The following is a 144,179-nucleotide window of genomic DNA, read 5'->3' as shown; positions in this document are numbered from 1 at the left end:
TGCCTATCATGCATAGCTCAAAAGGCAAGTGGTACTAAGGCTGAAAAGCTAGACCCCCACAGTGGTCTCAAGAGAAATCAATAATAAACAACAATTATTACTATATATAAATAATAGGTGTCTGTTTAATGGAAGACATCTCTGGCTAAAATGACAAAAGTATGATAAAGTATAAAGTAGTGATGGTTACATGACACAGGTTTTATTCTATTTTACAAACATCATTCTATCAATAGGACCCTGTGACTACACCATACTGAATGTCCACTTGAAAGAGTTAATATGGTCAGTTCCACAGTATGTGCATTTTAATGACATTTTAACTATTATGCATGGCTTATATTTATATCACATAAAATTATACATTTCATACAACGGTATAACATTTATTAGAGATGATGCTCAACTTTCAATACTTCAAGTTTATAATGGTACTAGACATGCTCAGCAGAAGCCAATGCTTGGAGTTTGGCATCTGGATGCTTCCCTGGCGAGGGCTATACAGTATGATACTCTTTCAGCTGTGGTGCAGTGGCAACAAGCCAGAGTTCCCAGCCACACAATCACAAAGGAAAGCAACAAATGCTCCTCAGAGAACTGGGCTGCTGTGCTAGGATGAACAGAAGTTTGGATGTATTCAATGTTCTTTCCAAACTAACTATATATTTTCAATTCAAGCTGTGTTTATCAAGCAGTGACCCCATTGTAAATCAAGGTGCAGTTGCAGTTAATAATGCCAAGTGTTTACTCTGTATCAACCACCATCACAACCTAGGGCATCAGTGAGCTCCACTGCGGGGAGAAAGAGCCAGTCAGAGGCACTGTCCCTTAGGGAGCCCAGGCAACTATGAGAAAAGGAAAATAGATAGAAATAAAACACAGAAAACAACATATAATGGCTCTCAGAAAGCAAACAGGAAGGAGCACAAGAGAGGCACAGGAACCAGAGGTGAGGGTATCCATCAGACAGAGGAGAGTATGTGGCACTATCAGCGATTGAACCCTGCTCCCCAACCCAAGGACAGGCTTGGAGATTGTCAAACAGGATCCCAGCCCAACTACTGGGCATTCAAAGGCAAATTCCTCAACCTCTCTGTGTCCATTTTTCCACTCTATAAAAGGAGATGGACAAAGCCTACTTTTAGATGCTGTCACAAGAATGAGGCAGTATGTACATACATTGAGCACCATGCTGACCCATTTTAAAAAATGGTTACAGCTAATACAAGCAAACATGATAAGAACAAGGTACAGTTACACAGATACACCCCACAATACTGGGGTCTTATAAACATGCCCAAACTTTATAAATAAGAGAGAAACATAATCAGGCAAACGCTCACTAGAAGGCTTGACATTCTATCAAGACAGATAATTTCCAAAGACACCCCCAATTTCTCAGCTCATGCTGAGGCCCTCTTGCCAGGATCACATTTTTGTTAACTCTGTTCGTTTCTTGTTACACGGCCCCTAACTGAGTCAAACATGCTACCTCAGCTCCTAGAACAACTAAGCCTAGCCTAAACAGTACACAGCATACCTCCTACCTGTTCTGCACAGTCTTGTGTCCAGGGAGGCTCAGAAAAACCTTGAGAAAATCTTTGTGTTCAGGTTCGGGGGTGGAGGGGGCTCTATGTGCTCCTCTGAGTCTGAGAAGGCTGAGAATATGAGGGAGGGGCATTTAAGCTGGTAAAATTCATGGAGGCCCAGGAAGAATCCAACATTTAGAGGCTCAGGTATTGCCAATTCATAAGACATTTGGCAGTTCCTAACAAAATGAAACCTTCTCTTACAAACAGTCACACATCTCACTCCAGTGTTTACCCAAGAAGCGAAGAATTTGAGTCCACATGGAAACCAGCACATGGATGTTTGCACCAGCTTTCATTGTGATTGCCTAAACAATCAAGGAAGATGTCCTTCAGCAGGTAAGTAGAGCAGCACTGCAGCAAACCCAGACAGTAGAATGACATTTGCCACTAGAAAGGGAAGAGCAATCAAGCCACAGAAACATGCAGTAATTTAGGTCACATGACTAAGTGAAAGAACCCACTCTGAAAAGTTGCATACTATCCCGCTGACATTCTGGAGAAGATAAAACAGGGACAATAAAATGATCCATGGTGGCCAGAGCTCAGAAAAGGGGATGAGCAGGTGGCATTCAGCATTTTAAGAACAGTGGCACTCTTCTGTGTGAAGCTGTAATGGTGCACACAAATCTCTATAGATCTATCCAATCCACAGTGCATCTAACACCAAAAGTGAGCCTTCACATAAGCTGTGGACATGTGATAATGACATATCAGTGTAAAGTCATTCGTGTGACAAAGGTGCTGAGCTGCTGGAAAAACCACACACAATTTTCCCATACATCTAAGATGTTTTATATAGTCTCCTGGGGGGGGGGGGCATTTAAAAAACTATCTAGAAACCAAAGACGTCAGAGAACACCTGTCAGTGTGAACTGTGAGCAAACAGTTAAGAGTAAGCACCTTCACTCTGTGCTCATTGTACCCCTGTCACCCTCAACTGGGTGGCAGCTGCCACTGCTGCTCTCAGCTACTCAGGCCAGAATCCCTGGCATACTCATGATGTCAGCACAAGTCCCACCCCATCTGGGGGCTTCTGAGCCTTGTCTCACAAAAGCACCACATTCAGGCTTCTTCCCCAAGTGCCACCCACTTCCCTCACAGCCTCCCTCCACACCACAGCCAGAGGCAACTATTACAGTGACAAGTTGGGTAATCTTATCCAAGCCTGGCACTTCCAAGTGTGGCCCGCAGCATCCATGGCTTTTGTCAGTCTCCCTCCTTACTTCACCCCCCCACCATACAAGACACCTATGATTTCCACTAAAATAGGATCTGGCACATGGTAAGTACTTGGTGAAAGCACCTTCAGATGAGCATTCTCAGACTGTGCCTGGCAGATAAAACCATGCACAATCCTAAAAGAAGGAAATCAAGATATCACCCAATGTCACCATGCTCACAAGCAACCCAGAGGCTGGCCTAGATAAACACCAATGTCACACATACAGAAAGAGGCCACTGAGAAGGCACAATGTTCACAGGAAACATCATCCGCCTCCTCCTGAATGTGGAGGCAGACTGATGGATGCAGTGCTCAAGCTGTAACTGTTTTCACTAAGCACATGTTAACTTGATGACTGCAGGCGATCGATCAGGTGGTCCTGTTGCTGTTCAATACTGACTGCTCTCGAACCGTCTCTGTGAGTCTACAGCCCCCTATCTCTTTGCCCCTGCACTTTTATGTGAGACTCCCCTGGTCTCCACTTCTGATGATCAACAGATGCCAGGAATGGGGCAAGCAGAACAACCCCCGGCAGGCAGATGCTACAGACGGTCAATAGGCCCGTTTGTTGTAGTGCTCAGTGGGAGAAGTTTCAACATATACTGTTATTAATGACTTTATTTATATACCAATATTTAGAACTGCTTGCAATTAAGCAGATCTGCTTTCAAAATATGACTAATTAGAATAGTCGTGCTGGCAGGAAGACTTTTGTAGGAAGCCACGCTGCTCTAGGAAAAGTTGCCCCTGCCAGAGGTTGACCAGGTGCAAGGTCCTGGGGTACAGCTCCTGAACCTGGAAGGTGAGTGGGGTGAGGGCAGGGAAGGGGTTGCAGGAAAGTGGATGGGGCTGGGAAGCAGGGAACAGAGAAGTTCAATCCTCAGACCCAGAGGCTTAATCTGTATGATGTTAGTTAACTACATTCTCTGGCCTGACATTTTATGCTGCATTCTTGGAAGGCAACCAAAAAGGTATGGAGTTTCCTAATTCCTGAGTTGACATTTCAGGGGAGCTGGAAGAGGGGCATCTACGCAGTGAGGTGGAAACCCCAATCGATAGCAATGAGCTGTGTGTTACACTTGACATTAATCATCAAGGAGCTTCTGTCCCACCATCTCCGTGTTGATTTCCATCGAGTAAGAGGAAGACTTTCTGCTTTTCACTGAATGACTGAATTTATTCAAAGTGTGTGCATCTAGAAAGGCGGCCAAAGACTGCATCCCTGTAAATGAGAATTGCACAAGATCCATCACCTACATCCAAGGTCAAGGCTGGCGCACCACTGACTCTTCCCTGATTCCAGCTCAGGTCTCTAGCCTATGCCTAGCACTAAGTGTAGGCTGAGAATACAGAGGCAGAGGCTTGACCTCAACCCCAAAGCCCTTCAAATTCGATGACATGGACTAGGAGAGAGTCCATTACTTTTTTTTTTTTTTTTTTTTTTTTTTTTTTTTTTTTTTTTTGCAGCTAAAAGATCAGGGCCCAGCTTGCAAGGATCAGCTGAGAAAGAGCTACCAGAGGCCAAGGTCAGGGTTTCCTCCCTGGGAACACCTATGTTCAGTGTCCAATCTGGAGAGACACATGGTGTCTTAGTCAGGGTTTCTATTCCTGCACAAACATCATGACCAAGAAGTAAGTTGGGGGGAAAGGGTTTATTCAGCTTACACTTCCACATTGCTGTTTATTACCAAAGGAAGTCAGGACTGGAACTCAAGCAGGTCAGGAAGCAGGAGCTGATGCAGAGGCCATGGAGGGATGTTACTTACTGGCTTGCTTGCCCTGGCTTGCTTAGCCTGCTTTCTTATAGAACTCAGGTCCACCAGCCCAGGGATGGCACCACTCACAATGGGCCCTGCTACCTTTGATCACTTATTGAGAAAATGCCTTACAGGATCTCATGGAGGCATTTCCTCAACTGAGGCTCCTTTCTCTGTGATAACTCCAGCTTGTGTCAAGTTGACACAAAACCAGCCAGTATACATGGCCAAAATTCTCATCTAAAATAAGGGCCACACTGCAGAGCCATCCCAGCTGTAGAACTTTGGAGAAATGGGCTGAGGGGCCTCTACTGAAACTACTATACTCCAATGTCACTCTTTCCAAAACAAGCCTTTTTACACCTGCTGCTCCCAAGCACTTCTCAATGAACCCACTTTTTCTCAAGTCACAACACACCCAGGTCCCCTATCAGAACTTTGTCCTCTGCCCTCCTCTCCCATTGTCTTGCTATCAGCTGGGCTGCAGTGATAGGTATTCACAAATCTGCCTCTGGAATTCTAAAACAGAGCTAGGGCAGAGAAGATGACCTGGAATTCTAAGAAGCTCACTTCATTGTTGCAGATGAATCTCCTGGAATAACTAACCCTTGAAATTCACAGCTCAGCTCCCTCTGTAATCTTTGACACTCTATGCTACAAGCCTTGTTTACTATGACCCTGTGTAGTTGTATCTTAGAGAGGGCAGCCAGGACCTAGCATAAAAACCACCTACCTTGGGCTTTATGGAGTCCTAGACTATTTGGTTAGTTTTGTCTTTGGTAAATTAAGTCATAGTGTTTTATATCATGGGGAGAGTCACAGCTCTTGAGACTACATGACACCACTTGTGTATCTACTCAGGTGTCAAGAACAAGACTTCCTACCTGTGGCCATACAGCAGGATCTCAAACAGGACTGCCCCTTGGAGTGTGGGCACAAATGGCCATGGGTGGGTATCTGAGTCCTACTTCCTCAGAAATCTGGGGTCCCATGAATAAACGATAGTAATAGTGGTTACCACACTAAGGACAGCCAATTACTGGCCACGCTAAATTCCAGAGTCTCTGTACTCAGCATCTTGGAGGTTCTCACCTTCAACAAGCTTGAGAAAGACTATCATTATCCCCACTTTGCAGATGAGGAAACTAAGGCACAGCTAGGCCCCATGAAGTACAGAGGCCACATACTGAGTTTTGGATACCACATATATCCAGTAATTTAATGCTAGAGTTCACGCTGTTCAATCACTTAGTGCCAAGTCTAACCACGTTGGAGTCAGGAAGGATCACCAGGGGCTGGAACAAAAGCAGGGGGCCCATGTCTTGCTGAAGAATTGCAGGACAAGCTCTCCTGACATACTGGACTCCTGAAAGGCAGGTCATCAGCCCATCATACAAGTAAGAAAACTGAGGCTGCAAGAGGAGGAAAGATCTCCAAAGAACCAGGCTAGGATCAAGGCCACACCTTTGCTTTCTTAACATGGCCCAGGCTAGAAGTCTGGTCACAGAGATGGAGATGCAAGCTGTCTGTGACTCCCAGGCCTTTTTTTCTGTCTGAGCATTGGTATCAATCTAGACAGGGCCCGTGGGATGATTTCTTCTCATATCACCTCCTTCAGGAGAAATATACAGCCAGGTAGGAAGCAGGAAAGAGAGAGAATGAGACAGAGAGAAATAAACAGAGCCCTACATGCCTTTTTGCTGCTTATTTTACAGACACAAATGTCTCCATAGGTCTCAGGAGGCCAAGGTGATACTGTGGACAAACCAGGGCTAGGGAGGTTTCCCAGCAGAGGCAACACCTGGCCTCAGCCACTGACTGCAGGCTATAGGTGAGTCAGAAATACAATCCACACAAAGGTGGGAGGGCAGGAAGGTAGGTGAGCTATGACCCTGGAGCTAGAAAGAGCAGTCCCCTAGGGGACAGGGATAAAAGACGAGAGCTAAACTGGAGAAATAGGCAGTTCCAGAGTTTGAAAGCAGAAGAGCAGTGTCTTTGCATTTGATGGGTGAAGGTGGAGATGACACTGCCATTGTGGACATGGGCAACAGCATCACCTGATAATGCTTTGCAAGAGGAATCCATTTCATGTGGTGGTGACCAGATGTTGTACCCTCAGAGCCCAAGGGCATCTTCACACGGGTGCTTGTGACACCATATAGGAAGATGCCACACTGAAAACAACCCATAATAAAGGTAGCCCAGGCACCCAACCCTGAAGTAGAGGATGGGAGCAGAGTTGGGTGGCACCATTACCTAAGGTTCTGATCACGCAGAGAAACAAATGCTAGATACAGAGCCAGCTCAGATGGATATAAAACACCTACACACACAGCACAAGCAGAAGATAGGAGAAGCCTCAGGAAAGGGTTCCCTATGGACTGAAGGGCACCATTAAAGTGTAGATAAGAAGGAAGTGACTTAAAAGAAAATCTGTCCAGGTCTGATCCCCACAGGGTTCAGATACTAATGATCCCACAGGAACCAGTGCCATGCTTGTGGCCAGGCAGTGGACTTCTACAGCTCCCAGTCATAGTTCATTTGTACCTGGATGAGGGTAAGAGCTCTAGGTCTGACTGGGTGAGGTCTTCATCGGTCAAAGGGTAAAGCCATATAGCAGCTGGAAACAACAGGGAATAAAGGGGATCTAACTAGATTGCTTATGCAAATAAAATACATATAGCAATGCTCACCAAATGAGGACACAGCAAACAAGGACACTGTCTTACAGAAAAGAACACTTAGATATCAGGGGTAAAGAAGGTAGACATGGTGATGGGGAATAAGTGGCTGCACAGGAATGGAAAGGCCTTGGCTGAATAGCAATGATGACTGCCCCAGCACCAGCCAGTATGATTAGCTCAATCCTCTGAGCTAGGACATAGGAAAAAGAAAGGATATGACTACAATTACTGTTTGCTAAAGAGGGTGGGAGACACCTGCAAACTGCAGCTGGGGCCACAATGTCAACAAAACTACCACCACTCAGTGTCGCTCTGAGGCCTACCATATCACTTGTTGAGATAACAGGAGTGAGTGAGACTGACAAAACTGTCCTCCAGAGGCATACATTCTCTAGAGAGACAGCTAATAAGCAAAAACATCCACATGCAGCTGAGAGACTAGTGCTAAGAAAGAAAATGAGGAGAAGGAGGAACTGCTGTGAGAGATGGGACTGGGACCAGACTGGGAAAGACCACATCCTCATGGAAATCCCCAAGAAAGAGAAAGGGGCTAAAATCAGAGGGAGCAAATACAAGAAGGTAAAATTCTGGTGATGGAAAAGCTGGGTAACCCTTTCATAGAGCTCGTTGTATTTTTTTCTATCTATTTCAAAGCAATTTGGATTAAAAATCTTAATTCAATAATCCTATTGAAGAAAGAAGTGAAGGAGCTCATCCACTGACCAACTGAGTGCTTACTCCAAACCCACCCTATCTTTATCCTGTCTTTAATCCTCTGCCTTAGGTTCCTCATCCAAAACACAAATAACGCCTAAGTCAAGGGTTATGTGGGGATGAGTGACAGCTGACAAACCTGCTCTCCCCCCAAACATACTCCCACTCTGACCCACCCTGAGCACTGAACACCTGGCTTCAGAGGAGATCCGTTACATGCCTCCTCAGCTGCAGTGACGTGGGAGCTCCAAGGCTCCCTGACCTTGGAGAAGCAAATTCTAGTATTAGTACATCATAGAATCTTACTCCATTTCCAGAGGGATGATAAGTGCTACCGTAGGATAGAGCTTGAGACTGTGCTACTCAGTGGATTAAGCTAATAACAATATAGATGCTAAGAAGTCTGTTCACACGCCGTCCCTAGAGTAGTCACAGAAGAGCCAAGAGCAGAAAGGTATAGGAGATGTGCTTAGTGAGCTTCCACTTGGGAAGATGGGAGAGCTCTAGAGCTTGGTTGTCCTGGGGAGCTTTACAATGTGAGCACACTCAGTACCACTGACCGCACATCTCTAAATTTTGTGCAGCATAGAAATCTGTCACAATTTTTGTGTGTATGCGTGTATGTGTGAATGCAGACAGCCGTATAGGTGCCACTGCATGCACGTGGAGGTGGAGAATAAGCGCAGGTGTCAGTTCTCAGTTTCCACCTTGCTGGTAACAGGATCTTTGTTGTTATTCTGCTGTGCATGCAAGCTAACTAGCCCACAAGCATCTGAAAAGTCTCTCGTCTCTGCAACCTGGCCCTCTCTCCATCCCCCGAAAGAACACTGGAATTGAACATTTGAGCTTATGAGGCTAGCTTTTACATGGGTTCTGGTGATTCAAACTCAAGTTGTCAGGCTAAGGGGAAAAGTACTTTTACATACTGAGCATTCTTCCAAGTTCCACAATTTTAAAAACTAAAATAAGCCTCCTTTAAGGGGGAAAAAAAAAAACCTAAGATATAGTAGGTCTTCAACTAATGTCAATTTTGGATAGAGTCCCCCTGTCCTAAGAACAGAGAAATACTGAGAAAATCGTTTTATTACAGAGCAGGGTGTGAGCTGGCTGGCCAGACTTTAAAGTCCCAAGCTGAGGTGTGGACAGGAGGCCACCTAACCTTGCCATTCTCAAAATTGTTTTCTCCCTGCTCATGTCAGTCTGGGAGGACAGCATGCAAAAGCCAGCAACACCGAAGCTTTACCCAGGATCATCAAGATCAAAAGATTTGCTGGCGTGGATAAAAATAGCCCCAAAGCTCTGCTTGTGAGTAGGCCAGAAGCAGGGGCCATACAGGGGAGCAGCAGGGGCCATGCAGGGAGACCTTTGCAAGGCCAGCTGGAAACATGCTCCTGTATGAGCAAGCTGCCTATGTCTTGATAGTAAGTGAAGCCCATCACATTCCGCCTTTTTGTCCAGTCTCAGTTTCAGGCTCACTGCCTGTCATTGTCACTGCCTGTCACACTTCCTCTTTTGAAACACAGACTGGTTTTCAAATCCAAGCAGAAGCAGGCCTAGCCCTGTCTGTGGAAAGCTTTAGGCTCCTGAATAACGCATACTGGGGCACAATGGACATAGTTAGGCAACAGGACAAATGGTAGCTGTGGAACACACAGGAAAAGCAGGCCCATGTCTTCTGTCCCCACCCAAGTCTCACTCATTCTTGTACAGCTTCTCATCAGTGTCAAAAGCAACCTGCAGAAGCATCACCTTCAAATGTGTGGCATTTTCTGACATGTGCCTGGCACCCCGTCCCCACTCACCTACCTCTTTCCTGCCCCATCAGCCTGGCACCCTGAGGACTGGTGAAGCCTCACCTTTCAAGAAGGCTGGCACTTGGAGGTGCTCTGAGAGGGCTTGTTAGGTGAAGGAATACATGAATACATTAATGATGAATTCAGCATGGATGAAGAAAGGAGGAGAGGAGGGGAAGAAGGGTGAACCCAGACACAGTGCCTAGTGCCTGTCAGTCTCCGCCTCTTTGGAGCCTGTCTCCCAGGCTACCACCTTCTGCCTCTGTTTCTTTGCTTTTCTGTCTTTCTATCTGAGATCTTTGTCTCCTCTCACCTCCTCCTGCCCTCTATCTTCCCTGTTTCTCTCTTTCATTGGATCTCTTCATCCCTCCTTCTCTGCCTCTCTTTCCTTTCTTCTGTCTCTCTAGCTTTCTCCAACTGCCTCTAACTTTATTCCTGTCTCTTCTGCATACAAAGCACACTACAGACTCTGCTTGCCAGGAAGTCACCACATTCTTGCACCTATGTTCCAAATAAAGAAGCCTTTCCTGGACTCTACAGGATGGAGCCAGCCTCCAGCCACAGCTCTCTACATATTCACCCACCTCAGCAATTTGCTTCAAACCAAACTGCACTTCACACATTAGAACCCAAGAAGTGACAGTATTCAATCTCAATGTCACAGCCCTTCACCTCAAAGTGGAATAGAACCTAAGCCTAAGACATTCCTGAGGTCTCATACTGGGAAATCTCCAAGAACCAATCACATACGTAACTAGTCAAGCCCTGAGCTTTCAAAGACACAAATCAGAACTCAGCCTATTATGTGGTCAGGACGAGCTTGCAGGCTTCTAAGACCCAGATCCTGATAGCGATGTGCTCTTTAAACTAGGGGAGTCTGGGGACTGAAGTGGGTTGTGCAAAGCCAGCAGAGCCAACAGCCCCAGCCTCCGTGTGGGAGAGGAAGTGATGGATGTCAGTCAAGTTCCAGCACAGGACTATTCAGGGGGAAAAAAGCTATGGATTTAGGCAGAAAGTATCACACCTAAAGAAATAAACCCTGACCCCTCCAAGAAGAGCACACAAAGAGCACACAGTCTGATGCAATTGAGTCCCTAAAGGAAAGTACAAAAGTGGGAGCTGAGACTTGGGGGCTATCTCTGCCACATCCCCTTGTGGAATGTGGGTGGTTGTTCTAGCAAGCTCCTTACCCAGTCTTCACAGGTGACAGGCTCAGAGAAGTAGCCACTTCCACACCATGTAGAGCATCCCAGTCCTCACAAACAATTAGGTTGGGCCTTGCCATGGTCTAGGTATTTGTCCACCCCCAAATCATATGCTGAAATCCTAACTTGCTAAGTGATGGAGTTAAAAACGGGATCTATAGATGGTCACAAAATAGAATTAGTGGCCTTATCAAAAGGCCCCAGAGCTCTCCCTTGCCCTCTTCTGCCATGTGAAGACAGGGAGTTGCCATCTGTGAACCAGAGAACAGGGCCACAGACATACAGTCTTTCAGTTCCTTAATCTAGCTTCTAGATGTTGTTGTTGTTGTTAGCAGCAGCAGTGTTTTATAGTTCTGGGTTAAATGTAAGACTAATCAATTGTAATCTTTTTCTTCTTTTATCCTTTGTCTTTGATTTTATTTTAGAAACAGAATCTAACTATGTAGCCTAGGCTGAACTGCAACTTAGTATGTAGACCAGACTAGCCTAGAACTCACAAATATCTGGCTGCTTCAGCCTCCAGAGTACTATAATTAAAGGCATGCACCACCATGCCTTATGCAAACCATAGAATGTTTTATGTGACTTTCCAAACAGAAGAAGTTTTAGGAGACAGTCTGATAAATGAATTTGTGTATTTATAAATGACATGAAGGTATGACTTCACTAATGATGACATCACTCAGTGACGATACATATCACTGAGAAGCTCAGTAAAAACAAGCTGCAGAGATGAAAACATGAAACAGAAGTTCCAGTTTGGTTTTATCCTGTTTTTCAATGACCTATTCACATCAAGGCATGCATGAACCACTTGGAAACCCTTGGTCTTGCACACAAAATAATCGCAATATATTTGAAATATGTTGCATTAAAAAGAAGTAGGTGGGGGTAGGCACTCAAAGATGAATAGGGTGTGACTGGTCCCTTTCCAAAGAAAAGGAGGAGGCAGGCAAACAGGAATAAGAGCAGTTGAGAAGCTGTCAGAAGAACCCAGGGCTTCAAGTGGAAACTGAATCCATATAAAGAGGGAACTTACTCTAATATGGATGGAACAGAAGGGAGGTTAAGATAGGAAACCTGTCCTTCCAAGAAGGTTCAAACGGCAGGTATAGGAGTGTGGGATGAGCTTTCTAGGCAAGAAAATAGTGTGAAACACAAAAATGGCACATGTCTGAGAGACGTGATAGCAATACATAGCCACCCTACCTTGTGTATGTTTGTGAGCAAGAGAAAACATGCCAGCAAAAAAAAAAAATTATATATATATGGCTTGGTTTCTCTTCAGTTGCTAACAGCAAGCCTGAAAATGGATTGCTTTATAATGAATAAAGATTCATTGGGATCATGTTCTGGAAGCTGGTGTCTCTAAGACAATAATAGTGGGAAGCTGATGAGGACCAGAGATGTATTATGATGTGGCAAGGCATACTACTTGTGAAACAGAGCAGCGCTCTAACTTGGGTCTCCTACACTTCTTACAAAGCCTCTAAAGCTATCAAGGGGCCCCACCCTCATGACCTCATCTAATCCTAATTACCTGCCAAAGGCTACAACTCCAAACACTATTATCATATATGACTTCAGGGATTAGGTTTACAATATAAGAACTTTCAGAATACAGAATAGAAGGACAGCAATATCCAAGGTAAACATAAAAGGGGGAGAGAGCAGGAAGGTGATAAATATAGGACACAACCTGCTGCCTGTTTACATTTCAGAAGGCCCCGATTCTGCACACACCACAGCATGTCCCTAAAAAGTCAAGACCCCTCTCTCACATGTGGCCACTCTCTCCAACATGAGGGCCATCAGGTTGGCCAGGGGTCTTGAAGATGCTCTCTGTGTCCCTAGCTGGATGACAGCCTAGCAGGATGCTGCTGCTCATGATGAATTAACAGAAGGAAAGAACAGGAATAAGAACAGGGACCCTCATGGCTGACGTTATCAACATTGTATCCATGAATATGATTTTTCCCCAGACTCCCTCCTGGGTGTTTTGGCTGCTTCACCATATGGCAGGAGTTAAAAATACAGCTCTGAGTGTGGGAAATGAAGATGAGATGGGTAAGCACTCTCAGAGTGACTGGGTAGGGATCCTGCCTGCCCTGGCCAGTCCTCACCAGGGAACAGGGGACATCCCAAGCATGGGAAGCATCCTCAACCCTGTGGGCACTGCCCTCTTCAGACATACCACCAATTTCTCTGAGTGACTGTCATATCCTACATCTGGAACCCTCACAAAGGCCATGTGTTAAGAGCTTGGTTTTCAGAGGTGAGGCCTAGTGGGTGATCTCCAGGCCGTTGAGAGTGTCCATGGAGGGCACTGTAGAACTCTGGTCTCTTCCTTTCTTCTTAGCTTGTCAGCTATCATAGCCCATGGCACAGCTTCCTTTAACATATACTCTAGCCTCCATGTTCCACCTCACTTCTATCCCAAAAGCAATGCAGTCAAATAACTATGGGCCGAAACCTCAGAAAAACTGTGAGTCACAGGAAACCTTTCTCTACGTAAGCTGATTTTCTCAGATACTTCGTTAGATTAACACAAAACTAACACAGTGGCCCTACATGGAAACGTCTCTGTGATAGGTATACATGCACAGGGAGGCAAGATCTGGGTCCCACCTGAGAGTAAGCCACACTGGAACGACCACTAAACTTGGAGAAAAGGGAAGGATGGAGTGTGTGATCAAGAAAACCTAATGTGAGAAATTAAAGACAATGAAAGAGAGACTATGCTGGCTAGTTTTATGGTAACTTGACACAAGGTACAGTCACTTGAGAGAGGAAACCTCAGTGAAGAAAATTAGGGGATGTAGGCAGGCCTGTAGGGCATTTTCTTAATTAGTGATTGATGTGGAAGGGCCCAGCTGATTACGCATGGTGCCAACCCTGGGCTGATGTTCTATAAGAAATCAGGCTGAGGAATCCATGAGGAGTCAGCCAGTAAGCAGCACTCCTCCATGGCCTCTGCATCAGTTTCTGCTTCTAGGTTTCTGCCCTGTTTGGGTTCCTGTCCTGACTTCTTTCAGTGATCAACAGTGATGTGAAAGTATAAACCAAATAAGCACTTTCCTCCCCAGGTTGCTTTTGGTCATGGTGTTTTAGCACAGCAATAGAAATCCTAACTAGGACAGGCCCAAGTCCCATGCCCGAGAATCTACGCTGGTCTTCCCATCTGGTTGATTGACAGAAATAGCTGAGGTGACCTTCTGAGACAAGAGTATATCAAAAGAAGTCTCACATCTCCTTCCCACGCCTTTTAGAACACTTTGTCTGACTGACTCCCCAGAGCCTACCATACTGGAAAGGCCTCACATGGACTCCCCAGTCGATGGTTCCAGCTGAGCCCAGCTTTCAAGACCCTTCCACAGGTGCCAGGCACATAAGTGAAGGCATTTGGTGAGTCTCCAGACAAGCCCATCTCAGATTTGATACTACAAAGCAACTTCCCTTGATGGTATAAGGAAAAGAACAAGCTACCCAGGCCTTGCCCAAGCCTGGACTCAAAATCTTGAGATAAAATAAAATAGTACTTGGGTTTAAGACTAAATTTTAATTTGGTTAACACAGAAACAAATAGAACATGTAAAGTAAGTGGTGAGCTGACTGGTTGACTTACTGACTTCTTGACTCTGTCTTTGCTAGTTATTCATTAAATAGGGGTCTAGAGAAGTGGCTCAGTCAGTAAAGTACCTGCCATGTAAGCATGAGGACCTGAGTTCAGATCCATGGCACCCAGGTCAAAAAAAAAAAAAAAAATTCAGAAGCAGCACCTGTGCCCATAACCACAGGCTAGGGGTGGGGTGGGGGGCGGTAACAGGAAGACCCCAGGGGTTCACTGGTTGACTAACACAGCTGAAAAAGTGAGCTCCAGGGACAATGACAGACTCAGTCCACTCTGCCCCCTAAAATACAATGGAGAAGAGATTGGGGAAGACAGGCAGGCAACACTGACCTCTGTCCTGCACACACACAAACACATATACCTATATACAATGCAGAGAGAGAGAGAGAGAGAGAGAGAGAGAGAGACTGAGCTGAGACTTGTAGCTGGGGACAGGGTCTCACTATAGGAACAGCAGAGACAACCTGTTCCCAGAGTTTTCCAGGCTGGTTCCCTTGTTCCCCAAGTTTGTCACAGGTCTGCATCCATGTTTGTCAGCTTCTCCCCCAGGGTCTGGGATTCACTGTCAACATCCTTGACCAGTTCCTGCCTCTACCCTCACTGTCTCCAGGTAAGAATGAAATATGACTGAACCTGGTTCTAGTCACTGTCAAAAGCCAGGTGTTGATGTTCTTACCTATTATTTTTGAATTGCTTGTTTCTCCTTTCTGTCAGATTTTGCTTCATGTATCTTGGAGCTCTGTTGTTTAGTGTGTTTGTCTGCTATGGTTATATCTTCTTGAGGGACTGACCCTCTTTAGAATTTCCTTATTCACTGTAGCAATCTTTTTTCAAAATTTAATTTTTTTTTTTTTTTTTTTTTTTTTTTTTTTTTTTTTTTTTTGGATAGCCTCAAACTTAGAAATCTGCCTGCCTCCTGAATGCTGGGATTATAGATGTTCACTACCATGCCTGGCTGGTATGGCCATTCTCTCATTTTCTCTCTCTCTTGCGCGCTCTCTCTCTCTCTTCAGTTACATTTACTACTAAACATAATGGACTAACATTCAAAGTGGCCCCTAAAAGATACCTCTCATCTGATGGGCTTGGCTGATTCTTCCTCAAACCAGCACCTCCACTACCTTTGCCTCCCTGTGATGTTTCCTTATTTGTACCGTAGAGTTGCAGCAAGTGTTGACAATATAAACATCCAATCTAATACTGAATAGTAATTAATCATTATGACTAAGGGTGAGGACAATACATTTCAATCTTTAAAAGTATTTATTTTATGAGTAGATATGTGTATCTGTAAGTGTGCATGCATGTGGATGTAGGTGTCCCTCATTGAATGCCCTGGAGCCAAAGTTACACATAATTATGGCCTTCCCTCCATGGTTGCTAGGAACTGAACCCCAGCCCTCTTCAAGAGCAACAAATGTGTTAGATGCTAACCATCTTCCCTACCCCTTTTCGTTCCAGTTTTGAATAAGAAAATGTAGCCATATAGTGGTGTGGACTCTAAAAATGGCTTTGCTTTTGTTATTTCAGTTGGTACTCCCTACACCCCAGCTGAATCTGTGAAACAAAGTCAACACTCATTAGTCCCATCACACACTGGTTCCCCTCTGCCTCAGATTAGGCAATTCAGAGAGGGAAATCTAGTCATCACTATCCCAGAATAGAGATGTGAAAACTGAGGCTCAGGGAAATTCATTTCTCATGTCTAGGAGCAGAACACGGCAAGGCTGGGATATGTCCCTGGGCTTTCCACACTTGCTATTACACAAGCTCCCATTCAGTTACAGGCTTCTCATGAACTCTGCAGCCCATCTGTGGTGGTTTGAATACACTTGGCCCATAGGAAGTAACACTGTTAGGAGGTGTGCCTTGTTAGAGGAAGTATGTCACTGTTGAGGCAGGGCTTTGTGGTCTCTCATGTGTGTGTGTGTGTGTGTGTGTGTGTGTGTGTGTGTGTGTGTGTGTATTCCAGTCTGTCCAGTGTGACAGAACCTCCTCCTGGCTACCTGCAGAAGACAGTCCCCTTCTGCTGCCTGCAGATCAAGATGTAGAACTCTCGCCCTTCAGCACCACATCTGCCTGCACAGTGTCATGCTTCCCTGCATGATGATAATGGACTGAACCTCTGAAACTATAAGTCAACCCCAATTAAATGTTTTCCTTTATAAGAGATGTCACATTCATGGTGTCTCTTCATAGCAATGAAGCCCTAAGATACCATCCATAAATCTCATCCCTATCAAGGTCCCTGCAGCTGCCTTGTGGATCCTGCAGATCCCAATGCCACCAACATAGGCTTGTCATTTGAGCAATGAAGCTGATAGGAACAGCATAATCTCACATGGCACCTTGGTTATGTTGGTGAATACTCCATAAGCTGGTTGTGCAACACTGAGAGGACCCAGATGGCTCCAGGACACCCTAAAGAAAGTCCTATTTTTCTGCCCGTAACAAACCATGCTTCCCAAAGTAAGATGAAGACTTTACAATCCTGAGCCAAGTTCTTTGATTCTCAGCAAGTGCAACATACATATGAAAATGCACACACAGAGCAGTGAAGACATCCACCCAGTTCATTAATGTGCCTCTAACAAAGAGGCTTAGGGACAAGGCCTGAAGAGGACATAGATTCCAGCCCCCCAAAAAACATGTGTCCCCACATACTCTATGTGAAAGAAATGAAAATGCACAGGTTGCTTTACCAAAAGCTTTCTAGAAGGTTAGCAAATGCACATATGTGCAACAACAACAAAAAAAAAGTAAAACTGACTCAAAGAAGAGTGTCCAGTATTGGCTGAACAACTAGAGAATCCTTTCCATGCCTGTTCAAAATGCTGCCCACAGTAGTCTTGACAGCAGGGCACTGCCACTGAGGCTGTTTTCCATGAAGGGGCAAGGCCTCCTGGAAGCAAACTGATCTCTGCAAGGTGATCCAAGTATCACTAGGATACAAAACCTAATACTCAAAGTTTAAAATGACTGATATCTCTTTGTGGATGACAAAGCTGGAGTTAATGCTAGTTCCTTACCCAAAGGTCTGGGCGATGGAAACTGTACCACACCTAGAAAGGTATCAAATGTTTCACATAGTAATGAATCCACTTATGAGTAGCTCCAAAGCCACATAATGCCATGAAGCATACAGACCATAAAAGGCAAACAGACCTGGGCACAGATCCTACTTCTGTCACTGGGTGATGGTGGAAAACCTGCTTTAAGAAAAGTGTTGAGATTTCATATCTACAAAATGGGATGATATAACCCATACCTGTCAAGAGAGTCCAGTGTCAGTGCAGACATAAAAGAGAATCTGGGGCTAGGGATATAGCTCAGTTTGGAGAATGCTTGCCTAGCTTGTACAGAGCCATCTGTAATCCTAGCACTCGGGATATGAAGGTAAAACAATCAGATGTTCAAGGTCATTCTTGGCTACAAAGCAAGTTCATGAGACCCTGTTGCAAGCAATAAATAAATAAATAAATAAATAAATAAATAAATGGGAAAATGAAAGGACTTAGTTAATGTAATGGTTTTGTTGTAATCTGATATGTTCTAAGATCAGGAGCCAAGTAAGACACCCCCCCTTTTTTTTTCTTTTCCTTTCACATTTTGTTTAGTGTGCATGCATGTTTTGCCTGTATGTATGTATCTGCATACATACATGCCTGATGCCCTCAGAGGTCAAAAAGGCTATTTGATTCCGAACAGAGTTGCATATGTTTGTGAACCACCATGTGGGTGCTGGGAACTGAACCCAGGTCCTCTGCAAGACAAGATCAATAAGTGCTCTTAACTGCTGAGCCAATTCTACAACCCTCTATCCTATTTCTCTATAGCTCTGACCTCCTTCTGGAAGTAAATATACACATTTCTAAATCAGGACTTAAACAAGGCACAACTTAAAATGGTTTAATCTAGTTTTGTTCCCAGCCCCCTGCCCATCCAACACAGGGTTCCTGAGCAAGGGAAATGTGTCAAGACTTGCTGGTGCCTGTCTGGCTTCTGCCCAGCTGTCCCCATTCACAGATATATCACAACCACTCAGAGCTTCTCTTACTCCCTCTTGCTCCTAAAGCCCTAGCTCAAATGATACCTCCTGCAGGAAGCCTTTGTTGATGTCCACAGGTGACCACTTACTTCAGATGCTCTGGACCTGCAGTCCCATTTTCTACTCCAACCCAAGCTCTACCTTTGTTCATGTTTCCAAATGGAGCCATTGGGGAAGCCCCCCTAACAAAGGACAAGAATCCTGCCTATCTGTGTGGCCCAGGAACAGGGTGAATAGAGGACGTAGCAATCACGTGTCTGTTTCGCTGAGATCACTCCTGGGACACAGTAGACACTCCATAAATGTTCATTCCCATCCATGTGCTTCTAAGCACCCTCAAGGGTACAGAGGTATGCAAACAAGCAAATATTGAAAAACTTTAATTGCAGAACCTGGAGGGAAAGAAGGGAAAGAGGTGTTCAGCTCTGCATGATTCTTTCTACTTGCCTATGTTTGGAAATTCTGGGACTTAACAATCCTCCAAAGCAGTTTCAATGTCCTCGCTAGCCCTGTTCCAAAGCTACCATCTACTGAGTCCTTGGTGGCAGATACCACAGGCAGTACCTGTGTCTGATCCCCTAAAGAAGTAGTTACTCTTATTTTGTCATGGGACTGACTTAGAGAGGCTGGGACTTACAAACTTTGAGCTACTGGAAAAGAGCTACAGCAGAGGCTAGATCTTCCAACCCACTGCTAGATGAGGGCTAACTGCCCAGGGACTAATCATGAGAAAGCCTTAAAGGTTCACCAGAGGAAGCCTAGGGCAGTTAGGGTGACAGGGGCACTGAAACATCAAGCTGCCATGCTTTGTAGATGGAAACAGAGCCCTTCCATACACAATGCTTACTGACCAGAGACTCTGCATAACTGAGTTATCAGCTATACAGAGAAGACCCGGTACACAGGAATTCCATCCGTGTCACTCAATCATGCTTAGACTGTGACTGGGGAGATCTGGTCTGCAGTCTGACCTGTGTCTCCCAAGTCAGTGTCAGCAAGCAGGAGATCCACTGAACTTAGATGGTCTCATGACTATGTCAGTAGCTCCCTTTCAGAGAGATCAGTTTCACCTTAGATTCCAGTTTTTGACAAACTCCCAGTTTGTCTATATTTGTTTCTCTGCTGGCTCAGTGGTAATTATTCCTGTTGTCACCCAGACAAGCACAGAACAGTGTACTTCCCAAGTTAACCCAAGTGTTGCTCTTTAATAAAAAAAATATAATAATAATGAAGTAGCACAAACAATCCAGTCAGCTGTCAAAGCAATATCATACACAAAATAACTGACAAATAGCCATCCTGATGACAGAACATATGATGTTTCCAAATGCCTGCCTCCTGCGGCAAGCACTCACACCTCCCTCCCTATGGAGAAGCACTGAGGTCTGAGGTTTCTGCAGGCGAGGTGGCCTGTATCTGGTGTGAACACTCACGTCGAAAGCACTAGCAGCTCTCGACTGCAATTCACACACTGCACCACTCACTGTTTCTCTCAGCGCAAGCTAGATAAAGAAGCATTCCCTGATTTATTTTCTGGGTTGTAAAATAATAATTTGCTTAGCTTGTCAGACGGCTGGGAGGGAGCTTTAGAAAAACACTCCCTCATCTTTCTGTGGACTCTACCATCTGCTGGAAAAATAAGAATGGCTCACCCTGATCCCTTACAGTTTATTACATTTTGTCCAACTAGGACAGTGTCCCAAAGTGTGGTGCAGCTTGTTCCTGACAGAGGGACATCTTCTTAGCACTAGATACAGGCTTTATCTCAGTTAAGCGAACAAGAGTATTATTTAGTGGAAACATAAACACAGGGTCTCCTGCCACCAGTTTCTCAGCCACAGTCAGAGATGAGGAGAAAAGGGCCCTCCTAGCCTCTCCCAGGCCCCTAGTCTTTGCTCCTAGGGAGAGAGGATCTGCACATAAGAACACTCTGCTTTCTGACCCCAGTTTTGGTACCTCCTATCCACTTTGAGGAACACAACTCAAAGACTCCTTGCCAAGGCCATCATAGTGTTTTCTGTTATCTGCTTGCTGCCAATTAGGACAGCCCAGAATCATCTCGCCACCCCCTCTTCTACATCTTCTCTTGAGCATGCCCCTGAAATAAAGCACCACCATCATGGTTAATGTCACCACAAACCCAAGTACTTTGTTTGGTAAGTCAACAGATACTGAATGCCACTGAAAACCTCCCCCAGAGTGAGTCACCAACTCAGAGCTTCAGGGGAAAAAAAAAAGTCCTCTCAGAGTGATGTGTGATGTGACAGCCCTTGAGGGCTGGAGCAGATGAGAAGGCGGAAGAGGCTGTTCCACTGGGCCTCTCCCCAGCCACTTGAGGCTGATGTTTACTTGTGCCAAGAAACTTCAGGAGCTCAAAGGCTAAAAGGGGGTCACCTTCTTCCTCCATTTCCCCTTTACACAATCACCGCCAAAGGCATTGCATTGGTGACAATATTCAATAGGGCAGAAGGGATCTACACATGCTGTGCACCCTCAAGCACTGGCCAGGAGCCAAAAAGAATCCTGAGAAGTGGTCTGATCATTCTACAGGGTGAAAGGCAAGCAGGAGGTGAACAAGATCAGGAGCCAAACAGTGCGAAAGCCAACACTGGCTTAAGACCTTAAACAAGGCATGTGATCAGTCTGAGCCTAGGTTTCACGTCTGTACAATGCGGGCAGCAACTGTCTTTGCCTGACAGGAGTGACAACACATAAGGTACGAACACTCAGCAAAGCTTTAGGGGATGTTGTCATGCTCTCCTAAACTTGGTTCAAAATATTCATCCATACCTGCTACATGGTGATTCCAGAAATCTTTCTCTTCCCAGGCTTTACCCATTCAGGCAAATATACTCTGAGCACCTACAAGGTACCCAAGCTCTAGAGAGGAGAATATGGTTCTAGAAATGAATCGTTAGAATGTAGTGAACTACACACTGCATATGAATCCGGATGTCAGGGGGAAATCAACATCAATAACAATAGAAGCAAATAACTCCCAGATAGCAAAGGCACCATGAATGAATGGATTTCTTCCCTATTTTAATCTTCTCCCCCAGTCCTGGGAATAAATGATGACTCTTGGCACTACATGTAAGAAAGCACTCTGAGGAAGAACTTAAAGGTTTCTGGGATTGAAAGCTTCTAGCGTGTCTAGACATCTGTGCCTAGTGATTATCAAGCTCACTCTTGTCTCAGGGAAAGCAATGGACTCCTGAAGCTCATCTATATAGTGAGAAGGGAGCGCCTAACTCAGGCTGCAGTGGCTATCAGCTACTTAGAAAAGGTCAGTCAGATCCTGCTCAGCCAGAATGCTTGTCAGACTGTCTCTTTTAAGGGCCACTATATGCAAACAGGGAGGCTTGGGAATGGAGTCATCCATGCCTACAGCCCAGTCCCCAGCTACACTTTCCCCAAACTGTAGCCCTGTACTGCTGTGCTCCATCACCTCTGGAAACTCAGCTTACTAACAGCTGTCAGCTTCAGCAACCCTTCACCACAGCTCCATATCCCCCATCGCACATCTCTTGCACCTAGCCTTCAAGTTTCCACCTCCTGCTTGGCCTCAGCTGATCCAAAGAATTAAGAAACTGACAGACATGGGAAGAATCTAGCCTGTATGAATTACCTACCAGGTGCCTATTCTCCCCACCAACTCCGTGTGTGTGTGTGTGTGTGTGTGTGTGTGTGTGTGTGTGTGTGTATGTGTGTATGTGTGTGTGTGTGTGTGTGTGTGTGTTACCTTAGAGAAAAAGAATCTGAGGCAGCTAGGCTGATTCTTGCTTTGTGTGCATTAAAAGAAACCTGGAATGAGGAAAGGTCCTGTGACATGTCCCACAGTCACCAGCTGGGATGTGTAGAGCTGGGCCTTAGTCTCAAGTTCGTCTATCCACATTCTTTTCTTCTTGTGGCATCATTTATCTCTTCTGTTCTGTGACTCTTCATCTATTACCAAATATTATCTCTGACAGTTCAGCATACAGCAGGTACTTAATAAAACCTCTCAAGGGGCATTAGTCACCACACACTCTTTCACATCTTTCACATCAGTCACTTTATTTACATAACCCCTGACACAACCAATCTATGTTTGGAAAAGCAGCCCCTAGTGCCCCAGGGCCCTAAGCACAGTTAACTGCTATCTCATCTCACAGAACTAGAGGAAGGATATGGGGTATCTCCTGCCAGGAGAGGAAGGAATTAGTACTCCTTTTCCTAAAGTGCTAGAAAAGTAGTTGCAGACAGGAAAACAGGGCTGGTATACTCTGTATTGAAGGGACCCTCTGTTCCCTGTCCTACCTCCCACATTCCTCACAGCTCCTTATCATGGAGTCTACATCCCAACAACATAGACTGTCCCACCCTGTGAGAGTAGTAGATTCCCCAGCCAGCTCCACATCTGCTAGATCAGAATCCACATTAAGCAAAGAAGCCCAGGCTCCTAGTGTGCATATTCAAGTTTACAAACTGCTTTGGATCTAGGCTGTAGAGCAAAAACTGTGCAGCCTCTTCCTTCTCTTAAAGATGTAACTATACTTTTTTTAAGGTGACATGGGCTTTCGCTATAACTCTAGTAGGAGGGGGAAGCAAAGCCAGATGGTCTCAAAGCTTGAATCTTATGAAATAAAATTTCAGCATTTGCATCCCCTTACCCTTTCAGCCAAGACCACATCTGGATGGACAATGGAGACTCCCCCAACAGGGAAAGAAACTGCTGCCCCTCAGAGTTCTCCTGTCCACATACTCCGGTTGGTCAGTAGGGGTGACTTTGAAAGAATAGTCACCCTGGGATGGGTGAGGCATCAGTCTACCAACATGTCACTGTTCCCTATCACAACAGGAATGTGTCCCTGCCTTGGTGCCCCCTCCCTAAGCTTTGAGAGACTTCACTTTGACAGCCCAGACTTTCCTCTCCAGTCTTGCATCTAGCACTGGCTAACCCACAGCTTCTGTGAAGGGGACTGAGAGCTTAGAACTAAGAGCTTCCTCTCCGTGCTCTCAAGCAGGAGACTCTCTGAATCAGTGACCCCAGTTAGGAGCTAGACACAAATCCCCTGCCTCCCAAATGAACAGAAAGTAGGGATGAGTATAACACCTCAACCTGCCCTCTACAGAGTCAGAACTCAGCCACATTCTGGGGTTTCAAACCTTCCACCTGCACACACAATTCTTCTCTTCCAACGAGTGGGCCAACCCTAGCATAAATGTTTCAAGCAGACTGTAGCAGGCCTTCTGTCCCATGGCCATAGCAGGATGTAGCTGACTTAAAGTAGGAGAAATGCAATCTCCAGTGTCTAGATTCCCACTCCAAGGAATCAGATTCCCTATCTGGACTCAGTGTAATTCTCTCCTCGAGCATTGCATGCCCAAAGGCTCTCAGGTCGCTTATTCTAGAACTACTGACCACATCGAACACTTTTTCTAGTTGACCCCTGACAGTCCCAAAGGCAACCACAGAAGGAGTAGGCAGAAAGCTAGCTGCAAACCAGGCAACTCCATCCCAGCGTCACCTAAGCCCCCAGCCTAGAGACCGAACCCCGCCCAGATGGGCACAGAAGAAGGCCAGCAGGGTTTCAGCACCAGCACCCAGAAGAGGCAAAGCTGCTGCAGGCTAGAGCTCCCGGGACGCCAGAGGCCAGGGCGGTGGGGCTGTGCCTCTCCGGCGTCTCCTTAATCCTCAGTCAGAAATAGCCGAGGTAATCTCGGGTCGAGGCAGGGGAATTAGTGTCTTGGGGAAGGAGAATGAGAGGCCCCGGGGCTGGACGGCTCAGGGTCGGCATGGAGAGCAGTAAGCATGAGTGGACCAGGCTGCCCAGGGCAGGCGGGCGCTGCACGCGACAGCCGCGCAGCGAGGTCAAGCGGATGGCAGTTCCGGGAGGTCCCGGGTGCCGCAAGGTCCGGCCGAGGGACCCACTCCACAGCCCCCGGAGAAGTTCGCGCGCCCCCGGCACGCCCGCTCCGCCGCTCAGCACTTACTTGTCCCGGCGGCTGCTGAGCTCCGGGATGGCGCCCAGAGGCGGAGGGCCCGGGTCCGGGCGCCGAGCGCACGCGGCCAGGTGTCTCCGGTGCCGCTCCAGGAGGCCGGCGTTCTCACGGCTTAGCCGCGCCACTTGGCGCTCCAGCTCCTCGATGCGCCGCCGCCTTTGCGCCAGCAGCTCCTGCTGCGCCGCGACGATCCGGGTCAGCTCTTGCAGGTACTCGGCCGCCGTGCCGGGGGGCTCGGCGGCGCTCGCCATGGTCTCCACGGCGGATGGCCGCGCCTCAGGCGAGCGGACAGCGGGGCGGCGGCGGCGCAGCCATGGCTGCGCGGCAGGGACAGAGGCGCGGCACGGCGCGGCGAGGCAACGGGGCTCGGCCCGGGGGGCGCGGCGGCGCGGGGCTGGCGCGGCTCCGCCTCGGCTCCCGCCTCCGCCGGCGGACGCCCAGTGCCTCGGTGCCTCCCGCTCCCCCGCGCCGCCGCCACCCCGCTGCCCGGTGCCCCACCGACGCTCAGGGGCCGGCAGGGCACGGAGCTACGGCCGCCGCGGGCAGACGAGGAGTTTGCAAAGTGCCGGCTGCGACACGAGAGGGAGCGGGAGCCCTACGATCCTAGAGGGAGGAGCTGCCTATGAGAGAGGGCGCCGCCTGCCGGGCCCGCCTCTCCACCCGGTGCGCCTTGTTCCTCAGTGCCTCGGCAACTCAGAGTCACCACTGCTGAGCCCCACAGCCTGGACCCAGTCCCGCCCCCTAAGCGCTTGGTCCCAGAGCCCCGCCCCCTTAGCCTCAGGTCCCTCTGCTCCTATGCCGTCGCTTAACTTCAGCCCCGCCCCTTTGGCGCCTCAGTCCAATCCCCTAAATCCTTCAGTCCCGCCCCCTCATCCTCTAGTCACCCAGCCCGGCTTTCTTCAGCTCCTCAGCTTGCTTCTTTAGCCTCAGTCCGGTCCCCTCAGTGCCTCAGCTCTGTCCAATAAACCCCTCAGATCGCCCCATCATTCCCCGGTCCCGCTCCCACTCCTCTTAGCCACGCCTGCTCGGCGCCTCAACCATTCTCAAATCCACCCTCCTTTGGCACTTTGCCCTTCAGCTCCGCCTCTCTATGCATCCCAACCTGCTCCTCAACCCTGGGTACCTCCCCTCTTCTGCCCCGCTCCTCCGTCTCAGGACCCACATCTAAGCCTCCAAGCCCCACCCACTCAGGGCTCAACCACGCCCCTTAGCACCTTAGCCCTTCACTCTCAGCCCTGCCCCTCCTACATGCCCATTTCCCCACCCCGCCCTATCCCTCATTACCGCCCCCTTCACAGTCTCAGCCCCTCAGCTCTTCCATCCTTACACCCTCCTCCTTAGTCCTTCAGCTCCTCCTCTTAGCCTCAGCCTTTTCCTCAGTTTCCCTCAGTCCGATGTCCTTCCTCATGCCTCAGTCCCTTAGCCCTAGGTACATCAGCACTTCAAGCATTTCAGCCCCGCCCTTTAGCGATCCAAGCGGGTGTGTTTGCAGAGCTTCTCAAGCCTGTTCCTTTCAATGTGCAAGGTCCCAAGCTCTTCAGCACTCCAGCTCCTCCTCTCTGATCGCTCATCACTCAACCTCAAGATCCTCAATCGTCAGCTCTTCAGCCAGCAGACCGCCAGCCCAGCACTTCCTGTCCACTCTTGCCAGCCACTCCGCTATATAAAGGTTACTTAAAAGAAATGAGGAGAACGGCATGTTAGTGCTACTAACCCATGATTTTAAGTCTTGTGAACAGAAATACAAGCAGTTTGAAAATGAACCTTTTGGCATATTTTACAGGCCTATTCTGCTAAAACACAAGACATGTTTTGTAGCAGCAGATACTAGTCTCACAAACTGCCCCTTCCTTGTGTAATCAAAAGGTAGCCAGAAAGCACTGAGACAAACAGCAGTTCCCTTCCCTCTGAGTCTGTTTGCTCAGGCATATTTCTTGATTGTTAGAATCTTCATAATTTTCATATACCAGATGTCTTTGAACGAAATTTATTTATGTTTTGTCTTCTTGGTTTTAAGGGTTATTTCCTTTGTTTCTTGTTTTCTAGCAAATGCTTTTAAGGCTATTAATTTGCCTCTAGGTAAAGCCTTAACTACATCTCTGACATTTCTAAAACTTTATTATGGACATTTTGAGGGCATGGCTTTTGTATTACTATGGCACAACACTGGCTTCACTAGCTCATGTTTGTTGATATCCCTCTGAACCCTCCTTGGGAGTTCCCTGGGCATACCTACAGAGAGGGGAGAATGACAGTAGAACCCTCCTCAAAACCAACAAGGTCTTTTCTCTCAAGCTGATGTTATATACACATCACTCCAAATGAAAATTTTCTTAAAGATTTATTTGTTTGTTTGTTTGTTTGTTTATTTTATGTGAGTACTCTGTCACTGTCTTCAGACACAGCAGAAGAAGACATCAGATTCCATTACAGATGGTTGTGAGCCACCATGTGGTTGCTGGGAATTGAACTCAGGACCTCTGGAAGAGCAATCGGTGCTCTTAACCACTGAATCATCTCTCTAGCCCCTAAATGAAAATTTTAATGTTTTCCCTTGTTACTAGGCTACTTGACATGCTACAAAAAAAAAATCATGTTATCTTTGTAAATCTTGTAATTGTCCTGTGAAAAGCAGAATCAGGCCATATCTCATTTATATATCTAAAGTGTTTAATGTTTTTATTTTTACATTTAAAGTACAGTAATAATTTTTCGATTATGTTCTAATATATCAAGAGTGTCTCTAAAATACAGCACAGACTTCACTCCATCTTAAGGGAGACCTGACCTTGGAGTCATGATTGTATCTCTGCTAGTGTTTGGGGCTGAGGGGAAGGAAAATCATACTCTAAATCCTGGCACAAATCAGTGAGCACAGTGATGGAAGGCACAGTGCCCACATGGTTTCCCCACATCGGTGTTCCCCCAATAAGTTCTGCTTGGATCTGACTTCACATTTCTATCTTCATACTACCTCCTCACTCTCTGAGACTTGCCATTCTGTTATGCCACACACTGACATGGCCAGGGCCTGAAGCTGTTAACAGCTTGGGGTGTAGGGGAATGTAGAAGGAGCCAGTCACACACCCAGTTCTCTGGGTCCCCTGCACCAAGGCAAGAAGTATGCAGGGATGTAAGAGAAGAGCCTGGCATTCCACTGTCCCAGCAGCACAGGAGCAAACTCTCAGAAGTCTATCCTACCATAAAGGGGAGTTCTCTTCCTCAAAGAGCATCAGCCAGCCATTCACCTAGTATATGCTCTTGGATATCAGCTCTGTCTAGAATCTTATGGTGTAGAGCAGGACAGACATGGCCCATGCTTTCTTGATGCTTTCCAGTAGAGACAGAGAGTGAGTAAGCCAAGCAGCATGTGAGGGGGTGGTTACATAGGGCCTGTTCTCAGTAGAGCCTTGGGTGGGTTGGTGTCCTACTGTTGCTGTCCAGATATCTTAATTTTTTTATGAGGGGCACAGAATTTTCATTATGGTCTAAGCTTCCAAATCACAGGAGCATTTAGGAGGAAAGCAATGACAGTCTAATGAGCTTTTACTAGCCACACAAAAATTCCCTGGGGCATTGGCCTATCTCTGTTGTGTAAATGTTCCCATTATGGTGGAATTCAAGGACTATGGATGCATCTGGGATAAGAGCACAGGTAACGTCCAGACCAAGCATGAGCCAACTTCAACACACCCAGCCGGTTATAGTAGAGGACAGATACAGGGTGTTTTGACCACACTAAATAATGTACCATCATGAGCTTCAACACGAACCTGGTCATAACAACAGGATGTGAGCAAAGAGCTTCCCTGTGGGGCCAAGGAAGACTGAACCAAGACTGGGACTGTAGAAATCTCCACTCCTACTCCTGCTCTGTTCTAAGCTGGGCAGAGCACCTCTCAAATCAAGAGACCTAAAACATCCACACTCTTCCATGTATGCCTAGCTTGGCAAGATGACCAAGCACAACCCACTGGTTACCCAGTCTGCTGCCACATTCTTTATTCTCCCTGGCTTTGATCATCACTGCTGGACACCAAATCTGCTGAGTTCAAAGACCTGTCTCTAGACTCAGCTACCCTACCAGCTATCTGTGTGAGTTCCCCCAGTGCCCCTGCCCTTGACCTAGTCACATAGATGAATAGAACAGTAGGTTGCATAGATGAGGATAAAGACTAATACAATGAACTAAGTAAAATAGTTAGGACTGTCCAATCAGACTCTGTCCCTTGTTTAAATTCTGCAGTGCACAAGAAAGGAGCAAAGCCTTCAGCTTCCAATGAGCACACTGTGATGGTTGCTGTGACTGCTCACAGTGGATTTCACTTTAGGACAAAGTCCTTGTCATGATACATGCTGGCAGCTAATGGCTCCAACTTCACAGTCCCTTTGGAAGTTGCCCTATGATGATGGGTCTAACTTGGAATTGGTAGGTTCTTATCTCCCATTCATAGATGACTATCACCCCAGAACTAGTTCATACACATTTCCACAACCAGGCCCTCTTGCTTCAATGGGCCTTGCTGCAGGGTCATCCCAGCTCCAGATCTCCTTGGATGATGACCAAGGAACCTCTGCAGGGTCTGCACACCAGCTCAGCACATTAAGCACAGCTCCCTGCATCCTTAGCAGATGCCACACCCAAAAGCACTCCAGAAAGAGCCTGGACAGCCAGCTCTGCCTCTGAATCTCTCTCTCTGGGGAGTCACCTGGGGACAGCCAGCCATCTTTACCCACTCTCCCATTCTTGTCTTTACACCTTCATTTTTTCCTTGTTAAGATTTATAGGATGTCTTTTCCACACTATGATTCAAGTTAAAGTCCAAGTTATGCTTTGAGCATAAAAATCCGAGAGACACTAATAAACTCCTTTTTCAGTAGTGCATATTGAACTGAAGAGAAAGAAAAAAGGAGTGGTAAGCATGCCAGAGAAAATAAAGGAAATAAGACTTAGGAGATGACAATGGAAATGGATTGTTTACAATCATTTATTAATTTTTATACACATGCACTGAGAGCATCCACTTTTTCAATATCATCTTTGTTGTGGAAAAAACATCTTTCTCCTTGAAAATCTTCTTGGAAGCTTTCTGGCTCATAGCTAGAACTTGAGCTGGCTGCTTTCTGGGTCTGCTACATGGTTCATTGGGGATTTCTTGGCATTATACTTCTGGATTGGGTCCACTGTTTCTTGGATCCTGTGCACTCTTTCTTGAATTCATTTTCTATTTTGCAGTGTACATCCTCAAGTAGTTCTTCCAGAGACAGCCTGTGAGAAGGTCTTTGAGTCCTTATGTGTCTTAAAGTATTTTGCATTTACATTTGATTGATAGTTTGGCTGGGTATGGAATTCCAGTTTAAAAATCTATTTCCTTGGGACCTGGTAAGGCTGGCTCTGTTTTTGTATCATTTAATGTTGCTGATGCTAGCCTTCCTTTAAATAGGAGATTCTCTTTGGGTGGAGGGGTGCTGTGGTCCATAACCAGGACATTTGCAAAGCTGGTGGGGAACATTTATGGTCATCCCAATGTCCGTGGATACTCTGTTGATGGATATGCAGAAGAGTCCTATCTAATAAGAACTACCATCTCAAAATCCAAAAGTATAAAGCAAAGTTAGAGAACTCACACTACCTGACTGTGAGACTTATAATAAGCAAGGATAATCATAAAGAGTGTGAAAATAGATTATAAATTAAGAATACAGAAGTCCTTCCAGAAGCAGATCTATGCATATTTGACCAATCTCTGAAAAAGAGGCTAAGTCAGTTAACCAGAAGAAAAGGGATTCTTTCAGCAGATATGAAGATTGGATATCCACATGTTAAAAAATGACCCAGGCATCCCACATTCTATAAAGCTCACTAGGATTACATCATAGACCTGAACATATACAGCAAGTATATACAACTTCTAGATAAAAATAAAAGAAAATCATAACAGCCTTGAGTTTGGCAATGACGAACATAGCATCAAAAGCATGTACACATTTCCAAAGGTGAGAAAAATCAATAAGTTAAACTCACTTTGTTCTTTAAAAGATGCTGCTAAAAAAAAACACAACTGGGGGCTGGAGAGACAGTTAAGAGCATGACCTGCTCTTGCAGCAATAGTTTAGTGCCCAGCACCTACATAAAGCAGATTACAACTGCTTATAAATTCAGCTCCAAGGCATCTGATAACCATTCTGGCCTCCTCATGGACCTGTACTCACATACACAAACCCACACACCCCCAGCACACACACACACACACACACACACACACACACACAATTACAATTTTTTTTAAAGAAAGAAAAATTAGAGGAAAAGAAAAGGCAACCAGGTCTTGTGTCACATATTTGTAATCTCAGCTACTGAGGAGAATGATGTTAGAGAAGCTAAGGTACAAGGTTAGCCAGGTCAACACAATGAAAGCCCAGTAAAGATAGATAGATGGATGATGGATGGAAGGATGGATGGATGGATGGATGGATGGATGGATGGATGGATGAATGGACGGACAGACAGACAGACAGACAGACAAAGAAAGCAAGAAATGGCAAACCACAGTTTTAGAGGAAATACTTGCAAACTATATATTTGACAGAGGCCTTAGATGCAGACTATTTACAGAACCTTAATAAACTAAATAATACTAACAACTTAATTAAAGAATGAGTAACGAATGGGAGCTGGAGAGATAGCTCAGAAGTTGAAAGTACTTGCTACTCTTCCAGATGGCCCAACTTCAGTTCCTAGCACCCGAGTCCTATAACTCCAGCTTCATGGGATCTGAGGTTCTCTTCTGGCCTGAATACCAGGCATCACATAGTATACATACATACATACATACATACATACATACATACATACATACATACATTCAGGCAATAGTCTCTTATACAGAAAATAAAGGTAAATAATTTTTTCCAATACAAAATTACACTAATTTGCTCTGGCTAACCTGAAACTCACTATGTAGACCAGGCTGGCCTTGAACTCACAAAGATCTACCTGCCTCTGACGCTTGAGTGTTATGATTAAAGTTATATGCCACTAGGCCTGGCTAATAATCCTTTTAAAAAACAGGAACAGACAACCCAAGAGACTCAGCCGCCACGTAGCCCACCCTCAGTGGGAGCCACTACAATGTGCAAGTGTGTGGTAGAGAGATGGGAGAGGAAGAGAAGTTGAATGGTTAGAGCACTAGGAAGAAAGCTGGAACTGGAGATTTGAGGGTGGAGAGAAACAGGCTGATGTGAATGGCCTGCTATGCCACAGGCCATGGTGAAGTCCCAGCTCATGCTGCCACTGAAGGCCATGTCTAGGTCTGTAGCCATGCAGCAGTGGGGGTCTGTCAATGTCTGTGGCCCGTGTTACTACCAATGGTCTTTGAGATATCCCTGGTTTGGACTGCTGCCTGGGACCTTGTTGATGTCCAAGGGCCAAACAGAGCTGGCTCCACCCCTTACTGGCTGTGGCACTATGAGAGCCAGCCCACAACTTGCCCAGGAAGCACAAGAGCATGGGAGAGCTGGCCTCCCTGCTTGCTGGCTATAGCATTGGATAAGCTAGTGGGGAAGTGTTGGAGATCTTGCTTGGGTGGTATGTATGTATGCAGGAGAGCTGGGGGGCTGTCCAACTCGGCTAGCACTCGGGCCCAGATCCACCCCATCTATGAACTTCTGGAACACATGAAGGGGCCTGTCCTACAGATCCAGAGCTTTAGCATCTTACGTGACACGGGGAAGCAACAGAATATTCAAGAGGAGTCCTGGTGAGGATCTAGTATAGAGAGTGTAGCTGAAGCCAGAGGCCTCGAACCAGACCAATGACTCATTGCAATGAACATTTGCAAGTGAAGATGTGTGGACAAAAATACTGTGTGATACATAGTGACACACTGCAGCTTCCATGATGAGGTTGTTTTTAAAATTTTTCTTCTCGTGTATGTGTGGGGGGGGGGGTGTCACAAGATCGAAGGATGGAAATAAAGGGACAGGGGGATGAGTAGGATTGGGGCGCGTGATGTGAAATTCACAAAGAATCAATAAAACATTTTTTAAAAAAGACAACCCAATTTAAAATGAGCAAAATATCTGAAGAGGTATTTGTAAAGGAAGAAACAGTGGCATGGAAAAATGCCTGTAGAGCTGGCTGTTGGTGTATAAACCAAGTCATAAGATAACTGTGCACCTAGTATGTTGATGAAGATGCAGAAGCATGTAACCTTTATCCACCGGGGCACCAACAAAACCTAAGGAAGGGCTCTGTTTAAATCCATTTGCAAAGTAATAAATTTTCTGTGATTACTTATAGAAGCATGGAAACCAGAATGCAGCTGTGCCACCGGGAAGTCCCAAGGACATCTGTGAAGTGTTATCACCATAGTCAACTGTTGACCATTTCTATAATGTTTGGAGGGAGAGGCCTTTGTGAGAATCTCCTGAAAGCCCATGAGCATCACGATACCCTCCCCCCAGGAGGGGATACTAACAGTTTCCCAAGGATCTCGTTGGGTGATCTCAGCATCTCTGATTCAAGATGGCCAAGGTCATGTCCAGCCCAGAGGGAATATAGTTTGTGTTCCTCCTGACTACTTCACATCTTTTACAAAATAAAAATAGACTAGACCTTTAGCTTAGGAAGTCCAGACACTGTTTTCCAAGTCCACAGGTCACTTTTTCAAAGTAATACCTGCTCCTGGGCTGGATACTCTGTGCTTATCTCCCACTCCCTGCATTGGGTTCCTGCGCAAAGGCCATGCTGACTAATCTTGCACTCATAGCTCCCACCCACTGCTGCCAAGAGCTGCGTAACAGCAGACAAAGGACTGAACAAACCAGAAAAGGAATGATTGGGAAGCCTGTGAGATCACCAGGCACCTCTAAATTCCTGGTTGAGAGCTGAGAAGAAGGTACCATGCAAGGCTCCTGGAGTTACAAGTCACCTGGAACATACACATACACATGCCCTCCACACACATGTACACAAATATGCACATACATACATACCTACAAATATAAATGCATATATTACACACGAACATGTATACACATACACATGTATATGCCTACATATGCACATGTAATACATATATACACAAATACATATACTTAAGTATATATACATGTGCACATACATGTATATACATATACACACAAGTAAACATATAAGTGCATGCATACATATGGGCAGGGGTTGAAGGCATTAGAGGATATAACCTGAGAGGAATGTTCCCTTCCCCTCACAATCTGATCTGCTCTATAGTGTGCTCAGATCTCCCTAAGGAATCCTGAAAATACACGTGACAGAGAATGGATAAGCCACTCAAAAGAGCAGCACAGGAATGTCTGGCTCTGTCACAGCAGCTGAAAAGCCCTTATATGGTTCAGTTCTTTGAGCTTCAGCGTTCCTCCTTTACAGATGAGACCTTAAATCCCACTCACAGGGCTAATCTGAGGGTAAAGTAAGACCACATCTGAATACAGAAAGGCAGGGCTAGCACAGGACAAGCACACATCACATTGTTCTTGATGGCCTTTGACTCATCCATCGTGCCCAAGTCAGAATATACACACTGCTATCCATCAGCATGAGTAGAAAACTATATATCTGTACTGAAAACAATTATAGTAACCACTAAGAACAGAGATAGAAGGCATCATTTCCAAGATGATAGAGGGACAATTTAACCAATTTAAAAGCAATGAAAAAAGAATTTTTAATTAGTTGAAAATAAAAGGAAGATGGATGAGTAGGCTCAACCAGATCAATAACTACAATAAATATAAATGTCTCTAACTCACCTATAAAAAAGCAAAGACTAATAGCTGAATGTGGTCGTGAACACTTGTCATTCCAAATATTTGGAAGGCTGAGGCAGGAAGATCAGAGTTCCAGGCCAGACTGCCTACATAGTAAGATCTTGTATCAAAAAATGAAAAGGTATCCAGGTGTGGTAGCACATGCTTTTAATTCCAGCACTTGGAAAGGCAAATGCAGGATGATCTCTGTGAGTTTGAAGCCAGCCTTATTTCACATAGGGAGCTCTAGGACAGCCAGAAATACATAATAAGACCTTGTTTTAAAAACAAACAATTTCTTAGTTAATTAAAAAACAGAGATTTGGATAAAATCCAGCTATACTTGTGGAATAGAGGAAAGGTGGTTTAGGAGCTCCTCTCACCGGGATTGGAATTCAGCTCCTGAAGAATAATACCCTAGGTTGTTTTCTAGTCTCCATACATTTGCAAATGTGGTACCTACAGACACACACACACACACACACACACACAAAATTAATTAACTAATAATTAAACCTTTTATCAATATGTATTTAGTATATAATGACAGTTAAAAGTCACTTGCCATAAACTGAAGGTATTCTGTGAACTGGAATAGAGGAGAAATGTTTTTTGTTAGACATTGTCATCATTTTAGACTTTGGGCTTGAGACCTGATCCTTCACAGTTGAAAGAGAGATTCAAGGACCAGCAGTGTAGCTGGATTTGGTAGAATATTTGTCTAGCATGCACAAAGCCCTGTATTCAACACCCCAGTGCCACATGAAACTAGGTGTGGTGACACACATATATAATCCCAATACTCAGAAGCAAGGTGATCACCAAGAGTTCAAGGCAGGCCTGGTCTAAATAGCAAGTTCCAGGCCAGCCAGGGCTACATCATAGAAACTGTCTCAAAAAAACAAAACCAATTAGCCCTGGAGAGAAGTTAGAGGGTAAGACCTGTTGATGCATTCTTCACATAGTAACAGGATTGCCTGAGACCCACCCAAGATAAGAGTCCCTCCCTCCCTGTCCCTCCATGCCATTAAAGGTGTTTCTGTCATATAATTTCAAGAACTCTAGCATGACCTAGCATTTTTACAGGAATGCTCCTGACTATGTCACCCCCTTACATACCAGTTCTCTGCTGCCACACCTGTAAATTGGGCATGATTAGATCTACTCTCAGGGACATTAGGAATCATAAAATTAAAGAAGATGCCATGTAGCCTCCCAGTGTAATGTCCTTTTGTGTGTGTCTTGTAGAGTCATCATAGATCTCTCCCTGTCTATGAGCCTGGACACTCAGGCAGATGAGGGACTCCCCCTTTGCCCCCCAGTGGCTCCTTTGTACCTTGGCTCCCATCAAACTTGGTGGGCAGACTTGGAGCTGCCACTCCTGGCTCTCAGTCCAGGACACTCACTTCTGCAAGACACTTACAGATGCTAATACCTTAGACTACAGGTTAAACCAAATGTACCAGTCACAGCTCCAAAGGCTGAGAGGTCAAGATCCAAGTATTGGTTTGGCCAGTGTCTGGTAAGAGTTCCTTCTACATATCAGGACATCAGGGTTTCATACTCCATTGTAGACGGTGGGAGAGATGAATTATATGTCCTTACTTGGGTAAAGGACCAGAACACCCTGATAAGGGACAAATTTTACCTCCTGATAAGGGACAAATTTCTAAGGAGTAGCTTCATGGCCCACTCATTTCCCAAAAGCTATGCCTCATGGCCCAGTCAACTTTGGCTCTAAGTTCAAGCATAAAACAGTGGGGGGAAACACACATACCTTCCAGCCACTGTCCTGAGCTGCAGAAGCCTCCCCACCTCTCAGGCAATTGCTAGCAGAGCTCTGTTTCTAGGAGCCCACCCTGCAGATAAGTGCCAGTCACAACCCTGGGGCTGCGGGCCTTCCACCCATATAAAAGACACAGCTGGGGACAAGGCCACTGACAGATCTCCCTCCCTTGGGCCCTGGGGCCACCATGAGCTTGTCAGGAGTCTACAAATGCATCTGAGTTGGGGTGTAGGAGAAGGAGGGAGAAAAATACCACTTTGACACGTCAAAATGAATAAATGTTTAATTAAATATCCGCAGAATGTAACATTAGTCAACTAGTCAATTGCATTTCAACTCAACTCTTCCGTTGCTCTACATAAATTTTATTTAATGAGGCAAGTGGGTGCCTTTTAATATGTTTGATGTGACGAGGTATGGAAATGCCAAGTGGGGCCAGGCACAGGTCTTTAAATAGCTGTGCCCTCCAAAAGCAAGAGGTTTGCACAATTTTCTCCTTGGTGTGTCCATTTACTGGACAAGCACCCATGAGTTTATCTGCCTTTGGGTAGGCCCCATATTCTAGAAGGTTCAGCCACCCTGCCCTAGCCCTCATCTCTCCAGGTCCTGGTCTGGATGTGATCTCTCTTCCACCCTCCCCAAGACAGAGATCCTTTCTGTTTACATGGGAAACTAAGGCCCAGGGAGGTTAGCTCAGGCCTCAGGTTTGCTAATGACAGCAGGTGGGAGGGATCTGCACTGCCCTCCTAGAAGTGTGGGCAAAGAGTCCCAGGGGACCTTTTTCAATTCTCCATGAATATTCAAGCAGCTAACTGGGCTCCCCTTTGTAGTCCAGGAAGAAACCCATTACCACTCACCAGCATCTCCAGCATTTTTAATTAAGAAAACAGTTATTCTAATTTTAATTTTAACGCCATTCTCCTACTACCTCAGTCCCCTCCCTGCCTTCATTTATAGAAGGACTGTTCCGCCTCTAGGAGCAGGATGCAGTGTTTTCCTGCCTGTTGCTCTGGGTGACTCATCCTCTGTGGGGCTATTTGTATCGTGGGTGACAGGAACTGCTTATTGTGGGGTCCCCCATTGAGCCTCTCCTGTAGCTCCTGTCCCTGCTGGAGGCTGCAGGCTCTGTTCCTGGTAAGCAAGACCTTTAGAAGGACATCTAGCTGCATTCCCAGCTGCCTGGCCCTGCCTGGCCCTGCCTTGCCACTGAGCTGATTCAGCCACATCTCTCCCCTCCCCCTTCCAGCCTAGAGTTGTCAGTTGAAATACAGCGTTCCCAGCTAAATGGGAATGTCAAATAAACAGCATATGATTTCTTTTTAGGTGCAGGGGCACACCAGAAACAGGGAATGTACTTGTACTTAAAAAAAAAAAGTGTTTGATTTTCTACCTGCAATTTCAGTGAAATTGGATTCCCTGCCTCTATTTTCCCAAGCTGGCTACCCTCCTCTAGCCACACTGCTCCTGCTGGTCCATAAGCACCCAGTGTCTTTGCTTAACCTCAGGGCCTCTGCACATGCTATGTGTGCCTCTCAAAGTCTTCCTATAATCTGATATGGATGCCTCCTCAGAGGCTCTGCCAGAGTCATACTGATACAGGGGAGGATGCTTGCAGCTAAACATTTGACTGAATACAGGGACCCCAATGAAGAAGCTAGAAAAAGGACTGAAGGAGCTGGAGGGGTCTGCAACCCCATGGGAAGAACAACATTATCAATTATCCAAACCACTACAGCTCCCAGGGAATAAAACACCAACCAAAGAATTCACATGGAAAGACCCATGGTCCCAGTTGCCTATGTAGCAGAGGATAGCAGTGTCTGGCATCAATGGAAAGAGAGACCTTTCTTTGGTCCAATGAAGGCTTGTTTTCCGAGTGTACGGGAACACCAAGGTGCTGAGGTGGGAGTGGGTGGTTGGGTGAGGGAACACCTTCATGGAGGCAATGGGAGGGGGAAGGGAAGGGGGAAGGGATTGGTGGAAAGGGAATAACACCTGAAATGTAAATACAGAGAACATCCAATTTAAAAAGAGAGAGAGAGAGAAAAGTCTTCCTATTAGGCCTCTTTTGCACCCTCATCTCCACTGTAATGTTAGCTTTGGAGTAAAAATTGATCTGTGCATCTACCTAGCAGTGGGTGGGCACTTACAAGGTACTCAGCACACATGAGTGATACCATTGAATAATCCTAAGTACCTCTCCATGGGATGTTCCATACTCTCACTCTGCAGCCAAGGGAACGGGGCTTAGATACAGTGAGTGGCTGGCCCAAGGTCTCACTGACCCTTCAAACCTAGCCCCACATTTACTTGAGCAGCTGTTCTTTGACCTGTGGGGAATTGGTTCAGGCAAGCAAGTTAGAGGAGGCCTCCAAAGGTAAGAAGTCAGGGAGAAAGTGAGGATGGTGGGGAGGATACAGGGTTCCATCCATGCCACCACACACCTTGGCACTGGGACAATATCTTGGATGGTCCTGAACATTACTTCTACCACTTTAATGATTACAGTTATGTTTCAAAATGTGACAAGTCACAAAATGTGTAAATTCATGAATGCTTTTTCTTATGACAAGGCCAAGTTCAAAATAAGAGGATTGAAAAGAAAAATATCCCAAGAACACAGAATACCCAAGAAGCCATGATGGTATTGTCAGCCACACCCTTGACATCTGTGCCAAGGGTGACAATGTTAATTTCTGAGTCAGCTTGCCATTGCTGTGACCAAACACCTAAGGCAGCTCACTTAAAGAAGGACGACCATATTTTGGTTCATGATCTCAGGGGGTCAGTCCATGGTCACTCAGTCCTGCATTTGCAGGCACATCATGATGGGAGTGAATGGAAGAGGAGGTCTGGTTGTGCCATGGGGACTGGGAAGCAAGAGAGAAAGAGGCTGGAGTCACAATAATTGTCATCAAGGCCAACCCCAGTGTCCTCATTTCTTCCCACTAGGTCCTGCCTTTTAAAGGTTTCTGACTGCTGACCAAGTTTTTAGCCCATCCCCCTCCAGGGAACACTTCAGATCCAAAAGCACAGCAATTCTTCTTCCTAAAGGATCCTCTACACATCTGACACTCTTCTATCAGTTAACTTATACATTGCTTGATTCTATGCATCTAATAGAGGCACTGTTTTCTGGATGAAGAAAAAAACACCAAGAGGTCAGGGGACTTCCTCAGGGTCACACAGCTTACAAGAAGTGGAACCAGGATTGGAACCTGCAGACAAGAAGCAAACAGCCTGGCCTGCCTTCTCTTTCTCACTGTTTACTGTTTTCAAGAGACCAGTAGAAGTCCTGGCCCACCTGATCACTCAGACCCAGAACTCTCTTGGCCTCAGCTTTTCCTGCAGCTTCCCCTACCTAACACCTAGTTTCAGCCTCTCTTCTGGGGAACCCCCAAGACAGCCCTTATTCTCCCTAGAGGTGAGTCTCCTCTATCCTCCCTGAGCTCCAGAAGGCTGGGGAGGGGCAGAAGCTTCCCAGGTCTTGCCCAGGGAGTGCTTCCCTTCCACACTGGGATGTTCAATTGCTTTCTACCACCCTAGGCCTCAAAGCAGCTTTAGTCCTCTAGAGTTAGGCTTGGCTAAGCAGAGTCCTTGCTGGTACACTGGAGCAGAGTCAGCCCCGTGTGGGGGCTCAGGAAGGAGGGCTCTGCAAACGAGGGCTTGAGCTGGGACCTGCACACAGGAGACCCTTGGCCGTGTCTGAGGGTTGTTGACAAGAAGTAAGCCGAGAAGTGTAGACCATTCTGTGGGGGCAGGTGGTGTAGACCACTCTGTGGGGGTAAGTGGTGTAGACTACTCTGTGGGGGTAGGTGCTCACAGCAGGGAATTCTCTGGAGCTGCATCTGTACTGGCATCTGGCCTCCACTGACCCTTCAGCTTCATCCCCCATATTTTCCCTCACTCTGTGCTCAGTTACAGTGGACAAATCCCCTCCAGCCAGGAGCCTCTGCCCAAGCTCTTCCTGCTATCTGTACCCTTCCCCTACCCCTTCCTTGTGTAATACCAGCCTGTCAATCAAATCCCAGGCTCACCATTGCCTCCCTGGAGAACTCTCCCCATCATTAGGCAAAGTCCCTAATCACATGATCTTCTGGGAGCATATCCTATTTCCAGGATCTTGGTATTGCTGTGGTTCTTGATTTAGCTTTCTCTCCACCTAGATTGTTGGCATTCCTAAGGCACTAATAGCTCTTTTGCACTCTAGTGCAAACCTAGAGCCAAACATAATGTACACATAAAGAATGACTGAGGGATAAGGACTCATACTTCCTGACATACAGAATGCCCATAAGCGCTATTTGCATGAAGAACACAGGTTATACTATTTCCACAGCTTGCTGACATTTCTGTGTGATGTCATCTCTCTCTCTCTCTCTCTCTCTCTCTGTATATTTATATATATATATATATATATATATATATATTCACACAGGAAAAAAACCTTGGAAGAACAAATGTAAATTAGTACAGCCATTATGGAAAACAGTATGGAAGTTCCTCAAAAAATTAAAAATAGAAGTGCCACATGACCCAGCAATCCTACTCCTGGGTATTCATCCAAGGAAGTGAAGGCAGCATGTAGAAGAGCTACCTGCATGCCAGGCACTTGGCAGCCCTGGTCACAACAGTCAGGATGGAAGTAACCTACACACCCACCAGCAAATGCACAGAAAAAGAAAATGTGGTATATTTGTGCAGGAACACAACTCAGCCGGAAAAAAAAAAAAAAACAAAAAAACAAAAGATGAAATTCTGACATCTGTGACAAAGCAGAAGTTATAGATCATCATGTTAAGTGACATGAGCCAAGCACAGGCCAGGCACCAGGTGAATCACCTCCTGTAAAGCTGATGAGCAAGAGACTGAGAGAAGTGGAGTCATCAGAGGACGGGGTCCTTGTTGAATAGGAACAAGGTAATTCATCTATGGTGGCTCACATCTATAATCCTGCACCGTGAAAGTTAAGGCCCGCTTGAGCTGCACAGTGAGATCTGGGACAACCACACTACAGTGAATAACCCTGTGTCAATAAATCTCAACCAAACAAATAGGACAAGCTACAGTGTGTCAGAAGAGTATTCCATGGTGTTCTCTGCTTGGATAAACCACAGCTGACAGTAATGTACTGTAGCAAAGCAGCCAGAAGACTGGATCTTATATGTTGTCATCTCATAAACATAATGAATGTTGGAGGTGACAGGTGTCATAATTACTATGATCTGACCACCATTCAGTAAGTACATGTCATGAAACATCAAACCCCATGAAACTGTATGAGAATGAAAAATGTGATCACGCCAAGTGGTAGAGTAGTGGCTTGTGTCAGGCAGTGGACACTCATACCCACTTGCCATTCCTATCTGTTTTCTATTCCAGTCTATGTGATTACTGTCTGAATGATGTAATGATTGAAGTCCCCAGGTGGAGCAGGGAAGGTACAGGCACTGCATAGAGAAGGGAGGGAGACAAGAAGGGAAACTTCCACTGCATCTCCTGACAGATGAACTGGACCAAGGGAGAAGGGAGGGATGTGCCGACCATGGACTATAGATGCATCCCAGGCCATAGTGGGAGGTGGAATGGGATGGAGGGTGTGTCTAGATTGGAACCATAGAAGGGTCAGCATGTCTAGGCTGGGGGACAGGCAATAATTCCCATGTAGGAGCCCCCTTTCCCATCATCTCTGGTGCTGTCTCCCTCATTTCTCTCTGAATTGGGCTAGGAAGGCAAAACTGTTGACTCTTATTCAGGCTTTACCAGCAATCCTCCTGACAAATGGAGTCATTAGTCACTTTACAGATTGGAGAGGAGTCAACCACAGTCTTTACCAGGCTCTGGGGGATAGACTCCCCGAAGCCACATGACAGCACCCCTTCTGAGGGTGGCAGGTTTGCTCTCTGAGAGTGTGGCTGCAGAGACCATGAGGTTCCCTGTTAGACCCTGAGCACAGAGGTTCAGGGCCAAGGTGGAAGGTCTGGCAGGACAGGCAATGGCACACCAGAAGCTGCTTCCTTTGCCCAGAGGGCACAGGGGACCTGATTAAAGAACGTAAGGGCAGTGGCTGCAGACAGTGCTTTGGCAGAGGATCAGAGTTCAGTTCCCAGTACCTACATGGCTGCTCAGAACCATTTGTATACCAGTTCCAAGGAATCAGCAGCCCTTTTCTGGCCAAATGGGCAGGAGGCATCTAAGTGATGGACAGCCATACTGTAGACAAACAGTTATACACACAAAATAATACAAATAATTTTTTGCTTTTTTATTGGATATTTTATTTACATTTCAAATGTTATCCCCTTTCCAGGTTTCCCCTCCAGAATCTCCCTATCCCCCCTCCCTTTGCCTCTGTGAGGGTGCCCCCCTACCCACAAAAATAAAAAATTTTCAAAAGAACAAAGGGGCAAAGAGGATACAACTCAGACTTCCTGCAGCCCTGTCTGTCTCCACATGACTGACCTCCGTGCTGTCCACTGAGGAAGTCCAGTCACACACACCTCCCCCAGAACAACCTTCCTCATCTGCCATCAAACACTCCATGTCCCTGATCTAATATCATTCTTGGTTCCCTGATGCCTATAGCAGTGATTTAATAACCCTTTGTTTGTTCCCTAAGAACTCCAACAAAACTGTATCTCCCACAGCTTCTCAGTGGCATGTGTAATCTCTCTTCCTGTGTTTAGTGGTATATTTTTATTAATAGGAAATAGAAACTATTAAGCCACTGACACAATGAAACACAATGAGGATTAACTGTGATTAGATTATTTTATGACATGACTTGATAAAATAGGTTTTAATTATCAAATTAAATAACCCACTCGGCCTGAAATCATGTGGAATTTTAAATAGAGTGGGTCTTATCTGTAGTGTGTTCTGAGAATTGCACTGGCCCCCTCCCCAGCTGCCCTTCTCTGTGGGCACATCTATCTGGCCCATCTGTCTAAGCCTTGTACACACAGGACTGGGTTGGTTACTACATTTGTGTGTCCAGTAAGTGGCTCAGGAGACCACCCAAGGAACAAGAGTGTTCTCCTGCAGAGAGTACTGAGGCCTCAGAAACTGGGGGTGGCTGTCCTGGGTCCCCAAAGAGGAGGAAGAAGAAACATGCATCTTCAGTATAGGCTCTTCTGACATCACACAACAGCAGCTTACAAGGCAGATGGGGTCGTGTGGACTCATGACAGGTAACTTGCTATGGTAGGTCTGGGATGACGGGGTGGGAATCGATGAGGGGGTGGAGAAGGGATGGAAATAGGGTCCCTATAGCCCATTCAGAGTATGCCCCTAGGGACCTAACTTACTTCCTCTGGGCCCTCCCTCCTCTTGTAGATTTGTGACTACAACTAAAGTCTTTACTATGCATGCATGCTCTTTATGAGACATTTAAGATCCAAAGCATGAGTCCTACATAGAAAACTTAGGAAGGAGGGAAGTGACGGCTCAGTTGGAAACTGTGCAGACTGACCCACAGCTCTGTGCCCCAGTTCACCTGGCCTTCACTGAAGACTCAGCAAAGCCTCTGTGTTGGGAAATGGGTAAGTGACTGGTCCTTGGGCTTCAGTTTACTAGATCTTAATAATTTGCTTTTATTTGCTTTCAATGAACACTAAGATGCTCATTTCAGTAAATGAAGGTGGTCAGCTGATGAGGCGGCTGCTGAAACCCTCCAGACTTTTATTTGCTAATTACATACAACATGAAACTTAACAAAGTAATAGCCAGTCCCAAGCCACTGTTGGGCCTAGGTTCCTTCCTCCTCCCTCTAAGCAGGGAGGGGGGGTGGGGGAAGTGGGGGTGTAGGGGGAGTGAGGGTTTGTGGGGGGGAAGCAATCTCTGGAATGTGCCAGAGACCTGGGACAGGGGGAGGCCCCAGGGTGTTATGGGGGCAACTCTAGCTGAGCTTCCTAAAAGTGGGAGATATGGATCCTGAAGTGGCCACTTCCTCTAGCCAGGCAGGATTCCCAGAAGAGGGTAAAGGACAGCGACCCACCCACAAAACCTTCAACTCGAAATGTGTCCTGCCTACAAGATATTCAGGGGCAAAGATACAGCAGAGACAGAAGAAATGGCCAATGACTGGCCAAAATTGAGACCCACCCCATGGCAAAAACTAATCCCTGACACTATTAGTGATACTGTTATGCTTGCAAACAGGAGGCTAACATAACTGTCCCCTGAGAGACTCCATCTAGAAGCCAATATAAACAAATACAGAGACCCACAACCAAACATTAGCCAGAGCTCAGGAGGTCTTGTGGAAGCCTGAGGGACCAAATAGGACAGGAGCTCCACAGGAAGCCAACAGAGCCAACTATCCTGGACCCTTGGGGGCTCCCAGAGACTGAACCAACCAAACAGTGAGCATGGGCTAGACCTAGGTCCCCTGCACATATATAGCAGATGTGCAGCTTGGTCTTCATATGAGTCCAACAACTGGAGCAGGGGCTGGCCCTGAATCTGTTGCCTGCCTGTGGATACCATTCCCAATCTGGGCTGCCTTGTCTGGCCTCAGTGAGAGGATGTGCCTAGTCCGGCCCTGACCTGATGTGGGGAGGCAACACACAGTGGGTGGGAGGGGATTTGAGATGGAACCCAAGGGGGGCTCCCCCTTCTCAGAGAAGGGGAAAGGGGAATGGAGGAAGGATCTGTGTAAGGGAGTTCTGGGAGGAGGGGTGCTGATATTGGGATGTGAAGTCAAATGGGAAAAAGTAGAAGTCAGCTCTTCATCGGTTCTTTGGGGAATTGATGGTGTTGAGAACATGCCATGGTGTCTATGCCCCTGCCTCACACCTCATGCTCTCACACCCAAATACATTCATGAATTAAATTCCTCTGGAGACAGAGTTTTATAAAAATATCAACATGCAAAGTGCCAGCTTGCTTTGTGGATCCACTGTGCCTCTGTTGAATATTCTCAGCATTTGTGTTCAGTGTGAGCTTTCTTTCCCTTTTCTTGCTCAGGGTCTAGAACAGACCACAAACAAGTACCAAGCAAGACATGACAGGGCAGACTGGGGAACCACTCGGCAGTCACAGAATGAGTGAGGCTCTTCCAGAGACCCTGAGATCTGCCCCACACTCAGTAGAAGTGGTGCACACCTTTATCCCAGCACTCAAGAGGCAGGCGGATCTGTGAGTTCGAGGCCAATGTGCTCTACAGAATGAGTTCCCGGCCATCCAAGGCTACACAGCGAGACCCTGCCTCAGTAAAATAATCAAACAACAAAGCCAAAGAAAATTATAATGTGAAATTTTATCAATAAATTTTCCCCCTCAGGCCAGAAAGATGGTTCAGTGAGTAAAAGTACTGCTGCCAACCTCGGTGACCTGGGTGACCCCAGACCTCACATGATATAAGGACAGAACTACTGACATGTAAGTTGTCCTCTGACTTCCTCAAATAAATAAATGTAATAAGATATTTTCCCTTTTTGCTTGGTAAACTGTTTCCTTCTGGGCACATGGTCTTCCTGAGCAACCACTTTGCTTTCTCAGGTACTATTGGGATGTGGGCTCATCTGAGATGGGGATGAACACCTGAGGCTCATCTGTTCATTCTACCCCCACGGGGCTTTTTGCTCCTGGCAGAAGCTTGGGACAGACCTTTACCGTATCTACCTATCATGTGGGCCGATGGAAGCCACGTGACTAACATGCAACTCTTCTGGGTAGGAAGACCTCAAACATTATCTGGAGAGGCTGCCACATGGGGAATCCAAGAGGCTGAAGAGAGACGCAGTCTGCCACTTGCTTCTCCTTGGTGAAGCCACCTGCAAAAAGCCACTTTGCTGGTAATGTGACCACTGCAGAGAGACAGGCCTGCATTCCTGCCCCATCTCCAGGTTCTGCGTGTCCTCATCAACTTAGATACTACTGCTCAACCCTGTCCGAATTTCAGACTCAAGATGAAGGGTTTCCAGCCAGCCGCTGTGCTGCTCCGGCCTTTTTTTTTTTTTTTTTTTTTTTGGTCATATGACACAAGTTAGTCATCTGGGAAGAGAGGAAACCTTGAGAAAATGTCTCCATCAGATTGCCTGTAGGCAAGTCTGGTGGGGCCATTTTCTTGATTGATGTGAGAGGGCCCAGCCTATTGTAGGGTTTGCCACCTGGGTGTGTGGTCCTGGAATTTTTTTTTGTTGTTTTTTGTTTTTGTTTTTTTTTTAAAAAGCAGGCTAAGAAAGCTCTGGAAAACAAGCCAGTAAGCATCGTTCCTGCATGGCCTTGAGTTCCTGCTCTGACTTCTGTCCGTGATGGACTATTACCTATAGAATAAAATACACCTTTCCTCTTCAAGTTGGAAGCAGACTAAGCCCAAATGTGCCAAACAGGTGAGCACACAGACAAAGAGCAAGACTTTGAGGGTTAATTTTTGTTCAAACAAGAATTCTAAAGAAAAATTCCTCTTTGCAATTCTGTATTCTTGGTGCTAAAAGCATCTTCTAGCACCTTCAGGTAGTGAGAGCTGCTCTGCTGGCTTGGGAATCCAGTCAAGCTGTATGGGTCTCTCTGGACTGTCAGCACGCCTAGTCAGGTTTACTATGACAAAGATCTGGCTGTGTTCCCCCAGTGTGCTTTGAAAGGCTGCTGGCCCCTGGAGAAAGGGAGCTTAATGGCCAGCTCTTATCAGGTTCCCAGTGTTCCAGGTAGACAGAGAGAAGCCCAGTACCCCTGCACAAAGATGGCTGGTGAATACTACAATCCTGTTTCATCTGGGAGAAGCCAGTGATCAGCTTTGTGGCATCTAGAGGCTCTCAAGATATGATTGTCCTATTATACTCACTAGCCACAGGACAGAAGTGGCCCAGACCTTAGTGATAGGGACAAAGAATTTGCCTGCTGCACCCTGAAAGAGTGCCTTCAGTTATTAGGAGACAGGAGTTTCTCTTCTGGACCCTGCCATATCTGGATGTACCGTCCTTGTTCCCCAGATGTTGGCAGCTATCTTGTGTTTCAGAGGGGTCTTACCATGTACCAGGCAGGCACACATACAGGAAGTACAGTATCAAACATACTCAGCATTTGAAAATGCTGTGTAGATCTTCTCATGTACAGTGTACATGAGAATCACACCTGTCACCCCGCACTCACATGGAGGTCCTATTTGGGAATCGAAGTGGGGGGTCACATGGTGTTCTCAGCATGGTGCTGTGGTAGCCTCCCAAGGCTGAGGAAGCACCTATTTCCCTCTCTCCTCAGTCCCAGTGTGGCATGAGGCAGGGAGTGAGGGAAAGAAAAGCAAAGGGAGACAACATCACAAAGGAGCAGGGCCTACAGGATTCCAGTTTGCTGTGTATGGTGTGAAAGGGCAGCCCCCATGAGGAATGTGACAGGGCTGGTACTGGCTTAGGTGGGGCCTGTGAGAGCTCCTGGAAGGCGGTGAAATCAAAGGGGTGTGGCAGGGAGGGTGGCAGAGAGCAGGTCCTTTGAGATATTCAACATCTTGGGAGTATAGCCCTGGGGGGAAGGATAGAGAATGGCCATTTTTAAGGGAAAGTCAGACATTTTACATGACAACTGAAGGAAGGGGATGGAAGAATGACAGGTGCCTGAGAGGACTGGCAGGGAGTGGAGGGAAGGGGAACTGTGCTGTCCTCCTGCACACAAGGTTCTGCTACTGCCCCTGTCTCCAGGGTGGGGAGACCCCAGGGCCAGAGAGAGAAGGGTACCAATGGAAACAGGCCATCAGTCATAGGTAGACATCCAGGTAGAGTCAGCACCCCAGGAACTACGACATCCTTAAGAAACAACACAGAACTTTATTACACAAATGCAGGGCAGGCTCCATAACAGTTTCAGGGAAAAATAAATGAGAGGCAGGCTGGGCATAAAACCTCTGTCCCCAGCTACAGAAAAGTTCATCTTGTGGCTCAACCTCAAAGAATTCAAAGGCTAACTGAACTCTTTGTATGTGGTGCCCATACACGTCCATTTGGAGGTAAGGCTCTGGCTCTGACAGTGCCATAGCACCTGGACCTGAAGCAGAGTGGCCATGTCTCTGAGTTCAGACATGAAGTTGTCTTCCCAAGGCATCCTCTCCTGTTCCTGGACCAGCTAGGAGAGTGCTGGTGGCAGAGGAGGAAGAGAGGAGGACGAACCGGGTGGCTCAGATCTGCTGAGGTACTGCATTCGGGGGCTTCCAAGGCAGAAGAGCAGATCACACTGGGTCTCTCTGCTCCACAAGTCATAGCAGCAGCTCAGAACAAACCAGGTCGGAAGATCCCTGCCAGTGGCTGCAGGGCAGGGCTGATGGTGCTCTGGCTATTCCCAAGCTGCTTTAGGGAGAACGAGAGGCACTCACTACCAGTGACAGAAGCCCTTTTGCTGAAACAAGACTGAAGTCCTCCCAGAGTTCTGAAGGGAGGGCTATTCTACTGAGGCTCAGTAACTATCACAGTAAGAAGGTTCAAACAGCACAGGGCTTGGCATAGTGTCCCCTAGGGGACACCCACACTTGCTTGTCCCCCACATTTCCTAGCAGCAGCAGGACAAGAAGAGTAAGTGTTTATACAAAGGGGGAAAAAAAAACCCACAGAAAAGGGCTGGTGTGCGCATATGCCAATGGACAAGCAGGTATGAGACCTTGGGTTCTATTCCAAACACCACAAAAACCCCAAGAGTAATAAGAAAATCCTTTCCCTGAGATCTATTATCTGTAGATGATGTAGAAACAGCTTCCAGCTACTCAAAGCCATGAACAGGGAGTGAGCTTTCTTGAGCTGAACACACAAGACTAAGCAGCACCCCAAATCCTGCCACATAAGAAGGAGGGAACCAGGAAGCCCTGGCCTCAAGGCTGGGAAAGACACTTGAAAGCAAACAAAGACCCTTGCTTGTGTGAATCAGGTGGTGGTTTAGCAAAGCCTGGACAGTGAGGGTGGCCCAGGGCTCAGGCGTGGTTTTACCCCGTTGTGAAAATGACAGTGACCCTCTGTCCAGGTGTCAGTTCAGCTGTGTAGCAATCCCAGCCCCACACACCGCCTAGTGAGAGGCATAGGCTGGGCTCCAGAGCCCCGAGGGAGGGCTGGCTTTGCGACCAGAAGGCAGTGTGTTGAAAGCAGCCGGAGGTGAGGCAAGATCTAGGGAGGAAATGGAAGTGAGCATGGAAGAGTAAGAGCCAATATCCCCACCATACTTCTCAGTGTGTGCCTACAGCATGCCAGGGGCTTATACCTGGGACAGCAGACACTGACAGGGGCAGGGGAAGCATGGGAAATTACACTGCTCAACCTGTGCTTCTGTACCCAGCAGCCTTCTGTCTCCTGATTCCCACTTGAGGAAGTCTGTCTCAAATGAATACTCTATGAACTAGAGGGGGCTAATCCTATGGGGGTGTGGATAAGATTTACTAAAATGGATAGGGTTTTTGAGAGAGGTTAAAATTATGGTCCTTGGCACCAAGACTACATACATACATACATACATAATACACACACACACATACACACACACACCTAGAGCATGACCTCTGATCTTCCTGAGCTCAGAGTCTGGGGTGGGTCACATGATACATCATGTTATCTCTCCATGGGGCCAAGAGGATGGAAGAACCAGACTATTGAGCACATGCTGTTATAACAAGGACCTGGAGGCAAGTAAAAAGAATTTTGGGAGATGGTACTAAGACCCTATGGTAATTTCAACAAACACTGGGAGGAAGGGTTAGAAAGGACTGTAGCAGAACAGCTGTGCAAAAGGCCAAAGCCACAGGACAGCCACTACCCAGCATGCTGGGACACTCAGGAGTCTGCCTTGGAAACCAGAGGCAGTAGGAAGAGGTTCTGGTACCAGGGGGTGTAAGTGCATGTGTGCACATGAGTGTGTGTGTGTGTGTGTGTGTGTGTGTGTGTGTGTGTGTGTGATGGGTGATATCCCAGGGACAGTGCTTCTGGCCATAAAACCGTCCCTGACTAAAACTCAGTAACTCCTCTTACACAGGCATCAGACTACCAAATGGGAGTCAGGAGACAAAGGGCTGCTGGGCCCCACTGCATGGCTAGGACACTCATAGTTTCAGACTTTAGGCCATCAGAGACAAATAGGTTATTGAAATGAGTGGGCTTTCCCATCTTTCTCTATGGGGGGGGGGGGAATCTCATCAGGACAGTCTAGAATCTCCATCCTCCCATCCCAACTTGACCTCTCAGTGGTAGCCCTGTCTGTCCTGGAATTCACCTGCTTAGACAGCACAGTCTCTACCAACTCCTCCCATCCCATAGACTGCTGGGGACGCCTCTGAGGACTCAGAACTAGTATCTGAGTCTATGTGATACCCTTGTCTACTGGCACATCTGTCCCTGGGGCTCAGCTCTAACTGTCCTCTTTGCTCTGACACAGGCTATGAACACTAGGGTTCAGGGCCTGAATCCCCGCCCCCCCACCGACCTTTCCCAGGAAATGACTCTTTTGTGGCAGTGCTCTAGGCTGTGCTGTAGCTGGAGTACTCACAGTGGGGGCTGTGCTGAGGGCTGGCACGGGGTGTGAGGGCCAGGGGTGAAGCAAGTTCCCGGGGTGCACAGACTGTGTGGTAGGCTGTAAGAGTACAGGCTGGTGAGAGTGGGCAAGGTGAGAGGGTGCAGGTTGTAAAAGAGGGTATGAGGTTGACCTCACCTATAATGGTGACTGCTGTCCCAGCTAGCAGGGCAAAAAAGGTGAAGAACATGACTTGATAAGAGTCCAGGAAGTGTGACAGGAAGCTGGCTCCATCTGCAACAGGGCAAAGGCAGACATCAGAATGTCAGACCCATAGCTGGGTTCCCTGAGGTCCACTTTATCCTACTGCCCGGGATGCAGGGGCAAGCCTGTCTTAGACAAGGGCAGCATCTACTCTGTCTTCCTTGGCCCTTTCTGTTCTTCCCAGAAAGTATCCTTAGGTACAAGCTTCACAATCAGGTTTTGGTGTCCTTTCTGCCAAGGAGGCAGCTAGGCTGCTCCAAAGAAAGAGGCAGTTCTAAAAAATGCCCTGTGGGTTTCAGAGCCTGAAGTATTTGGTGGGCCAGAGGCTCACAGGACAGGAGCTCCTGCTCTGACTCTTTCCTGAGAGCCTCTACCCCGAAGCTATCCACCTCTGTGGTGTGGCCCGAGGCCCTGATCCCTGCTGTCAAGTGTTATACTCTCTACTTGCCTCATGTATTCCCTGGTAGAGACACACCAGACTGCAGGGCCCTCCACTGGCTAATGGCCCCTTCAATCCATGCCCTATGCCTCCTCTGTAGCTCTGTCTTCTGCATGCCCACAGGCAGCTGAAGCAGGATACGCCTGCACACAGCTGGGTAAGAAGTGAGTAGGGGGCATCAGGAGGACCCCGAGCTAAGTGCTGTCTTCACACTGAACTTCCTGGGGCAGTCGAGCAGGAGCCCAGTCATGAATAATGTTACTTCTATAAAGGCCAACAAATGTCTGGGAGGGAGAGTCTAATCTCCAGTGTTGACCAAGAAGTGATACTTGAAGGGCAGTCTGCAACAGTTGTGGACATTGGTCAATGGGTTCTCTAAGGGAAATGACACTGTATGCAGAGCAAACAGTGATGGCAATGTCTCAGACTAGGGCCTCATGCTCCAGCAACAGGAAGAGGTTAGTGCTAGATCAGGAAGCACAAGAGGAGGCGAGTCATGAATGGTCAGGAGAGACCACATGGGTCTCAGGGGTCACTGTGGGGATGGGGCTTTATACTTGAGAGATGGAGCCATGGCAGGATGTTGAGCAGAAGGCCTTGCTGAGGATGTGGTAACAAGGGAAGTAATGGTGGCAGAGGCACTGGTGACAGAAAAAGACTGTCACTTTGAGAGACATTTTATGTTTCTGACTTGTCCAACTTTCACACTCTAGGTGCCCACTCAAACCCCCTGTGCCAGCTCTCCCTGCCCAGGTCTTGGTTAGCTAATGTCTCATCTATGACTCACAGGGACCAGGCCCACGACGATCCAACACAAAGGCCACAGTGACTGGAATGGTGATTGCCTGGTTAGTGGCAGGGCTGGAGAAAGTCAGGGCAGTGGACAGAGGGCCCTGGCTGCCAGCTGTGGGATCCAAGACACCAACAGTGTACGTGATGAAGCTGGGCAGCCCAAATGACTTCTCTTTCACAAAGGCTAGCACTGCCGGGGATCCGGATTTCACCTGGGAAGAAGATGGTGTTGAGAAGGCACACTCTGCAGGGAAGGCACGCTGCAGTATCCCACAGGTGGGACTACAGGTACCTAGCACATCTCTGGATACACTCTTCTAACCACACATGCTGAACTTCTCTCTCCTAGGACCAGGTGGACCCGATATATGACCCACATTCAGAGTCTGCTAAAGAGGACATGATCAATATTACTGAATTCTAGTTGATCATAAAAATGCTAGCCAACCCAAAGTACCACCCAAAACCAAGTCCCCACAAAGCAGCATCCATAGCCCATCAGGCTGCCATAGCAACTATATACTTCTTCATTTCCTGTGAACAATTAACCGTGGCAAGACAAGAGAAGCAGGCAACAGGGTTCTTCCGTCCACATATCAGAGCTGCAGGCTTTCTGGACTGAATCCTCAGGCATTCATGAGCCAGAAGAAAAGGGGGAAAAGAGAAAGAGGAAGAGGAGAAGGAAGAGGAAAAGAAAAAAGAGAAGGAAAAGGAGGAGGGAAGGGATGAGAAGAAGAGGAAGAAGAGGAAGAAGAAGAGGAGGAAGAGGGAGAGGAGGAAGAGGGAGAGGAGGAAGAGGAAGAAGAAGGGGAGGAGGAAGAAGAGGAAAAAGAAGAGGAGAAGAAAGAAGAGAAGAAAGAGGAGAAGGAAGAAGAGGAGAAGGAGGAAGAAAAGGAAAAGAAGGAAGAAGAGGAGGAAGAGAAAGGGGAAGGAGGAAGCAGCAAGAGCAGCAGCAGCAGCAGCAGCAGCAGCAAAGCATGGAGAGGATTATCCCAGTATGGAACAGTGCACCCTGAGTTGGAATGTACTAACTCCTGCACTAACTGTACAAAGCACATTATAACTCTAACCCTAACCACTAACCCTAGCCACTAACCCTAACCACTAACCCTAACCACTAACCTTACCTACTAATCACAGCCATTAACCCTAGCCACTAATCCTAACCTCTAACATATCTTACATCTACATGGTTAAGCCCAACTTTTAACATTAACCATAGTCTGTAAACCCGACAACTAAAAATATTTCTAACTTCAAGCCTCAAACCAATCCTAACCCCCCAAACCCTAGCCCAAATCCTAGTCCTAGCCCCATAACTCTAAATCCTAGTCTGAACTAGCTCCTGCCTGACTGGAAGCCCCCATAGCAGCTCACCTCCAAGTTTTCCAGAATCTCCACAGCACCAAAGATCTTGACCTCGGAGCTGGTATAGTGGTTGCTCAAAAGGATTTCTGCCTGGTTGGCATAGAGCCCTGGACTGAAGGGGACCTCGGCTCCCACCTTCTCTACAGAGGTATGGCTGCTGGGGATGGATGCAGTAACCGCCAGCGATGTCTTCTTCATGTTCAAGTGCTTCAGTTGCTTATCTGTCAGCCTGTGCATAGTAACTGAGCAGAGGTACTGGCCTGTGGAGAGAAGGCTTGTTCTTTTCCTGTGTGTGCACAGATTCCCCACCTTGGCCCCATTCTATGACAGGGGAACTCCTAGGCACACTTGAGAGCAAGCTGATAAGCCACTTCCTCTAGGAGGCCTTCTAGGAATACCCCTTCAGAGGCCCTGGGCCAGCATGGACACCTTCACTGTAACCAAGGTCCTCTCACTTTCTCAGAATCCTCTGATCATGAGGTTTCCATCTGAATAGTACTCAAGACAGGCAACATGTTTGGGCCAGCTCTGCAGCTCAAGCCCCAGCCAGCCTGGTCCAGAGCAAGGACAGATAATGGCACATAAACACATGATCCAAGCCTGGGTTATAGGTCAAGACAGCTGACTCCAAGATGTCCCTGTTCTAGGTGTAGCAGAAGGCTGTGTGGACAATGACTGTCTAGTCCTTAGTCCCTGGTCCAGGGCAGATAAGCTAGGTGTAATGAGCAGCTGGGCAACCTGGAATCTGGACACATGAGCTAGACTCTGTCAATGACACGCAACTAGAAGCACCTGGATGTGTTAACTTCCTTGTTCAACATGGTTCTCCTCTGTGCTAGATGCTGGTGAGGCCCTGATACCAGTTATATATCAGCCACACACCTGCACTCTCAACCAGCAGCATTCCATGCCATGCAGTGGGGCCAGGCAGGGTTGCCAGCCTAAAGTGCTGGTCATCAGCCCAACCACGCTAGTGTCGTGAGCTGCGGAGTGGCTGTGTCTCAGCATGCTCAAAAATAGCCCACTACTATTTCACCTGGTGCCACTCACCTCTCATTTGCTCTATGCACGCAGTGGAGGACAGGGCATCCTCAGGCTAAAGAGGGAGGTTTAGAAGGGTAAGCCTCTATTCAAGTGGTAGGATTATAGAAAAAGACTATAGTCTGGGTTTGGTGCTGAGCCCTGCAGAGTGTGGGTGATGTCAAAGGCATAGAGTAGCAACAGAGATTACAACCTGTTAACAGCCCCAGGCTAGACTCCCAACAAGCTCTGCCTGGCTGGACATACGGCTATCATAAAGTACACAATTCTGACAGGCACTTTCTGCACTTTAAATTCTTTGCAAATTTACCCAGAGCAGCATCAAATCCTGGTTCCACATTGAAGACGTCACGAGCAGGGAAGTCAAAGACATCTTGTTTGAACTGGAGTTGGCAGCTGATGAGGGATTCTGGATGCAAGGCTTCAATGGCCTCTCGCTGGGCAGGGGAGCACTCACCTAAAGGCACAGGGTTGGGGCAGCGATCAGATAAGAAGGGCTTGGGCCAAGCACAAGGCTGTAACCAACTAAAGGAGGGAACAGGCCCTACAGAGCTGGGCAGGCACAAACGGCACCAGCACCCCATGTTATTCCCATTCAGGGAGCTCAGGATCCGTGACGCTTGGTGAAGGTACTATGACTGTCCTTTACTAAACATCAGAGAACGAGCTCCTCTGAATGCCAGGGTCACTTCAGATGAGAATTCCAGCATGAGTGCTGAGCCTGCACAGAGGGGATGGTGACAGGAAATCTGCTGATATGTGGCCTGGCTGTAATCAGCAAGGAGAATGAATACTGGCCATTTGCTTCTGAACACTGGTAGGACAGAGGCTCTCTATAAACACACTGCACGTAATTCTGGCAACAAGACTATTTTCCCACTTGCACTGAAGGAGGAAAACAGCATTTCCATGATGTAGTAAATGTACCCCATTAATCACAATGAGAATAGTGGAGCTTAATTCATCTGTTAAGTGGTTAAAAAAAAATCTGTATTGACATATTTATTTCTGGCACTTGCTGTCCAGGGCTGTCATAGGCAAAGAGTGAGATGGAATGTTCTATGCATGACTAGGGAGAGGTAATTACAAAAATCAAAAGCAGCCACCAGCCTGCGATGTCATTAGTTTCTACCATCAGCTGCGGTGGACTGTGGCTTGCTCTGCTCATGCCCTGGGGCTGCAATCACAGCTCTGACTCAGCGCAGGCAGTGTCTTGGAGCTGTGCTCTTATGAAGGCGCCTTTCATGCTTCAGCTCATGGCGGCCTCGTGTTTCTTAAATGCTTCGAGGAGTGGATGAGCAGGGGCTGAAGGTTCTCTCTGGAGTAAGAGGTGAGTGTGAATAAGTCTGGGGGTGTTGCTCAGTGGTGGTATAGACTGTGCTTGTGGTGTGTTATGTACGGCCCTGGGTTCAACCCCCCAACACCACAAAACCTAAACAGATAAAACCACATTTAGAGGGCACAGATGCTACTCCCCACTCCCCAAGTATAGCATAGTAAACACAAATCCCCAGAGCCTACTCATACTGTACCAAGTAGGTTAGAGCTCCTGTCTCCCACACTGACAGTCACTTTAGAGGCCGTGGCTTCCTGGATACTGGTCTGGGCAGAGTGGAGGTGACGAGCCACAATCTTCTGAGGGGTGTTGACCACTATCTAGGGAAACAAGTGAGTTGTGCTGAGTGTTGACGTGTGCTGGCTTGTACTGGGTGCCTTTCATGACCTTACTTGCAGCTCGTATCACTTGTACCAGGACAACAAAACCTAATCCCCTCCGTGTATGGGCCTTGGTCCCTCTGGCCTTGCTAGTACTTCAGCCATCACTATACTGCCTCCTTCCAGGAAGAGCTTCTGCCTGAGAGACCAACAGAAGTGCCCACCACTACCGTCCCTGGCCCTGCCTCCCGTTTTTCTTTTCTTCCTGGCCACAATGGGTCTTCTCACAATTTCTCCTTCTCTGTCTGGTCTACTCCTGTAATGATCATCCCACATTCAGGTATATCTCAACATACCAACCCTGTGTTAGACAGACCTATGCAGCTCTGGTCTTCAGAAGGGACACAGGGACTGCAAACTCACTGCCCAACTGCGCCCTTCCCACCTCAGCTGGAAAAGTGATACCCATTTCAAACACGCCAGGACCCACTCACCATCTTTTCCAGCACACACCCTTACTTCAGTCCCCCTCTCAGAGTAAAGAACCGTCACATACCAGGTCAGTGGTGACAAACCCAGGAGAGTTGCTCCAAGCCCTCTTCCACACCACCCCATTCAGTCTACCGGCAGGTCATTCTGCTGCAGCAACTCCATCACTATGTGCTCCTGATCAGTCTAATTTAAAACCAACGTCTATGAAGTGTGACATAAGCAAGCTACCACCCTCCTCTCCAACAGGAACAATAGCAGCAAACACCAAATGGAGCAAACACTTGTGAAACTCTGTCATAGTCATGGTTTCTATGGCTGAGATGAAACACCATGACCAAAACACCATTTGGGGAGGAAAGGATTTATTTGGAGCACACTTTCAGATCACAATCTATCATTGAAGGAAGTCAGAACAGGAACTCAAGCAGGGCTGGAGCCTGGAGGCAGGAGCTGATGCAGAAGCTATGGAGGGGTGCTGCCTATTGGTTTGTTTAACATGGTTTACTGAACCTGCTTTCTTATAGAACCTAGGACCACCAGTCCAGGGATGGTACTACCACAGTGGGCTCGACCCTCCCCATTGATCACTAATTGAGAAAATGCCTTACAGCTGGATCTCATGGCATCTCAAGTGAGGCTTCTTTCTTTCTAATGTGTCAAGATGACACACAAACCAGCCAGGACTGATACTAAGTCCCAACCAACCTGCATAGCTCACTATGCTACATCAGTGTGGTGTGTTCTTTGGGCACAGAGGAAACTTGCTCACTGGTTGATCTTAGATTTGAACCCAGACAGACAGTATGACTTGAGTGTCTAGGTCCTAAAATCCTTAACCCACTACCATCTCAGCATCTCAGAAAGTGATACTGCAGAAATATGCCCAGCTAAAGCCACACTTAAACCACTGCACCCAACTTCCTGGCATCCCTAGCATCTCATGATCTGCCTATAAGGTCAGACCATAAGTCCCTCCCACACATGCCCTGTGATCCAGCTCACGCAGGGTTTTCTCAAACCTCATATTCTTTGGTGACTGTTGGCTCCTCTCATGACCATTCTTAGGGGCCTCTCCTTTGAAGCAGAGCTTTATTAATCAGAGTGCCTCTATCTGCAGCCACTCACCCAAACCATAGCACTAAATATGCAAACTATTAGGTTAAACTGCTGGGTTTGATAAAGCACACGCAGGCTCTAAAAATGAGACAGGCTTGGAACTCAGCCAGACTAGGGTCATTGACTTGTTCTTGGCTGGAGAGAAAGGGTTTTGTTTGCTTTCAGAAGGACTCAAAGGTGACTTGCTGGGGGAAGTTTTACTTTGCAGGGTGATACCAAATCACTGGGTTGCCTGTCCCATACCTGAACTCCTTCAGGGAAATGCCCGCCCCAATGCTGCACAGTCATACTGGCTGCCAGACAAGTATGGGTCTTGGTGGATGGGTAGAATCAATCGACTAGATCTCCCCCGATGCTGGTTTGGACATGAGAGGGATGCTTGGGATGGACAGGGAACTGGTTCCCATTTCACATTTCGTGGGTGGCTGATTCTCCTAGATCTTGACAGCTGCAGACAGCTCTGGCAGGAGGCCTGGTTATTTGTTTCTTAAAGAAAAGGGAATCAGAGATACAGCCAGGCTTTGTACCTGCTGTTTTGGCAGCTTTGGATTCAACCAACAAGGGATCAAAAATAGTCAGAGGAAAAGTGCATTTGTTCTGAGCAGAGACAGGCGCTTCCTAAACAGCACAGGCTAATAACCACTCACATAATGTAGCATCAGTTAGCTATTGTAAGTCAGAGGTGGTTTCAAGCATACAGGAGGTGACAAACACCAGGGATGAATAGGAGATTCAGTTCAAGACCAGCCTGGGCTATATAGTAAGACCCTGTCTCAAAACAGACACATAAACAAAAGACCATAAAACCAAACAAAATAAACATAGACAGGTGCTGATGTCTTAGACATTTTTTTAAAAAAGATCTGATCACGATCGTGTTCTGGTACCAAGGAGCATGCATACTATGATGTGCTGGGGGTACAATGGTGGACTGTATGTTTGTTTGCTTGCTGGAGTTTTGAGTCAGTCTTGCTATGCAACCCAGGATGGTTTCAAATGCAAAATAATCTTTTTGCCTCAGCCTCCCAAGTGTAAACATGGCTCTCCAAGCCTAGTTACAGATAAACACTGATGCTTTTGCTATCTCTAACAGGGTTGGTGGGCCACATTTGCTTCTTGCTGCCCTCAAGTCCTACCTCCTTGAAGGTCTTCAGATGTCCGGCGATCTCATAGTAAACAGTCACAGACCCTGCATCTCGGGCTATTGCCACACCTGTCCTTGGGTCAATGTAGAGGACACTGCTGGCTGAGGAGCTCCAGGTCCCCGAGACACCTGGGAGAATAAGCCCAGATATCATCCGATTTGTTCATATACGACACCAGAGCCTGTGAGGGATGATTCTTCAGCTTCAGGGAGGAATCCACCTAGGCCACCTCTAAAGTAGTCTTTCCACCTTCCCAGCCCTGCCACCTGCCTCCTCTGCTTCTGTTCTCAGGAGGCGTGTATGAGTTACAGGGCTGTGGGAACTAATTTTCTGCCATGTATGAATGTACCACCAGACACACCATCTACCTGATGACAGGCTCATTCCCTAGCTGCATCAACCACACAATAAGCATGTGCTTGTAGAGGCAACTGGGTGATAAAGTGTACACATAGGACACTTCCGCAAGAGCAGAAAAGTCTAAGGGACAGTGCGGTTCCTAGGCAGGGTCGGGCAGACTTTTGCCACAAACCACTAGACAGTGAACGCAGACGGCTATATGGCTAATGCTATCCTCACTGCCACCTGCCCACAAATGAACAGGCACTGCCAGGTGGCAGAGTAAATGTGGCCCTTGGGCAGTATCTTCCAAGCCTGTACAGAGCCTATTATGTGGTACCAAGCACCTTTTATGGTGCCAGACCCTTGTATGAACCACTCACATCCCTCTTACCTCCCAGGCTAATGAGAACACTAGCCAGACAGAGGATGTCGCCCACCACCACACTTCCAGACAACTCTGGGGTGATGGCCTGCAGGACAGGTAGTGGCACGAAGTCGGAGAGGCCGAGGTGCTCCACATCCCACACATGGAGCAGTGTCAAACCCACACTGACTGTGCGGATGATGCAGGTGTTGTTGGCGGCACCTTTGCCAATCTGCACGAAGTCATCTCTAGGGACAGGGGAAAGGAGGGCTGAAGCTCAGAAGAGAAGGCAGAGGGGAAATATAGAAAAAGTATGTAGCCCTATCCTCTACTGAGCAACACTGGGGCTGACTGTGGACCCAGATGTGGCTCTACTGCAGAGGACACAGACTTGACAACTCCTTTTTCATCCTTGAGACACAACCTACAGTACTTAACAGGGATCTGCCAGCATCATGATGCTCACATTCAGAAGGGAAGCAGAGGCCCACAGAGGAAAAAACCCACAGAGGACATGCTAAGAAGATACAGGCTGCCTTTTACCATGTGGCTGGCCTAAGCACTGCTGTGCTGTCTGTCTGGTCCTGTGAAGCATGAACAAGGATGGACATGGTGCATCTGTTGTGGGAATCAAACATGGCTGGTAGTGGGAAAGCACTCCTAACACCCCTGCATAACCTCACTATGAGTGATACCAGAGGGGAGCTTAGAGCAGGAAGGAGTGAGGGCCATGTTGACTGACTCCATCCAGACCTCCTCCATGCTGACTCCAGGACGGTTGCTATGAGAAGGTGCTCCTGGCCACACAAGGCCTGAGTGACTTCTATGGTATGGCTAAGGGTGGCCAGATCTGGGCTCTTCCTCCCCCAAGGCAGATAGACAGATGGTACTATGTGCACTGTTCCACAGTAGTACAGAGGCCCTCATGACAACTCTCTCATGGACAGATTAGGTATGTTCTTTGTGTGAGATGTAGAAGTGCCTCAGGGAGATGAGCTACCTTGTCAGAAAAATAGGATCCACAAAAATCAAAGCCAGGCTTGCAAACGGGTTTCTTGTTCAGGCTCCTGCCATGCAATGCCCTTATACCTGTCCTTCTGGGTTCTTACCCAAAGGAGACACAAGTGTTTTCAGGCCCATGGGAAGCCCAAGTAGGAATGGTAACTAATACCTGGATAGCTCAAGAAGCCCCGACCTCAGCCAAATTGTCTCTCTCATATCTCTCTGCAATGCCCCAGGGCAGTGGCCACCAACCTTTAAAATTATGGAGTGCTGAGCCCTGTAGAAATGTATCCCTAACTACCCAGACAGGGGAGCACACAGAGCCACTGCTATCCCGAAGACTCAGACATCTGGCAGGCCACACTGGAGCCTGGGCCCTCCTCCTCACACCAGGACCAAGGCTACAGCAAGGATTTAGTCAGACTGAGAAAATCATGCTTGGAGCTGGGTAAATGCAGTGTCCAAACCCCACTTCCAGCTCATGGCAGATGGCTTGACCTCTCTGGGCCTCTGTAACAGGGCTAAGGGAGGAATCAGACAGATGTAACAGCCATCTTGTGCATAGACGCTCAGTGTGTAGCTTCTCTCTCATGTGCCCAAGTAGTGTACCTTGTTCTCCGTCCACTGATGACAGGAGCAGAGGGCCTGTAGATGCTACATTTCCCTGTACTTTCTTTCCTGGTCACATGGAGAGCCTTCCACAAACCCTCGAATCTCAGCTCTCAGTAGATGTGCTCTGCTCTCTGCCCATCAGAATGTCATCATGTAACAATTCTGCCACATACAGACAAAGGCCTGAGCCGTTTTCCCCTGACTCCCTCTGCCTCTCGATTGGGCTTGCTGCTTCCAGGCCTGGCCTGTGTAGTGTGGCATGCCATTCCTTCAGCCATCCTTCCATAGCATTTGCCTTTCTCTCATCATCCATCTGGACCTATATATGAAACCCAGATACAAGACAATCTGCCTGGAAAACAAGAAATGCCCATGTCCTACCTGTTAATGGCAAAATTGAGGACTGAATTATGAGCGTAAAAGATGTCTCCAGAGTTGTCATGGAAGTGGACAGTGAAGGTCACGGTCATCCCCAGAGGCAGAGCTGTCAGTGCTTCCTTGTGCTGAGTGTGCAGGACCGGGCTCATGGAGATCCTCAGGTATGAAACAGGATAGACCTGGAGGACGGCATTGTGTGGTGTGGTAATACCTGCCTGAGTGGGTCCCCATTTCAGGAACATTTAGTGGGTGAGCTGACTTCAGGGAGTAGAGAAGAAAGAGTTTACGTTTTAGAGTTCCCACCTAACAACACAGTTTCCATTTCTCAATACAGCTAGTCATCCTCTAGAAGACTCAGGTGAGCCAGGATCCATGTCTAAAAACTTAGGTAAGCTTCACGTGGCAAGAACACCCTCTGTGATGTTACTGTGATGTTCAGAGTTGTAGAAGCTGGTTCTCAGGCCACTTGAAGTAGAAGCAATGCCCACTGGATGAAAAAGGGGTGTCACTTGCCTACAGGGGTGCTGATGAAGGCCAACAGTAAGACACTTAAAGCCACCTCTGAATCCAGGCCCCATCAAAGGCAGGTAAACAATTATCCCGACTCCAGACAAGAAACCTCCATGAGGCCATCAAAGTCCAAAGCCCATAAGCCAGGTTCACTGTTGTAGGGTTGGGGTATGATGAACACCTAGTACTTTCTGTCACTTGCCAAACCCACTAAATAAAACAAGCTACCGTGTAGGCCTTAATCAAAGATCCAGTGACTGAGTGAGCTTTGTCCTCTAGAATTCAGAAGTGGTGAAAATGTGCCAGGGTGCCTGAGGAGTAGGTCTCTGTCCCTGGTAGGCACAGAATGTCAGAATAAGGGGCACTGTGAACACAGTGTAGAGCTACTGTGTAGCATTGAGTGACACCTGAGTCAGTTTCTCTGATTCAGAATGAGCCACTGTATCCTCAGAGTTGCAATTATTGCATGTCTGGTACTGAGGAACACTTCATGGCAGAAAGATGACCATGCTCAGGTTCAGCAGTGGGACGAGAGAAAATCAGCATGCTTGCCAAAACTGTAACTCTGGGACTTCGGCTTTTTGTGCCCGAATTTCCAATGCCTCAACTTCCCTTTCTATGAAACACATTAGGCATAATCAGTAATTCTCCAGGACATTTGGCCCCAATGGCTCACAATCTAGCCAGGGCTTCAGCCTGAAGTTATTCTTGGATAAATTCCTGAGTAGAATTCCTCAGCTGGAGGGTGAATCACTTTTCCACTTGAGAGAGTGTTTTGCCTGAACTCTTACTCCAGACAATGTGAAAGACAATCCTACCTTTACAGCGACAAGGATAGTTTGGTTGGTGCCAAAAGGCTCCTGTGCAATCACTTCAAGGGTGGACACTCCAATTCCAGAGCCAGACACCAGAAACCCCTTCTCATCAATGTGCACGACGGGAACCTTCTCAGGCCCATCGAGGACCCTGTAGCTCAGAATGGCTGCACCATCCCTTTGGGAAGAAAATGATCTGGTTTTATGATGCACGGCGGTTCTATGGCACAGGCAGGCACTATCATATTAATATCAGGATTTCACATCTGTGGGTAGGCAGGACCTCATAATACTGTCAACCACCCACAGAAGCCTATGGAAAACTCACAACTTTGAGAACAGCATATAGCCAAGGGTCAATCAGCAGGATGGGAAGTCATGAGACCAGAGTTTCATCAACAATACTTTGTTTCAAAAAGGACAAAAAAAAAGATAATTTCTATGGCAAATCATTTTTCCATATTGAAATGAGGCAGCCTGGGTAGGCAACAGCATGGGGGCTTTGAGCTGTATGGACCAAGGGCAAGCTTCTATTTGCAAGGACTATTAAAGAAAAGGTTCACAGCATCTCATGCACTTCTTAGCCACAGAGAGTAGTCACCACTTCTGCAAACTACACACCTGGGTTAGCACCATGGATCTGTTCTAGTTAAGTTTAAGCAAATGTTATAGCCTCTGCCTCAACATTCCTCTACCAGCTCTACCCTAGTACGCTGAAGAAGTCTTATTCATCCTCTAAGATGCCCTAGGCCAGGCAACTCCACGTGACCCCTCCCCTAAACCTCTGCCATGAACGCTTCTCTGGGCTCTTCCTGAAAGTCACACACCAGTTTCTTACCATCCTTCTGCTGCCTCTGAAGGCACAGTGTCCTTCACCTCTGTGGTCATACAGCCTAGCACAGCATCTGCTCCTGAGTTATTTCTGGCTGAATGAACCCTGAGTGCCTCAGGCAACATGCCTGTGGGGCCCAGAGTTCTCCACTCACCAACTGCTACTTAAGTGTAAATCATGTTATGAAAGGTGTCATGAATCTAAGAATGAGCCATGTTTGTAGCCAGTCTTTATAAAACAACAAGTCACTGGCACCAAACATGTGCCCTCACCTCCTGGGGACTAAGTGCAGCTTTTCCTTGGGTTGGCTGTGGTGGGGGCCAAGCCTGGCATTCTATCCTGTTCCCCAGTGACACTGCAATTGCTAATTCATGGGCTTGACTTCCAGTGGCACGTCTTGCAAACACAGGGGTATTTGAAAAATTTAACACTTCTAAGTTGGTATTTTGGTCCCTTTTAAAGACTGAATTCGACAGTGTTCATAAAATGATTTCTAGCCACAGGGAACAGAAGAGGGCTCCAGAAAGGCTATGGTAGAGCAAAGCATGTCCATGGGAAGAGAGAGGAGGGGGATGCATAAACCACCCAGAAAGATCCCCTACATGTCCCCAGGGCACCTGACAACTTTGACAAATGGCTTGTTGGATGGGTTGAGATGTCCTCACAGAAGACAGGAGCTGACTCACACACCTGTTTGTCTGCAGCTTTATAAACGAGTTGGGTGACATTAGTATTTGCTCTGCTTCTATTTCAGGGTTCAGCAGCCGCAGGTTTTCAAATACCTGGAAAAGAGTGAGCCATGTTTCCTTACCCCAACCAGACTCACAGCCAATCTGGGCATCTGTTCTCTCCCTCAGTGAGGGCTGAGAAGAGACATGAAGTTGCTCTTAACAAGGCCAGACCAAATACGACCCCTTCACTCACAGATATTCTGCGGCCTTGATAGGAATGTGGTCCTTTCTCCATATAGACTTTACCATCCCAGTCCTACTGTTTAAAGTCTCCTAGGGCTGTGAGATTTCAGACTGCTTCCAGCCTGACTCAAGGGCCCACACATTCTGATACTGCACTCAGCTCTCAGCTTCTGTGAGATCAGATGGGCCTCCCAAGGGGTGAAATGATCTAGACAGTCCAGATCCTGAGCAGATGGGCAGCTCTCTGAGGAGGAAACAGTTTAAGTTGTCCCTCCAGCACCTCTGATTCTACAGCAGATCCCCATGTGGGTTCTGGAACTGCCTGTCTCTAGAAGCTAGACCTGAGGCAAAAGGTAGCACATCCCAAAGGAAGAGCTTTTGTGTCAGGGGCACCTGAGGAAGAATCAGAGACACAGACTGCACAGGCAGGTGGTCCTGAGGATGGAATGGCCAAACTGATTGACTGGGACCTTGGCTATACAGTGGGGGCTTCCACGAATAGACTTCCTCCTGTTCCCTTTCAGCATATCTTCTTTTTAGATGGAGGTGAACTCGCTTTACCATCAACTCTGAGAATGTCAATAGTACCAGCGCCTTGGAAAGCAGCATCCATGAGGCAGGCACCAGGGGTTGGTGAGGCACTATGGTAAATTAGAGAGTGGGGCTTCAAGGACAGGGAAGCTGGCTTCATTCATCTGCTGATTCTGCTCTGTGGTAAAACCATACTGACAGCAACAGCAGCAGCAGCAACAAACCACATCTGTGGGTTGGATCCACTTTCCTGGTCTGACTGTATCTGTCTGTACCTGAGTGTGTGACCTTACATACTCATGGATCTGTTACCTGCTTGTGTCTTTGTATCCCTGTGTGAGTGTGTGTGCAGGTGTCTGCTTTTGTTAGAGCACAGACATGTGCAAGAAGAGTCAATAGAAAAGAATAGTCATTTCTTTGAAAATCGGCTTCTTTGTCTCTGAGCCTAGCATGCATGGGGGGAGGGGAAAAGAAGAGGGAGAAAAGCTCATTTCTTCTCCAGGCGGGGATATGAGCCTTTTTGTTCTTTCTCCTAGTAATCATGGGATACCTTTAGTTTTTCTTTGCAGCTTACAAGTGGTCAGGGGTTACAGAATCTCAGATTAGCAGCAAGATGCCCTTGAAGGAAAACATCCTCTTCAGAGGCAAGTTACCAATTATTCTATTAGGGGCGTGTATGTGCACACCAATGAGGACACTCCTGTGTGTAGGCTCATGCATGTGCAGGTGCAGAAGTCAGAGGTCATTTTCAGGTCTTAGGCACTGTCAATCTTATTTTTAAAGACAGACTCTCAGTCTGGGGCTTGCAGACTAGGTGACACTGGTTGGCCAGCAAGCCCAAGAGATTCCTGTCTCTACCTCCCCAGTGCTGAACACTACCATACTAGCCTTTTTGTTTGTTTGTTTTTAAATGTGTATAGTGTTCTGCCTGCAATGTATGTATGCATACTACATGCGTGCCTGGTACTCACAAAGGTCAGAAGAAGGCATCAGATCTCTTGTAATGGTTATAAATCACCATGTAGGTGTTGGAGACTGAACCTGGGTCTTCTGTAAAAGCAACAAGTGCTCTTAATCTCAGAGCTACCTGAGCTACTTAGGCTTTCTTCTTTTTTTTTTTTAAATGGATTCTAAGGCTCAAACTCAGGTCAACTGAGCTACTTCTCCAGCCCAACTCCTGTGTTATACAGAACCTAGAGATAGATACAAAGACTCATCCAGAAGAAGGGAAAGGTCTAAGAGAGTGACAGGCTCTCTGGCAGGGGAATCTCTAAGCCAGACTGAGTTGGTCTCAGTGGGGCTAAAGGCCCTCCCTTGCTAAAGGACAGAACATAATTTCCCCAACCCCCATGTGACCTTGACCCTTTGGTTCATCCACCAGTGACCTGCCTGTTGGACTCCTCACTAGATGTGTCTGTCAATGCCAGAAGCAAGTCTGTCTTTATTAGTAAGTCTAGAAGTAACTGTTAATAAACATACAGGATTAAACTTCAGATGGGCTCATGTTCCTATTATCAAGATGCTCCCAGACCTAACTAAGAGTGAGCTGCATTTCTGGAATCCCCTGGCCTTTGCACAATTATTTACCAGCCAAGCCCTCTCTCCTCTGGAGCTGTAGCCAGACTTATCTCCCCCCCCCCCCGACCCCCAACCCCCCACCACTCCCACCCCCCACCTTCTGTACACTCTCCTCTCCTCTCCACCTATCTTCTGCCCCGATGGAGAGTGGAGATGGAGGGTGAATGCCTCAAATTCCTCAGCAGTCTAAGGGGCCCTCATGGCTGAGTGGCATAAGCCCTCCCCCCATCCGAGGACTTACTTAGGCCACCAGTATTCTCTCCCTTTCATGTGGTTCTCAATGCCCAGCCCCTTACCTGAATTTGGATCTCATCTGAGAGCTCCCTGCCGAGACCATGCAGCTGCCCAGCTGTGGGGTCCAGAGCTTTGACCACCACCCGAAGTCCAGTCCGACCTTTTACCCGGCCATGCACATTCATGGCAAAATTGTACTGAGGTGGGAGCCGGATTGATACCTGGGAAAGACATCAAATCTGTTTCCAGGACAGAGGCCTAGGGCCCAGCATCCTTAGAAGGTGAAAGATAGACACACTTCCCCCAGATTGGTATTGGACTTGTTTCAAAGCCACTGCCTTGTTGCCAGAGTGTGAGCACAAACCCAGAGTGAAACAGAGAGTGTTCTTCTAACACCGCTGGCCACATTTCTCTATGTGGGGATGTTTAGAAAGCTCTGTGTTCACACAAGAGCTAATGTATTTAGAGCAGCATGTACCCAAGCCTTCTGTGTGCACAGGTATGCCTGAAGTCACCTAGAACTTGCTGGGCTATGTAGAATTTCTTGCAGAACTACTGACACATAGTATCTGAATAATCAATCATACTGCTGGTGTCTTATGAAAACAATCACACCTTATGGTGTGCAAACTTGGGGAATTAGAAAATTCTTCTTTGGCTTTGGTCTTCTCCTGCTGTCAGCTCCACCATCATGGCAAAGACCAGAAAGGCCCTTCTTCAGCAACCTCACTCAGGACACTGTAACCAAGGCTCCTGTGGCTAAAGCCTAGAGCCATAGGAGTTGGTACTCTATTCAGTTTCCCCCTAGCTGGACAAGCCTTAGGCATGTCTTTTGCTGTCCATGGGCTTTAATTCAAAGTCTTTCCTGTCCAGCCCCAAGATCTGAGGGGTAGCTGGGATCCTGGAGGAAGGCTGATAGACAGGTGTTTACCCTAAACTAAACCATCACAAAGACCCAGACTGGCACCATGACAAAAAGCAGGAGCAAAGTTACAGACTCTGTCCCAGAACCTTCTGGATGTCAAGTGGCTTTCCTGTACGATCGATAATCTTGTTGCCTTCTGTTAGCAGTCAACCTGCAGTTGTAGTTTGACTATGGTTTGTTCCCTAGGGCTTTTGGATTGTACATTTGGGCACAAAAGGTGATGGAGACCACGTGGAAGGGAACAAGGTAACTGCTATTGGGGGCACTGTCCTCTGAAGTGGTCATCATAGACTTTGAAGGATTCCTGTTAATCCCTAACAGTGTGTTCAGATGTAGGTAAGTACATGTACACACACACACACACACACACACACACACACACACACACATACAGGGAGGGAGTGGTGGCATAGACTCTTCTCTCTTCAAGTCCTGGCTTCCTGTTACATAATGTCATCTCTCTCTCTCTACACATCTCATACCAATTGTCATGCACCACAACTGCCGTGCTGTAATGTGACCCACAGCCCTCACCAGGACATTAATACTGGTACTATGCTGTGAAACTCCCCAGGCTGACAAATACATAAACACCTTTACTCCATAAAGTATCCCACCTCTGGTATTTGTTGTAGAAACAGAACAGGGACAGATACATCTCCAAACAGCAGTGTAGACTTCTGTGACACAATGTGGTGGGACCCTGACCCAGCAAAGATGCTGGTTTAGATAGAGAAATTACCTCATGATGCCGCCCTCGAAGGTCCAGGACATCCCTCTTGGTGACAGACCAGTGAAAGGTCAGGCCTGGCACAGCATTGCCAAAGGAGAAAGGGCTCTGGTTGCTGGTGATCCCGGTGACGTAGACAGGCATCTGGGAAAAGCCAGGCCCTGTAATTGCTGGTTCCAGCACTGAGTACTCCACTCCCTGACATCTCCATCCCCATATACCCCAAAGCTTTCCTGCCTCCCTTATGCAGTGGGAGTTGTGCTCTCCTTCTTAACCTGACAAGGCCAGGGCAGAGGATCAGGAAATTTGACACAACACAGACAACACACATAGTCCAGATTAATCCCCATTCCGTTGCTATGGGAGATAGCTGTGCATGTAAGGTTCCTTTCTGAAATGGGCACTAGAGCTCTACGATGTCCAAATTCACCTTATGATACCACACAGCTACCCCATACCCTCAGGCCTCTTTCCTGCTCCAGCAGGGAGACTCTGTGTGACCTTGGGCAGAATGGCACCCTTCTGGTCATCTGTGATGTGAGCCAACCCTACCTCGAGTACTGCTGCAAATCACCCAGTGGGACAAGTGTATGGAGCACACATGGCAGAGCAATCTGTGCCACATGTGATCTACTGTGCCAGGCCAGGTGTCAGCCTAGCTGCTGAAAGGCAGTAACCTCAGGAATACGCAGGAATGAGTGAAGACCACAAACTTAGAGTCTGGGGGTGTAACACCCTTGCTGCAACTGCTCTGAGCCCCACTCTACAGATCAGCATGCTCCATGTATGAATGGCAGAAGGGTAGAGATGGTTCCCTCACATGCATAATGCTTCAGCAGTGGCCTGTTAGGAGCCTAAGGCCTCCTGAAACATCAGGCCCCCACCTCACCTGGGTCCCGGTCCTCATTCGTGTGATAGGGGCACGGATCCTCACTGCCTGGAGCTGTAGCACCTCCACCTCCACATGATCCTAGAAGAGAGCTGAGGTTCAGGCCACTTGGGGTGTTGAGAACCCTCCAGGGGAAGGAGGTATCTGCCTAGCTACGAGGCACCAGCAGTATACTGGCCAATGAGTATCTTCCTGAGGAGGTCTTGCTTTGGGGATGGCTCACTCCATGAGACCAGACTTTTCTCTCCCTACACCCTGGAAGTCCCAGTCAGGTCCTATAGCTTTGTCCTATTTAATCTAGATTCTGTAGATAGGTACCATTGGCTGGCAACAAGACTTTTTTCTCCTTGAGGATGGATGGACCTCTCAGGATAGGCCTCAGATGCTCCCAACTCCAGTACTCAGCCTATCTGCCTCTCTGACTCACCAGGATACAGGGATGAGTAGAGGAACAAGGTCACATCTGACGGCTGCAAGCCTTACACCTCCCTTCATCCTTAATTCCATACATCAACTAATTTGACCAAAGACTAACTCCTCCTGGCTTTTCCAGATGCTGCTAACTAATGGGGGACTTGGGCTAATAAAGTGTGTAGCCCATTAGTCACTGCACATGTAGGGTCCATATGCCCTCACTGCTGCGGCAGATTAAATGAAAATGGCTACCACAGACTCCTATATTTTAATGTTTGGTCCCCAGCTGGTGAAACTGTTTGGGAAGGATTAATAGGTGTGACCTTGTCGTCACTGCGGGTGAAATCTGAGGTTTCAAAAGCCCATGCCATTTCCAGTCTCTCATGCTTGGCCTCATGGTTATGGCTAAGATGTTAGCTCTCAGCTATTCCAGCCCCATGCCTGTCTGCCTGCTGCTATGCTCCTTGTCATGATGGACATGGATTCATACACTCTGAAACCTTCATCAAGGTGTTTCGTCATGGCAATAGAAAAGTAACTAAGACATCACTTAGTGCCATTACTTAGGCAAGCAAGCGCTTGCTTCCTAGGAGAGGTCCAGTAAGTCCTTCTTGCCCCCGATCTTTCTCATTGCTCAATTCTAGCTGTTTCTGGACCACCCTTTAGCCTTGGGATGCTGGTATGCTTAGGATTAGACAGATGGAGCCAGCAGCATCTGGTAGAATTATATACCCAGTGTGGATGTGGAAGCTACAGGCTAAGCCTCTCAGAATAGCCAGGAACACAACCCCATATCCTGCCAAGAACTATGATGGGAGACAGGTAAAGGAGAGGGCCTAGCAAGGTCAGACTAGAGAGAAAGTACAGCTGGGAGTCCCAGGTAAGAGTAGAGAGAAGGACATGGCGAGGGCCGGTGCTGCGCCTTCTGCCTGACTGAAGGAGAAAAAAGAGCCTGCTTCAGAAGTCAGTCTTTTCTACAGAGGAAACAGAGCAGGACATCCTGTGGTCTTTCATTTCACTCTCTGGGATGCCCATGTGAATCCTGGGCCACCGGGATTGTTTTATATGCTCAGTGCTTCCTTGCCATCTTCATAAAAATCAATATACAAAATTAGGACAGCTGCCTCTGCCATTCAGAAAGACTTTGTGGTTTAACTTGGATGCTTGGAAGCAGATACTGCAAGAAAAGGGAGCCAATCAATGAACTCAATGTTAGATCAAAGTCAGCCTCAGGGAACCAGTACTACCAGGCCCATGGGGGTGGCTACTCATAAGGCCTCTGGGCACGTGCTTAGCTGCTCCCAGTGTAGAGAGGTGCACAGGCTGCCAACAAGGGTCCTCCTGGAGGGATGGGGTGACTGAGGCTTGAATGGACTACCTGTCAGTGCACACATGAGCTCTTCTGTAAATGAACCACAGGATCCTCTAGGCCTGTGTGAGCCACTGTGATGGAGGAGGTGGAGGTGGAAGAAAATCCAGATGCCCTTCTGGCTTTATCATTAGGCTTTCTTGGGAGCAGATGTGATCCCCCACTGTGATCCTAAAAGGGACACTGTCAGCCTTTGAAAACTGTCACCTCTTACCAGCAATCCCACTGGTATGGCTCAGGCAAAGCCTCCAAGGGAAGACAATTGCTTCCACAGAGGCTTCAGCTTTTCTGCTCCTCATAAAAAAAAACATCTACCAAAGAGCCTAGGGAGCCAGAGGCAGTGGGCTGGTGGTTAAGCAAGAGATGAGCAGAAAACTGAACTATAAATCCAGGTCTGAAATTATTAGCAGCCATACACCATGCTTTTAGCACCCAGCAGTGAATCCAGGCATACAGGGTCACACACATCTCATCTGGACTGGCTCCTTCCATCCTGTCACCACATGTTCAGGACACACTGCAGACATTACACAAAAGGACTCAGAGCTCTGACCTCAGGGAGTCCGGGCCAAGACTCAGAATCACAACAAGCACAGGCCACAACCAGGTTTCTCACACAATTCATATGCAAAAGCGAAAGGTAGCAAAACATAAACGGAGGAATCCAAAGTTCTAAGGTCAGTGTTCCGCAGCACATACCTCCTCGTGTACCAGAGAACCTGTAGGGCTACGGATACTAGAGATCTTATCCTAGAGAGCAACTGGAAGAACCTAAAAACTTAGTCTGTAGAAGAGCCATCTTAGGTCTGGGTGTCCTCAAGGAGGCAGAGACCAAACCGAGCAGAAATCTGGCCATGCCAAAACTACTCCCAAGAGCCAGTCATCAGTAGCACATGTGATACCTGGGAGACGATGATGACCTTGCCAGTCTCAGCATCCACTGCCTGTACGACTCCCAGTACAGAGCCATTGCCCACCATGAGCCCACGCACCAGCCCAGCGCTGCTCACTGCTGCCACACTCTCATTGTTGATGGAGAAGAGGATGTTGGACTGAGGCTGGGGGCCACCCTCGGAGGTGATCTGAGAAGTGAGAAACAGTGGCTCTTGTCACTACCTGCTGTTCTGGAGAGCCCCCACCATCCCATGAGGGTGAGGATGCTGACAGTGAAGGCCTGTATAGACCCACAGTGGCTCCCACCTGCATCATGGCTCCAATAATCAGTGTCACCTTCTTGGGTATCAATCTGAACGGGGGGAAGACCTGGATGTGGAGACAAAAGAAGGGACTGGCATCTGCAAGCTGACATTGACTGCACATGACAGGCACTGAATGGAATATAACCATCCCTCAGCTGAGGGTAACTGGTAGGGGTTAGGGTACCAGGCAGTGCTGGAGAAACCTGTGACTCTCTCAGTGCAAGTCTCAATGGGGGCCCCACCTAGCAGTACTAGTACTTATTCTGAGGACCTGTCAGGAATTCTCTGGTCTGACCTACCTGAGACCCATGGGAGCCAGAGATGGGTCTCTATGATTTGAGGCCTGACAATTGGTAACTAAGGGTGACTTTTGAAGTTGTGACTGGCTTTAATCTCCAGAATTCTAACTACTTTTCTTTGGAGAGCTGCCTCTAGCAATACTGAAATCAAACAATCTTGGAACAGGGCTCTACTTTTAACAGCTGCACCATTTTCCTGCAAGAGGAAGGGCTCAGGAATAAACAATAGCCAAGGTGAACATCCCATCTCTGTACCTTCCTTGCCCCACAGCCCCCACAAGTTCCTGCTTGTCAAGCATGTAAGAAGTGCTCCAAGGAGAGCGTGGAGACTGCTCTGTGCTGAGAATTAGTCTTGGTTGGGTTGAGCTATTTATAGGCAGAAACAAATTCCTCACCACCAGTAGGAGGAAGGCACACTTCCATCTGGAGGCATAAACCGCCTCTGCCCGATTCTAAAGGCAGATCAATGAAGCCTGCCACCCCTGCCTGTGTGGCGGAAACCTGCAGATGGTACTGTTGCTGCTGCTAGTGGATATCTGGGGATTCTTGGGTAAGGTGGCCTGACCCAGGCTGCCCTGACTTCTCCCTACAGTGGGGTGCCCATAAAAATCTAGCTGCAGGGTAGACTGCATCACACTGAGATGGTGTTGGGGCCCTGCAATCAGCTGATCCTGAAAGACATGCTTCAGGAAGCTCCTTTCTGAGTCCTTCTGTCCATACAGCCCTGGCAGGTACCCATGGCCCTCCTGGACCTAGGCTAAGGCTCAGGATTGCAGGAGTTAGCACTACACAAGCAAAAAGCAGTCTATGGCTTCAGAAACAATTTCTGCCTGTCCCTTTGCCACGGGACAAAGCATAAGTATTTCTCTGAACTGCCGGACCCCTGTGCCACAGAAGGAAGCCAACATCTCAAGCTCCCTCTGGTTCTGCATCTAACTACTGCAGTCCACATTCTTGAGAGATGGTGACTATGCCTCCTGCTCAGAGGATACAGGAAGGCACAGATTTCAGTGTGGCTTTTCCTTGTTGTTGAAATCTTAACCTGTCAACAGAAAGACATGCCCAACCAAGATGCAGCCCACACAAGGCAAAAGGAGCAGAACTACCTCGATTTGTTGTGGGGTAGAGCTGATTCTCTGCCCAGATTTATCTGTCACACTTGCAGACAGGCTGGTCTGGCCAATGGCCACACCATGCACGAGGAATGTGGCTGTGTAGTTGTCTAGAGCTTCATCCAGAGTCCTGAGACAAAAAGACACATTGGATATTTTCTCCAAGGAAGAGATGTTGAGAGACTACAATGGGAATCAGCCCCATCCTCAAGAAACTCTTCTGACTCCCATGAGGACTCACACCAGTGTGATTATCTGGGAGGCTGCTCGCAGTTTCAGGTCCATAAAGGTGAAGTACTTGGCCAGGAAAGGCTTCTTGTAGAAGTCCAACACACGGACGTAGGCTTTGACAGCCTTCCCAATCTCCACCTAAGGCACAGGTTGTAGTATCTCAATGATCATTCCTTCTCCATGTAGCACCCAAGACTTTCAGAGACAGCATCACCAACCTCTAAAGCAGAACTTACAAGCTGGGTACAAGTCACCCAGAATGATGTCTGGGTTTGTCCAATTAATGAGTGAAAAATGTTAAGTTTATAGTATACAGGGCCTAAGGGATGGGAGTCTTGGTCATAGCATGAGGCATGGACTCCATTCTCTACCAGTGGGCAATCAATCGAATTAGGGAGACAGAACATAGTTTAGAACCTCAGGGGCACAGAAGCACTCAGTGTCTGAACCTATACAATGTATCAGCAGGTACATTCCCTAGTGCATTCTTTAGGAAAGGAAGACCTGGAACTCCTACTGAAGAGAAATCTAGTGGAAACTGGAGGAAAGTTGGTTTTGGTGGCATCAGGAGGGGCTGAGGCAGGAAGTGGTTTAAAGATCATCTTGAGATACACAACCAGCCCGTCTCTCTAAGAAAACACTGAGGAATATTTGAGGCTGGGTGATAGACTATTAATGCTTTTAGCTATGAAGTCTAAGCTGCCTGAACATCCCTCTTAACCAGTGCCCTTCTCATCAGCACAGGAAAGAAGGGCTTGGCAGTAAGCTCTGGAAGCCTGGCTTCTGCTACCTCAGCTCTAAATGAGATCCCAGTCACACAGAAGGAAAACCTAGGTCTGTCTGTTGCTTATTCACAAAACAGAAGCACTTCGCAACACTGAGTTTAACTCGCTTGTCTCTGAAATTCCCAAGAATCTTCATTCCACATTCCTGTTCAAAACTTCATGCTCAGCAAGGTATGTGCCAGGCTGGTAAATAACCTAAGTGAGCCAGAGGACATGCATTCCCAACTCAGGGCTAATTCAGTCAATCCCACAGGCAGATTTTACTGCTAAGAGTTACTAATGTTAAAAGGGATGAAGAAATACAATAGGGATGTCAGCCCACACCGTCCCCAAGAAGCACGGGAGCCAGAGATGGTAACGTAAGTTCAGCCACCCTTGAGTGGGCAGGACCCAGGAAGAAAAGCAGAGGACATAAGGAAACACCTCCCAGGATGCACTGTCCCTGCTTTATGTGCATCAGCAGAGAGGGAGCCATGCAGAAGTGTCTACTGACCTTGTCCACCACTCGGACATAGAGCTCTTGGATGTCGGAGACATGAATGGTGGCCTTTGCCGGGGCTGGGAAGGCTAGGCACAAGTCATGGACCATGACAGTTGATGAGCCTGGGAGCAGAGGGTGCACCTGAAAAGCAAGTCATAGGTCACACGGTTGCAGGTCCCATCTCTGCTCTAAGAGTCATTAGCAGTAACTCCTCGGTCAGTGCTTCAAAGAAGTGAACACAGAAGGCCTCTGGCACCTTTCCTCTGGCATCCTGGCAGCCAGGGCATGAACTGCAGAGGGCATTATCCCCAGGGGTACCCCAGAGAGCCTTCACCCCAACAAGGGGAGGAAGTGATCAAAGTGTGATGGATGAGGATACACACAGTAAGTAACCTGGAGGCAGAAGCTTCAAACCCGGGCCAGCAGGTGGCTCTGGTAACAGAGGCAAGCTCCTCGGAGTCTGATGTGAAGCTGTATGTCAGGAGGTGGAAGAACTGGTGCAGCTGCTTCCAAAGGGAATTCATCTCTGAATCACACACAATGGACCTGAGAACAGACCACCCAGGCTGCCCCCTCCTGGTTGACCTACCCATCTCTGCAACCCAGCTTTGCTTGGGATCATGACCGACAAAGAAGTTCTAGGTAAATAGCAAACACAAGTCTGGACGTCCTAGTCGTGTCCTCCAGTTCCACTAGCTCCCTTCATTCTTTCTCTCCCATGCAGCCCCACACAGCAGAGATTCTCTGAAGCAACTGCAGCTCCAAGCCCTGGTTCAGCTGTAGTGGCTCAAGGACTTGTCACCACATGTCCCCTAGGCATGTTCTTCAACTAAGCAGGCAGGAGCAGGGCGGTGGGGGGGGGGGGTGCTGTGACTGACTTTGCCAATTACATTCTGCCACAGTGGGGCTTTGGGGTATAAAAGTATCCAGTAAACAGCTCCAGCACTTGCAAAGCTGAAGTTCCAATACCAAGAATTTGTGTATGAGGGGTGGGGGTGGGGGTGGGGAGGGAGCTGGATAGGTTCTCCACCAAAGGGAAATAACTAACATTCTGCCTCTTACCACAGCCCTCAACTGTTGGCTCCAATTTCAAGCCTCACTTCCCTGACTGGATGGGTATAATCTTCCCTCCACTGGGCTCACATCCTCTCACCACTGTGGAATTTTTCAGCTTGTCTTTTCCCTCAATGCTGACCTGTATCTTCTAGAAGACTTCACACAGAGCCTGGTCCTGGCTAGCAGCCTGCACGCAACCTCAATACCTTGATTAGAGAGAGACCCACAGCTTGATAAGAATGGAAAGTTCTGAAGATCTCTCCAAAGAACACAGACCCTATGGGTTCTAGTCCAACAACTTCAAGGCACAGAAGACAAACCATGCCTCAAAGATGGGTGGAAACAGCCTGAGGGGAGTGAGAAATCCAACCCAAGTAGCTTAGTTCCCCATTCAGGAGCACTGCCTCCATCATGGGGAAACAAGCCAGCAGCATCCAGAACTGCAACAGAGGAGAAGAGCCAATAAGGAATAGCTAAGCTAAGAAAGGCCTAAGCCCACAGGTAGCTAGAGGTAAACAAAATTGGCAAGCTGGGCCAAGCTGCTACATGCAGGTGGAACTGCGCTCCAGGGCACATCTAAGCAGATGAGGTATGCCTGGCTTACTTAATATGATGGCTTAAAGTAGATTAATCCCAGGGTGGGAATCATTCTTATATTCCAAAATGATGGCTGTGGGATTTGAGCTGTTGCTGTAGCCAGCCTGGCATTAAATATGGGTGGAGAGGCTACCAGTCATTGGCTTTGCTGTATTACATTTCCCCTGAAGAAAGCTCATACCAACCTACATGCAGGACTGAGCACCTCTGACAATGTGACCTGAGCCCTGGGCTGTTCGTGCAGGGGCTGCTGCTGTCAGGAGCTGCATGTCCTTTACAAGCAGGAAATTACATGGTGCACACACATTGCCCACAGACCCCAGTCAGCATTGCCCACATGGGTGGGCTCTTTTTGTTTTTGTTTTTCCCTCTGTCCTTCAAAGGAAACAAAAAAATCACTTTGCACATTTGAAACAAAGGCATAAAATGGCAATGGGCAATCACTTCCTCTTCCACTTGGCTTCCCAGAGAATGGACTTTGTCACCTTCTGGATGACAGAAGGAGAGGACAGCACCAGGCTGCACGTGGGCAAGCGCGGGGTCTAGCCTGCTGTGCTCTAGACTCACTTCAGAGCTTTGCCCTGTAACGAAACTTTGAATGTGGCACATGAGGCCACTCTGTAGACACACAGCACAGGGGGAAACAGAGAGCCGGCCAACAGCTGGTGGCCACACTGGGACCCTGGACCACTCCTCACTACACTGTAGGTGGCTCATACTTCTCAAGAGTCTGTCACCACATGCTTCCTGATGGACATTTAAGAACACTGAGAAGATGCAGTGGGGGTGTCTGGAATAAGTGCTCATTTCTAAGTGTTGACAATGCCACTGAGAATGTCATCAAGTACTGAGCCCAAGGGAAGGTCCTGTCATCAATCTGGAGATGATGAATGCATTATAGCTCATTAAAAAGCTGCATGGCCCATGAGCTCACCAGCCCCGCCTTCCTGAGCCCCACTCACACTGCAAAGTTGTTGTGGCAGGTGACATTTCCAGATGAATAAAGACCCCAGAAATATTTCTGACCATCACTGGGAGGGAACATTAGCTTCTCTCTGTTCTGATGTGCTCATCCAACACTGTGAAGTAGGCCAAGCTACCACACAAGAGGACTGGGACCCGTATCTTCAGCCTCTCACCCAGCAGTGTACAGGGATGACCAGAGCTCACATGAAAACCACAGGTATCCAGGAGTCAGCCTGGATAAAATGTCATGCTTTGGTCAGCGCTGCCAGTTTCCCAAGGGTGAGAATATGGAGTAGGCACCATACCATCTACACCCAGCCTCACAGAAGATGTGGACACCTGAGTTCAAGCCCTACAACCATCACCCCTACCAATTCATCGCTAGTACGCTTCTGCACACGTCCCAGGGCATCATGCTGGCCACACACTGTAGCACTGGGGAGATAAAGAAGCACTACTGTGGCTCACCAGAGCAGAGCCTGCGAGCCTTATTCCTTCTTACCATTATACTGTGCTCCTCAAATGAACATGGCAAAAAGAAGTGTCAAGTACTCAAGGCACACTACGTTCTCAGTGACAGGCTGTGCTCAGAGGACTCATGAAATATGAGGAATGGCTGAGAAGGAAGAAGCTTTAAGTTTTGAAATCAGGTAAACATCCTTTTGTGCAAACCTGCCAAAAATAAAATAAAGGCCCCCTGCAGAGGGTTCTGGGGGCTGTGTGAGCCAAACTAATCAGCCCTGCTCAGCCTGGGGTTCATTGTGTGGGCATGAAAATTTCCACCATAGCCTGCTATGTGAATCACACACTCACATCTCTTCCAAAGACACTGAGAAGCCAACTCCATACACACAGGAGCCACTGTGCAGTCTCAACTATCAATAGAGAAGAACGAAGCATTGTCTAGGAGCTACGTGAGGAAGGCTGTGGGCTTTCTTGTCTGTGAGGAAGAGAAATGAGGATGCTGCTAATTAGCAGCTGCAAAATGCCAAAGAAATGTGCAAATGTGTCCTTCAGAGAGGGCCCTCTGAAGGAAGCTGGGAGCACCCGTCACAGCCCATCAACACTCGAAAAGATCCTGCAGGTTCCAGAGAAGGAGAAGGAAACAGGACCTGATTTCCCCTTGAAGCAGTTGGAGGAGAAAGCAGAGTCCCAAGGTCAATGTTCCACAGAACCTGCTGGGATGAAAGCCACACTCAGAAGGGCTGCTTCCAAAATGCTGCTTTCCAGGGAGCCAGACTGGCCATGGCACAGAATGGCTGCAGCCCATGGTGACCCTGTGAAGACATGGGGCACTGATACCCACACAGAGGTAATTCTAGAATGGCAGTATCTAAAGATCAGAGGTGTTCTAGGGGAAATTGTAGTGCTGAAATCCCGAGTCTTTCAAACAAAGGTCGAGGCTTCTGCTCACCACCTATACACAGAGCCAAAATAGACTCCGAAGAGCACTTGCTCTTGGATGAAAGGTCTTTCTTCTGGCTATAGGTCCACCCTCAGCTTACTCAAGTAGGACAACCTGACTAAGAGGAACTGTAGCCGGTTGCTATGACAACAGACACACCTCTCCTGATTTCAAATTCTTTTCTTCTTGATAGCAGGAAGTTATTTTTAATCTTTATGTTTCCAGATGTGCAGATGAATTCAACTAAAGCTTTCCTTCCTAGTGTCAAGCTTTTGACAAGGCACGTTCACGCATGGGTACACAATTATTCCTTCTTTTACAGAGGGGAGTGAATGAAAATGCTTGGCAAACATATGAGTATCACAGCCTTGGCAAACATATGAGTATCATAGCCACAGTTCCCACTACGCAGAAGGCTGAGGCAGGAAGAGCATCTGAGCCGAGGACTTGATGGCTCAGTGGTTAGGAGTACTAGCTACTCTTCCTGAGGACCTGGGTTCTAGTCCCAACACTCACATGGTGGCTTAAACCATCTGTAACTACAGCTCCAGGTTTTCTGATGCCATCCCCTGACTTTTGCAGGCACTGCATGCATGTGTGGCACATACACACTCAGGCAAAACATTTAAATACTAAACTCAAAAATAATCTTTTAAAAGGGGAACAAAATCAAGATTTCAAAACAAAGACCTAATATATAAAAATATAGGAAAGAAGAACAGAAAAACAAGCCATAAGCAGAGCAGGTGCAGAGAAACATTAGAGAACATAGAGGGAAAGGAGCATCCTAAAAGCTCCTTGGAATTAGCACATATATGCAGTCCCTCTCACAGCTGCTATAACTGATTCCCACAGGCTCTAAATCAGCTGCATGTAATGCTTCCCTACAGGTGGACAGAGTTTGCTGACCACTCATCTCATCAGTATCATGTATAAGTCAACCTTGCACAGAGCAGAGCTAGAACACAGGTAGAATCTGGAGTGAGGTGCAACCATATTATTCCTCTTAGCTACCTGTCTCCTCTCACTTGGCTTTTCTGATGCTGTCTCTTCATTAATCGTAAACAAGATGTAGAGATGGCCATGTATTAACCCAAATAAGACAGCACCACACATGCCTTGCTCATAAGCACATCTTAGGTTCCTGAGCTTGTTGGTCACTGAAGAGTCAGAACTCTTAGGTCTGCACTGCCATCACATGTGTTTCTATGAACACCTGTATACATGAGCTGGCCTCTGACTCACCAATCACAGTCGAGAAAGGAGATGTAGTCGGCATCTGCTCTAAGTCCAGTGTCAACCAGTCTGGAGGCAGAAAGGCCCATGACAACCTCACGTGACCAGAGCCCTACAAATATGACCATACTCCTTCATAGGGTGTTCTCAAGGGTGACCCGCATGATGGAAGCAGAGGTTTGCTGTCTGGTCAAGGGAACAGTATTATTGCCCAATACCCTCGCCCTTCTCTCACAGATAGAATCTCTGAGCAGAGGCAGAGCAAGCAGGCAGCATCATGGAAATACCCATTCATTGCCTACTAGAAGCTCTAGGAATCAGGAAACCTTGGAAGGAACTGAGTCTGTGTATATCCAGGGGCCTGATCTATATCTAAGCCAACAGGGTGGAGTGAGGAATGTCAGCTGCCTTCATCTTCACAAACACATTTAAAAATACTTTCAGCCTTGCCTAAAAGTCCCTTGGACATTACTATCCCATTCGGGGCATCTGTAAAAGACCACATCATGTTTAGTGGTGGAAGAATGCAAGTTTTCTCCTCACAATCTAGAGCAACACAAGGACTTCTGTTTAACATTGAACTTGAGACTGTAGTCAAGACAATAAAGCAAGAAAAAGACTAAAACTTCCAAATTCAAAGGGAAGGAATCAAACTACCTATATTCACACTTGACATGATCTCTCTCTCTCTCTCTCTCTCTCTCTCTCTCTCTCTCCCCCTTTCCCTCTCTCCCCCTCCTTCCCCCCCTCTCCCTCCCCCCTCAGGAATCAACCAAAACTTCCTAAAAGTTCAGCAAGGTTACAGGATATGAGACTAACATGCAGAGGGCCAAATGTTAGAAAAATAAAATTTAAGAACACAATTCCATTTAGAATTATTAACATGAAAAACAACAAATACTTAAAAATAAAGTTAACAAAACTAGTATAAAACTTAACACTCCCAACTAGAACCATCACCAAAAGATAGATATCAAGGGAGGCTGAGGTAACAGGGTAATACCTCACATTCATGGACAGAGGCTGTGTACTGGTAGAGTTCCAACTGGCTTTACACATAAGTTGACAAGCTGACTGTGGAATTTATGTTGAAGTATAAGGGATGCAGAATAGTCAACGCAGACAGAAGAGAAGGAAGAGCCAGAATACTCACAGAAAGTTAAGTTTGCTATGAAGCAGCAATCATCTATATGGTGGAGCAACAGGAGCACAGACATGCAGGTCGCTCAGACCTCACGCAGAGCAGGCGGCCTCAGAACTGAGCTCATGTCCCTATCTACTGGATTTTGACAAGAATGCCAAAATCATCCAGTGCAGAAGAAAAATAGCAAAGGCTACCAGGACAGCTAGACAGCCACTTGTGAGAGAAGAGGTGGATTCCCACCAGACCACAGTTAACTCCGTGTAGACATAGAAGCAAACAGAGCAAACCGGCAGGAGCAGCACCGGCCATGGCCCCTCAGGGTGACAGGAAGGCAGAGGCACAGGAGATCAGCAGGAACACTCATAGCCAAGGCTTCCACCTGAGTTCAATCCCCAGAACCACAGTTGGCCTCTGACATCCACACACACGCGCAGAATGCATGTTCCCCTCACCTCCAACACAACACAGTATAAATAAATACATATAACTTTTAAAAAATCAAAAATTTAAATTTTACTATTTTAGTTTTTATTTTAACCAAAATTAAAAACATAAGCTTGAAAGTATGCTACCAAGAAAGTAAAAAAGGTAAGCCTTAATGAAAAATATGTGCATATCACATCTTATGAATGAATTACCTCTAGAATATGATATTCTACAACTTAACAGAAAGAACAATCAAAGGTTCTAAATAGACATTTATCCAAAAAGACACAAGAATTTGAAGACAAAACAAGCCACAAAGTTGGTGAATGACTTTACTCCTCAGGAAATACAAATCTGCTTCACAAGGAGAAGCCACCTGTACCTACTAGAGTGGAACTTTGCAGAATAGGAAAAATCTATAGAGTTAAGTAATAAATTAGGCAAAAGCTGGAACGGGATGAGTTTCCTTTCCAGGCATGAAAATGTTACATTCATGATGGTGGGGGAGGGCTGTTCATATCTGTAATGTACTAAGAACCACAACACAACACATGAAGTTGATGAGACGTATGATCAAAGCAATCAACAGAGGAACACACGCCATCCCTCCCCACTTCCTGTGAATCCCATGCCCTCTGGTTTACCTCTGTCCCCACCAGCCCCTGATATCCACCTCAGTTAACCCTCAAGTCAATACTTCCAGCCACATTTTTCACACCCAGCTGGTTCCTCTCAATGTTGTCCAGCTTAGGGCCATTAACTTTGTGATCTCTAAACTAAGAGAGCTGATGGAGGCAAAAATCAGGAGCAACAGAAATGTGGGGAGTTGAAACCACAAACATCAGCACATGTCTGATGTTATGCCTTCAGCTTCTGAGTAGGAGTGGGCAACATGCTCCAGAATTTCTAAAAGAAGGCCTAGGTCGCTGCCTGGGTCATGACCCTCCCTTGTGCCTCCCAAGTGTCTCCTGTGCTGTGGCTAGCCTTCCAGGGCTCAGCTGGCAAGGTCAGAAAAAAAGGCTTGGGGAGTCATAGCCTGTCTGTCAACAAGATTTCAAGAGTGGAAGCCACGTGCCCTCCTTTCCACCACCCTGTCAGCTTAGACCTCCTCAGAGTCAGCAGGAGCCTTGGCTCTTTAGGAATGAGGCAAGTACACTTTCAACAGAGGAAGCAGAGTTTGGGCTCAGAGCTGCCCAGTGACAATGCCCTAGTAGGCAAGTGTTGACACTGTGGGTGGGTATTATTCTGAACCTCCTTTCAAGAGGAACTTTTCACTTAATGGCTGCATAAATACCCCCACAGACATGGGTAGATGTTTAGAACAGTTCTTTCTTTCTTTGACTCTATTAAGAGAAGAACATTTAGGGGCTAGAGATGGTTCAGTGACTAAAGCATTGGCTGGCAGCTCTTCCAGAGAGGATCTGGGTTCAGGTCCCAACTCCCACATGGACTTTCATAACCAGCCATAACTCCAGTTCTAGGTGATCTGTCACCCTCTTCTGGCCTCTGAGGGCACTGCATTTACTTGATTCATTGGTACATACACATGCATGCAGGCGAATACTCATGCACATAAAAGAAAACTAAACCACTGAAAAGAAAAGAAGACCTAAAGATCTCTAATAGAGCTTTAATCCTGTGTGATAAAAGGGCTAAAAGTACAAGTAAGGTAACTTTGGACTAGCAGCATGGGGCATGAGGGAACCAGGGTGCTCCATTCCTCCATGCCAAAGGTCCAATCAGGTCCCTGTGCTTAGGGGTGGGAGAGGGTGACATGGGAATTGTAAAGGAAAGCTTTGAAGTGTAAGCGTCTTAGGGTCACCACAAAGCCACTTATGTAATAAAGGAATAATTAAAAGATGAATCGGAAGACTGACTGAAAGGAAAGAATTAGGTAATTAACAGCGCAGGTAATTGTAGCTACAGAAGAGAAAGCACAGAGGTGGCAATGGGAACCACAGAACTTCAGAGTGACTCAGAATCTCAGGCTCTGCTCAGTACCAGGTAAGCCTGGAATAATGTCAACCTGAGCAGACAGCTGGGATCCCGATGCCTAGGCTTACCATAGCCACACCCCGGGTGTCCTGGTAGACCACCGTGATGATGTCCTGGGTGCTTGTGTTGAGGAAGAAGTAGCCAGAGCCTTCTGTGATATGGAGTTCTACCTGGAGGGAAATGTGAGGATGAAAGGGGTCAGACTGGGTGGCAAAGAATGCACAGTTCCTCACTTGAGGGGGTGGTGGGCAAAGGGTCACACCTGGACACCAGGATGGTTATAGATGGTCATTTCTTCCGGACTGACCCTTACATCCTCTACGAGAATAAGCTCAATGGAGGCTGACACAGGTACTAGCGGGTCATGCTGAAAGAAAAAGGCCAACATTGTTAGATCCGTAGGACCACAGACATCGCCCTCCGAAAAGAGTGGAGATAGATGCTCCAGGCAGAGGCCTCATTCCAGGAATGGAAGCTTCAAGCAGTGTTAGTACCCAGGGGACTCCTGGGAGGCAGAGAGAACTCCCCACCCCGAGAGAGGTCAAAAGCATATGTGACGCTCTTAAAAGGCCATCTGTGGGTGTAGTGCTCCAGAGAGGAGCTAACCTACAAGAGGTAAGAATGGAATACAGCAAAGACATTTGGGACAGGGATAAGTAAGCATCTGCCTCAGCAGGCTACCGCCTTCCAAATGGGGACTGTTTTTTCCCAGAGGCAGCTTTCTTGTCTCAGCATCCTGGCTCCCTAGGATGCAAGCCCCCACTTTCCCTGCCCACAGGCATCTACTGTCTCCACACCATTTCAGTAGCAACTTAGAGGGTGGTCTGACAGGGTGGCTATCATTCAAACAGGTTCATTCTTGGGGGACCCTTCTTATTCCTCAAATGTACCCACTGACTCCCCAATCCCTGTCAAGCAGCACATTTGCCTAAAGCCCTCAAGAGATGCTGGGGAGCAGGGAAAAAAAAAATCAAGAAAGGAGGTCCAGGCCTTCAGACACCAGACAGAATCTCTACAAAACCAGGAGACATCTGGGTCTTGCCCATGGTCCCATCCACTGTGTCTTCTGGGAGATACTACCTGCTTCACTCCAGCTGCGCTCAGGTGGGACTGCTGGTAGCCAGTTGCCGTGGCAGAGATGGCTGTGGTTCCTGATGCCTCATGAACCGAAACTGTCTGCAAACCTGAGGGCACAGGCAAGAAACAGTATCAGTCACAGGCCCCTTGGTTACCTTGGGGCCATCTCATCCTGCTGCTGATTCAGTTTCAAGTTTTGAAACAGGTAACTGAGTTTGCTGGGGCTTTTCGTCCTGTAAGGATTAACAGTTGCTGAGATAGGTTGAAAGGACAATATTGGGCTACTGAGGAAACTTGTCACTGCAACAGCTAGGCCAAGGGACCCGAGAAAGAAGATCTGACTGCACTGGGTCCTGAGTCCTTGGTTCCTACTGTACATGCCTAAATGGGATTAAAGAAACACAGTGATGCCGGGTGTACTGGTGCAAGCGTAAGATCTCAGCACTCAAGAGGCAAGAAGACCCGTCTGAGGCTAGCTTGACTGCATAAGAAGATGGAAGATGTTATCTCAAAAAAAAAAAAAAAAGACTGGTAGCTAACTGTCATGGCATCATGGCGTGTCAGTACTCAAAGGCAGAAGCAGGTGGATCTCAGTGTCTAATGCCAGCCTGGTCCACATAGTGAGGGATGGGGAGATGAGCTCTCCCTATGTCTTTGTACAGCTTTGGATGAAGGAAAGCCTCAGGCACCTGAAGTCCTAGGCATGAACTTAGTGCAGGACCTTCCTGTGTCTCTATGGCTTCCTTCATCTCTTCCAGCTCTAGATCTCTAGCTAAAGACCTGACCTACCATGTAGCTTCTTTTGGCCATTCCCATCCTCCTGGGATACCAGCTGCATGGGTCGGTCAAGCTCAATGCTGGCCAGCAGCGGCCGAGAGGACTCCCACTGGATGTTCAGAGAGCTGAAGTTATCAAATCGCCGGCCCTGTTGGTCATAGGCACCCAGGTCTAGCAGGGGATTGCGGTGACTGGATACTGGAACCTAAAAGAAACAATAATCAGATGCTGTGGCCACACCCAGGACTCTGGCACTACTGGTATGCAGTGAAGCTGGCAGTTTCTATTGTGGGCTCATAAAGTCCCAATGAGGGGACAGAGATAAGTCATAACCAAAACTCAGGAATGCCACCACTTAGGTGCCCAAAGTTCCATCCAAATTGGCTCCTTTTTCTCCATGGGTGAAAAGGACTTCCCCTTTTCCCTAAAATAATGACACAAGGTGCATGCCAAGGAGAGGCAGCTAAGGAGAGACAGCCAAGGAGAGGCAGAAGTATCTTCCTAAATCTGGACTGACCCTTGGCTCCAGCTCTTCCTGCTCAGGAAGGCACAAAGGTCTCCATCTTTGGCTGCCCTGGTCAGGGAAGAAACCAGAACCCTTCTGCTGGGACTTTAAAAAAAAAAAAAAAACTGTATTTCAGATATATGTATATATGTATGTACATACGTATATATGTGTTTGAATGCTTTTCCTACATATACATATATAAGCCTCATGGCTGTAGAGGACAGAAGAGGGCAGGATGATTATGAACCATCATGTGGGTGCTGAGAACTGAACCTAGCACTCGTAACCACTGACCCATCTCTGTAACTCCAGGACTTTTAAATATGAATTTAAAGTAAGAATTTTAAATATAAATCTTGTACTGTGGTTTTAAAGACAAATTCACACTATAATTCACAATGAAGTAGTAAAATGGAGTGGGCTCTAGCATAATTTGCAGCTGATCTAATCCATTCAGGCATAGCCCAGAAGGAAGGACTATCCTCTGTCACCTCAGGGTAATTGTCACTAAGTCTAGTAAGTGAGATATCACAAGTGATTTGTGGTAATTCCTGGAATTACCCTCTGAGACCCTCTGAGGCCTAAGCACAAACTTTCTGCATAATGGCTCCTACTGGTGGACACCCATGTAGGTAAGAGCTGAATTTACACTGCACAGTTGAGATGTGGTTGTGGGGGTGGGAACTAACTGTTCCTGTGGTAGACCATCCTGACTGATATCACATCAAGCTCCCTGACTCTACCTCCAGGAGCTCTCTCCAAATTCTTGTAGCTCTCCTGGTTCCAGACATGACTAAGCATGCTACAATTTAAAAGTCACTCCTTCATGTCAATGACTCGGCTCTTTGACTGGGCACACCAAGGGTTTTAACTAGACAGGACACAAGCTGGGGAGCTGTGAGTGTGGGCAGGGACTGCATAGCTCTTTCCACAGACATCTCACCTTCCTCCCTTCTGGTAGGAAATCAGTGCTTTCCTGGGAAAGGCATCAGGTTTATGCAAGCATGCCTGCAGGCTGACTGAAGCTTTCCCACTTTACAAAATGAAACACTGTGTGAGACTTTCCAGAAGTTGCTCACACTCTCATAGACTCCGAGTGGAACACAGCAGGTCAGATTCTCCTATGACATTGCTTTCTCCTTAGGCACCAGCTCAACTCAGTCCTGGACTAATCAGTCCCCAGGTATACGGTAGCACCCAAGAGTGGTAAAAGGAACACTGGCTGACCTGCCTGGAAGACCTGGACCTGACCTGGTCTGACTGCAGTCAATCATCCCCTCTGGTTGACTCCATTCTGGTGTTTCACCTTGCCAATAATTTACTCTGCAAACACATCCTAGGTGGCCTCTAGATTTGGAGAGCTATAAAACTAAATTGATACTCCACCTAGATGCACCCTGAGGATATATCTTCTTCAAGGTCCCCTAATGGGACCATAAATCGCAGGGGCCATGCCTGAATGGCCGGCTCACGGCTCGGGAACACAAGGACTGACGGATCACATGGCAGTTCTGTGTCCAAGGCCCATTACTTCTTGCTGACACCAACACCACGTAGTCCATTTGGAGTCAAGCGCCATAGTCACACCATTACCTTTCAGTCCAAGGCAGCTCTGGACTAACCCAATCTGGCTGCAGACAGACCAGGAACCCTCACTGAGCTCCTCACCGATGCTTAAAGACAGGGAAGACACATCTATATGTGATGTAGTTTTTGTCCTGCTGCAGCTCAACAACACAGACTGCTCAACATGAAAGCCGATGTTCTCCTGGTTAACACCCACTCCCTATGCTCTTGCTGTCTTAGTGTCCCTAAGTCTACATAAGGGTGCCTCTCCAGGGACTCAAGGACAGTGTACTCCTGGTTTGCTGCTCACTTATTCAGTTATTTGCTGAGCTTCTGGCAGAAGCCAGGCTCTGTTCTGGTGACAGGCAGAGACTGAACTAGTCAAGCAAATTCTACAGTAATGGGTCACTGTAGGAATCTGGGAGAGGAGTGGGAGGAGGGGTTGGGCATGCTGGGGCAGGCACACCTTTAAGTGAAGCCAAAGACAAAGGAGAATCTGGATAAAGAAATGAGGGGCCAGCAAGGAAGGCATGAGGCCAGGAAGGGGAAGCTGTAAGTCCTAGGGCTCAGCCTATCCAAGCCCCAAGCACTGCTAGCCAGTGGGGGAAAATGATGATGTATTCAAGAATGAAAGGCATAAGTCAGAGGTAAGAATAGCTAGGAACCAGGGACCCAAGGCTCCACAGGCCGTAGAAGGGGTTTGGTGTTGTCAGAGCCCAACTAAAAGCCACAAGCAGGTTTAAGCAGAAAAGACAGACTATATCTACTGAATATACAGAATATTGTTACTCTCTGGGCTCTACATCCAGTCACATAACCCATCACTGGCCTCTGTCACCATCAATGGTTGTCTCCCAGCAGGTGGGGCTTGAACACAGGCCAGTGATCTTTCATGGTGGAACTTCTTCTCTGACTTTTGCTCCTTGCCTCTGGCAGGGAGCCCAGCAGGCAGATGTTTCCTGAGAATACAAACTTAGCACAATGCTGTTTCCTCTACCAAGGACAATTATACAAAACAGATGTGAACTAAAAGGTAAAACATGCAGACAAACCAGGCAGAGGGAAAAGAGACAGACAGACAGAGAGACAAAGACAGGTGATGTGGGCTCTCACGCATGTGTGGTAGCTAAAATGATCTCAGAAGTAGAGTAGAGCAAGCGGGAGTCATTGGAGGCTGAGAAGAGAGGGGAGGGACAGAAGGGTGGGATGTAGCGCTGAACACAGGGAGCAGTAAGCTCTGGGGTTCTGCAGCACAGGGGACAACTAGATACCAGAATAATAGATTACATAAAGAACAGCAAGGGAACATTCTGAAGCTTCCCAACAATGGAAGCACCGTTTGAGAGGGAGGGTTGACCAGACTGATTTGATAGCTCACAGATATGCATATATATGTGCATGGAATCACAGTGCATGCTGTAAATGTGCAACAATATATCAACAGAAAGCTAAAATGTCTTGAATCAGGTAGCAAGTACAGGATTTCATCTCAACAAGTCTCCAAGTCAAAATAGAGAAGTCTTTTCCTGAGCACCCCAATCCGAGGCCAAAAAAGACAGTTATTCATTCTGCAGCAGACACTGGGAATAAGGCACCCTACCACAACCACACTCCTCACTTCTTAATGAGATGGAGCAAGGTACATATTCTACGGGGTCCCTGTTGACTTAGTAGAGAGTATACAGAAGCTGTAAACCACCCTTACTGGCCCAACTGAAGCAAGTGAAGGAGATACGTGAGAATCTGTGGAGTGTTTATTCTCAGCTCCAGTGATGAACAAGGGCTGGAAGGCAGAACCATCACACAGATCCACATCAGAGCCGCAGGGGAAACAGCTGTACTTGACTCCAACAGGAGAGATGAAGGCTGGTCCTCAAGCCCCAGGCATTACAGCTGTATAGATCTCCCAACCTAGCGTCTGACCGATGGGTGTAGACCCAGATCTCATAGTACCTGCCCCACAGCTGGGAAGCTGTGGACACACTCGACATCAGAAGGCTCACTCCAATGTGCAGGAGGACTGAGTGCACAGAGGGGAGCAGTACCTATTCTGAGATGGCTTCAGACCCCAGGAGGAGTTGCTGGGTTTGGAGATGGATAAAGCTGGTTCTGCATTTCAACTCTGCTCACCTCAAACCTGGTCATGGTGCTGGGGGTGACAAGGCTACAAGGTGGAGGTTCCAAGCACACAGAACTGTCCTGGCCACCACATGCGCAGGAGGGAAACTAGAGACCATGTCTGACTTCAGAGCTGTTGCTTTTGCTGTCTTCCCTCCCTGGGCCTTTCCCTTAGCTCCACTAGGCTGGTATCTCTCCTTGTCCAGCTCCTCCTCCCAGCCCTCTGTGGCCCTCCTTCATGCCTGGCAGCACTGGTCCCCTGAGCTATATTCCTGTAATGGTCCTTTTGTCTCCTGGTGGCTCCTCTCCATCCTCAACACTGTTGTTCCAGAACCCGGTGCTGAAGGGCCAGGAGGACGTGCTGGACAAGTATGTGCTGGAAGGTAAGAAAACCTTGACTTCTTCCTCCATGCAGGGCTGAGGCTACTTTCTCCCGCATCCCTAAGCTAGGTACGTTCAGGGCCCTCAGCTGTGAGGTTCCAGAGCTGAGGACTGGACCAGTCCCAGCTTCTGGGGATACCAACCTGTAGGTGTTACCACCAAGTCAGCAAGTGCAAGGCACTAAGGACTTTCTTCTTGACACTTATTGTGAAATGCCCTGCCTTGTGACAATGCAATACTGATGTCCCCTCTCCTCACAGCTTCCAATCCTACTCTGACTACGCACAAAGACAACATCCCACATAACAGCTGAAACTATTTAACACTCCACAAGAACTCTTCAGTTCCTCAGGTGCCCAGCAGAGGGCAACAGTGAGTCTAAATCAGAAGCAGTGGGGCCTGAGGGGTTGTCTTACTTGGCTACTACTGGAGCTAGGATGTGGTCACACCCCAATGATCCCATCAGAAATGAACACACCACTGCCTATTGTGCCCCACCCCTTCAGCAAGCCTGATGCACATGTGCTCTGACATTCAGACTCTGACAACTGACAGTATACAAAGACTGTGCTCTAACATGGGACTGAGTACCCCTGAGCTATATATGGACTGCAGAGCTCCACAGAGCATCAGTTTTCCCCTGTGGTACTGAAGCTGACTGTGGCTGTCACTGGTTCCACTGGGAACAACATTAAGGGAAGATGAACCGCTTATTACTAGCCTGAGAAAAGACCAAAACTCCCAACTGGCTTCTAACAAGTATCTGTCACCTTCCCACACTATAACGTAGAAAACCAGGAGTTAAGTATGTCTCTCTGTAAGCTGGGAACAACTATGCAACTGGACTTTGGAAAGTCTCCCACCTCTGCAGGCCCTGGATTCCCTCATGCAAGGTGAAAATGGAAACATCCCACACAGCTCTGGCTGCTGAGATTCAGGTGCCTGCTTATGAAGTCCCAGCTCTCAGAACACTCAAGAGCATGGGTGCAGGGAGCTAAGGCTCTCCTGTGGATGGCAATGTCTCCTCCCTGCCCAAGAGTGGCCATACTCACCACCTGCTTATTCTGCTGCAGCAATGGACAGGACAGGTCCAGCTGCGGGAGGGCATAGACAGGCATGAGAGTAAGCCTGGATGGCGAGGCACAGACAGACTTCACCACAGTGGGCTCCACAGCAGGGAAGGGGTTAGAGAGGCTGGGCCTGTTCCCCACAGACAGGGCGATGACCTAAAGAAACAGGAGGAGCAGTCAGACACCTGAGCTTAGTCCCTCCTCGCTGAACTCAGATTTAACTTCTGCCTATACCCGAGGCACCATACACAAACATCTCAGAGAAGAGGCAGATAAGGCGATGCCTTGTGGTTCCCCAGGACATCAGGAAAACCCCATAGCTGAATCTGAAGATTGCTAACACCCATCCAGGTAAAGTGCAGATGTAGGAATCTGGCCATGAAGGTTAAGAGAACTTAACTATAAAGGAATGGGTCAGAAAAGACACTGTGCAGGCAAAGCCCAGTGGAGAGGCCAGACCCAACTCCATGCCCACTTGCTCCTCCAAGCTAGAGGAGAGAGGCCACTCTCACCACCTGCATGTGCTAGGCAACAGTGCACTGGACGGGGAGGAGCTATGAGAAAGGTCCACTTTTGGCTAGAGTGGGGCCTGTGAAGTCAAGTGCAGCCTTTGGCTTCATATGCAATCGGATAACAGCTGCACATGAGGGAGTGAGCATCCTCAGCCTCCTCGCTGACACACGACTGTGAGGACAGAACAGTCTGCTTTGAAGTGGGAGAAAGGAGGCACCTCCTGACTTTCAGCAGGCTATCTGCCCATGAAACCACAAGAGAGGAAGGCCTTAGATGAGACCTGGCCTAGAGTCTAACTTCTACAGGCCAAGGCAGGGACTCCAATGACTCAGACAAGCCAAGATAATTCCTTGCTAACCTTAGTCTTATTATTTATTTGGTATTATGCATTATTTCTTGTTCCTTTTTTAAAAAGATTTGTTTTATTTTATAAGTATGGGTAATTTGCATGCATATATGTGCACCACATGTACACACATACACAAACACACACACACACACACACACACACACACACACACACACACACACACACCTCATGCTATGCCTGGACCTCCTGGAACTGGAGTTGCAGCCAGTTGTGAGCTGCCATGTGGGTGCTGGAAACTGAACCTGGGTCCTCTAGAGGAGCAGCCAGTGCTCCTAACCGCTGAGCCATCTCTCCAGCCTCAGCTTTTCTTGTTCTTAATTCTGTCCTATACTTCTACTAGCACCTCTAGGGGCCTTTATCCATGCACTCCTTCGACCAGAGCAGCCTGCTTTGGATCGCTGATATCAGGGGGCTGTGTCAGGGTGCACATGTGTACCTTTAATTGACTCTACATTCGTTTCCCTCTTACTTTTCAGTTCATGGTTCTGCCTGCTTCTGTTCCTGTCTGGGGACTCTTGGAAACAGATCCATGAGAAGCCAGAAGAGCACAAGGCCCACAGAGTTAGCCTGGCCTGAGGAAAAGGGTACTATGTCCAGCCATGCAGGCCCCGTGGGAACTCAGAATATGACACCCTTGGTTCAATCCTATTAGCCTTCCAGTATTTGGTGGTTTTCAGCATTAATAACAATAACAAAACAAACACTAAAAACACTGAAGCTGGGCATAATAACTTATGCCTCTAATCTCAGCACTTGGTAGGTTGTGGCAAAGTGAGTTCAAGGTCAGCCTGTGCTACATAATAATAAAGTGAGTTTCATTCAAGCCACCCTCAGCTACATAGGGAAACCCTATCTCAAACAACCAAAAAGTTCACACATGCAGGCATGGGCACAATCCCCTGAATCCTAAAAGAAAACGCTGGTGTGCTTGTTCAGGTCCAGGGTCACAATTCTTTGGATAACTGCCCAACCTTGAAGCACGGGGCTTTGGGACTCCTGATCTCAAAGCTCTACACCTACTTTGTAGCAGTGGATGGGGGACACTATGGCCCTGGGAAAGAGGCGGTCACTCCAACAGCTGCCTTTAAGAACACTGATGTGTACTGGGGACTCCGACAGCCACACTCCATTCAGTTGGCTGCTACTTCCTGGACTCCCTTGTCCTTGGATGTAAGAGGAACAGCATTCTCACAGCTCTCTGAGGACTGAGTAGATTTTCTATCTCTCTCAGTAGGCAAGGTGGGACTGAGGGTGGCCGTCCACTCACCTGCTCACCCAAGGCCTGGCAGGTCACAAGGACCCAGTGCTGCTGGTAATTCCGAGAGGATGGAGGGCCCAAGAGAGATAGGCTGATGCTGTCAGTATCTTCAGAAGTGACATTCCGAAAGAATTTGGAAGGTTCCAGGACCCATGGCCTGGGGCCTCCTTCAAACAGCATCTCCTTTGAGGATCCCAGGGTTATCACAGCAACTGAAGAGGGATCCACAGCCTGAAGAAAGAAGGAAGAAGCTTAACATTGCTCTGGGAGGTGGCCAGGCAATGCTAGGCACCCCAAAGTCAGGACCCCACCCTGCTTGGGTGGGCTACCAGGCAAATGCTATGTCCTCTTTGAAATTCAATCTCCACATGGGCATCACGCACAGGGTGGCCATGAGTTAGGGTCTTTGGGAAGAATTAGGTCTGCACTGGAGCAGGGAGTACACTAAGGTGCGGGGCATGGTGGTGGAGAGTTTATTCCAGCATTCGAGAGGCAGAGCAGAGGCTGGTAGGTTTCTATGAGTTTAAGGCCATTACTCAAAATACCACCTTGACTGGTATACAAATCAATGTGATGGGGACATTTTCTCAGCTGGGGTTGCATCTTCCCACAAGATCCTAGCCTGTCAATTTGGAGGCGAGGGAAAGGCATAGGAGCGATGGATGATATCATGTAACCTCCAGGAACACTAAAGGATAGATGGCCAAGGGCAGGCACAACTCACCTTGAGGGGCAGGTAGGCAGCAAGAGTGATCTTTGCACCCAAGTGTACATGGCCGTGTGTGTAGCTGACAAGGAGGGTGGTAGACCCCTGGGCATCAGCTCTCACTTTGACTCCACTGCAGTGCTCAGGCCCCGGTGGCAGCTTCCCTGCACAAGAATCGCATGTTAACATGAACTTGTTCTAAAGGGAAGGGACGGCAAAGCCAAGGGCCCCTTTACATTCTGGTCTTCATATACAACTTGATTTTGTTATCATCTAACTTTCCAGAGGTTAGAGTTGCAGTTCAGTGGTAAAATGGTTGCCTAGCACAAACAGGGCTCTGGGTTCCATTCCCAGTACCACAAAACACAACTAAACAAAAGCGAAATATGACTCATGTATCACACAGATCTGGTACAATGGCTTCCCACCTCTCTCATGCGCACAATGCACCATGTCCAGGATCCAGGTCAGGAGAGAGCTTACCAGCAGCCTGGACTCCCCTAGAGGCCCCTCTTAATCTGCAACTCTTCCCTATTTCCATCAGAATAGCCTTATACAAAGAGGGGTTGGGAGCGTGGGCTGTGATGGTCCACAGTCTTCATGGTCAGGCAGCCTTTACCACATTTCTGCATGCTGTTCTGCGGTGGGGATGAATGCACAGCAGGATTCTTCACTGCCGCCATGAACATTACAGGTGGTTCTAGTTTGGGCTGTGCTACATAATACCAATGTGGACTCCAGCACTTCTGCTGGCTGTGACTAGAAGGGGACCAGTGGCAGGCATGCATGTGTGCAGTGAAATCCCTCCCAGTTTACCCTGCTACCAGATGCTTTTCATCTGGGCTAGCCTTTCCACCAAATTTTAATTAAGTTTGCAAGAAATGTACTAATGTTGTGCTGGTTTGTGCTTGTCAACTTGATACAAAGGAATTACTCTAGAAAGAGGGGAACACTGTTAAGGAACTGCCTCCATCAGGTCCACTATAGGCAGGTTGAGCAAGTCTGTAGGGCATTTCCTTAGTTAATTATTGATGTAAAAGGGCCAGCAGACTGTGAACAGTACCACAGTGAGCAAGTGATCCAGGACTGAATAAGAGAGCAGGCTGAGCAAGCCAGTGAGCAGCGCAGTCTCTGCTTCAGTTCCTGCCTCCACGTTCCTCTATTGGCTTCCCTCAGTGATAGACTATAAGCTGTAAGCTAAACAGATCTTTTCCTTCCCCAAAGCTGCTTTTGGTCATGGTATTAAACATAGCAACAGAAAACCTAACTAGAACAATTCTGAACTATGGTGAAGCACACAACATATAAACTTATCTCAAAAGTAGGGAGGGTGCATTCGTGGTGGTGCAGGCCTTTAATCCCTGCACTCTGGAGGTAGAGGCAGCAGGCTTATGTCTTGAGTTCAAGGCCAACCTGCTTTACAGTGACTTCTTGGCTGGTCAGAGTTTAATAGTGGAATGATGATGATGATGATGATGATGATGATGATGATGATCCCACCTCAACTTTCTTATGTTCAGCAACAGGCCACAGGGTTGTTCAGGTCCCACCCCAAGCTGCCACTCAGGCCCTTTGACTTGTAAAACTGAAAAGTCTAGTGTTAATGGCAGCCATAATTCCGTCTCTATGAACTTGCCTACTATAAGCCGCTCACCTACTTAGAAGCTCATGCGCACTGATCTCATGTGACTGGCTTAGTTCACCTAACACAATGTCCTCAAGGCTGAAGGACATTTCAATAACCTTAGGTCTATACTAGAAATGGGACTTCCTGAGTTACACTGCTTTGAGTTTTGAAAACCCACCACATTGTTTCCACAGTGGCTGTCTTTAACATCATCCAGCAAAGCATGGGTTCCAGTCTCCTTACATCCTAATGTGTTCTGTTGCTGTAACAGTAGCTATCCCAATGGGTGTTGCTTGTACCTTTCAGTGTGTTTCTTCTTTGAGATTTATTATATAAGATATGCACTGCCCCAGCCTGATGAGCCCCAGAGATTCCCATCCAACACCCTATTCATCGAAAGAGATTCCAGCACTTGGTAGGGGAAAATCTGACCACATAGGATCTGTTCTGGCTGCTGTCTTCAGAACCTGGACTCCTTGAAAAATCCTGCCGGTGTTCAGAGGGATGTCTATGTGTAGCCCCCTAAGGAGGCAGGAACTCTTCACCCATTTCCTGTGACCCATGGAGAAAACAAGGCTCAGAGAGATTGAACATCATGCCAGTAAGTGAAGAGGCCTATCAGCCATGGGAATGTTGAGTTACAGGCCCTGGGTTCCCTCAAAGGCCGAGTAGCACCCTACAGTCGCTCTGTGGGATGGCATGGGACTAGTCCATCTTTGGCTGCTAATGGTTCCACTCTCTCAAAATTGCAACTTCCTCTACCCACAATCACTAACACATGGAAACATTAGATTTTCTAAGGCCATCAACTAGTGGCTTAAGTAGGGCATGTTCTAGAGATGTCCTCTTCCTCTGAGAAGCTCTGGATATCATCACAACCACAGGGTACACACGGCCTCATGGAAAGCATCTCTGCCTCTAGAGACTCTCATCCCTCTCTGCTCAAACATCTAGGCTTGAGCCCTCAATGATGGAATAGGTCCTAACATTCTAGGCTGGCTCACCATGAGACAATCCCTGCCAGAACTTCCCACCTTGGGCCATGGCACAGGCATATTCACTCACTGAATGCTGTCTTTGTTCTTGCCCACAGCCTGCTCCTACACATAACCCAAGTGTCTTGCAGACTTTGTTAAGCAGCAAATCCTCTCCCTCCCTGGAGCCACACTTCTGGGAGGCCACAGCTCATAGAACTGAAGCTACAGGTCTGTGCCCCATCCCTGCACAGGCCACATGTGGCTGTAAAAAGCAACTATGCTGCTCCAATGTCTTCACTGGATATATGGTCCAGTATCCAGCAGCTCCTCCTGTGATATGTGTACAGTCTAAATGAGGCCAGTCAGGCAAAGTGCCTGCTCCACACATGCAAGCTGACACTGTCACCGTCACTACCAATACTGCTATCACCAATACTACTATCCCCAAGACAGGGTGGCCTGGGCCTGTCACAAGCATTATGATTGAACTAATCAAAACCCCACATATATATTATAGCGTGAGTACCTGTTGCATTTCACAAACTGAAATATAAATGTGGGCAGGACACTCCACTCAGGCATGGAAGAGACACTTTACAGACATGGAAGAGAAAAGGATCATAAAGATGGATTGACAAAGGCTTCACACATATCGGGCAGGATTCAGAACACAGGGCAAAGGCCATTCTTCATGTTGTGGCCCTTCAGGTGCCCACATATAACCCTCACCGTCTAGGCCCCAATTCTGCTACTGGCTTACCTGGCAATGGCTGGAACACACCCTGGTTCTCCACCTCCACCACCAGGTCAAAATGGGAGCAGTCGCTCAGGGTGACCACCTCACTGCCCCCACCAGGCATGAAGCCACTGATTCTCAGGGGCAGCTCCAGGGTGTGACCCACTCGAGCCTCCACCTGGCACGGGGCAAACTCCATGCTGCTGGGCTCAATCACATACACCTAGAGAGAGAGAACTGCCCATCATATTCTATGTAGCTATGCAGTCAGTTAACTGTGGTGCAAGCTGCCTTCTGAGGACTGTCTTTGGTGTCAGATACAGAGGAGGAAGGGATTGAGGTGAAGGACTCACAACTGATCCCAATAGTGGGCAGTTACACTTCCTGTCAGGCCTGACAGATTTACCTGCAACTAAGGATAAACCTATGCTTAACATGTGTGTGTGGATTCCACTGAAAACCCACACCCCTTTAATGGAAGAGGAGGCTGGGACAGGGCACACCATGAGACTCCAGGTAAGAAGGGGAGGCCAGCTATAGTAACAGTACCTGACAACTGGGGCTCTTAATCAGTCAGGATCAAATACCAGTGACAGGACACCTGAACCTGCACCTTAATAGAGCAAGGGAAGAGGAGCCAGGAAGCCCTCTTCCTCTGCAAATTTTCAGTCCAGTCTTGTCGCCCCTCCTAATTCAGAGTCTTGACTTCTGTGTGGGAAACTTTCTGCTGTTGTTCTGTGGTTACTCATGTCCTCTGGCTCTTGCTGTGGACTTTTCTGGCTCTGCCAGCCACTATTTGGTGTGCAGTGTTCTGTCCATCCTTATTAGGGTACCTGAGTCCTTGAGATCCTTGGGACAAGCCTATCAATCCCCCATGTAGCATAACCACTGGGTGGAGGGATAAGACCTCTGAACACGGTGAGGTGAGAGAGGCAGCTGAAACCTCTGTCCTGAGCCTTCCCACACGATGTCCTGCCACTGTCTTACCTTCATCTCGCCAAAATGGAGAGGGTTCTGAACATCATGTGCTCGAATCACACTGAGGCCAGTATCACCACCTGTGGTCATGACACCCTTGACAGTAACTGTGGCAACCATGTAGCTTGACGAAGACCAGCTGAAGTTCCCACTGCCCCCATGGGCCTAGGAAGAAAATGATCATGGGACCTGTCAGCCCTCTGCCCCTCCCTGCCTGGTGATGTCCACAGCTGGGGTAAGTGTGTACTCTCACTCATCCACTCATTATCACACAAACATGCTGATCTATTCACACCTGTTAGCTGCCCCATCACACACACACACACACACACACACACACACACACACACTCACACTCATGCATATGCATGCACTGGCTTGCTCGCAAATTTCCACTGCCACACATTCATACACCTGTTCACACATACTGTTGGTATGTCTCCTTACACTCAGTCACATCTGACACCTACATTCACACTCACCTACGCTGACACCATAAATTCACCACACACTCATGGGCTCACTCTCAAATATAGACATTAGCCTACTATGTACACACATCTCATACATTCAGAATCACACCTACACACACAGCCAAAGTCCTGCCCATGGAAAACTGTGGCACAAGCCAGCATTTCCTCACTTTCTCCATCCAGCTCCATTCTAGATCTCCTGTTCTGGGGACCTGGGGACTGACATACAAATACACAGCTATGAGCAGAGCTCAGACCTGGGCAAAAACTACCCTGGTCATGATGCCACCTGCAGAATTCTGCTCTGGGGCTACACAAACACATCCAGCACACAGCTCTGCCTGCTCTTAACCATCTTTGGCAAAGTGATTGACAGGCCCTCTTCTGATCAGGGATCAACCTGAAACTCTGAGTCAAGAACATACTTTCAGGTGACATATTTTAGTGCACAGGTGCCAGTGCACACAGGGTACCTGTCATCATTTCTTCAGGCAGACCACAGGGACTATGGGACCATATGGTCTCACTACCGCGTGCTTGAGCCCTAGTTGAGCTCAGTCCCTGATGACCAGCACCATGTGGGATTGGAAGCATCACCGGGCATTAATGATAAGCATGTTGTAGGGAGGGTAGTATTTCCACTTGAATTCAGGCTTCCCTATGAATTATATTTGTATTACTTTAGAAAATAATGTCGTTTAGAAGAATGAGTACGAGCAGAACTCAGACCTATATTCTATTTCTGTGTTTTAGCTGTCTTTGTTTACTTTCTGTGTACGTGATAAACACCAGGACCAAAAGCAATGTGGAGAAAAAAAGGATTTATTTCACCTTACGCTTTACTGAGAGGAGTCAGGGCAGGAACTCAGGCAGGACCCAAGGCAGGAGCTGATGCAGAGGCCATGAGGGTGCTGCTGACTCCAGTGCTCACCTTTCTTTTCTTCTTCCTCCCCCTTTCCTTTCTGTTTGTTCGTTTTGAAACAGGATCTCTCTATGTAGGCCTGGCTATCTTAGAGCTGCCTGCCTCTGCCTCCTGAGTGCTGGGATTAAAGGTGCATTACTGTGCCCCACTCAGTGGGTTTCCTATGCACCCAGGACCACCTGCCCAGGAGCTCAATCATCAATCAAGAAAACACACCAAAGGCTTGCTTACCAGGAGAGTTCATTCTAAACCAACCTAGTTAGAACTAGTTTAGATCTCGTCTCAATAAACATATAAAAAAAGAATAAAAGTAAAAAAAACCCCAAAAACAAAAACAAAAACAAACAAACAAACAAAAAACCAGCCAACATCCCAAGGAAACACCCCAAAGAAAACACCTAAAAGCAGCATCTTACCTACCTTTATGGTATACTGATAGGCTCCGGTCTTTGGTTGCCATGGAAATGTCAGAATGCTGGGATGAAGTGTGATGGGGATATGAATGTCCACTTCTTGCTGGTTCCACACAGGCACCTGAAGCACATGGACCCCTCCATCCTACAAAGATGAGAGTGCTGCTGTCACCATGGCAACCACATTATCACTAGGTATTCTCCTCCCTGAGAACCAGGCATAAAAGGTAGCTTTGTGCTCCTAAGAATATGGAAAAGACAGGCTTGGTGGGGAGGCTTATTCTAAATCTTTAATGGCCACTCATGTAAATTATACTTATTTGATTCCTTGGGTATCGCTCACAGGATGGCCATCACTGTTCCCACTTGACAGATAAAGAAACTGAGGCCTGGAGCATCTTATCCAAAACCCAGAGCAGCAGCAGTGCAGGCGATGGCGACACTTGCTGTCTGGACAGAGGACCACTATCTGTGGCATAGGTCCTTCCTGTCTCTCCATATGCTGCCTCTCACAGGTCTGGAGGGCTTGTATGAGGCAGGAAGGAAACACCCTTGACAATGTGCCAACTGGTAAAACACTGCTCACCATTAGGGGTGATGAGGCTTCAGTACAAGATAATACCAAAGGATGGAGGACGTGAGCAGACAAAACAACGTGCCAGTGGACCTGCTACCATGCTATCCCCAAACAAATTCTGTATTTGATCTTGAAAGGTGCAGACAATTTTCCTAGAAATAGGTGCAAGGTGGTAGGAAAAAGAAGTCTGTGGCAACAGGAGGATTTCCTCACACCCACAAGCTCCAAGGGCACTTGGAGCTCATGCCCCAAGTGGAAAAGGTTCTATGATGTTTTGAATTAAAATGGCCCCCATATGCTTATAGGGAGAGGCCCTATTAGGAGGTATGGACTTAGAGTGGGTGTGGCTTTGCTGGAGGAATTTTTTCAAATACTGAAGCCAAGCCCATGGTCACTGTCTTCCTGCTGCCTGAGGATCCAGATGTAGAACTCACAGCACCTTCTCTAGCACCAGTTCTGCCTGCATGCCACCGTACTTCCCACCATGATGATAATGGACTAAACCCCTGAAATGTAAGCCGTACAGTCAAATACTTTCCTTTATAAGAGTTACCGTGGTCATGGTGTCTCTTCACAGCAATAAAACCCTAAGACAGTCTCCTAGGGTATTAGAGCAGTGGCGCCAGGTGGGTCCTGAGGCAAAGTATCTGCCAATTGACATTTCCACCCTCAGAACTGGGTCATGGGAGCCAGACAGGACACGAAAAAGGGTTGATTGCTATCAGTTCACCTGGTCCACCACAGAGGTGAGAGACGCACTGATGGTCGTCTGGCCGCTCTGGATAGCCCTGACGTGATGGTAAGACCCATTCTGGGAAGATGAAAGAACCTCAAAAAACTCAGCAGGAAGCACAGCTTCAATGCGGATGTTCTGCAAACACAAGCAGGGTAGATGAGAGGAGCTTCTAAAAGATGAGTGTGTTATCAAGAGACCGGCAGCAAGGCCAGGCTGACAGCCTTTGTGGCCTGAAAGCCTCTCAAACCAAGCAGGCAGAGGAATGAGGTCCCTGTGTTCTGACCCCTCCCCATGGAGCAGGCCCCAGGACTCAGCACCACAGTTCTAGCTGAGTGTGTGACACTCAGGGCAGCTGACAGACTACTGTCACTCTCCTGGGTCCTGGAGTTGCAAGAAGGAACCAGTGAATATAAAAAGCGGTCTGAGTCCCTGAAATCGGCTTCAAACAGTGGCTTAGTCACTGTTTAACAGGGGACAGAGACCTCCACTAAAGAACAAAGAGCCTGCCCTCCTTTTAAAATCTTTAACACCACGGCAAGTGACTGTGTGATATATGTGAGGGTGCTGGGACATTCTTCCAAGGGACAGAAGAATGACCACCACTCCCCAACTCATCTGCCATGCCTTTCCAGAGCCAAAGAGCTAAACATGGCAGCCTTTATCACTTGAAAGCTTCTGGAAGGCAGCAAGCACACCTGAACACCTGACGCCAAAGCGAAATGAACTCAGCTGCAGGGACTCCACATAAGGAATAGGAGGCCAATGTGCAGAGAGCCTCCCCCAACCCCACCAACACTATTCACAGGCCCCGCTGCCTGAGGTATCTACTCCCAACCCTACATGAGGGAATAATGTCGACTCATAGGCTAACAACATCTGGAAGTGGGCCAAGAATCCCATGACATTATCTCCACAGCCCTAGGAGTATCACAGGAAGCTTTGGTCTGCCTGTGTGGGAGCCCTGTGGCTTTGGCTGTTCTTGATCCCACATGGCTGCCCCATCAGAATCCAGGAGGGTACTCACATCAGATGTGTAGACCTTGTTGCTTGATCTATCAAATACTTCGATAGTAATTGCATACAGATGTCCAGTCTCAAGTACCCATCTGTCACCAGGGTGGACTGTGAAACCTACAACAGGAAGTAGGGGTTCAACACTCATGATTTAAGGGCAGCAGGGCTGAGAAAGAACCTGAGGCTAAGCACTACACACCTACCCACGTAAAAGGTCAAGAATGTTCAACAGGACCCTCCTTGGACAAGGCCTAGCTATGGGGAACATATGGAGTACAGAACCTGATGGCTACCATCATTCCCAACCTAGAGAACCACAGCTGATCTTTCTGCTTTCCTGGATCAACACTGAACATTCTAATGCTAATGGACTCATCTGAACCTGACCCTCAGTAGTTTTAAGCTCTGAGACTGTGACAATCAGGATTCTATCTTCCACCAGTCTGAGACTTCAGTGGGTCTAGTCTGAGGCCATAGCCAATTTAGACGGAATCCTCAGCTGGATATTGGCCAATATGTCTATCCCAAGGCCATACAAGTCCACAGTGTAGACTTCAAGGCTGAAGCACATGTGACCTGTGGTGACATTATGTCTCACCTGTAGCCACAGGAAGTCTAAACTCTCAGGGATGACAGGTCTAGCCTGAAGCTAGAACAGGTTTTGGATCCCAAGCTAAAGCACCTGAGAGCTCTGGATAAGATGTATCTGGGTCTGGGCTGTGAGGGCACCGAGTCAGCCCTGTATGCACACACACTGCAACAGCAGCTACTTCTGTTCCCACGATACTATCTGCTTTCTCATCTTCATAACTCCAGCTAAGTTGTTCACTCTGCCAAAACATTTCCCGCCACAGAAGATCAGTCTGCCACAGCACCTGCCTCACATGAACCCTCCAGAAGTCTTTCCTCTACTCGGTGTTTGCTCCTACCACACTGTTGCCACCTGTGTGTATCAACCTCTGCTGTGCAGCTAAGTCTCACCAATCAGGCAAAGGCTGCTGCTGAGACACACAGGGGTTGGTGCTTGTCAACTAGGTGCTGCACCACCAGAGGCTACAAGCTCCCTGACAAGAGGCTCTTGCTGCCCACCTGAACACTGCTCTCCAGAATGAACGCTGGCAGTGAGCTCCACAGATGAGTTGCCTCAGACTCCAGGAAATGCTACCATGGTGGCTCCCATGACATACATGTCCCAAAGGTCTCAGTGCTTCAGGGTCTTTTACTGCTACAGGTGGTTCCCTCCTCTCTCTGACGCTTCCTTCTTCCTTGCCAAGGTACTGTCATGTCAACCAGAAGATGCTCTGTAACTCAGCTAAGCACAGGGTCCCCAACCTTGACAGATCCAGAGGAGCACTCGGATCTCATGATGGGCTGAGGATCGATGGCCATGAGCATGGGAGAAGATGTAGCCAGTGTGAGAGCTACTGTACCTTTGCAGTTTTGTGAGTTTGCTTTTGCTGACTGGTCCAAGGGATTGAACCCACTCTCATATTAGCTAAGATATATACTGCTGAGTTAAACCTCGGGTCTTGCTTTTACTTTCTCATCTCTTAAACTGTTGGAGTCACAAGCCATCAATGTCTAGGAAACCCCAGGGGGCTGGACTTACCCAGGTACCCAGCTTCAACCACGTAGATGGTGCTGTTGGGCAGCCTGGAAGCTCCTTGCATACGGATACCTGAATTCTTAATTAAGGTATAAAACATATGGTACAACAGGTAAAGCAGCATGGAAATACCATATGCACTAAGAGGTGGGTAAAGGACCCCTAGCTCAGGCCAACTAGAGCAAAGATGTTGGTGAGTCAAGACCCTTACTGTACTGTCTACCCTACAAAGCAGAGTCTCTGAAAGGAATACCAGGGACCACAGGGCATACAATCAATCTTGGGTTATCAACAACCTATGTGCCAGTATTCACACAGTGTTCATACAGCTTCTGCCAAGCCCCCTCTGAGGAGACTGTGGTTCCTGAGAAGCTTCCAGAAGCCTGGAGTGACGTATGCCTTTGCTGCAGACTCCCGTCTCTGGGAGTCTCTATGAGTCATCCACAGAGGTGAGCAATTCCACTCAGCGGGTTGCTATTTAGGCTCTTTCTGATTTTCAGACAGATGGGGAAACAGTGCTATTTTTAGTCCTGGCTGGCTTTAAGGGAGAAAAACAACTTGGCTTCAAAGCAGTAGGCACGACACAGTGCCAGAGCGAAGGATATTCCTGTGGCCCAGGACCAGGTTGCTCTGTCCCATCTGCATGGCAGTGACTCTTGATGTATCCTGTGTCAGGACAGCAACAGGACGGGCAGGGTCTCCCTGAGGATCTGGGATGCTGTTCTGGAGCTGCAGCTCATACTGCTCAGAAGGCATTGAGAGTTCTGTATGAAAAAGAGACAAGAAAAGCAGGGAAGGTGAGGGTGTGAAATGCTGCATACCAATACAGCCATGGCCAGCCCTCACTTGTGGGGCCTGCTGTCAAGGCAGCTGCTTGAAGAATGTGAGCATCCGTGAGCATCTGACTAGCCCCTCAAGTAAGCAAGCTCTTCTCACCGTATTACCAAAAAGGCTGTACCTAATGGCCTTCCATGGGTTTTTAGATACTCAGCTTACTATCCAAAGAAGGGCACTTGTCCTGACAACTCCCTGTGCTTCCCCTGGGTCTGCTTTGTATAAAAATGCCTTTGCTAACAAGAGCCCAGGACACAGAACAATTCCCCAGGAGATCACAGGTTCTTGGGAACCCACCATCTTCACCATCTGAGTAGAGAACACGGCACTTTTGTTTGAATGACAGCTGCTGGGTAGAAGTTCAATTTCCCAGAGACTGAGACCGGACTCCACGGTGAAGGTGCTTTGGATCTTGCTTAGGCATCTCATGACCAACTTCCCCATCTCATCCCTCAGCAACCCTCGTAGCAAGGACTACCGACATCCCCACTTTAAAGAGGGCTGAGCAGATCAGGTGAGAAGCTAGCTCATGGTCTGCCATGACTTCCACTGCTTTGAGTAAGAACCTAAACTGCTTATGCTAGAAAACATGTTACAGATGACTCAGTGTGTAAGGATGAGAATGTTCAAAAGTGTCCAAAGAGTATTCAAAACCCAGCACCGGCACAAAGCTAGCAGCATAGCATGTGTTTGCAATCCCAGCATTCCTATGGCAAGATGGAAGACAGAGAATCCCCGGAGGCTTGCAAGTCAGCTGGCCTGATGTATTTAGCAGTAAATAAGAGCCCTTGTTTTAAATAAACAGTGGGGACAACATTGAGGTTGATCTCAGACGAGTGGCAGGCATACCCCCTGGCTTACACAGCCCAACAGAGAGGGGGGACTGATGACTGGGGGCTGGAGAGGTGGCTTAGGGATTAAGAGTGCAGGGGACTCGAGTTCAATACTCAGGACCTATTTGGGCAACTCACCACTCTAGTTCCAGGGGAACTCTATGGCAAGTGCAGGCACCTGTACACACATGCATATACTCACAAAGAGTTACAGGATTTTTAAAATGTAATTTTTGAAAAAAAAATTAGTAATTAAAAACAAAACAGTGGCCTAGGGGAACGTGGTTTGGTCACTAGGGCATGGCCTCAAAAGAAGTGAAGGCAGGTCTAGAACTCTGGTTAGCTCCTGAAAGAGCAGTCCTAGCTCGTGAGCTCTTCCTCTCTCACCATGTAATCTCCTCCTGCTGCACATGGTGCCATATCAGGATCCACCTGCCTTGAGGAAAAGCAGCCAAAGGAGCTGCAAACAAAAGGCAGAGCTGCACAACAGAATGTGTCTTACATCAAGGAGCAGCTTTGAGTATCTCATCTGACACAGACTACAGACTAAGATATGATTTTATAGCTAGTTAGGAGCAGACCAGTTCCCCTGCCCCCCAAGCCTAACCGCTCTAACTTCCCTCCCCTGCACCCTTAGCATGTCCTAGCCACACATTCACTGTCAGAAGAGCTGCAGCTATGTTCCACTTCTTGTCCTGGAATAAAATATGGCCAATGAAGGCCCCTAAGGGGATTTGGAAAAAGAGGGAACTTGCCTATCTTCAGCATCACTTGTATATTCCAAAACGTCCCCAGTGATTTGTTTCTGAATCATAGGTCCTCAGAGTACAATCTCGAGACTATCATTACCTGGAACCTCCTGTGGGGAAGGAATGGAGGTGTAGAATTATGCCTGAGACCTGCTGCACTAAACTCTAGGGGTGAGGCTCAACAATGCATCTTTGCACAGGCCCTCCAGATGTGTTACTGTGTAGCCATGATGCACCCTAACAAAGTGCTTTCCCATGGTTTGTTTCTCTGTGCTCTGCTGTCCAGTCACTCAGAGGCAACAGCAGCCGAGGCAAAGTCAGTCTAGTTACTCCTGGAGCTGGCAGCAGATCATGGTGCCATCCCCATGATGCTGGTTCAGCAAACTTGCAGAATGTAAGAGTTAAGGAGTCTTATAAACTTCTGCCTAGATGCAGTGAAACGCCATGAAAACAATGTATGAACAAAGCCGTGAGGATGCAGCCTAAGTTGTAATGGAGACTCCCTGTTAGGAGATGCTAGGAGGGGGAGCTGTAGGCAGCAAGTAGAGCCAGCCCTAGAGACAGACTATGTAGGAGACAAATGGGAAAGTCACAGGCGCAGGGCTGCACAAATCCAGTAGAGCTCAGTCATACCAACACCACACACGGGATACCACAGGACTGAGTGCTGGCCCTATTGGGTTTGGTCTTCTTTCAGATCCATCCTTCCTGTGTACCCATTCATGACCTACCTTTTGGAACAGAAAAGGTCATCTGTTTCAGTCAGTCAGGGTTTCTATTGCTGTGCTAAACACCATGACCAAAGGCAACTGGAGAGGAAAGGGTTTATTTCAACTTACAGCTTTAAATTTTTCTTTTAATTTATGTGTCTGGGTGTTGTTGTGTCTGCATGTACAACACTGCACTAGACTAGTGTGTGCCTGGTGTTCATGACGGCCAGAAGAGGGCATCAAATCCCTGGAAATCACAACAGATGGTTGTAAGCCACCATACAGGTACTAGGAATCAAATCGGGGACGTCTGGAAAAGCAGCCAGTGCTCTTAACTGCTGAGCCATTTCTCCAGCCCACCAACTTAGAGCTTAGAGTCCATTACATGAAAGTCAGAGCATGAACTCAAGACAGGAACCTGGAGGCTGGAACTGAGCAGAGAACATGCAGACGTGCTGGCTTAGCCTGCTTTTCTATAACATCCAGGACGACCTGCTCAGGAACAGCACCGTCTACAGGGTTGGGCCTTCCCACAGTAATCATTTAAAAAAAGTTCTATAGACTTGCCTATAGACCAGTCTGATAGCACGGTCTTCTCCACTAAGGTTCCCTTTTCCCAGGTTCCTCTAGCTTCTATCACATTGACAGAACACTAGCCAGGACAATGACAAAGCTGCAGACTTTCTGAGGAGAGACAGGCCATGGCTACTGTTTTGAGGACCCTCTACAGGGGGTGATACTGGAGAACTGCAGCAGCCTGGTGTTCCTGGGTGCTGCATGAATAAACCTGAGAAAACCTCTAAGCTAGTGTATGGATTTGGGTTACAGTATTCAACAGAACCTCAATCTCTGCTAATATCAGAAATCCCGTAAATGTGCTGAACACAGGGGCAGCCATAGGGAAACAGGATTATACACACACACACACACACACACACACACACACACACACACTCCCCAGGTAGGAGTGTGTTCTGGGGCAAGAGAGGTGGCTTAAGAAGACTTGTTGGATTTCTCCCCAGTACCTACAGGGAGACTCACAACCATCCATAATGCTGGTTACAAGGGATGTAATGTCCTCCTCTGCCCTCTGCAGGCATCAGGAACACATGTGAAGCACGTTGGTGCAAGCAAAGCATTCACACACATAACTACAAGGTTTGTGTAGGTCATCCAAACAGTCAACAGGGCCTTGCCAACAAACTCGAGCCAAAGCACACACCCGGGGAAAAGCACAACCCAGAGAAACGCACGTCAGTTTAGAATTCCTGACTCAGAAGCGGTGTCTCTTTGACCACTTTCAAACAGTCTTCATACTTTTCTATTGAGACACGGCCTTGACCCATACCCAGCTGTCTTTGACCATGTGCTACCCCAGGTTCATCTAGACTCACGACCTGGGCTCCATCCCTGAGGCCTGAGCAGACACTCACTACCATGTTCAACACGGGTTCCTTTAATGTGAAAATCTCTTTGAAATTCCAAATCTGTAGACTTCATAAATGTGTGGAAGAAAATGTCAGCTAATGTAAGTTGGATATTAATTTTCAAATAAAATAGCTAAATCCAGCTTTAGAAGTTAAAGGATGTTCTAATGGCTGCACATGACGATAACACCCACAAGACAGTATTGGAAATAAAAACCAAAACCACATGAAGAAAATGGTGGGATTTCCACCTGTAGCCTCTGCTCCTGGTAAAGCAATGCCAGCAGGCTGTTCCCAGGCATCCATCTGGAAGCGGAAGCCTCTCTAAGCCTGGCCAACACCAACACCTATCACCCAGGCATGGACCCAATTATGAGAGTAGGGGACTTCTCTGTCTGGCTCTGAGATTATATCTCATGGGCTCTCATTCCTTAACTTCTAGGTGACATGAGCCACCAAACCTCCAAGGTTTCTGGACCTTTGTAATTCTCTGGGTCATAAACTGCTACGCTAGCTACTTCTGGGCTCACACAAGAGGTGTCTGGTCACATGCACAGCAGGTAGGAAACAGAGAAGGGTGAAGCTGGGTGCTGATTCAGGATGTTTCTCCTGGCCATGCTGGCTCTTCCTCTTCTCCTGAGCTGGACAGTTCATCTCTCATGGACCCTGTGTAGTAGACCGTCCCCACCTTGCTGCTGGGAGAAAAGCCCAGCTTTCTGGTTTCTCACTTTCTTTTGAGGGGACATCAGCAAAAGACAATACTTAGCTCTGTGACCTTCAGGTTTTCCCGTGTCCTAGCCTACTCAGTGTCTTCATGAAGTTCACCTCTCAGGGCTGTTGAGTCCCAGCAGGAAGCACTCTCGGGACCTTGCTCAGAGCTTCAGAGGTGTTGGGTCTAATGAGACACTGTTGACAATGTCCACCTGTTGCTAAAATCCCTTCTCAAGGGAAAAACTGCCAATAGCCATCTCTCCTCCCAAGAATCTAATGACAAACCAAGACACAATTCCACCCAAGTTGACTCTGGAACCAGAAAGTTTATTGGACTTCCTTACATATTGGAGGTGAGCAATTACCTACAGGGCTGTGGGCCACCCCTCCCTGAGTCAGGTGAACCTGGAAAGCCTTACCCAGTAGGAAAGGGGGTTTTCCTGGAGTCCCATGCAATTAAGGCAGCCAGGTTGCAGTGAGCAGCTAGATACTGAGGTGAGAAGCCCACGGGTGCCGTTCTCCTCCTCTGTATACAGAGGGTCTAAACTGCAAGCCTCTCTGGGGTGAATCCCTAGATCTTAGGTGCTTAGCTCAGAGTGCCATCACTCACAGTGCCATCCTATCCAGGCCCTCACCCTTCAACATCTGTGTTTACATTTTTTTTTTCTTGAGACAGGGTCTCTCTACATAGTCCTAGCTGTCCTGGAACTAGCTCTGTAGAACAAGCTGGCCTCAGACTCACAGAAATCTGCCTGTCCCAGCCTCCCAAGTGCTGGGATTAAAGGCATGAGGTACCACCACCCATCACACAGAATTTATACAGGCCTGTTTGTGTTCTCTGGCCTTTCAAGATACTCCCTCCACCATGTTCCGTCTTAGGATACCACACTGGTGACCACAGAACCCCACTTGTAACTGCTCTACCCAGGCCCATAATGATCCTTGTCCTTCTGAGCTTCTTCCCTAGGGACAAGGGTGAAATTAAGCTTCAGGCTAGGCTTCCTACACATCTTCCCGGCCAGTACCCTCACCCTAACAGAACACCAAGGGGAAGGCTGATGTCATCTGTAGCAGACACTAAAACACAAGCCTGCTTCCCTCCTTTGTTCTGAGAACTGGGTGTAAAACAGGAGGCAGAGGGATTGAAATGGATCCCCCATCCACTGGCAGCTCATGGAGGCAATACCTCTCAGGTCCCCATCCATCAACTGTCACCTAACCGAGAACTCAACGCAGTTAACTTGGAGGACTTAGTTGTTTGTAGGTAGCAGCATCTACATGCTAAATGTCACCCACAGAGGCCCTACCACTCTGGTGGTCACCAGTGGATACATGTGGCTGAAGCCTTTAGACGAACCAACCCCGAATGCAGCACAGTTGTCTTGAGATCTTCTGATCACTATGTTTTGACATCACACACCTATACCTACGAACTAGACAGTCAGGATTTGTAGGAGAGCTAGCTCTATCAATGCTCATCTCCTAAAATACATGCACCCCAAACCACAGAATGTCTAGAATAGCTCCACTCCTGTCAACCACGTCTTTCTCACAGCCTGAGCAGACTTGGCCCACCTGAGATAAAGCTCAACTTTTTTCAGCAGTCAGAGGCAGGCCAGCGGGACAGCCTGGTCCAATGTGAGCCAACACCTCTGAAGCTGCTCTAAATGAATTGCAAACTGGGACTAAGCTGTAAGCACATCCATGTTCACAGAATTCTTCATGACAAACAAAAGATAGGGCCATGTCAACTGTCCACAGACAAATAAATGTAGTCTGACACATTGTAGATAGCAACTAATCTTGAGGACACAGTCAACGGCAGCCCAATCACAGAGCAAGCACACAGGACTGCATATTACTAATGTCAGCAAAGCAGTTAACTTCATGAGACAATGTTTGTGAGCGAGGGTGGCAGGGGAGAGAGGTGGGGGGTATTTAATGAGGCTTCTGCTGGGGAGATGGGTAAGTTCTGGAGATGAATGGTAATGATGGTTACAAAGTGTTATAAAGGAATGTAATGCCACTGGTCTGTACACACAAACCTTTACAGTAACAAACCTCATGTGCCATGTATTTTATCACAGTGACAAAAATGGAACTGGTTGAAAAGACAGCTCAGTGGTTAAAAATACTGGCTCCTTTCACAGGGGACCCAGATTCAGTTCCTAGTACCCATATAGTGTTTAACTACCATAGCTAACTCCAGTTCTAGTGGGATCCACTGCCCTCTTCTGGCCTCCTCGGGTACTGCATGCACACAGAGCCCACCCCAAACCCACATTCAGGCAAGATACCCATACACATAAAAAATTGGTTCTTTTGGTTTTTGTTTTTTCTTAAAGAAAGAAGGCAGCATCTATCATGACTTCTGAGTCATAGCTGTACCTGTAATCTTGCCCTGCCTGATCTTCTGAACCTTGTAGTGAATGGACGTCCCCACCAGCAGGTAAACATCATAGGCTGGATTCAGAAGGATGTTCTCCAAGATCAGCAGCCTGACTTCCGCAGGGCGAACATTCTTAGCACAGAGAAAAGAAAAAAGAGGTTGAGGTGAGGTGGGGAATGGGAGCATAGGAGTTGCAGGTAAGAAAGGTTCTTTGTTTTCACAGTGATGGTGGTGTGCCTGTGTGTGTGTGTGTTAATGTGTAGAAGTGTTCAGCTGCATGTATGTCTGTGCACCACAGCATGCCTCATTCCCAATCAGGCCATAAAAGGACATTAGCTCCTCTGGAATTGGAGCTACAGATAAGTTGCTGTGTGTGCTGGTGAAACAAACCTAGGTCCTATGGAAGAGCAGCAAGTGCTCTTAGCTGCTAAGCCATTGGTTTGTTGTCATTTTTAATATTTTTCTTTTAAATTACATGTTCATGTCTGTATCTCTGTGTGTATATGTCACATGTATATGGCCTGAGAGGAAACTAGATACCCTACATCCAGATTTATTTGAGCCAAATGATATAGGTCCTGGAGATTGGACTTGGGTTCTCTAAGAGCAGTGAGTGTTCTTAACCACCGAATCATCTCTACAGCCCTGTTCTATTTTTATGCAGTACTGGGACCTGGCCCTAGGACTAACTCATGCTAGGTCCACAGCTCAGATACAGCTAAACTCCCAGAACTGTTTTTGTTTTGTTGATGTTGTTTGGTTGGTTGGTTTTGGTTTCTCAGTAGGTCTCTATAAGGTGAGGAGAAATAAGACATCACTTGCAACCCCACATCCTAGCTAGAATTCAGGAGGACCTCATAAGTATGACACCAAGAAGCACTCAAAACTGTGACTGCCCAAAGCATATGACCACTCACTGTACCTTACACACACTCTAGCTTGATTTAAAGTGACAGTAACCAGACAGAAGGAAACCAGAGCAATGTCTAGAGATGCTGTGGCTACCAGCGCTCAAGCCCTCACTCCACAGTGACCAGAGGTCCAGGATGACCCAAGTGGTGGAGTATTGTGTGCCCTCTGTTCCTACTCCCTAGTCTCTTCCCCGCCTAGTCTTCAGGAAGCAACTTGAGAGACTGAGACAGCATTTCAGGGCTTCCCGTCCAGTATGCCCTGGGTGTCAGATTCCTCAGGTGCCTGTGGCTTTCACTGTTGGAGAAAACTAATGGTAGACATGATCCTTGTTGACAGAGATACCAATATACCTAGATTGTTCTTGATTTTCAATCTCCACAAATTTGCCTCAGCACCCTTACAGCCTAATAGGTCTAGACTCTGAGCTGGTGCTGCCAAGCCAGGCTGACAGGAAAAAACTTTTACTAACTGGAAAGAGGTGGGGAGATACAACATCCATAACTGGCTAATGAGGTCTTAAGGCCCCAGCTAGCGCACAGGGAGATACAACATGGGAGACAGCCAGGGCCCAGGAATGAGTCTCAGATGGTCTCTACTTCAGGATGAGGAGTACTTCTTAGAAATGTAATTCCTTCAAGATTGAGGAGTAGATGCTATGACCCCTGAGACACTGACTTCTGGAGCCTGTCCCTGTCCCTACACCATGGCTCACACAAGTCAAATCAACAGAAAGATGTAGAAGTCACGCCACCCTAGTGGGGACAGCACAGTGAAACCCAGGCCCACCTTGTAGACAGCCTCCTGAATTCGAGCCTTGAGCTTGGAGCTTCCAGTCTTCATCCCAGACACGAGGATGGTGTCACCCTGCTTGGCTGCCTTCTCCATCTCTGAGATGTAGGAAGGCGGGATATATGTAGACTCCAAGAAGGTAAGTATGCTGAAAGGGAAACACATCATGAGACCTGAACATGGAATTTCCAAGAACCCAGGGTAGCACTCACCATTACTAGGGTCTACTACTGAGGGCTGGACCCTAGAATAAGGAATGCTGGTGTTATTAATCATATTGCTTAGCAATACTTAGAAACATGTCTTCCTGATCTTGGGAATGAGCACTATAACAATACTCATATGTGATGACAAGCACTAGAATCTGAGACCATCAGCTGGGTCCACAGGGAAAAGGCACGTTAAAAGGCAAGTCCAAGGCTTCAACTCTAAGAGCATCAGTAATGCAGATCAGCACAGCAAATAAGTCATACAAGGTGAACGCTCCCGTTGCTAACAAGTAGGATTAGTTTATGAGGTTTCTGCTTCATTTCTCTTTCAACCTGCAATTCACAATAAGCCCCCTGCTCTGCACAAGAACAACCAGCAGGATATACTTGCAGTTGCTCCAGGATAACCCAGCACTGGCCTAAGCCAGTAGTTCAGCAACCGAGTGCAGCAAGTATGTACAATGCCTACATCTCATGCCTAGCACCAAATATGGACTGCCATGTTCATAAATGTCAAGACTAAAAATCCAAGAAAGACTAAGGGCCTTTCCCAGGCTGACAGACAAACAAGACAAGTGACAGCCTGCAATGTGTGACCTGGACTGCTACTGCAAGGTATGAAGATTGCATGCATGTAGGTAAATTTCCTGACTTAACTGGAGCTACAGAAAGTTGTGAGATACATGGATGCTGGGAACCAAACCTGGATTCTTTGGTAGAGCAGCAAATGCTCTTATCTGCTGGGCTATCTCTCAAGCCCCAGTTTCCTGTTATTGATAACTTTATTGTAGACACTCAAGCAAAATACCCTGATGGTAGTGAAAGCACAGTAAAATAATCATAGGTGACAGGACATCATCCTGGGAACAGGCCCTCAGTAATTTAAGGAAACATTTTCTGTAGCACACTGGTGTTTTCTGTAGCTCTAAAACTGAATAGCTTGGCTGCCATTCCAGCCAACAGCCAGCCTTCAGCCATGGCTTCAAATATAAGAAGCATCCTCAGGCCAGTGTGTGTGTGTGTGTGTGTGTGTGTGTGAGAGAGAGAGAGAGAGAGAGAGAGAGAGAGAGAGAGAGAGAGAGAGAGAGATCTGGAGACTCAAGCCATCTATGTGATAAGTTCATTTGCCCACTGAGCCACCCTGCTGGCCCAGAAGGAACTTTTCACTCTGTCAAACACACATTTGACTCAGCACAGGCTCATCAACTTCCATGCTGGATAAAGCAGATCTAGAGATCTCAGTGCAAATGCCGCAAGCCCCCTCTCCAAACCTCAGTTTCCCTAGCCAGAGAGTGGAAAGGTCAGAGCTGGCAGCTAAGGAGGGGTATAATGAGTCCAGATGCCCTGAAGCTCCCTCCCTATGAGCCTGTCTGTGCTCTATGCTGGGCACCCAGCCTATCCTAAGAACTGTTTTCACTGCAGGCCTCTCCTCTTAGCCAAGACTTGCCGCAGCCCCCTCCCCCCCACACCAACACCTACACACCTTTAACTTGTTCACCAAGAAAGTACTGTCCTGTAGGGCTGACCATGTGTCCCTTGTACCCCAAGATTGGCTTCTAGAGTTCTGTGTTTTCTCTGTCCAGTCAGACATGCTAATTTCTCTAACAAATTCCCACAGAAATGAGCCACGGAGGCTTACAGTCATCCACATGTTTGGGAGGTACTAAACTCTTCCCCAATCAGTCACTGTAAGCACCAGGCATCCTGAGTAGTGACCTGGCCTCTTTACTGACAAGAGGAAGCCTAAGGATCTCCAATTTCCTGCCTCTACTCAAAGGTAGCCAGGCCTTGACCCAGAACCCCTTACCGTAGTGCATTGTGGGAGTCTGAGAACCCATTGGCCTCTGTATCCTTCACAATTGTCCAGTCAAAGACCAGTCCTGCCAGGGTACTGAAGGTATTCCCTGTAAAAGAATTCAGAGAAGCAAAAGCATTTAAGTTTGTTCCGTAGAGTCCTAGAACAAGGAGATGGCAACTCTTACTACACACAGTGACAGTGTTCAGCACCACACCCCTGCGAGGTGCACACCATAAGTCAGAAGAACCAAGGGCTTCTTAAAGTTTCATGTATTCAGAAGGATGTGCGCAGGGAACTGACTGAAATTTTCCAGGCTCTCTGGTATGCAGATAGGTATGAAACCAGCTGAGGACATGCTCCCTCAGGGTGTGAGCTAAACCAGGGTGACAAGAGATATTTAGGGGGGCCTGGCAACCCTACCCTGCAACTCAAAGCACAAACAGGCCAGGCACAGCCAACCACTGCTTTCTCTGCCGACCACTGCACCACCCTGCATCCTACCTTAGTCGGGCTCTAGAACTCAAGTCACACCTCTCCTTCCCAAATGGATGGCCTATCCTGCATATGCACCAACTTCCCTACCTAGACTTCAACAGGTAGAGAGAGGAAATGGTTAAGAATGAGAAAACCAGAGGAAGGTGGCAGAGAAGCCATTCCAGGATGCAGCACCCTGAACTGCTAAGGCTCCATGTCATCAGAACACAATGCATTGTTCCACTGGAGTCTACAATTATGGTCTTCCAGAGAGCAGGGGTTGAGCATGAAGCCAAGCCTGGCTCCTTCTGAGCACACAGCCCTGAAGAAACATATGCCAAGGGCAGGGTGGAGATTGATTACTCCTGACAAAATAAACCACAGGAAGCCATGTTGCGGCTCCCTTGCTGTGGCCCAGAGCCCTCCAGGAAGGGACAGTGAGGAAAGCATACACTGGGGTGACGTGCTGGGGCAGAGAGCAGACCAGGCCTGAAGCCTTGCTTCTCCACTTGAGAAGTGGCTATGAGTACCCACTGTGCAACAACACACAGAGCCTTTGACCCCTACGCCTAACAACCCAGAGACCTGGGAACTCAGACTCTAGAGGACAAACCACTTCTGTGCAAGTCCCAGGAGGACCATAGAAAAACATGCAACTCAAATGAACAAATACATGTCCAATGTTCACGGGCTCCAAAGTCCAGAAGCAGACAGAAGAATAAAGCCAAGAGCTAAGCTCAACAAATAAAACAAGTCCTGAACACCAAGACCAGTGAGGGTCAAGAGAAGTCAGCAGAAAAGAGAAAATTCTATCTGGGAAGCCAGGGAGGAGGAACACCTGAGCAGAAAGCCTGGAGGATGCAGGGCTTCTGACAGCAGAGACTTGGGCCCAGGCCCTCCATCCCAAAGGTACAGCACAAGCACAGGGAGGGCGTGTCTCTGGGCACCTGGAACATGCTCAGTTACGTCCACTGATGCACATGGTTAATGAGGGATGGAAAGTAATTCTGGAAACACACTGCTAACAATATCCCCTGCTCTTACACCATGGGTCATCACCAAGACTGAACGTGAGGTCCACAAAAAACACAACAGTGAAACATTTCTCCATGGGGACAGCGAGCAGAAAATAGTGAAAACTCAAATGTGTAATGTTGCAAAACTCTACTACAGTCTTGGTTCTGAACATGCGACATGTGGACTTTGGTGAGTGTTTTGTTTTGTTTTGACTGAAACAGGGTCTCACTATATAGACCAAGCTAGTGTTAAGCTCACAGAAATCCACCTGCCTCTGCTTCCCGAGGATGGGATTAAAGGTACGGGTAACCACATCAGGGCAACACGAGCACGTTGCATAGGGCATGTCACTATGCTCAGATCTCAGACCACATGTTATAAATGCAGTGTGTTTACTTTATGCACAAAGGTTTCTGCTCTTAAAAGTATCATAATCGTTTAATTCAGAAAAACGAGAATTTTCCATATTTTCCTGCCACTCCTCAGCACCTACCAAATTAGTTTATCTTTAAGGTTATATTGTTATTTTTATTTTAAAAACTGTTCAAGAAGGTAGGCCCAGTGAGACATGCCTAGAACCCCAGGCTCTGTGCAGTGGAGGCAGGAAGAACAGGGCTACAAGCTATCCTCAGCTATGGTGAGTCTGCGGCCAGCCTGACTTACAAGACCCTGCCTCAATCTCTCCCTCACCACAAAACACTGCTGTTGCCAACTTGCACAGGAAATTGGTATATGTTTTGGCTTGGGAATTCTGAAATATTTCTAAATGCATTTTCCCATCTTGCACTATGTATTTATGAAAAGTGTTCTCAGCACAGAGACCTCAAAAATCAAAATATTCATCAGCTCTGAAAAGTACAGCGAACATCCTGTGTCCCCCAGATCAGAGGCCCAGCGGGATTTAACGCTTTTTGTAAAAGCACCCCCATGAGTGAGAAAGCATCATGGAGTATGCCAATTTGCTTTCACCGCTAACAAATAGTAAAATCATATGGATACAAAAGCATTGTTTTAAAATAAATACATGGATTACTATGAGTAAAACTTTGACTTGATGCCTACTTTAGGTTCTTCTACACCGAGGCCACATGAAAACCACAAGGGAAGAAAGGGCTGCAGGAGGAGAACATTTAAGGACAGTCCCAGTCCATTTTCAGTTCTTAAAACAGAATACACCTAAGACAGAGCGTGACATCCCAAAGGCTTGGTCACTGGCCTGTGGAACTGCTGAGAGTGGAAACATCAACTGCACGGGACACTGGAAAGCAATGGGTCAAACACCCATGTACTGAAACTTCTAAGCCCATAAGCCAAAGGAAACCTTTCTCCTTCAAAGCTGACTGCCTCCAGATTTACTCAGATATTAAGTTACCAAGAAGATGATGTGCAAAATTAGGTTGCCACATCTAGTGAAGACCTTATGTAAAGATGCATCCATGAGGGAGCAGAGATCTGGTTCATCTAGTACTTGACTGGCATGTGTGAAGTTCTCAGTTCGAATCCCAGAACCACAGAAAGCCAGGTGTTAGATACAACATGCTTAGAATTCTACCGCCCTGGAGGCAAGAGGCAAAAGGCAAAGAGGAAGGAAGGCTGAAGTTGAAGGTCAGCCTCAGCTACAAAGAGAGCTAGCTACATAGAGAGACTGATTTTAAGTGTGTAAGAATGCAGAATGTGGTTTTGATCAGCCCAGAGAAGGGAGTGGCACTACTAGGAGGCGTGGTCTTTTGGAGTAGGTGTAGCCTTGATGGAGGAAGTATGTCACTGTGGGCGTGGGCTTTGAGACCTTCCTCCTAACTTCCTCTCCTGGCTGCAGTTGCATCAAGATGTAGAACACTTAGCTCTTTCTCCAGCACCATGTTTGCCTGGATGTGCCATGACCTTTAAACCTATAAGCCTGCCCCAGTTTGTCATGGTGTCTCTTCTCAGCAATGCAAACCCTAACTAAGACACAGGAGGACAAGCAGGCAAATGGCTGACCTGCCCAGGTATAAACTGAACAAAACAAAGATAACTAGGCTAATCCAGCAAGAACATCTTTGGTCCTTCTTATGACTGAATACTCTTAAACGGGCCATGGCTCCTGTGCATACAGTTTGAAACGCACAGGACCACGGTAGCAGATGGTGGATGCAGAGTGCAAAGAGCTGCAGAAGAAAAGTACCAAGGCAGGGGCAAGTCAAAGCAGCAGTAACTCTGCCACCTGCGGGCCATGTCACCCCAGGGAAGTTACCACAGCTTCCTTGTCTGCACAATGGGCATTACCCAACCTGCCCGTGGCCTAGCACAGGGGCTGGCACCCACAGGCTCTCACACATCTTTTAAGGTGCAGAGCTAGTGTTGATCAACACCAGGAATCTAGAAAAGACACAGCCCTTCTCAGACAGTGATGTCCTCAATGATTATAAAGGTCAAGTTCACTCACAGAAGAGACTCAGACCAAAATAAACAACAAATGTCTGGCTGAGAAAAGTCTGTCAGAAAGCACGTCGTTCAGCTGCTTCTTCAAGATTCACTTATATATATGAATGTGGACCTAGGATGAGAGGAGGCCAGAAAAGGGTAGATTCTCTAGATTTGGAGTTACAGATGGTTGTGAGCTGCTAGGTGAGTATCAAACCGGGGTCCTCTGCAAGAGCAGCCAGTGCTGTTCACCATTAAGCCACCCATCTAGCCCCGTTGTTCTGTGCTTAGGTCTGAGAACCTAGAACACATTTACACAGAAGTTCTGTAAAGTGAAAACCCAAAATTCCATCAGCTGATGGCTGGAGAAACAGTGGTCTGTCCACATGGTGGATTGCTGTTGACAGGAAGAACAAACTGCTGACACACGGTACTAAGTACACGAACTGGAAGCACCAGGCTTAGTGGGAGTAAAAGGTGACAGTCAGAAGACTGTGGCTGTGCCGTACAACCACACTTTCAGGAAAAGTCCAGAGCAAGAAATGCAGACAGAAAGCTGACGGTGGAGGGGGCACCAGGGGCTGGGCCATGGTCATCTAGCAGTATGCACCCACAGGTTTGGGTTTCCTTCTACACTGGTGAGAGGCTCTAAAATTAGACATCAACATTGATGATGGCACCATTTTGTGAATTAAGCCAAAGCCCACTTTTTTAAAAAATGAATTAGGTCTGGAGAGATGGCTCAGTGGTTAAGAGCACTTGCTGCTCTTGCAAAGGGCCAAGTTTTGTTCCCATCCCCTACATGGAGGTTCAAGACTGTAACTCAGTTTCGGGTGATCAGAAGCCCAGTTCTGGACTCTGTAGGTACTCCACACATGTGGTGCACATACATGTGTGCAAATACTCATATGCCCATAAAATAAATAAATCTAAAAGAATCAAAATAAGGTGAATTAATGCATATAAAACTCAGTAAAAAAAAAATCTTTAAATACCTTCAAGCAGAAACAGAGGAGGGGTTAGCAAACTATAATTCCTGGAGAAAATATGGTCCCTCCTGCTTTTATAAATAAAGTTTTATCAGAACCCATTCACTCATTGCTTCTTGGAGCAATGAGTCCAGAGTCCCAGTAAAAAATGTAACAGAGACATATACTCGGAGAAGCCTGGTCACATTCACTACGCAGCCCATCACAGAACAAGATGGCCTACTTTCTTATCCAAAGTAGGACTCCCAGAGCCGGTTACATCCACTGCCGGTAAGCCCACAATCCTCCCTACTTACCTCAACACCATGTCTTCCTCAATAGAATTGTCAATCTGCACCCTACACACTCACCTCAGCTGTCCCCAGGGTCTTCTTCCTACTCCACTGTCCCTGAGCTTTATAAACAGTAATGACCCGAAGATGTCTGGGGCTGGAGGTGATTCTAATTTTGTAGTTTTCAGATCTGGGGATATTTCCATAGACTCTTCCAACTGTTTCAGGAAGCCTAAGACTGACACATTCCAGATTCTGGATTTTCCGACTTGGGCAGTTTATTCCATGCACATGCCTTGTTTCTTCATGAGATGTTCTGGGGCATATATTAGATGACCATGCACTGAAGGCTTAGTTAACAGCCATGGTGCTGTGCTCCTGGGAAGTGGCAATTAGGGCCTAGTAGGAAGAAGTTCCATCAACAGGGACAAGGGCTTGAAGGTAATTATCCAGAGCCCACTCCTTCCACTTCTTGGTTTCCTGGCTGCTATAAGGTGAGCCGTCTCCTGTGACTAAAGTGCCCACCATGATGCTCTGCCAAGCATGAGCCCAAAGACATGGGCTGTAACCTCTAAAAATACATATCAAAACAAAAATGCCCTGTTCTTAACTTGTTTGTCCCAGGTGTTTTGTCACAACTATAACAAACTGAACCAAAAACTCCTTTTTCTCCTTCCAAGAAGTCAGCCTCTAGCCCAGTCTGCTGACCACCAGACAAGGCCACACACAAGAATCCTGTCCCAGAGCCAGCCACTTCCCATGCCAGTCAAGAAGTAACACCCAACACAGAGGCAGAAGCCCACAGGGGCCCTCATCATACACCTGTTTAGAGGTCTGGAGAACTTAGGAAATCAAAAACCACCTAGAAACAGGGCGGGGAGAAGGGTTCCTCTTGCCCAGACAGTCATCACCTCTGTGGGGAGCGCTTCCACCACTGCCCAGATGTCAGCTCCTGACACAGTGGTAGCAAGGAGAAACTAACTCTGCACAGGCACCATATCTACTCCCAGAGACAGATAAGACCTGTACACACAGGCTGGCTGTCAGGCCTGTGAACATGAGGAAGGGTGAGGCTCAATGCCATCAGGGGACACAGCCACCTCAGAGATTGCTTCTACCCACTCCACTGCTCCCTTGGCAGTGGCTTTTCCTTTCTGGCTGGAACAGCGGCTAGTCATGAGAAGATACAGCAACCAAGGCTATGGCCAAGATGGAAGCCTGCCAAAGGGCACTGGGCGAGCGCAGTCACCTTCTGAGTCCAGAGCCTGGATCTTCAGCTCTAGGGGAGAGTCCTCAAGATAGAGCTCACGGGTAGTAGAGACAATCTGGATGCCATGGATGAGATCAACAATGGCGTCACAGCGCAGCACCTGGCCTGTAGCTGCAGGGTCAAAGAAAAACAGCACTGAGAATGTTGCCCAACCACTGTCCCACCTCCAGTGGTGTTGACTACGGTAACTAAGAACCCAACACACTGCTGCTCACTCCTGTACTTGTTCCTTTGGTGTTTGTTTAGCTTTTCTGAAAATTTTTATTTACTTATTATTGTGTAGATGATGGGGAGAGGGGCTGCTTAGCACGGCACAAATGTATGCAGGAAACAGCAGGGAACAACTCTGTGGAGTTCTGGGGATGGAACTCAAGTCTCTGGGTTTGTACAGCCATTTCCCTGGCCTCCCTTGCTTTCTGTACATCAACCTTCTGTGAGACTACCCATGATATCACAAGGGGAAGCATGGATACATGCAGACTTTTTACTTCTATCTTCATAAGGCAGATAACAACATTACCTGGAGAACCATCGAAATTGAGGACAACCTTGTATAATAAAAGTTATCCTGGCCATTCTCCAGGACCAGATAGAAACACTTCTTCTATCTGTATTAGCCCATGCATCAAGGGCCTCAAAAATTCATATACTGTTGTGCTTGATGGTACACAACTATAGTCCCAGCTACTCAGGGGGCTGAGGCAGGAGGACTGCTTGGGTCTAGTAGCTCAGGGACAGACTGGACCCACCTGAAAACAAAATCTATGGACTGGATAGAGCCTGAGCTGTTTGTAGCATAGCATATTCTTCCTAAGGACACAACCATGTCAGATGTCCTCCAATCACCTGCAACTCCAGCTCCAGGGGGAACTGAAGCCTCTCATATCCATAAGCACCCACATGCATACACCCACACACAAACACACATCCTACACATAATCAAAGTATAATTTAAAAAGCAATACAATTTATATGCTGTGACCTGGGAAAACTGGGAATCTATGCTAGGTAGGAAATAAGCTAAATAAGACCAAGCTGTTGTGTGCATAAAACTAGTGTTCCTCACACTGAGCTATACTGAACGCTCTAAATGTTTAACATGAAGGAACGTCTGTGGGATAGCCTCCTGTTAAAAACAGTATTCAGCAGGCTGGACACACGCCTTTGATCCCAGCACTTGGGAAGCAGAAACAGGTGGGTCTCTGTGAGTTCAAAGCCAGCATGTCTATTGGTCTTCACAGGGAATTCCAGGACAGCCAGGACTACAGTAAAAGCACTATCACAAAAAAAAAAAAAAAAAAAAAAAAAGGTACATGTTCAGCATTTAAAATGTGGGGTTGAAGAGATGACTTAGGTATGAGCTGCCTCACAACTACCTGTAAGTCCAGCTCCAGTTATATAACGCCCACTTCTGGCCTCCATAGCATACACACAGACATACATGTACACGTTAAATAAGATATAACATTTTTAAAGTAATAACTCTTAGCAGAGTCTGAACATGTAGCTCAGTGATCCAGGACTTGCTTACACACACAAGGCCCTGGGTTCAACCTCTGCACTGCCGAAAAATACTAATAATAACCATAGTAAAATGGAAACTATCACATCTCGGTTCAGGGAGTGTAACAGAAGGTCACATGCTTTCTAGGTTCAGTCGGCCTTCTATATATGTGGATTCACAAACACTCACTCCAGCAACCACACACACACTCAGGAAAAGCCCTCTGTGCTGAGCATTCACATCCTGGCATTACCCCTTACACCACACAGTCTGACAATCTGCAGAGCATTGCAATACACTGCGTGTTGTCTTAGACGGGTTAGGAATACAGGAGACAGTTCTAAGCCAGCACTGCACCAGACCACTTGAGGAACTGGTCCCAGAACTGTAGCATCCCAGGGGACCCTGGAACCAATCCACCATGGATCCTGAGAACTGTACTCCACATCCACAATATAATGAATCAAATATGGGGAACAAACAGACATGGTTTCCTATACTAGGTCAATTTTTTCCATTTTGATTTGACACCAGTTAAGAGCACCCAAGGGAACAAATACTAATTTATTAGTTTAGAAAGTCAGTCTCAGTGAGGAAAGACCAGGAAGGATGCTTCCTAGACCCCAGGTAGAGGTCTCAAGGGGGTCCCTTTCTCATAGCCCCACCAAGGATCCCCCATAAATCCTTACTGATGTCTTCTGCAAAGATGATGCTGGTCAGGCGGGCTGGCTGGGTCAAGCGGGCCTGCACCACTGCCTTCTGAGAGCACTGCTGTTCGCTGGAGCCCAGTGGCTCTATGCTGGCTACCTCTGGCCGTGTGGATGACCTGCAGTGAAAAGAGAAAAGGTCACTCCCTGGAACCATAGTGTAAGACACAGAAGCAAGAGCAGAGGCTTCTACCTGGGAATCTGTTGGACTGAAAAACAGAGCAGAGGTGAGGAACTTCATATGTCAACCTAAAGGAAAAACAGAGAAGGAAAACCAAGCCAAGGCTTTCCAGAATCAGAGCTCTGCAACCCGAGGGCTTGAGTCACTGCATACAGCCCCCACTAGGCAAATCAAGCCAGACACTGGACATCTGGACATAGCCTCTGTAATAAATAGTTGCCGTCTGAGATTTCTCCATGGGACTACAGGAGACCTTCTCACCCCAGGGAACAGAGGACGCCTGAAACCACTGTGGCCTCTATCTATTCCTACACATACCTAGAGTGGATTTTAGTTTACGCATTAGGCCCAGGAAGAGATTAAGAGTGGTAACGTATAAATTAAGCTATAACAAGACTGTAATCAAAGTTATCTAAAACCTATTGATTGAGTGGTCTATTTCTGGAATTTTCTATGCAATATTTTCAACCTGTGAGTTACTGATGTAATTTTTCACCAGCAGGAAAAGGGTTTATGCATGAGGAGCAAATACTGGATCTGATCTAGGCTAAACTCAAGCGCACTCACCCAGATATTTTCCTTCATCCCCATATGGCTTCTGTGGCACCTGGAGACACTAAGTATAACCCTATGCACTCAGACTAGTCTCACAACCACAGGAAGGAGAGGCAGATGAGTCCAGCAGCAGATAAGTCAGGATATCTGGGAATGTGCTGTGAAAGCCATTGGGTGTCATTGCCCAGCTACAATGCACAGCACATTGTACACACACAACACAGCACAGCAACAGTCCCAGGTCAAGGTGAACTGTGAACAAATATCAGTGCCCACCAGATGTGGCACTGGGAATACTAAGTGGGCATTCACTGTTACTGCAGGTCCCAGATGGCCTCTGAATGGATGCCACCAAGATGGCAGGGTGATGGAAGAGACTTGTCCTGCCGCACACAGGGATTCTAAGGTGGAGAGGAGACAAACATGCAGTACTCTGAGTACAGAGTGAGCAGAGCCCAGGGTGGGACAGCCATTGAGCAGAAAGCCAGCAGGCCAGCACTCCTCAGTCTTACCCAGACCCATCTCCAACAGCACAGGCATGCTAGAGTCTGTCACGGCTAAAAGCCAGCCATGGTGGCTCTTGCCAGTAATCCCAAAACTGGAATTCAAGGTCCTCCTCAGCTATATAGCAAGTTTGGGGGTTACCTAGGTTACATAATCTGCTATTCAGCACAAAACAGCGGTACACAGCACACCTGAACAGACTTCTCCAGGCTTCTAGCCTCATGTCTGATGTCTTTCTGGAGGCCAGGTGGACACAGGCAACATCTCCAACCGCAAATGAGAACACAGTGATACAACACAGGTACCAACTAAGCTGCTGCAGGAAGCCTGAATACTAAACCAACAGCCACCAGTGACGAAAGATGGAATCCCCAGGAAGAGACAGGTGTGGTTGGCTCAGGGTGTCCTCTGAGGATACAGCACCTTCAGAAGCCGGGGGAAGTACAATGTTGAGGAGGAGTCTCTCTCTCACCATGCAAGAGATGAACTTTACTCAGTAATAGTTGATGTTTCAAGGAGGTTAAAGCTTCACAGGCGGGGGAGCATCAGTCTAGAAAATTCCCACTAAGGAAACAGTACATCGACTGCTTCATAGGACACTAGCGTGAATCCATGAAATTGGAAGAAGACCTCCTGGAAACTCTGGAAAGGCGAAAACAGTCTAGGGTGTGATAAGTAGTCTTGTTGGGCTGTGAAAGTCCTAGTAGCACAGCTGTGACTTGGGAAACTACTGGAAGAAACAGTTCATTATCTGCTATGATGTGGTGGGTTGGCCTGAAGTTGTTTGTATTCTAATGTTAATACTGGCTCCTCAAGAGACTGTTGCTGGAGAGGGGATTGCTCCTGATGAGCAGACCATCATGACTCAGGTGATGCCATGTGAACCTTCTCCCCATTTTAACTGCTCAATAAAAGGCTAGAGCCTGTGATTGGGCAGCAGAAGGGAAAGGTGAAACTGAAGGCTCAAGAGGGGGTGGCCGGTAGAGGGAGAAGAGGAGGATGAAGAGGAGGAAAAGGAGGAGGAGGAAGAGGGGCAGCAGAAGAGGAGACAGTCTCAATGAAGCAGAACCATGTGGCTGAAAGAAACCACAAATAGCAAGAGATTTTATAGCTGGAGAATAAGTTAGTATAGTACTAGATCTGCCCAATCTAGGCATATGGCTTATAATTAAAATATCTGGACTGAGTGTCTTTTTTTACAGGGCTGGAAATTCTAGCAACAGGGTGAATGTGTGGAGTACAGGTTTTTAGGGCAGTGACATGGTCCATGTGATAGCTATAGGTTGTGTGCTGAATGTCCCCCAAAGGCCCATATGCTACAGGCTTGGTCACAGGCATACAGTGCTATGGGGAAGAACAGGGTTTTGAGACTTCGGCCTCTCTTTCCTCATCTACAAACAAGAAGGAATATTTCCTCTGCCATAAGTTCCAATCATGATGTAAATGTCACCGAGAGTCAATTCTCCTATCTTGGGTTTTTGTCTTGCCTTCTCACCAGTAACAGAATGGGCAGACAAAGATAACATTTGTCACACAGGAGTAAAAAGTTGAATGGAAACACAGATCCTCAAACAAGAAATCAGAAACTCTAAAACCCTTGGCAGCCACAAGATGCTAACCAACAGGCTAGAAATTTGACAGATCTGTGTTCTGGGGCACCTGTCAGCAAGTGCTTTAGCTCAAAAGCTCCCACTGAGTAGAGCTTTGGGATACCAAGTTCCCTGCAGAGCAATTCTGCAGAGAACAGGTCACTAACAAGAGAGGCAGGAACAAAGCTAGAGTTGGTTCTCTGGCTTGCAGCTACAGCAGCAGGTCTCAAAGGCTAAGGGAGAAACAGTGGGAACAAGTTTCCCTGTCTGTCTGACTGTCTAAAGAAGACTGATCCAGCTGGAAGCCTGACTGGCTGGGAACTGACGGCTTCTTCCTCTAAGCATAGCAGAAATATCTAAGACCAGGTTAGGAGCAAGACTGGGGAAAACATGGCTGTGTCCTAGCTATGGAAAGACTGGTGGGCTCTAATTGGTTGTGTATGCAAATGAAGTATAGGAAAAAACCAATCAGGAAAAAAAAGCTATCAAACTTGAGAAGGTACAGTCCACCAGGTCTGCCCACTGTGGGAGGTGTCATGTCTCCTGTTCTGCAGACAAAATGAAAACCAGTTCACTTGGCTTTCTGCTCAGGGCATCTCTATTCCCAGGTTAAATCAACTGCTAGCCTCAGGGCACCTCCCTGTGATTGTACAGAACCAGCAGACAGCAATGTTCCCACCCTCAAGGAACATATGGCAGGCCTCATAATCTGAAAGTGACACACCTGTGTTTCCTGGGGACCCTAAGGCGGCACAGCAGTGGGGCTGAGGATCAGGCAGTATGGCCTAACTTTTGAATACTTACAGAATGGTGAAGTGTGCAGATTGTCCTGAAGCTGTTTGTATTTTAATGTTAATTCCACTTCCCCAAGAAGGGTTGCCTAGTCACATCCTCTTGAGGTGACTTAATCTGAACCCTCCCATTTTAATTAGTAAAATAAAGAAAAGCCAGTGAGTGGGCGAGGAGAGGGAGGTAGAGACCTGAAAGGTCAGGGAGGAGGGTGGATGTCGTCAAAACATGGAGATTCCCAAGAACCAGCTAGACCCAGGTGGGACTGATTGGTGTTAAATAGCTATGAACATCAAGGATTTTACAGGTCTAATATCTCATATAGAAGGGCAGTTTGTATCTGTGTCTGTTTGATGCAATCTTGTTGTGTAGAGGGTTTGTGGATTGAGAGTTGAATATATAAACCTGTATGAAAAGCATTTGGGCTGTAGAGTTGTGCTTGTGTTGAATTTTGGGGTAAAGGAACCCCCAGGATGAAGGCTGAAAACAGGTGGTAGAAAAACTGCCAGGGAAGAGAGCTGTGCGAACGGGTGGCGGCTCGGACTGGGCCAGGGATATGTGGGGCTCCAACAGAGCTTTCTGATCATCTTTTGGAGGCACAAGGTTCTTCCCTTCTCCCAGGTCTCCCAGCTTTTCTGTGATTAGCTCTGTGCTCACCCTATTTGTGTGTCTACAGCCTGGACCAGAATGTACTCAGTAGATACAGATTCAACCCAGGAAGAGTTGAGTGCCTTTAGGATCTGCTGGAGATAAACTTCACAGAGACTGAAGCACTTGAGATGTCTACCTCCAGCAGGGAGCTAACTCAAGCCAGGTTCTGGACTTTAGCTGCACAACTGAAGGTACAGGAAGCTCTATGTCCAGTCTCTAGACATCACGACCATCCACCCTACAGAGCCTCTACTCTCTACTCTAGAAGTCAGTGAGAGCTGTGGCACTTCAGACCTGCAGACTTACCCTGCTAGGGACCGACTGTGATCCAAAGGCCTTCAGCTTTGAGTTGCAGCACTTCTCAGAGGCAGTGGCTGGCATCTCAAAGGTAACATGTTTATACCCCGTAGTGGTTGGAATAAGAACCCAGAGGCTCAAGTATTTGAATGCTTGGTCATCAGGGAGTGGCCTGTTTAGGATTAGGAGGTGTTGCCTTGTTGGATTAGACGTGGTGGTGTTGGAGGAAGTGTGTCACTAGGGGTGGGCTTTGAGGCTTCAAAAGCCTACCCCAGGCCCAGTGGCTCTCTCTTCCTGCTGCCTATGGATTCAGATGTAGAACTCTCAGCTCCAGGTCCAGCTTCAGGTCTGCCTGTGTGCCATGCTTCTCACTGAGGTGGTAATGGAATTAACCTCTGAAGCTGTAAGCAAAACCCAATTAAATGCTTTCTTTGTAAGAGATATCATGGTGATGATGTCTCTTCAGAGCAACAGAACCTTTTAAAGCACACATGTTCCATTCAAATCCTGTGTGGCACTATGTTTTAAATGGTTTTACCCTGTCTAAGGTTATTGATCCTGACTGGATGATTGAGTAGCTCTGATTTATACTCTAGTTGTCTACTGATTCTTAGAGGGAGAGGAGACAAGAACCTGGTTGGGGGCTGGGGACAGAACAAGATCAGAAGAGACTACCTCACTATGTTACTAGGACTCTTAACCACGAGAGAAAGAAGGAACTGCAGGTCAGTATGCTTTCCTGAATCTTGACCCTGGTGTTCTGCCTCCTCCAGACCTCCCCCAGGCAGGAGCCTCAACCATCTGAAGTCAGATCTCAGCTTATAAGGCCCTCTCTCCCACAACTTTCCTATCTCTATCCCTTAGCAAACGCCTTCGTGGAGATCCTGCTTCAGTGGGAGGTGAGCAGGAAAACGCAGAAAGGAGGACTCAGGGCTGGGGTGAGCATGGACCAGAAAGGGGAAGCCTGCAATTTACAGTAGGCTAGCTAGTTAGACAAGGTGTGGCTGAGGAATTCTGTACTCTTGAAAAAAGGCAGGTCTGCCATCAGTGACATTAGTGTCCTCAACTGAGGCAGCCACGTGGCTTCCTTTTGCTGCTAACATCACACTGGGTTTTGGTTTGTTTTAGTATCAAGCCAACTTTGCATTCCTGGGATTCACCCTCTTGCTCCCTGACATTTCTCTGGATTTAACTCTCACACACTGTGGTGGGTTTTGTGTTGGGGTCTGTGGTTTTCCTTTTCATACACTGTTTCTGTGTATGAGCAGCTGGTGTCCTGAACTGAGGAAATGCCTGCTTCCCTTCCCTGCTGGGAACTAAGCACTATGGTATGTCTGCCTCCTCTAGGGGTCACAGGACACACAAGTGTGTATAAAGCAAATTGTAGCAACTCTATGGAGTGAACCAGAAAGCCTTGGGTGTTACACAGCTTTCCAAGTGTATTCAGAACCAGTCCCAAAGTTGGCCAGGTGAGAGCCCACAGCGGCAGACACTGGGTTCAGTGCCTGTCATGCGGCCATGCCATCTCCTCACAGGCTCCTGCCATGTTCTTTCCAAAGTCTCCTGGTGACAAGAGCTCCCTTGCAAGACCAGGTTCAAAGGCACCCTCTCTCTGCCAACAACCCAGTAGACAGGCACAGGAAAGATACTCACACCTGACTCAGGTGTGAATCACTCAGGAAGGGCATGTCCTTGAGCTCCATCCACCTCTCCAGTAACAGCACCTAACTCTTCTGTGGACCTGCCTAGGATGATGTCAGTGTGTCTCTCCAGCTCCCACACTGAAATCCTAGCTCCCAAGACAGCAGTACTGGGGAGTGGTTAGGCTATGGGCACAGAGACTCCAGAAAGGGCTCAATGCCATTTAAAGAGGCTTCTCAGAGCTGCCTTCCCCTCACCCCCTCCCCACACACAAACCTAAGGACTAACAAGAAGCTGGTAGTTTGCAAGTGGGAAGTGGCCTCACAACACCACCACTCAGACAACATCTGTGACTTCCAGCACTGAGTGAAGACATTCTCATTATTTCAAGCGACTTCTCCATCTAGGGGTTTGTCACAGCAGCCAGGAAGCTCCTGAGCACTCTGCCCTGAGGACACTGACAGACACATGACTGGCCAACAAAAGCCTTGTACACTCAGGTCACAGAGATGAGTCTGGACTGTCACATGCCCCTCAGTGTATCCAATCAGAGCAGGTGTTGTGGTTTATGCCCACGAAAACTGGAATATGAGGTGGGGTGGGGAAGCATCAGGTTGCCATAGTATCTTGCTACCCTAAGAGTGAGCCAAGTGATGCCACAGCTAAAACCTAAGAACCAAGAAGCAGATCCTAGTGACTATGCATTCATTTCCAACTCCAGCACAGAAACTGGAAACTAACCCTGCCTAAGAGTCTCCTTCACTGTATTTTAAACATTTTGGTTTGCATTTCCTGTCACATGCAGCATCTCAAGGCTGGGAGGTGAATCCTCCAGGCTGAGCTCTTGATGGTTGCAGTAATGCTTCCTACAGACTCAGTACTATAATAAACACCACCATGGTAATGTTCATTATTATATGATAACTCTGTGTTAAACAGTAAAGTGTGATGTGCACAGCAGTGTCCCCAATAGTCCTATTAGAACCCCAGGTGACAGATCAGGAAACCTCCACCTGATGTCACTGTATGCCTAGAAAACAATGGCTTCAACAAAGCTCAGACTAGGAAGTAAGGACATAATCCTGATACTCAGTACTGGGTACAACATTCAAAACCTACACTAAGGACTTCCCATCCTACCTGGTGCTGCCCACAGAGGGCTGCACTCCCAGAACCTACAGAAGATGGCATCACCGCCCACCTGACCAGCCCCACCTCTAATGTACCCTTTTAAATGTATTTCTTAAAGGTGACTGGTCTTTTTTTCCCCCAAACTTGTTGAAGGAGGGGCCTAGCAAGCCAGGCGCCAGCTTCAGAGCCCTATCCTACTTCACCCCTCAGCTACACTCTGCTGGGAGACTCCATGGCTCAGGCACCTCTACTTAAGTGGGTATCACCCTGCCCCTAGAGCAGGATTTGGGGACTGAAAAAATAGCTCTTTAGGATTAAGTGAAGAATAATATTTGAAGGGGTTAGAAGACAAACTAGCTTTGCCATCATGGCTCCTACTGGGTAGTAGCAAGGACACTGGCGTCCTGGTCCTGCAGTATCTAACCACCAAGAGCTGCCTAGACTCTAGTGCTTTCTTGTGACCTTCCCCGCAGTTGTGATTTGGCTCTTAAATGTCTCCAGAAGGCCTTATCCTGAACACTTGGTCACTGTAAGACAGAAGAACCCTGAAGTTACTCCTAGTCCTTTGGAAGTCAGGGCATTAGTGTACACCACTGGAGGAGACACTAGGGTGCCAGCCCCTTTCTCCCTCCCTGCTTTTTGCTTCCTGGCCACCATGAGGTAGGCTGACCTTGGCCCACCACCCATTCCCACAGGCCCAAACCTTTATAGACTGGTTTCCCCATTCCATGGCTTATCCAAATAATTTTCTGATAGCAAAGAGTTGGAGACCCAACACACTCACCTTGGGGACCTCCCCACCACTTGACTCAGAATAGTCACAACCAACACCAATTGTGCCTTTATTGTGTTCTTTATTCTTCTCTGAGGACTACACAAGGGCCTCCTGCTTACAAAGGCCAAAAAAGAGCATGGGACCCCACCCTGAACTTTGAGCCACCAGGATAGGTGCCTAGAATTAATACCCAGTCCTCCGGAAGAGCAGTCAGTGCTCTTAAATGCTGAACCATCTTCCAATTTTCTTTTCATTTTTTTCCTTAAATTATTTCTCCTTTACTGGAAAGGCAATGTAAAAGGAAACCCTACACACCAGGATAAACAGACACTCGGTTGGGCTTGCCAGAAAACCAGACCCAAAAAATGTTCTGAACCTGGGGTTAGTGCTTCCCACAGCTTTCAGAAGCAGCCAAGCACTTAAAGAGGAGGTGATGAAGGGGACAGTCACTTAGGAAGTAAAACTTTCAGCTAACATTTTAAAATGAAAGAAAGAAAAGAAAGTAAGAGGGCGGTTGTCAGGGGTAGTGTAGGAGGAAGTGGGGAGCTGGTGTTTAACGGCTAAGGGGTTTCAGTTTTACAAGGCAGAGTTCTGAGATGGATGTCAGGGTGCTCTTAGGAGGCAATGATCTGGGTTACAGTTAAGAGCACTTACTACTTTTGCAGAGGACCCAGGTTCAGTTCTGAGCACCCAACATGGTGCCTCACAACTGCTCTTAGGTCTAGTTCCACGGGATTCAACACCCTCTCCTGACTTCCACAGACACTAAGCACATACACACAGGTAAACACTCACATGCACACATAAAAGGAAATAAACTGTAAAGTAAGTAAATACAAAACTGCTATTAACATACTGACTCAAGAAAACCTTTAAACAGTCTAAACAATCAAGAGTGAATTCCAAGACACCAGCTATATGTTTCTGTAGAACAGTGCTTCCACAGAGCCTGTCAGGTCTTGGGTTCTTTCCAGCACCACTAAATAAATAATAAGGGAGAGTGGGCAGGAAAGGGTGACACTTTCTCCGCACCAATGGCTGCATGAGACCTACCAGCATACAGAATGCCCCAACTCTCTGCCTTTAAGAGAGCCGTCCCCTTTTCAGAAGATGGGCCAGGACCTGGGCAGGAGAAGAGGAACAGAGACTCTGTCAAGTTGGGCCAGAAAACAATGGGGGGGGAAAAAACAAGGGACAAGGGAGAAGGTTAAGAAAGACAAAAAAGAAGATGGATGAGAAGGCTGGACCGGTGGTCAACCCAGCCCATCCTCCATACATCTGCAGAACTCTGGGTGGAAGCCACCTCAGGGTCAGGCAGAATAGAGGAACCCCACAAAGGAAGTGGAAGAAAACCACCCATGGCTCCAGGTCAGCTCAAGTCAACACACACTTTCCAGAACCTTCCTCTCACTGATCTAGTAAGGTGAGCAAGCAGAGACACCTCTTGAGTCTCACTCCTCAGGAACCTCTACAGCAGGAGCTCTGGAAGCCAAGAGGGCATGGTTCTTGGAAAAGCAAGGCTCAAAGCCTGACCTGCCACCTCTTTTCCTGTCCCCTAACCAAAGCCCACAAGGTCTCACATGACCTCTGCCTTCTGAGCTTTCTACCTTCACCTTCTGATACCCTAGAGAGAACCGGTTTTGCTTTTGTTTTTTAAATCAAAGATACTCAGCCAAACAAGGATCCATATTCCTGAACATCCCCCACTGCTTCCTTTTTTGCCAATTAACCAGATAATGAGGTCAGCTCCCACCAATGAGATAAGACAGAAACCACCTAAACTGGGGATAAGAGACAGGGCTATTTATGATGAATATGTTACCTGGTTTCACTTTGGTTCTGGCATTTTGCAAAATTAAATAAATAAATAAATTTACTGAATTACTTTCACTTTCTTCATGTGTTTCCCCAACACCCTAAGCTCACCAAATGCACCTCCTCTTCCAAAAATGTTCAGTCTCAGACTGCATGCAGCCTTGCTGTTCTTGCCATTTGAACCTACTCAAGGTCCAGGAGGACTCTAGAAGATGTATTCGGAATACATGTCTGAGATTGCCATTCATTTCTTCCACAGGCCATGTGCAAATGCCCCCACGTCTAACCCAGAACTGCAGGATGCAGGGCATCCCCCACTCCACTGTTAGTCCTTCTGGAGCACAGTCCAGTGCATAGTGACATCATATATGACCGCTGTTTGTTAAGTGACTCTCTGACACAGAAGGAACTCTGACAGGTCTGAGAACCCTTAATTGCTAGCAGTTTTGGGAACAGAGTCAGGAGGTACAGCTCTCTGCTGTCACTCTCAGCAGCCTGAGGAGTTCACCTAGACTTTTGGGACCTGACTTAGCAAAAATAAAAATTCATAGCTTCAACACATAAAAGAACTTTGGGACCAGTCAGTCTATGAAGAGGAGTTGGGGTTTATCTTAGGATCTCTATTGCTAACTTGGAGAGGAAAAGGTTTATTTTAGCTTACAACTCTAAGATCCTACCCATCACTGATGGAGATCAGGGCAGGAACTTGGAGGCAAGAGCTAGGAGCTGATCAGAGGCCATGAAAGAGTGCTGTTTATTGACTTGATCCTCCTGGCTTGCTCAGACTGCTTTCTTATCACAGGACTACCAGTTCACAGGCTCCACAGGCAATAGTAAACTAGGCCCTTCCACATCAAACATCAATTAAGAAAATGTACCACAAGCTGGAGAGATGGTTCGGAGGTTAAGAGCACTGACTGTCTTCCAGAGGTCCCGAGTTCAATTCCCAGCAACCACATGGTGGCTTACAACCATCTGTAATGAGATCTGGTGCCCTCTTCTGGTGTATCTAAAGACAGGTACAGTTTACTAATATAAATAAAATAAATAAATCTTTAAAAAGGAAAAGAAAATACACCACAAGCTTCCTCACACTCTGGTGGAGGTATTTTCTTACTTGAGGTTCCCTCTTCCAAAATGATTCTAGTTTCTGTCAAGTTGCCATAAAAAACTAGCCAGCACAGGGTTTTATTATAATATTTTTAATCTTAAAAAAAATTCAACTATAAAAAATAAAAATAAACCCTAATACAATAAAAACTATTTTCTTCTCTAATTTATTCTATATGGGAATAGGTGTTTTGCCTGCATATGTATATGTATACACCATGTGTGTACAGTGTCCTCAGAGGCCAGAAGAAGGTATCAGATCCCCTAGAACTGAAGGTACACACAGTTGTGAGCCTCCATATAGGTGCTAGGAGTTAAACACAAGTCCTCTGGAAGAGCGAGTTCTCTTAACCAAAGGGCCATTCCTCCAGCCCCCACATACTATAATGCAGGGTTGAGCACAAGGGTTAACTGAGAAATGCCTAGAGAAGAAAACAAGACATACACACGAGCTGTGTCACAAATAAGTGTGCCATCATCCAGAGACAGTCACCTTCCTTTGTCTTTACAGTCATCATAAAGGGGCTGCAGAAATGGCTGAGGAAAAACACTTGCTCTTGCAGAGGACATGGGTTTGGTTTCCAGCACCCATGAGGCTGCTTATTGCTTATAACCACCTGTAACCCAGTTCTAGAGGGATCCAACAATGTGTTCTGGCCTCCTCAGGTACCAGGCACACAAATAAAAAATAAATAAATAAAATTAAGAAAAAGAAGAAAGTAAGCAATCGTGGTGTGTGTGTGTTCATGTGTGTCCTATTTTAGTGGGTCTTGATGCCGCCATCTTCAAATGGTTCCTATGGAATTTAAATGAGATCAGAGAAGATTTCTGAGGGTCACACAACAGAATTGCAATTGATTAGGTAAAAGTCTAGCTCAAGGGAACACAAGATAATAGGATGTTTTTAGTGGGAAAAAAAAGTTAACAGTTTTGTTTGAGATTTGAGGGTGGGAGTGGGTGAGAATGAGATCCTACCCAAAGTCATTTGCATTCAGGCCTTATGTCTAGTTAATCAGATAGATAGTAACATATATTCAGTCTGTCAGCTTGGTTCATTGGATGGACAAACATTGGGACAGGGAGAGAGATGTTAAGTCTATGTCAACTGTAATGAATTCTTACTCTCAGCCAAGCAGAAGCTTCAAACAGACTTTAGGGTAAAGTGCTCTCTTCCCTTTCCCCTTTCCCTACAACTTGCCCATCTTTCTGTCCTAACCCACTTATCCCTTAGCTAAGAAGATTCAGGCCCAAACTAGGCAAATGTATCAGGCAGGCTACTCGGCTACCTCAAGTAAGAACCATCATCCAGTGAGCTAAGAAGTGACACTACATCTACGTGCGCGCGCACTCGCACACAGACACACAGACACACAGACACACAGACACACACACACACACACACACACACACACACACACACACACACACACACGGATTGACCAAAGCCAGAGTCTCCAGACTCCCTGGGCCTCATCCTCACTCATCTCCTGTGCCTTCTCTACCCTACTTCCCAAAAGAGCACCTTCTTAATAAGCCACAGAACTGAAAGGAAACTACAATGTGCCTAAATTTGGGACAAGCTTCAAAGACAAGGGTGGGATTTCTTTTTTCCCTCTCAATTCAAGGTTTTCCTGGGCACTATTTGTATATACAAGGATACCTTTTAAAGGAACCAATAAAATAACTTTCCATGCAAAATAGCTTAAGCTAAATCACAACTTGTTCTGTAGCAAGGCTGTCTGGGTTTAACTGGAAAGACAAATGAGCCTGGCAAATTTACCAAGGCTGTGGTCCCAGGCCCCACTGGATGGGCTGGAAGGCCGGCTGCTCCGGTTTCAGCACCATCATGGCCACTCTGTGAGTGAGCTGCCACCTCTCCCTGTCTGCATTCCCTCAAATGAAGCAACAAGGAGTAGATGACCTCCCAGGTACTGGATGCTACGAGAAAAGGTAACCTTGAAGCTACAGGCCCAGACATGCAGTAACTTCAGAGAACCAGGAGCTCAGCACTGAATCTCAAGGATGAACAACACCCCCAGGGCCTGGCAGGGGTTAAATTGTCTTTGTTTTACATCTCACAGACTTGAAGGGCTTTAGGGACTATCTCCTCCCTTGCAAAGATGACCACAGGCATGAGTCTTAGCTACCTGCCAACTCCCAAAACCTCCAGGATCTTCAAAACTAAAGCAATGAGTGACTGTATTCAAAATAACACTTCTGAATTGTGCCTGATTGACAGACCATCTTCCTGTGAAGAGAGAAACTGCAACCAAACACCTTCAGAGAAGACACTTTTCAACCACACCTTAGGATGAAAGCCACCAGACACTAAACAAGCTAGAAGGAACTTAGCATGCCTATGATGTATCTGAGCTTTTGAATTTATGTCCCAGTCCTCCCACTGAGAACATAAAAATCTGCCAAGACCCATCAGCAACTCTCAGGCAAGTGCAGTTAGAGGGGAAGTAGAGAGAGAAAAGGTTGTTATTTTAGAAAGAAACACGTGACTACAGAACTTCATGGGAAGCAGAACACAAATACATGCCAGAGATTCACATGGAGCCAGCTGTTTTAAACAGTCAGCTTCCTCTCTCTTACCCATCTAGCACACTGACAACTCCAACTATAGAGTGAGCATGTATCCCTCCAGAGTACTAACAGCCGATCTCCCCACTCAAAACAAAGCCCCAGAGAGGAGTAAACACCTCCCATGGGTAAAGCACTCACTCCAAACTGCAATGGAAAGACTGCCTGCCTCTTTACACTACAGAAGCCCACCTAGAGACACTGGTCTCCCAATCCAGACTGACTACAAAAAGGCCATCCTCCTGCCTCAGCCTCCCCAGTGAAGTAATTATAAGGATACAATGCCACCCTTACGAGACAGACTTTTTAAAACAAATAGGTTTGAGAAGTACATATAACAGAATATGGGTCTGAGCTCAGGGCATCATATAGAACATTAACATACATACACACACACACACACACACACACACACACACACACACACACACCTAGCTATGAATTAAGCCATAGTAGACCACTGGTTCTCAACCTTCCTGCTGCAACCCCTTACAATTCCTCATGTTGTTGATCTGTATTAAAACCATAAAATTATTTTGCTGCTACTTCACAACTGTAATGTTGCTACTGTTATGAATCGTAATGTAAACATCTGACATGCAGCCCCGAACTGAACTGGGTCTTAACCAATGACCTAAACACCTTCTTAAGGAAGCTGGCAGCAAAGTGTAGCCTAAGAGAAGGGAGGGACTACTTAGCACTAGTGAGGTTAGGGTGTGGGTCAAGGGTGTGACTTGGTCACACCCTACTCAGCCTGCACCCAGCAACTAGAAGTTCTCCCCTCATCTGCCTAGCCAAAGGCTGGACCGTGGAACCCTGCTGGAAGCCAGGTAATTAAAGCAGACCCCACTCCACCTGCATCTCATTCCTTTCCTTTCACTGAGCTGGAAAATGGTCCTTTCATCCAAGACTTAATGATCCTCCCCAAGTGGCCCAACGGTGTGGTGTGTCTCCCACAGACTCCTTGCCCAAGTCTCTACAGACACTCTTCTCACACCAGACAGGCGCCAGTGGTGAGTCCCCCGTCTCCCACGAACTCCAGAGCCTTCGCTGCTCAAGCTGGAGCTCCTCAGGGCCCTGTCAGCAGGAGACTGAGGCCACGTGCGGCACTGCCCTCCACAGCCCGCGATCAGAGCCTCCTCTTCCCGCGCAGCCCAGACACGAGTGGCCCGGGCGCCATGTGCAGACGGCGAGCGCGCGCGCCGCGGGGTCACGCGGGGCCGGCTGGAGCGAGCACGTCACGCACCTGCGGCCCAGGCCCCCTCCCGCGCACCTGCCGCCTCCCGCCGGGCCCGCGCGCCTCACCAGCGGTAGCAGCCCTCAGAAGCTTCCAGAGTGAAGTTCACGCGCGTGGCCCGCGTGAAGGGCAGCAGCACTTTGGGAATGTTAAGCTTGGCGGCCGCGGCGGGGCCCACTACCTGCAGCAACAGCAGCGCCCAGAGCGCCGGCTGTACCACCGAGGCCCGCGCCATCCTCCCGGCCTCGCTAGCGCCGGGGCGCGCGCTCCCGCGCCCTCCGCGGCCGCGCGCCGGGTAGCAGGTGGCCGTGTGGGGCGGGGCGAGCGCGGTGGGGGCGGGGCAGGCGGGAAAGCGGAGAGCACGCGCCCAGTGCTGAACCCCCTAGAGCGTGCCCAGTCAAGCGATCTTTTTCAGCCCGGGATCCCGTAGCGCATGGCCTAAGGCCTCCGCCGCGCGCCCGTCGCTGGTCGCCGGTATCAGCCTTCCAGCCCGCCAGCTCTTGTCCGGAGCCCCTGGCGGTGGAGCCAGGACATAGCACTAAGGCAGTCGCCTCCAGACATAGTGGAGCGCCCACTGACTCCTCATTTCAAGACCACTCTTCCCCAGAGGCCAAGGAAGACTTGAGTTCCTCCGGGATCAATCCATCAGCAGGGCAACACTGAGAACTTTCTGCTCACCAATCCCATGAACGCTCCAAAGAAATTGTCCCAAGGGTCAGTGAGGGAACAATACTTCCCTAAAGAAAATGCTGCAACCTGACTTCGGCTCCATCAGGACCTGGATAGATCAATGGGATCTGAAGGAAAAGTGACAGGCTGATGGTGAACAAGGACATGAAGCTGAATTTCAGGCCGGCTGGGGAAGCCTCCTGGAGGAGGAGAGCTCTGGAATGGACACTGGTTTCTGAGAGGCCATCATTCCTGGTCTGTGCTAGCTTGGCACAAACTAGTGTCTTCTGGGGAGAGGAACCTTAATTGGGAAAATGCCTCCATCAGACTGAACCGTGGGCCTGTTTATGGAGCATTTTGTTGACTGATGATTGATGGGGGAGGGCCCAGCTCACCGTAGAATGTGCCATCTCTGAGAACAGGGTTCTAAAGAGTTAACACAGCAGGCTGAGCAAGCCATAAAAAAACAAGCCAGTAAGTTATCTTCTGTGGCCCTGGCCTCTGATCCTGCCATGCTTGAGTGCCTACTTTAGCTTCAATGATCCAATGCGATTGGGATAAGTAACCTGAATAAACCCTTTCCTTCCTAACTTGCTTTAGTCATGGGACATTTGGATGCAAGTAGAGTCATTTGGAGGGCACCCTCAGGCTCTAAGAACCCTGGACCAGGAAAATGGGAGAGAGAGAGGTGAGCTACCCAGAAGAGGACATGTCTTCCAGGCTGGGTACCATGTGCTACAAGAGGAGGGAACGTTCCACCATCCTCTTACAGGAAATAAAGAAGTCTGCCCCAGGGTGTCTATGCAAACTCTTCCTGGGTGTTCTTGGTTATGCTTTGTTGTTTTTAATTTCCAGGGCAGGAGATCTCACCCTGCTTCACTCCTGAGCCTTTCACTTTTAACCAGGTACTAGGATCAGGTGGCTAAAATTAAAGAGGTTCAAAGGAATCCACAATGCCCCTCTTGGGCATCCAGTGTCTTCCACACAGAATGCACTAGTAAGTTTGAGTGTGCCTGGACCCCATGGCACACAAGTAACCAAAATACATAAAAGGGATCTGGTTGGGCACAGGAGACTTTAGGCCATTATGATCTCAGGACCCTTTTATTGTAGCTCTCAGGTTATTAAGATATATAAATGTACATACATATATTTTTCTCTCTCTCTGTCATGTAGACAGTCATGTAGACAGGTCTTCAGGGCCTGAGGGTACCCTCCAAATGACCCTCCTCCATCCAACTGTTCCATGACAAAAGCAACTTAGGAAGCGAAGGGTCTATTTGGCTTACTTGTCCCAACCACACTGAATCTTTGAGGGAAGCCAAAGTAGGTCAAGCAGGCAGTGTATGCAGAGGTCAGAGGGCAACCTGTGGGAGCTGGTTCTCACTTTCCACTATGGCAAGGGCTCTTACCCACTTAGGCATTTCCCTGGCCTCAGTAATGGGTATTTAAGAGAACATCAAGGCTGTAAATGATGGCCACACTTTTTACAATACATTGATCCCAGAGAAATAAAAACTGATGTTCTCACAAGCCTGTGGGTAAGATGATTCATGGCTTAAGCCTTAACTGACTACAGTTCAGAAGTCCTTTGATGGATGAGTTTAGTGTGGCATGCTCATAATATGAAATATTACTCAGCAATAAAAAGGAATGGGTTGTTGACATATATAGCAATGTTGAATCTTCAGAGAACTGTACTAGACGGGAGAACTTTCAGGTGTCTGGGGCTGGAGAGATGGCTTGGCGGTTAAGAGCACATGCTGTTCTTGCCAAGGACCCAGATCCAATTCCCAGCACCCACATGACAACTCACAACTGTGAGTTCCAGAGCCAAGGAATCTAGCCCTCTCTTCTGCCACAGAAAGCATGTGAAGGTCAGAGATCCACTCACAAAGTCAAGTTTCTCTTGCCACTGTGTGGGTCCTGGGAACAGCACATCAAGCACCCACTGAGCCATCTCGCTGGCCCCTTCACATAGTGTTCTTGAGATGATAAAGTGCAAGAAGGGCAAGTGGAAGAGTGATGGTTGCCAGGGTGTCGGGTGGAGTGAGACTGTCAAAGGCAAAGACATTGTTTTCAGAGTGATAGCAATGTTGGTAAGTTGACCTCACTTAGAACAGCCCCCTGGCTTTATAAGCTCTTATAGTTGGAGAAACAGGTAGGATACATGAGACTTTTCTACATAAATCACCAGAGAGAGGAGGGAGAGGAAGAGTTGTACTTTAATATGGGCTTGTGAAACCTACCCACGATCCCAGGATTGTGACTTCTAGCGTGGGCCACATATAAAGACCCTGTTGTGCAAACAGTGAAGCCAGTAGACATACTTGCTGACTGTGTTCCTTGCTTAACCAGGACATTTTCCTACCTCAAAACAACCAATGCTTATCAGTAAATACTTAAGAATTTATCTTTCACACTGTGCCCCCACTTCCAAGAGTTTTGGTCCTTTACTAACAGGGTAAGGAATGATGTGTGGTGCCTGTGGGTGAAGAGCCTCACCTCCTGTGTACAGATCTCAGTTCCTCTCACTATCCTTCTCCCCTGCATGTTAATACTTCATCTGAGAAGGTCTCAGAAGGCATTCTGAGCAGTCCCTGTGGCCCCAGCACAGTTCCCCGGGGACAAGAGAGAAACAGATTGTGTGAGGACACTTTGTCAACCTGATAAATAAACTAAGAAAATATTTCCTGCAACTTGCCATCCACTTCCTCCCAAACTTCTGTCATTTCTTTAACACCCTAAAAAAAATTTTTTTACAATATCTGAGTACCACCTGCACTGTTATTTCCTGTTTGTCTTTGAATCAAAGTGTTTACATCTATTTGTTTAAAAAGTGGGCTTTGCTGCTTCTCTAAATAGGAAACCAGGGCCAGCTGCCAAAATAGACACATCCAAGAAATAAAGGAAACAAAGGGCTGCCCTGGCATCCAGACAGTGGATTCCTGCAGGAGCTCAGAGCCAAGGCCCACTTCCGGCCCTTATGTGGAGGATGTCAAGCCAGGGTCAGGAGCCACAGCAGCAAGGAGCCTTTGCCTAGGGCTCTGAAAGACAGGGAGAACAAGTTTCTTGCAGCTACATTTGTGCTGGGTGTTGTCATATTGGAGAGTACACACCACCTTTTTGTAACAATTCAGTATTTTTAAAACTTATTTTATAATGGAGTCACAAGAGTTGACACAATAGTCTGACAAAGCGTGGGGACCTTAAGCCTCATGACTGTCCCGTGTTGTGTCAACCACCCTAACCCTGGGTTAATCCCACCCCCCCTATTGACCTACCTGTTTTGATACAGAGGATGAAGACAGTGGTGACTTCACTGTGAATCTAGCAGACAAGGACACCGTCTATGTAGAATATATCCACAATACAATTGTCATACTTAAAATATTAACACCAGTACATCCATCATAAAATTCATGTGTAGAGCTAGGCACAGTGGTGCACACCCTGGCACTTGGGAGACGGAGACAGATCTCTGTGAGTGCAAGGCCAACCTGATCTACCTAGAGAGTTCTAGACTAGCAAGTGCTGCATTGGAGGCCATGTGTTAAATAAATAAATACACACATAGTGAACCAAAGTGATGACTCAGCAAGGAGATAGCTGCTAAGCCTGACAACCTGAGTTTAATCTTCAGGACCCATGTGACCGCAATAACAGACTCCCCCAAGTTATCTTCTGATTTCTACCTGAATAGTGGCACATGCAGACCCATACATGTACACACAAATTAAATAAAATATAAAAAAATATTTAAAATATACACACAGAACTTAAATGTTTTGCTTTCTCATAAATCCCTTATTTTTGTATACATATGAATATCTACGTATATATAATGCATATGATTTATTTTTAAAAGTTAGGATTGTGCCAGGTATGGTAGTGCATGTCTATAATACCAGCAGCACTTGAGACGCTAAGATAGAAGGATTGCT

General features: G+C 47.4%; 1 protein-coding gene across 1 annotated transcript; it reads right to left on the bottom strand.

Moving 5' to 3' along the window:
* Window positions 1–47,948: 47,948 nt before the first annotated feature.
* NUP210 (nucleoporin 210) lies at window positions 47,949–139,810 on the bottom strand. Its single transcript, XM_080914989.1, has 40 exons — window positions 139,635–139,810; window positions 124,688–124,824; window positions 122,474–122,605; window positions 116,079–116,175; window positions 114,060–114,210; window positions 112,361–112,493; window positions 105,314–105,472; window positions 104,712–104,780; window positions 103,113–103,219; window positions 102,083–102,223; window positions 100,783–100,920; window positions 98,977–99,132; window positions 98,014–98,212; window positions 94,668–94,813; window positions 93,953–94,174; window positions 91,785–91,958; window positions 86,172–86,364; window positions 85,386–85,489; window positions 84,568–84,672; window positions 84,374–84,475; window positions 75,493–75,621; window positions 74,225–74,352; window positions 73,978–74,113; window positions 72,574–72,636; window positions 72,276–72,455; window positions 69,591–69,671; window positions 68,714–68,845; window positions 67,109–67,267; window positions 64,480–64,571; window positions 62,961–63,135; window positions 61,636–61,811; window positions 59,668–59,888; window positions 58,926–59,062; window positions 56,058–56,181; window positions 54,836–54,982; window positions 53,494–53,744; window positions 52,112–52,328; window positions 50,820–50,915; window positions 50,658–50,741; window positions 47,949–49,288 (listed from the first exon to the last, which is right to left on the bottom strand). The coding sequence occupies exons 1-40, from the start codon at window positions 139,799–139,801 to the stop codon at window positions 49,191–49,193; spliced, it is 5,658 nt and encodes a 1,885-aa protein (XP_080771115.1). The 5' UTR covers window positions 139,802–139,810; the 3' UTR covers window positions 47,949–49,190.
* Window positions 139,811–144,179: the final 4,369 nt, after the last annotated feature.

The sequence above is a fragment of the Micromys minutus genome (assembly GCF_963924665.1).
Source record: "Micromys minutus genome assembly, chromosome: 3".
Lineage (NCBI taxonomy): Eukaryota > Metazoa > Chordata > Mammalia > Rodentia > Muridae > Micromys > Micromys minutus.
This window is presented reverse-complemented; position numbering and strand designations above follow the sequence as displayed.

Coding starts and splice junctions, on each gene's coding strand:
- NUP210 (XM_080914989.1), bottom strand. CDS start 139,801: ATGGCGCGGGCCTCGGTGGTACAGCCGGCGCTCTGGGCGCTGCTGTTG. Junction 91,959..93,952: donor GCCAGGCCTTGGGTGAGCAG/GTGAGTGGACGG, acceptor CTGTTTCTTTAG/GTCATCGCCCTGTCTGTGGG. Junction 84,476..84,567: donor ATAACCATCCTGGTGTCCAG/GTGTGACCCTTT, acceptor ATTTCCCTCCAG/GTAGAACTCCATATCACAGA.